The 144179-nt window shown below is 33.3% G+C and overlaps 6 protein-coding genes and 1 non-coding gene across 7 annotated transcripts; 4 read left to right on the top strand and 3 right to left on the bottom strand.

Annotated features, from left to right (window-relative positions):
* Positions 1-26094: 26094 nt before the first annotated feature.
* On the bottom strand, positions 26095-31653 carry LOC146531648 (uncharacterized). The gene has a single exon (XM_085198579.1). It carries the CDS (start codon positions 31651-31653, stop codon positions 26095-26097), a length of 5559 nt encoding a protein of 1852 aa, XP_085054705.1.
* Positions 31654-106581: 74928 nt separating this feature from the next.
* LOC146531647 (deoxynucleoside kinase-like) lies at positions 106582-110845 on the top strand. The gene is made up of 5 exons (XM_085198420.1): positions 106582-106857; positions 107025-107194; positions 107716-107852; positions 108354-108448; positions 109025-110845. The coding sequence occupies exons 1-5, from the start codon at positions 106714-106716 to the stop codon at positions 109169-109171; spliced, it is 693 nt and encodes a 230-aa protein (XP_085054546.1). The 5' UTR covers positions 106582-106713; the 3' UTR covers positions 109172-110845.
* Positions 110846-111304: 459 nt separating this feature from the next.
* On the bottom strand, positions 111305-113904 carry LOC146531646 (NADH-ubiquinone oxidoreductase subunit 8-like). The gene is made up of 5 exons (XM_085198421.1): positions 113747-113904; positions 113260-113480; positions 112753-112893; positions 112173-112271; positions 111305-111852 (listed from the first exon to the last, which is right to left on the bottom strand). Exons 1-5 carry the CDS (start codon positions 113781-113783, stop codon positions 111691-111693), a joined length of 660 nt encoding a protein of 219 aa, XP_085054547.1. The 5' UTR covers positions 113784-113904; the 3' UTR covers positions 111305-111690.
* Positions 113905-114112: 208 nt separating this feature from the next.
* On the top strand, positions 114113-125594 carry LOC146531644 (pyridoxal-dependent decarboxylase domain-containing protein 1). Its single transcript, XM_085198419.1, has 15 exons — positions 114113-114272; positions 114347-114720; positions 118102-118208; positions 118724-118855; positions 119245-119459; positions 120026-120097; positions 121287-121346; positions 121829-122020; positions 122417-122461; positions 122569-122697; positions 122919-123138; positions 123215-123365; positions 123734-123855; positions 124518-124689; positions 124854-125594. Exons 1-15 carry the CDS (start codon positions 114201-114203, stop codon positions 124936-124938), a joined length of 2148 nt encoding a protein of 715 aa, XP_085054545.1. The 5' UTR covers positions 114113-114200; the 3' UTR covers positions 124939-125594.
* On the top strand, positions 117508-117581 carry TRNAI-AAU (transfer RNA isoleucine (anticodon AAU)). The gene has a single exon. It is a non-coding gene; the product is annotated as a tRNA-Ile (tRNA).
* Positions 125595-133326: 7732 nt separating the features above from the next.
* Positions 133327-133987, bottom strand: RpS24 (ribosomal protein S24). Its single transcript, XM_085198423.1, has 2 exons — positions 133829-133987; positions 133327-133722 (listed from the first exon to the last, which is right to left on the bottom strand). Exons 1-2 carry the CDS (start codon positions 133876-133878, stop codon positions 133374-133376), a joined length of 399 nt encoding a protein of 132 aa, XP_085054549.1. The 5' UTR covers positions 133879-133987; the 3' UTR covers positions 133327-133373.
* A 2207-nt stretch (positions 133988-136194) lies between these two features.
* LOC146531642 (monocarboxylate transporter 14-like) lies at positions 136195-142455 on the top strand. The gene is made up of 6 exons (XM_085198418.1): positions 136195-136283; positions 137356-138834; positions 139150-139632; positions 139921-140142; positions 140595-140877; positions 141063-142455. The coding sequence occupies exons 2-6, from the start codon at positions 137617-137619 to the stop codon at positions 141218-141220; spliced, it is 2364 nt and encodes a 787-aa protein (XP_085054544.1). The 5' UTR covers positions 136195-136283; positions 137356-137616; the 3' UTR covers positions 141221-142455.
* The last annotated feature ends 1724 nt before the right edge of the window (positions 142456-144179 follow it).

The following is a 144179-nucleotide window of genomic DNA, read 5'->3' as shown; positions in this document are numbered from 1 at the left end:
TATTTTTACTTAATTTTGTGGCATTTACATATATTTAGGTATTAAAAAGAATAAGTTAATTTTAATATTTCACTGTAACATTATATAAAGACAAGTTCCGCGACGTATGTAACGACGAAGTTCGAACGACGAACGAACTCTCAAGCTTATTATACTCGAAAGATAAAAAGTATCTTTTGTAATAACTGTTATTATAAATATAGATTATGTAAGAACGTATGTAAAATATATACTGTTTACTTTCAATGATTAATAATTTTGTTTCGCAAAAATGAAATATGGAAGAAATTATTTATTTCATAATTTTTGATACGATTGTTACTTATTTCATGCGCACTTAATTTTCATTTAATGGAAAATACTAGAATTTTTTATTCAATAGTCAACTTTGGTGCTTTAAATAGAGAACCTACATATTTTCTAATCCAAATGTTAATATACGAAAGTATTATAGTGTTATAACCTTTTTTTCACTGTCCTGTTTTTTTTCACATATTTAGGGCCAGTTTCTTACTAGCTACACTTAAAAAAAATGAAAGAAAGAGAGATATATGAAAGAAAAAAATATTATCACCGTAAATAGTCAAATACACACGCCTAAGAATAAAATCATCCTAATAACAAAAGAAATCGCGTGAACATAATGGCTCGTGTCAGTGTTCCAATTAAAGCATGCTTTGTTTATTTCGTACTTATATAAGGCTATGTAATTCCTTCCTTTGACAGAGAACATGAGAGGCCATTATACGAGTAAAACGGCAAAGATTATGATAAGAATTGATTAGTATGAATCGTTTTTTTTTTATTTTTACATAACTGTAATTACTTGGAAACTAATTGGGAACCTTCTTTAGAGCTTTTAACGTTAAATTACTGCTCAATTGTAAAAAATCTTTCATCCGTAAACATTTTTATCTTTGTTGTTTTTCTGATTTTACTACCCTATTTTTTTTAAATAATTAAAAAATGACCAGAAAAGTTCTTGTACGCTGCAAGTCCTAAATCATATTTTAAAATATGCATCATGGCTCTAGATGCTATCTTCATCTCCCGAGATAAAATCTTTTGTTTCCCTATACTGCATTGATTGCCTATTTCATACGAACTCTACGTGGACGGCCAGATCCTTTTCTGTCACAAACAGATTTCATTGTGCCTATCAATAGCCCGGTACACAAATATTTGACTAATACCAAGCGTAAGGTGGATTTTAAAATACTTAGTATTTGGCTCCATACTTACTTTATGTAATTCAAATCAGCAATTCGATGATCTCATTATCACTAAAATGGAGTGTATTTTAATATCATGAAATATTTTATAATAAATTAGAAAATACAATAAACACTCGTATGACAAATAATAAGTTCTTTGTTTTTCACAATTATTACACATTTTAAATGAAAATATTTAACCGGATTTATCGCGTATATTTAAGATTATACATTTTTGGAAACCCGACGTTTCGAACACTTTACAATAGTCCGTGGTCACGGGTGCACTGATGTGACATTTCTCTGTCAATTGACATAATTATTATATCAAACTACCGCCAACGATTTCTTAATTGCTTCGCGTACTGCCCTGGATTCCTGCAGAATGAGTCGACTGTCTCTTGCCCTCTGATATGGTGGGTTTGAGAATTCAGAGATTTTTGAGTGGATCCCACGTGGTGGGACACAATGCCTCCAGAATTCGACGGAAAGTGAAGAGTATCTTAACACTAGGTTGTCTGTCTCAACTGATTTGCAGCGTGAAACAGTTTTTTTTATAATTCGTAAAATTAATGAATCCATTGAATAATGATTACAATATGTTTCTATATAACAATAAAAAATGACATTTTGTATATAAATAGCAAATTATATAAAAAAATGTGTGTACAACTAGAATTTAATAATCTTTGACAGTCACAGACAGTGGGAAACGAATAAATAATTCTAGTAATGGGATGCCAAATCGGGTGAATGACGGCGGGATCACGTCAAACTCAACTTGACCCCCATCTATGACCGAATAATATAGATTGAGAGACGTATAAGACTGGCCAACGCAATTTATATCCCATTGAAGACTGATAAGCTTATTCCATACAAATATGGTTAGTTTGTTAACTTTATTTATTGAGTAATCGAATTGTTTTTGTTGAGTTGTGTTGAAATAAAAACATAGCAACTTAAATGTAATGGAGGTCGTGTTGGCAGGCAATACGCGGCGTTAAGTACCGCCAATCAATTCGCAATGCTTCAAGAATTGGGGGGAAAGTGGGGAGCGGAGTATTTTTACATTAGACTCCCAGGTTTCCTTTGCCTGTCCTACTATGTACAGGATATAGCCTAATAACGAAGATCATAGTGAGGAAATTAATAATTTATTATATTATGATGTTGAAATAAAATAAAGTTACATTTTAAACAAAAGTTAATTAAAGGTAGAATTAATATGTAACTTCAGAACGAAACAGGTAGTGTAACGTATTGTAGTTTGTAAGTGAGTGTATGCGGGACTGCATGCGGGCTATCCGTTAACAGATAGAATCCTACAATGCCAACTCTGAATTACATTTATACTGGACGACCATTATTGAAATTTATAAAAATATATATTTTTTAATAATGTAAGTTGTTTTTTAGTATCGTGCACGTAGCAGGGAACCCTTGTGTGCAATTCTGCGCCCCATTTTCCGTCGCAGTCGTAAAGCATTGCTTGCTGAGAGGCGGAACCTAACGCAGCGCTTTGCCTCGTTACGGGACTAATAAAAAGAAAATATTAAATATTTCAATTTTTCGAGTGGGAATCGACTTTACAGTTCGTGTCCCTGCGCCGCGACTGCCTCTGCAGATATTCATTTCTACATAATCTATATTAATCATAATTAGATTGATAGGTATCTAAATATGACAATGTTGCCGATATATTTAAAACATTTAAATTACAGACAGATAAACCATCTGAAGTGGCTTAAAATTTAACCTTCCTTTGAGATATATTGAAAAACATCAGCTTCACGCTATATCCCGCATACAGCAGAGGAAACGTGGAGGATAGTATTAAAGCACTCCGTTAGCTAAATTTTCGCGAAACTGTACCGTTGCCCCAGGACGGCTTATGCCACTTTTATCTTTTCAATAAATATATTTCCTTTCAACGACGACATATCGTATGGTATTATAGGATTGCGGCTTTAGATTTCAAAATTGGTATGGCACATACAGGGCTCGTTGAAACGTCTATGTTAGCTATTATGAAAATAATGAGAAACTTAATCGTTTTACAATGAAATTTTGTACAATATCAAAATTGCAGTGAAATTTCAACGAACGTATTTGAATTTGCTTGTATATATTTAGAATAATTATACTATTTTATTAAATTAACTATTTTAACTATTTTATTTTATTTAATTACGATTTGGAGAAAAACAATAGTGACCGAATATCTGTAGTGTTTATATAAATAAAATTAAATGAGCTTCTCGCTGTATCCCGCACATAGCAGGGTAGGCAGAAGGAACCTAGTGTTAAGACACTCCGTTCCCCATTTTCTGCCGAATTCTGGAGCCATTGCGTGTTGAGTGGCAGAACTCAACGCCGCGCTTAAGAATTTGATGGAAAGTGGAGAACGGAATGTGTTAATTGGCAACAAATTATCTTAATATTAGGTTCCCAGGTTCCCTCTGCCTATCTTTCTATATGAGGGGTAGGTACACAAAAAAAAATACTAAACGCTATATAATATTAATAACTAAGAAAGTTTCAGCATAATAAATAACAAGCATTAGTTCCGAACTGTAGTTCAGTTTACGGTGAATCATAAATAGCATATAAAGATCGACCCGACGGATTTCGTTTATGACAGCCAATCGTCCTGATTGATTTAGACCAGTCAACTAAATATGTAGATGATATTGGAGTTTTATCTACATGACGATGTTTAGGGGTTCAATTGAGAATTGAACTGATTGATGTTCGTATACTAAAAATCAGTTTTATTCTTTTTGTCGTATAACAGCGGTAGGTGCATGGAATTTGCAACAAGAAGCAAACTCTATAGTTCATTAGTATTAACAATCTGGATCCATTTAACTTTGGGTTCGAATAATTTTAGCCTCTACTTTGCATCACACAGTTAGGTAAAAATTAAGAATTACAAAATAACTAACATTTTTTTCCAAACATCAGCACAAGCGAAGTCAATTATAAAAACATGTTATAAGAAATGTACTGAAATTCTATTTTCCTAGCGAATATTGAATTTAAATTGAAATCTATTAAATACAAATATTATATATTATAGTTATACAATAAATTATTTACATATATAAACGATTTGTATGTATAATTTCCACTTAAATTATTATCTGAGTAACATTTCAAACGTTGATTAAAAGGTTGCCCGCTAGAGGTACAATTTCAAAGAGCAGAACTCGATAGAAAGGAAATGCAATACTAAATTATAGTTGAAGCGAACAGTTTCTCAATTACTATAGAACAACTTCACGCTTTTGCCTGCTTAGCAGTATAGGCAGAGAGTACCTAGTGTTGATACACTACGTTCCACACTTTTCACATAGTTTTTAAGACATTGCATGTTGAGTAGAGAAACTCAGATCGAAAATTTCACGGTGAGTGAGGAATGGAGTGTCTTAACACTTTTAAATAACACTAGTAAGCACTTACACTATCTGCCTATCAAGGGCGAGATACAAAACTGTTTTTAGTTCAATGCCGTATGGAGATATTAAGTTATTTAAGGAAATTGCTTTCACCAATAATGTTACCTACATTATGGTTATGTAGGTATTTGTAATAATATTTTTTGACATTTTTAAGGTTGTGGAGGTGTTGCATATTTTTATACTTTAGAATATAATATTTGTCAATAGTAATGTGTCTGAAAGGATCTAAAGTGTTAAAGTTTATAAAATGTTTTTTTTAAAGATAAAATAAAACGTAGTAGTATCAATAATTAAATGATTTCAAAATATAAATATACATAAATAAAGTAAAATAATGTATTAAGAAAAAAATTATAATTAAGAAAATAATATTAAAATAATATAATTATATATTATCTAGTATCAATAATTTCGCTTATTATTTTTACGTTTCTGCACTCGAGGCAATAATAATTACTATTTTCTACAATTTAATTTATGCGTTTAAGCACAGTTTTAAAACTGGAAATGAAAATAATTAATTCCCCCAATGAAAACCGACCCCACAACCGTCGCGTTCAATATTAGACGCTGATCCGCTGTGCCATGACGACGAAAGATATAATTTAAATACTTATACAAGCTGAAGTATTGACAGCTAAAAAAATATATATATATATAACAAAGCTAAATCTAAAATCTATGATGGACGACCGCATAAATCCTGTCGACAAACAGGCATACATACACAACGCAGTGCAATACGTACGTAGATAAATTTCGTTCGCGTTAGATTTTAAAATTTATCACCGGAGACAGGAATTACTGATGCTAAATTTTACAGCTTGCTATAAAATTCGATATAAAATTTTCAAATAAAATTGATGGCAATTAAGAATTTGTGCTGATTAAACCATATTTTCTAGAAGCTTCCCTTTCTTACACTCTGTCTGGATTGAATCCACAACCTTCGAGCATATAGTTAGAAGTCTTACTGCGTTATATCATCATTTTCTAATATTTTAAAAAATATGACCTAGAATTTTATACAAGCTGAAGTATTGGCATCTATGATGAACGACGCCATAAATTTTCACAAGTAAGCATACATATTCGAGTTTAAAAAAATAGTACTTTTTAATCGAGAAGATCTGGTCAAGTACGAGTCGGATTTGTCGGACTTGCTTGCGAGTCGGACTAAACCAGGAGAAATATATAAAGTGGTATTTGAAGTTAAACTTATCAAGAAATTGGGATAATATTGGCTGCCATGCACACCTTGATCAAAGTTCTCAACTTAATATTAGCACAAAGTCAATTTCGATTTAAATCCAATATAAATCTATCTATCAAGCAAATTTCTTTCAATCGCTAACGGATACACTTTGCTGGATATTCCTCGGATCTTAGTCAAATAACTAAAGACTCCAATATCCTAAAGGTTCCGCATAAATCATTTGAGTACCCTCGAATTCCTGATGCTCGAAACGAAGGCATCTTCAGTTAATGCATTTCGATGGCATTTGGAAATTCATGAGATCCTATAGAAGAGCGTCTTAATATTACTATAACGGCCCTTTTGACCGAGATTCTTAGCTTTCCCAATTGAGGAGTTGACAAATTTTCTGAAGCCTCTCATGTTATATATACTCATATATTTCTAAATTAAATAACAAAAAAATGTTGTTATTAAATTATACAACACTATATCGAAGGGTATTTCGTACTGAGTTTTACCAGCGGCTTCGCCCGCGTGGTTAAATGGATTTAACTACGAGTACTTATGTAACATACCACGGAAGATTTCTATCTCTATTGCGTGAGTGATGCAATATAGCCTATGGCTACAGCCATCCTCAATAAACTGACTGTCTAACGCAAAAAAAAAAAGTGCAAACCAGTAGTTCGTGCGATAATAGCGCTCGACCAAACAAACTTGTATTAATTAATATAGAGAATAAGAGGGAGTGAACTTAGAGCAAGGAAAACTAGAATAATATTTCAACTAATTATTTTTATTTGTTCCATGAATATTTTAAAATAGGCTGAGATAACTTTGGGTATCGATATTTTAGTTATAATTATAACGTCGGCCTACCAAAACCGTATGTATGTAGGTACCATAATATATTCTTAGTTACTTAATTTTGTAGATTTCCTCTATGACAAACAAACATACATACAAAACCACAATCAATTACTTAACACGACATTACCAAAACAATAAACGACTTAGAAGCTGAACTTAGAACTCAAGTAATTACCTTTAAAAAATTCCTCGCGCGTGCTATTTTACTAAAAGGCTTTCCAAATCCACTCTGAATCTATATTGTATTCGCGTGCCAGGAAAATAAAGGAATTCTTCCTTACCTGTCTGGCTGATGGTTTGCTTCATCAACAAGATTAATCGTATATCGAGTTAAAAGCTTAAAGCTCGGTGAAAGCTGCCCTCGTATCTAATTTCGTTTTAAAATGCACTGCATATACTCGTAACAAGTGGCTTATTAAAAATGTATTTATTGTATATATTGTAAAACTTCGATTTTGTATTAAAGGATTTTTTTTTATTATAGGGCATTATGTTTTATTTATTAATTTGTTTTTATATACGTATTGTACATATATATAGTCTAACAATTTTCATCTAATTAGTTCACTCTAAACTTTCTTCTCTTTTCTCAAAAATAATTTATAAAGATAACTTCTGTAGTAACCGGCGTTGGCCTGAGTGACATTTATATAATTATTTTGTTGGGTGTTCTCTATTTATGCATACATACGTGCACTATTCGTTTACTCTAATAATTTTTTTAAAAAAATGATGATGATGCTTCTGTTCCGCACTTCACCTCTGTAAAATTTTGGAGGTATTGCGTGATGAGTGACGGTATTCAACACCTTGCTTTATCTTATTACGAGAACGAGGAAATTGGCAACAGCACCAATAGTAACTTATTCATCTAAGTGGGAGTCGAACCTAGAACCATAACGATTACTGCGATACAATTACTATAAATATTCAAATATGTACTTACAATATGTTCAAAAACCAACTTAGATATTATAATAATTTTAATACCGATAGTAACCTTAAAACAAACAGACTCTAGTATAGTTGAAAACAAAGTACAACTTAACTAAGAGAAGGAAGGATGTTCTTCATATAACAATATTCAACATTCTCTTGACGTTTATCTACTCGCAACTTATATGGAATAACTCAAAATTAACATTAAAATTTACCATTCAAAAGGCGATTATATTTCCAAACCGCTAACTTAATTGTGATAAAATACTCATATAGAGATACTTGAGGGTCTCGGGATGAACATAGGATACTTTTTTTTCTCATATTTGTAATATTTTCGATATATACCAATATATTAAAATATTTATTAATTTGACATACAATTTATTCCGCCATGTTAATAACAACCGCCGTTGCTAAGCAACGATTTGCAAAGTTTGTTGTTAGAAAACGTCACCCAAAATAAGCTTGCTTAACGCATCTCTCTATTGAAAACTGTAAATAATTTCATAAATATATTTAATAAATATATAGTTCAAGCGGGCGTAGCCGCGTTCGAGTCACTAGTCTATATATATAGGCTTATATGGAATAGAGTGTGAAACAAAAAAAATGTAAAAAAATTGTAAAAACTAAACACAACACTTTAAACAATCGCACAGACTTAGAACCCATCAGTCAAGCAACAAACGGAAGACATTTAGCAAACAAAGAAATAGCTTTATTATGTTTAGACGAGTGCTTTTTACCGGGAATGGGCGGAAGTGACGTCAGAGCGGTTGCGGGTGCGCTTTTAATGAAAACCGAGAAGCACTCTCCTAGGGCCAGGAGTCAGGCATTATTGTATTTGGCTTAGTAATATTGTATGTGTGTGTATATATATATGTTCATATATATAAACATGTGTTATTATATGTTTGTGAAATTTATTTCAATATTTGCTTATATTAAATCAGCTTCATGCTGTATCCAGCATACAGCAGAGTAGGCAGGGCAACCTAGTGTTATGACACTCCGTTCTCCACTTTTCGCCGAATTTTTAAGGCATTGAGTAGCGAAATTCAAACATGAATTATGATTGTGTTTTGGTATCATATAACTAACTAAATCCACGTGAAAAAGCACGGTTATTTTGAAACTTCACTTCTCATCAATTTATACGAATAAAAACTTTTAAAATATATATTTAATATGTTTAAATTATCGATTTATGAAACGAAAATGTTGATTATTTAGAACAGTTTAGGTACTGGACTATTTCTTTGAAGTAGACGCTGACTTGAAGGCCCAGCGAGTTGCTTAGCGGAAAATGGAATGTAAAGTGCAGAGGCTTCCTCTACAAAACACGTGGTTCGTGTTACAAAATCTTAACAATTCTTACCCATAATGTACTTGTAACTTTTTTTGTATTTTCACGCCGTTTCCCGCATTTTCCAGATTAATTCCCTTTAGGGAATTTACACTAAGTTCCCTTCGAGGACACTTCTTTCTTTACGCACTGCCCAATTTCTCAAAAATTGTGTGGTAAGATTGAATGTGGACTGGCGGAACTTAACTCTTCTCTCTCTTGTTCTTTGTCTTCTTGTGATAGAAAGAAAATGAAATTAATTTATTTTTCCGAGTGTAACTCGAATCCACAACCGTCATGTTGCCAGATGCTATAGTATACTTAATATCTTTGATATCATAAATCTTTTATGCTGATAAAATCATCGCAGTATTGAAAATTACCTGCTTGCTATTTAATATAATAGGATATGTAAATTTCATAATGAAAAATGATAAGTAAATTTTAAAATATATATATAGATTTTTTTAGCATCACATTGTATCCCGCATAAAGGGAAACTGGAATCCTAATATTAAGACACTCTGTTCCCATTAAGACACTTTGCCTCGTTACCAGAGCGAGGAAATGAAAATATTAAACAGTTCACCTCCCAATAATGGGCAAAGCCGCAAGTAGACGCTGGTATAATATAAAAATCTATGTATGTTTTTTTCCAACACCAACCTATAGTAAGAGTTCACTTTTTATTTTATTTCCTCCTCAATAAACCAGGAAATCGCTTTGATAAGTCTCAACAGGAACGGAAGTCCTTTCATTTTTTAACTTCTTTCGTGCATTCACGTTTTAATTGGAGTATCGCGGTAACGAAATTATTTTTGAGCATTTATTAATAACTGAGTGCCTTTAACTCGCGGTTAGGCTGACGAATGTATGTATAATTGTGTATATATTTATTTTTTTATTATATTTTTGTACTTTGTGAAAATGACCCTCTCAAGAAATAGGTAATTTATTATTCCGAATAATTTTAGTTCATTTAAAATAAGACAGCAAATAAAAAAAAAAACATATCTGACTGTAAATTCGATTGTGGTTTCCCAACCATCTTGACAATCGAACCAAAAGCGGAGAATGGAGTGTCCGATGTACCCGTGTACTTTAGAAAAACTATTTTTTAGTATAGAATTCCTCACAGGCAGCATCAGGGACAGAGTACCCTCTTCCCTACAACCGGTGTCGCTGTTAAAGCCAATAAGGCTAACAGCGTTAACCACAAGCTCGAAAAAAAAAAGTATAGAATTACAAGCAAACTCAAATAAATACAACACAAAGCACAAATCTCAATATCCTGTAGATTTAATAACTTCTGAAGAGACGAGATGAAAAGGACACGCGAGGAATTTTCATTGCAATATCTTTTGGGAATCCGAGTCAACCGCTCAACGGCATGCCTATGGCCGTAAAACTAGTTGAAATATATGAGATGAAGAAAAAATAATAATATAAAATGTCTGTCTGTTTGGACTTATCTCCAGAAATATAAGTATTTCCAGAAAGATAGGTTCTTCTGTTTTAAGTTACAACTTGGCAACTTAAAGTATAATAATTAAAGAAATAATAAGGAAAATAAAATGGAAACTGAAACGACCTTGCTAATAAGGAACTGGCGCCCTTAGCATTTGTTCTGCATGTCAGTTTTAGTACGTAATTACAAAAAATTATTGAGGCCATCACACATTATCATATATTTCTCGCTCTGATAACAAGACAAAGCTCTGCGTTAGGTTCCGCCACTGAAAACCTTGCTATATGCGGGATACAGCGTGCAACTTAGAAAATACAAAAGGGAAAAGTCGAAAATATTTAAAACCTATACCCGCAAAATAGTTAAACGATTGCAAGTGTTCTTTTTTCCATACCAAAATATTTTTATTCAATTTGAAAGTATGAAAATATTTTATTTTACGAGCGCGTTAAGCGATCTATGTTTTGATACTGCACAGTATGTTTTTTTTTCATTTGTCAAATGAATATAAAATTTAAAAATAAAATAATATGAATTTTAGTTGGTCCTATAGCAAGCTAGATATTATGAGGGGTAGACAGAGGGAACCTATTGCTAAAACCCTCGTCTGCTCACTTTCTGCCGGATTTGATTTGAGGCATTGCGTGTTAACTGGCGCTCTCGACCTGACACCAGAGGGAAGAAGTGATAATATTAAATATTTAATTTCCTCGAGTGGGAATCGAACCCACAATCTGTCACGTGTACAGTTACTCGCTTGTACTTTAATTTTTTCTTTAATTCTCCATTCCATCCCAATTTGTTTAATTTTGATCATTAATACGTATACTAGCCAATTGCTCATGTTAATCGCATTGGTAGGTTTTCAATATTGTCTAGCAAAAACGCCACACAGGACCAAACATACATACATAAAAAGACTGACAAACACATTACCCTCCCATGTTTGCAAAGTTGGATAAAAAAAAACATATTTCGAGATAAATGATAATAATATAGAGCAATTTGGGTATTTCCATCACATTTCTGGTATGAAAATAAATAGCTTCTTAGTATGAAGTAAATATGAGTCGACAGTGCATCATGAGATGTAGACACATGAATATTTGATGTGTAAAAGATTTATGAGGTATGATTTAAGAAGACACGGGAGGCGTTTTCGCTTTGTCTGTTCATATGAAATGTATATACAAACTTTTTTTTAGTGTAAATAAGATGGTAGGCAGAGGGAACCTGGGAACCTTCACATTTTTTGGTAGGGCTAAGTTATTAGTCATAGTACGTAATATGGCTTGTTTAGGTATTGTGCTGATGAGGTCGATCGAATTAATTATTTCCCTTTTTGGCAGGCTGATACTTATTTAAAGTGCAATGTTAAAAATAAAAAGTAAACCGCAACTTTGGATTTCGCCATTTTACAGTGCAATGCCAGGATTCGACGAACTTAACACTAGGTTCCCAGATTTCCTTCGCCTACGATGCAACGTGCGGAATACATTCTGAAGCTAAGAAAATATCTTTAAAAAAATGAGCGAAGCGAGCAAGTACTAGCGAAGCGAACAAGCCCGAAGCGAATCGAACTGACTACATAAAGTACGACCGTCGCTCAACGCCTTATTCTCACAAAAATCAGTTACAGTCTAAACTAAAAAAAACAAAACAAAACGAGTTCCTTACAAATAGCAGTACTTAGGAAAGGAAAGTACATACATACAAGTTGTAATGTATAACAGTATTAATCAAAGTGTCGGTCTGGAGTGAACGCACTTACCAACTAATGCACCTGCTGAGACTCTTTGTACAGTTACGTTTTAGTGTTTCGTATATAAAGGAGAATAGCGAAATTGTTACTTATTATTGAGGCCGTCACGGCACAATGGTCCCAACGTGTGACTGTAGCGTGACGGTTGTGGGTTCGACCCCAAGAAAGAAAATGTAGTTATTTACGTGTATATTTTCATTTCTTCGCTCTGGTATCGAGGTAAAGCGTTGATTATAATCATATATATAATAATCGTAAATATAGAACGTGCTCAGCTGGTTTGGGCACGTCGAACGAAGAAAGAATGGCAAAAAAGATCTATGATGGAAAAGTGAGCGGTAAGAGAGGTAGGGGGAGACCTTGGTTGACCTTCGAAAACACCGTATCAAAGATACTGGAGGAAGGCTACGTAAAAAACATGAGGATCGCCCGTAGGGCAAGTATGAAGAGGTTGATGACAGTGGACGAGGCGAAAGAGGTATGTAGAGTCCGCTCCGTTCTCTCTGATTACCTCGCTAGGGATAAAGCGTGAAGCTATGTATGTTTGTACGTATATATTTTCACTTTCCTAAAAATCGGACAAGTACGAGTCTGATTAACACAAGAAGGGTTTTGTACCAGCGTATATGAACACGGCAAAAAAAAATACATTTCTTTTATGTGAGCGCCTAATGTTAGTATTTGTTGTTATAGCGGCAGCACAAATAATTACGTCATTTGTAACAAAAAATCAATTCTCTAACTATTATGGTTCATGAGATACAGCCTGGAGATAGACAGACAGATTAATAGACGCCAAAATCGAGAACGGAAGCATCTTATTTCACTTTCTTTCTTGCCACTGAAATCTGGAGATACTGCGTGTTAAAGGGCGGATTTCAACCCCGCCGTTTAAATAAAATAATAAATATTTAATTTCCTTGAGTACGAATCAAACCCATAACCTGTCGCGTGTACAATTGCACGCTTGTGCCCCTGGGCCATGACGGCCTATAAAAAATTAGCACACGTTAAACAAAAGCCAATTAAAATTCTCCACTACGAGCTAAAACTAAAACGTCCCCACATTTGTATTAACTACTAATGAACTGTAGCTGTGTTTTGTTACTTTTAGTATTTCCCCTTTTCTTGGTCACTTTTTGCGATGGGGCAAAAAGAGTAACAACGTATTGTACGGCAATTACAAGAATTGCAGCCAGTTTAGTTAATTTTGTTCGTATATTAAGGAAAATTGTTAAAATTGTATTTATTTCTTGTTATAGCAACATTTTATATTAAATCAGCTTTACGCTGTATCGGCTTTGTGCCGCAAAAACCAGGACAGGCAGAGGGAACTCAGTGTTAGAACACTCCGTTGTCCATTTTCCTCCAAATTCCGGTGTAATTGTGTGTTGAGTGGTGGGACTTGACGCCACGATTTACCTGGAAACCAGAGCGAAGAAATAAAAATATATAAATTTAAATCCATATTTCATTTCCCCGAGTTGAGATCGAACCCTTAACAGTCGCGTTTACAGGAGCACGCCTGTGTCCCTACACCACGAAGGCCTTAAGAGTAATAAAAATAATTTATATATACTCTTTCAATCTATAAAAGTCAACTTCGGCGGCTTAGATAATAAAAAGTTTGAAAACACATATTTTAGATGAAACTCATAAACTAAAAACACAATAAAAATGCTAACTTTCATTCGATTTATAGATTAAATGTTCCTTTTGGTCCACTTTTAATACTATTCTATTCTATGACAAACAATACGGTCTTGTTTATAGCGAATGGTTCGTTGAAACTTGTTTTATATTGGATTTTATGTAAAATTCTAAATTATTACTTTATTTTGGCTCTGTGTAATGATTGTCAGTTCAAATTTGGTTTGAGGGAATGTCGACATGTAAATTATAGACATATTCTTTGCTATCTTAGATTTATAAATCAACGTTACAATATTTCCCTCTATATGGGAAGTAGAAATAGGGAACCTAGCGATAAGTCCGTCTATTACTCCGTTTCCCACACTTTGACTCTGACACATGGTCACTTTTCGAGACATTGTGTATTCAGTGACGTAACTCAACGACGTCTTTTGTCTTTTGACCAGAGCGAGAAAACGAAAATGGAGAATGAATAAATTTCTCTCCAGCGAGAATCGAACGCACAACCCTCACGTTTCTACAGACGCTGTGCCACTACACAACGACGGCATCAATTAAATGATATATATTAATCACTCGATTTCTATTATATTGACCACCATATAAATATATTTCAGAAACTTTCCCAGAGCTCATCAAGAGTAGGCGGTAAGCCGATAAAAATGGCCAAGCGACGTGAAAACGTCTAAGGCAAGTTAGCCGTACCTACTCACCAAACGGAGTTTGAAGTAATGACATTACTAACTTCTGCCTACCACCATACTTAAGTTATAAACCTTTTGTTAAATAGCTGAAATATTTTCTTTGATTTTTATATTTTTATGTTAAACTTCTATAGGAGCAGGTGTAAACCAGATCGTTGACGTGGTGGTGGTTGTCGTGGTAACGGGTCGCCATGCTTTACTGCTTATATACCATACAGTCTAAGTGGTTGTGTTAATTAATATTCATTGTTTATATTAAATGTAAATAAATGTTTATTAAAGAAAGTCATCATTTTTTGTAAGAATATCGTAATACTAATACTCGTGTTCACGCATTTTATGTGCTTTGCCTTATATTAATTTCATCCAACCACAATAATGAAAAAAAAGGACAAAAAACAATAAATGATGCCAGGTTCAAGGTTCGATTCCCATTCAAGGAAAAAAATATTGATATATCCATTTCCTTGCTCTGATCGCCTCAAATAAGTATACTAAGATTTAATATAACTAGTTTAATATAATATTTAAAAAAACGCTTTAAGCTAATACCATGAACCACGAGCTCTAACGCCCAACGCCGCCACCTACAAAACTTAACAGAAAACTATTTAACTAAAAGGTACATCGTTTGAAAACATTTCCTTAGAGGAATTATTAACTACTTAACTGGCTATGAGACGCTCTTTGACATTACTCCACTAACAGGCTATTTTACAAACTTTAGAGTAATGGTGATTAAAATTTAAATAATGGATAGATTAACTTACTTTATACTAGTTTTTATATTAATCTAAGTAAATATACTTTTTATATAAGATAAACTCTTAATTTAGACTACGCAGTTTTTTTTTTGTTTTTACCTCAATGCAACTCTGCTATTGGTAGTCGATTCATATCCCAATTATCGACACTGTAATGGAAGTCAATATGTGTAAGGTAAGATGAACATTGTAGAAATTCAAAAGTGGAAAATGCTTAGGCTAACACATTGAAACGAAAACTATATACCTACCTACTCGTATATAAAAAACTCTTCCGTTACTCCGTGAAAGACGGACAAAGCACCGAAAAATTAGGTATGTTGAAATTTGGCATGTAGGTAGCCTAGGGCGTTTAGGGGAGCAGTAAGAGAGAATCTCTTGAAATTCCTACAAGAAAGGGTAAAAAAGGAATTGTCCATTTTATCTTTTAATCCACGAAAGAAAAATCGAATTCTGCAGGCATTGCTTTTTGACTCGCCGCGCCGCCGCGCTTTGCGTCATTACCAGAATGAGGAAATTAATATATTAATTTCTTCAAATGGGAATCGAATCCTTAACCTGTGATATTTAAAGTCGTACTATTGTGCCTCTGTACCACGACTGACTTCTTTATATTTAAGTGCTTTATTGTACTGTACATTACAATTCCGCTCTGAGGTCCGGCACTAAGCTGTCATTCTTACTTTAAATTGTTAGATTATTGCAACTAGTGCACTTACTTTTAGATTTGTTATTTTTATTTTGTTTAGATATCTCCGTTAGTAAGCATTGAGTAGCGGAGTTCAACACCGCGCGTTCTAAAAATATATATTTTGTATCTAATTTACGCATGTATTGTTTTTAAGGCTTTATGCTCTTTATACCAAATAGCAGCATAGACAAAATGAACCTAATGTTGACACTGAGAATGTTGATTCTATTGCTACGCGCAACCAAATATTGAGACATTACTTGCTGAATGGCAGAACTGAACGCCGCATTCTGTCTTAATGATATAACTCATTATATAAATAAAAATATTTTTTAATTCCTAACAGTATATATAAAGGAATACGTACATATTCATAAAATCTTTATTTACACTATATATTACTTAGAAAGTCTATATTTATTTAATAAATCCTTTAATTTCCGTCTTTAAGAAGTAATTAAGATGATATAAGATATAAAGCATTATCCACCATTTGTCGAGACGCCACTAGCAGTCGCGCTGAACGCGTCATCTTTGCCTTAAGCTGTTGTTTCTCTAACAGACGGTTCATTATTGTCATACAAAAATGGCGGAAAATAGGAACCTAACGCTAGGTTCCCATTGAGATGTGCGGGGTACATTGTAAAGCTAAAAGCTATTTTAACAATTAACTTCTTAACTTCAAACATTCCCTCGACGGAAACGAACCTATGTAAACGTAATCATCACGTATTACAACACACCGACACCAATTACGCAATAAAGGTGCTTATCCATACCTATATTATAAATTCGAAAGTAACTCTGTCCGTCTGTCTGTCTGTCTTTTACGCAATCAGGTCTCAGGATGAAAATAGAATACTTTTTTTCTTATATTTATAATATTTTCGATATATACCAATATATTAAAATACTTATTAATTTAACATGCAATTTATTCCGCCATGTTAATAACAACTGTCGTTGCTAAGCAACGATTTGCAAAGTTTGTTGTTAGAAAACGTCACCCAAAGTGAGTTTGCTTAACGCATCTCTCTATTGAAAATTTAAAATAATTTCATAAATATATTTAATAAATATTCATATAGTTCAAGCGGGCGTAGCCGCGTTCGGGTCCACTAGTATATTTTATATATATAAAAAAACTTTACAATATTTTCCATACAACAAAAACCTACCTTAACTAACGTAGCGTATAAATCATAACTCTTTTGTGGGTACCGACGCCGACGGTGACGTCGCACGTTGTTTTATAAAGTCAGCAACCGCATACATACAATTTATATTAGGGACTAATGTGTTTTGCCTTACTGTTAAATAATTTACTTTAATATTTAATAGAATTTTTTGGTTTTTTGGTGAAGAAAAAGCAGTGGTTGCGAGTTCTTTTCTGAGAACAGGGAAAGATTTCTACTCAACTATCTGTCCCCCCTATAATATTTTGATGATCAAGGATGATTTTTTACTTAACCCAGTATTCCGCATATAGCAGGGTAAACAAAGGGAACCTAGTGGTAAGACATTCCGTTCTTCAGTCTTCGCCGAATTCTAAAGATATTGCGTGTTAAGTAGCGAAACTGAACGCCTCATTTTGCCTTGAACCAGAGCGAATTGATGAAAATATTAAATAATTCATTTCGTCCAGTGGAAATCGAACTCACAACTTGTTACGTTTACAGTCGCACACTCGTGTAATTGCGCCAAGACTGGCCTCAATTTATTAAATGTTAATAAATTTCATGTTAAATATTATTTAAAATATGCTAAACAAACAAAAAGCCTAGTTAGTTTATAATACATTTTTATCAAAACGAAAATCTAAAAAAATATTTCATTTTACTTTAAGCAAAGCATATAAATTAGCGGCGGCCATTAGCGCGATTATAAGAGCACCATAACTTTTAAAGGCCGTCATAAATGTAATATTTACAAAAGAAAACACTTTCCGCCGTCACGCCCGTTGGAAGGACGGCATAGAGAGCATTGTTATACTAATAATAATTGTATAGGATTCGAGGATAGTGGGTTCAAATTATATTACAGAAATATTTACATTTAAAATATATGCTTATTAAAATAAAAAAAAAAACAATTCACCTTCACACCGTATCCCGCACACAGCAGTTTAGGCAGAGGGAACCTAGTGTTAAGACACTCCGTTCCCCACTTTCTGCCGAATCCCGAAGGCATTGTATGTTGAATGGCAGAACTCAACGCCGCGCTTTGCCTCGACACCAGAGCGAAGAAATGGAAATATAAACGTAAATAAATATTTCATTTTCCTCGGGTTGGGATCGAATCCACAACCGTCGCGTTACAGTTACACCCCTGTGCCGCTGCCTCAGAACGGCCTCTTAGAATCCATTGTGACGAAGTAGGAAGGTATCTAAAATGCGAAGATTGTGGTTTCGATTCCCTCTCGGTGGAATAAATTATTTTCGATTTCATATTCTGGTAACAAGACAAAGCGTAGCGTTGAGTTCTCACTTTAACCACTTAATGTCTCTAAAAATGGCAATAATTGTGGAACAGAATATTTTAACACTAGGGTACATAGGGTAAAATAAACTGGTCGGCATGGCAAATTTACTTCCAAAGGTATCCCAAAAGACGGAATCTTTAGAGATCCCCTGAGTTGTATTGAAGCAATTAATCGCATCGTCCCCGGGCGGTTACAGGTGGTTGTTAATTACTATGTAATTAACTTTCAGTTTCTCTAATTAGAAGGGAGGGAAGTTACGGAATTTTCAAACGGTTTTTAACTTTAACTACTTTCACTTGGTTTTCGATGTTCTCATGTTTTTGTTGGTTAGCGTTGTTTTGTTTACATTTTGCTTGGAATAGATTTGTTTGTACAATATGTGTATTTTATTGGTCTAAAATGACGTTATGGGACAGGGTCTGATTGTACATGCGGTGGTTCTGAGTTCGATTTCCGTTCGGAGGAATGATTTATTTTTATTTCCTCCCTTCTGTTACCAATAAACGCGACGGTAAGTATGTCTTGAATATTAATTAGTGTAAAAAACCATACATAATGTATGTTTGTACCTACGTATTTATTTGAAACGGTTATAAATTCAATTTTCAGAAAATAAACAGCACGCTCTACCAGACTCATAGAGACAGAGGCATAAGGAACATAGTGTCAATACTCTCTGTTCTCCATTTTTCCCTTCGATTTACGAGATATTGCATGTTAAATGAAGAGACTCGACGTCGTTCTTCGTCTACTAGAGGAGAGAACTTCACTCAAAGGAATTGTAATCCAAAACTAAATTGAGCTTAAAAATATGTAGAAAATGAAGAAAACTTGACTTTTTACTAAATTTCGAGGGGAAAATGCGTAATTTTATACTTTAACAATTTTTGATGTAAAAAAGAAAATCCCCATTTCCGTAATAATTTCAAAAGAATCTTATTAGCCCCTACTACCTATATTCCCTAATTTATTTTATATATTCCCAAATTTCCACGTTAAGTCCAGTAATTTAGACAGTGCGTTGTCAGTCAGTCATAAGCAACGGAAGAGTATTATAAATACATACATAAAAGTTATTTACAAATATTACTACCTAAATCGACCACCCTTTGTATAACTACGAGAAGTACCAAATACTACAATTACACAACAAAATTCGCTTAATAGAGAGAATTGCCCTTATCATGGGAAAGTTAAAATCACATTACCGTCGCTAACGAGCCGGACGCGATGCTATCATACTATAAATGTACGACAAGTTATAAGCGACTAGCGTTTAAGCTAACTATGATTGTACGCGCCCTTGGTTCTTTTTTACGTTTTTATTATTTTTGTAATGTAATAATATTATAATCTTAAAGATATAGTCATACATTAATAACTAACAAAATTCAACTGTAAATCTTAACCTAATGTAAATCTTAACCTTTTCCTTCGTAAAAATCTTATTTTTTTATTTCTTTTTGAACCGTAAATTTAATTTTTAATTGTTAATTAGCAACATATTCACTCCATGTTTCATGTATAAGTGGAAACTTTATTTGCAGGTGGAATATGGATATGTATTACACTAAAAAGTATTGTAAACGCTGTTTGTTTCCCAATTTAAAATAAATAAAATAAAATAAAATAAAATAAAATAAAATAAAATAAAATAAAATAAAATAAAATAAAATAAAAATAAACTAAAGCTTCAGCGAATTTTACAAAATACCTTTTTTTAGCAATGTTGTCACATACAATTTTTAACCAATCGATATGAAACAAAAACTAAATATTAAAGGAATTTCAAAATATAATAGTGAAAACTGCATTTAAATCTGTTAAGCTGATTCTAAGATTCGCTTGGAAAAACGCACCGACAAACAGACAATTTCTCATATATCTTCTACTTACAGACAGCGATGAGATACATTTTTTTAACCGACTTCTGTAAGAAAAGGAGGTGATTGTTACAACCTTACTACAATATCAAATTCCTAAGCCTGCTTGTTTTACTTGGCACCGACTTGAAAATTATAAAATCTTTGTAAAATTATTTTTCACTTTTAGTTCGTTGTTAGAAGCCGGTTTTTCTTTTTGTCAAAATTTAATTAATTTCTTACTTTGTAGTACGTTATTGAAGTCGGTTTTTCTTTTTGTTAAAAATTAATTTATATTGTATTTATAATAGATCTATACTATACATTTCCTATAACTTAAACCAGAACTAGAACTAAAATTGTGCGGTAGAAGCGCAGAATTGTTATTGGGTGGTAATTCGAGGGAATAGGCGCAAGTGGCAACAGTTAGACGTGTACGTTTTTATAGCTCACGTGCTTGAGTGAAACTGACTGGCTCGCTTTTTGTGTACTGAGGGTAGGGGTGGTTTATTTTTGTAACCTTTCTGGAGTAGTTTTTTATTGTTCCCATTTTGATTGGGTTTTCGTATGGATAATGTTTTTTTTTCAGGTTTTAAATCTTTTTCAAAAGCTTTTGTTTAACTTAAATTAAATTACTCAACTTCAGATCTGATGACAATTACATAAATTATAATCAATATTGTGACAAAATGGCAAATTAAAAATGTTTTCACAGCCCACCCCATATGGATATCAAATGAAAAGGCTGGATTTGTTAAATAAAATACACCATGAAACAAAACATCATGAACCTGAAATTGGAGCTGGAAGGTCTGTAAAGGGACTTCTTAAGAAAGGTACAAGACAGAAAGATCTAAAAACTATTTAATAAATTTGTTCTTGTGATTTTTTTCAGTGGACATCGAACCGACAACCACCACTACAGAGCGGCAATAGGGCCGCTACTGTATTACGAACCATATAACACGTTCGTAATTTTCACGTTAGTAGAATGTCAATATGTCAAAGCTATGTATGTACTCGTATGTTTGACACGAGTCGCATGACACCCCCAATTCCAATGCGCGAGTCAAAGCAAATAATTTAATCGACACCGGCGTTGCGGTCGCACTACAATACTAGATGTTTGTGACAAACTATACCCTTTTGGATGTAGGGATTGCTTTTTTAATTGTACTTCTCCTTTTTTTGCTGTTTCACGCTTTTTCACGCATGTCAGAATAGGCAGAGGGAATCTAAAGTTGAGTTGAGATAATTGTTTCTGCAATTTCCATTCAATTTTATTTCTTAAAATTCGCAATTCTTCTAAAGTAGTTTGGAAAAAAAATTATAGATATGAGAAAGATATTGAATTTTTAACAATTTTCTCTACACGTATCAATTTCAGCTCCACAACAAAATCGTGCTTTTGCATATTAAGAGGCGTAACTTAACACCGTTCATGTTATGAAGAGCAAAGAAAATTATTAAAATATACTAATCTATCCCCGAAATGGGAGTCAAACCCATGTCCGTCTCTTAATCAGACGTTATTGATATCGTTGTCGGTACATATTAATTAAATTTTTTAAAAAATATTTACTCAAAATAAACCAGTCGCTATAAAAAGTCGAGTATATACGGTAAATAAACTGTTTGATGTTGGAAATTGGTTTTTATTTAAAAGGAGTAATATAGTATTTCGCAAATTACTTTGAAGTCCGTTAAATAAACTGAAATATATATATCTACCTATACGAAAAATCCCTATTCATTTTTAAATTATTTTAGGCTGACTACATTTTATAAAGGCAGAATAAAATACAAGCGATTCACACGCGGCTTTGCCCGCTTAAACTTATAGTTGTAATAGATTAAAATTATACAAAATCTTCACATAAAGTGAGTTCATTATTATAAAGTTTCATCTAAATCCGTTTAGTAGTTTTAGCGTAAAGTTAGAACAAACATCACAAACTTTCACATTCATAATATTGGTAGAATAGGATATTTATACCTCTACCCATAAATATAGGGCCGTCGTGACGCAGCAGCACGCAACGCGACGGTTGTAGGTTGAATTCCTACTTGGGGAATGACCTATTTTCACTTCCTCATTCTGATAATAAAAAAAAACAAAATTGGTTGAAAAAATTCAAAATTGGGCAAAGAGTGGAGAACGGAATATCTTAGCAATTATCTTAGGTTCCCACTCCATACCCTGCTAAATGCTCAATTCGTGAAGCTATAAAAAAACAATTATTGAATATTATTTGTATATAACTATTATATTAATGAAATACCTATATTTATACATTTAACTAGTATATTAATTATTAATTAGTATAGCTAACATATGTAACCATCAGTATCTCATTACGGAACAATCGTTGTTAATACAATTATTATTGTAGGTACTATCGGACTTCACTCGGCTTCACTCGCTTGTATAATACGAATATTCATTTAATTTTTTTTTTAAGAATTTAGGAAAAATTTATAAATGTAAATTTCAGTTAATTTCTTCTTGATAAAAACTTAATTAAATTTAAATAATATGTAATCGTCCCTAAAATGACTTTAAAGAAAACAATTCTTACTATTTTATTATAGTATCTGCCAAATATTACCATAATTAATAAATAATCATATGAAACATAGTTTTTAAGCAGTATTTTTATTATTTTTTAACCGACTTCTGTAAGAAAAGGAGGTTATCAATTCGACTGTATTTTTTTTTTGTATTCAAATATCCATGAATTTTTCTCTAAGGGTAGAACATAACTTACTCGCAAACCAGAGTAACCAAACTAAAATCCTTTTTTTGTAAATCTAAATACTTAAAATCAAAACAGATTTTTACCCTAAAAAGGATTTAAACCTGCACTATATCCCACAGAACACTATTTTAATCAACATTTTCTTCAGTTGCTACGAATATTCCTATCAGTAGTAGTTTGGTTTATGAACATTGAACATCTATTGTTTAGTGAAGTTATTATAACGCACTATTGTGTACGTGATAACTGATAACTCGATATTGTTTGTTCCAAATTGTATTATGTATTTCCGTGTTTATTTTCGTAGATTTAGAGCAATTTTCTTTATTAAAATTAAGCTTAGATTGCATTTTAATTACTAAAATATACAAAATATATAATTTTATTTTATTCTTATAGCAATTTAAGCAAAGAAAAGCTGGTGTTGAGACACTCCATTCTTGATTTTTCGCTCAAATTTCAAAATATTACGTATTTATTGACGTAATTCAAGGCCGTTCTAAGTCTTGTTCTGAGGATAAAAATAATTATTTCTTCGAGTGGAAATAGAACCCACGACCGATAGTATGCCAATGTACCATTACGCCGCTGACTTGATGTTATCTTAGTACTTTCTTAACTTTTAGTTTCAATTCTTAAAATATCGTTATTATAAAAATTATAATACTCATAAAATACATTCAAAATATAATTTTAGGTTGTTATTAACTTAAATGATCCTTAAACGATTCAATTGCCTCTTAAAGGAATTATTCGAATTGTATTATTTTCACTTCACTGTGCACTTATTACACTACTTGTCTTAAATTCGCACGGAGAGTGGAGAACGGAGTATCTTGAACCTTGCGTGAAGCTGAACGTAACACCAATATTGATCGTTAAGTTATAACATTTTCATCTGCAATCTCCTCTGAGGTTGCCATGACGACCAAAACCGCAAGGTGGTTAGGGAAGGTTCAGATTCGATTGGATATTTTAATTCAATTTAACTATGAATATTGAGGCTATCGTGGAGAGGGGCACAAGTATATGACTGTAAATGCGACAGGTTGTGGATTCGATTCCCACCCATGAAAATATAATTTTCAACATTTTTATTTTCTCGCTCTGGTAACGAAGCAAACCGCGGTGTTGAGTTTATTGCAGTTTCTGGATGAAAGTGGGAAATCGAAGTGTCTTTATGGGAACGAAGTGTCTTAACACTAGATTCAAAAATATTTTTATTTAATAGTAATTTTTTCATGTCATTTCTTTCATGTTGTTCAGTGGCGAAACATAACACCACGCTTCTCCTTGTTACTAGACTCGCTCTTAATGAAAAAAATATAAAACACTTCATACTTCTGAATGGGCACCGAACCCACAACCGTCGCGTTTACCCCACGTTCGTATCCCTGCACCACGTCGGCCTTTTTTATTCCTTTTAAACGATATATCCTTACGATACGCAGTTACCTTAAGAAATGACTGTACCGTACAATTTTGCGGCAATAAAAACATACTCGTATGCTCACATTTAATTTATTATTTTAGTACTATATTAAAAATAATATGGCGATGTTCAATATGAAATATCTTTTTAACGTATATTTGTAATAAAACATTTATACTTTCACATGAAAAAGATATTCAAAAAATATATTTTCAGAATGTTTCGAGACTATATTATGTGAAGCTATAAAAGATGTACCGGACGGGCGGAACTCAAGTGAATGAGCCGCTGACGCCCTGCACACTATAGGTTCCAGATCATGGGAACACGGAGTATGCTGAGACCCCAAGACGTTCTTGTGAGTCGTTCTTGTGAGACGTTCTTGTGAGTCGTTCTTGTGAGACGTTCTTGTGAGACGTTCTTGTGAGACGTTCTTGTGAGACGTTCTTGGGAGTCCTTCTTGTGAGACGTTCTTGTGAGTCGTTCTTGTGAGACGTTCTTGTGAGTCCTTCTTGTGAGACGTTCTTGTGAGTCCTTCTTGTGAGACGTTCTTGCGAGACGTTCTTGCTATACATTGAAACAAGATACTGAAACAGGATGTTGAAACAGGATATTGAAACAAGATGTTGATCACTGTATAACGGTCGGTGACTGTCGGCTCTATTCGTGTCTTGTTCCGATTCTATCTTCTTCCTGTTGTGCTCACCGTTGATTGCCGACTGTCTCTGTCTCGCCCGACGCGCACCTCCGTTGCGCGGAGCTAAACGGTAACGAGAGCCGCGAGCCACCGAGCCGTTTTATCTTTATTTACAACAATATTTTTACTATGATTATCACACATTTACATTTATATTTTAATAACTAAAAATCGGATGTTTTTACAATTTATACATATTAAAAGAACATAAAAATATCTATCTATCTATGTATAAAACATTATACTATTTAAGTATTATCTATTATTAAATTACGAAAAATGCTGTTACGATGACGAATTTTACATGAGTTTTTACAATGAAAATTCTCTCTAAAATTAATTACACACATTAGGAATATACAAATCTGTTATTTTGTTACAGAAAACTATGACAAACAATAATTAATAATAAAATTTACTATACGGAAGTTACTATTATATAAAAAGCGATTAATGCGGCAAATCATAGTACAACTATACAAATAAGATATAAAGTCGAAAATTATTATCTAAAACGGAACCCAAATCTATTTATATTTATTATTTAATGTAATTACTTATTTACAAAGGAAAAAACACTATTAATTTAGAAAAGACACTAATAATAACATTCAAAATTACGAGAGTGGTATGACGTCACTTTTTGCCAAACTAAACAGTCTCTAACATGTTGTGACGAGTTCACAGCCGATGATGCGCGTCGGTTGTCGCGAACATTTCTCCCGCCGTGCAGAATCAGGTCTCGATGTGATGCTGCATCTTTCCCGCGGTGAGCGACGACGTCTTCTTACTTTGGAAGCGGAACGAGTTTTTTGGTTGGCCTTTTCAGAAGACCACCCTTAGTGCGTACTTCAACTATTCGCACTTGTCCATCTGCACCTGGATATACTTTTTCTATGCGTCCTCTTGGCCACGTATTTCTTGGAAGTTGTGAGTCGGCTATAAGTACCGGGTCACCTATTTCATAAGTAGGGCCTCGACCATGAGGCTCCCGCCGGTGTTGAAGTTCAGGGAGATATTCGCGAACCCAGCGTCTCCAAAACATGTCCGCTAATATCTGTGAGCGTCTCCACTGCTTTTTGCTATCGATGTCGTCCTCACTAAATGTGCCAGGTACAGGTAGACGAGCTGAACCCCCAAGTAAAAAGTGATTGGGTGTTATAGATTCTTCGTCGTCATTGTTTACAGAAACATGTGTGAGGGGACGACTATTCACAGTATATTCTACTTCGCAGAGTAATGTAGCCAAAATTTCTTCTCGGGGGTATCTCTCACGAAGAATAGTGTATAGAGCTGTTTTCACGCAGCGAACAAGACGTTCCCATGCGCCTCCCATGAATGGTGCAGATGGTGTTATGAAACGCCATGCGATGCCTCGACGACTGGCTTCTTCTTTGAATGCTTCTCGAAGTTCTTTGTCTGCTCCATGCATGTTTGTACCATTATCTGAGTAAATTTCGGAAGGACATCCTCGACGTGCAGCGAATCTTCGCAATGCAAGTATGGCAGAGTCTGCGCTTAGGCTGGCGGCGATTTCCAGGTGAACTGCTCTAGTGGTAAGACACGTGAAGAGTGCGACGTAACGTTTCACGTGTTGTCTGCCGACGACTACTGTGAGAGGGCCAAAATAATCTAAGCCGGTGTATGTAAATGGTCTTCGATGATGAGCGAGACGGGATTTAGGATGATCACCCGTAGAAGGCTGTGGGGGTTGTGCCTTGCGAATACGACACTTGAGGCACTGATGAACTATCCTTTTCACGGTGGGACGAAGACGAATTACCCAAAAATGTTGACGTACTTCATTTACTATTATTTCGGTGCTGCTGTGGTGAAGACAACGGTGGGTCCAATCAATATATAACTGTGTGATGTAGTTATCTCCATCTAAGACTTGTGGTTTCTTTGTTTCGTCTTTTATTCCCTCGGCGGCGGCTATACGGCTGCGAAGAACGACAATGTCATCTCGGAGTTCTACGGGTAATGAATGAAGGCGACTTTGTTTGGCAATAGTCCTGTTGTATCTTAAGTCTGTGATATCTTCATTGAAAGATTCTTCTTGAGATGTTCGGATGAGAAGATTTTCTGCTTTTGTAATGTACTTCGAATCCAATATCAGAAAATTGTTGGAATCCATAGATTTCTTGCTATGTAGAGTAGTAGATTTCTTTTGCAATGTTTCTCTTCGTTTGTTCCACGTAGGATCTGATTCCATATTTCTACGTGTTCGCTTATAAAAGATCTTCTCTTTTTTATTTCTGCAAATATCTAAAAATTGCAAGACTCTAGCTGTGGCACGAAGTAGTCGCTCCCATTTTGAGAAGCGTTGTGGATCAGGAATTGCTTCACGTAATTTTGTCTTCAGCTGGAGTTCTTTAACGGTAAAAGTATGTTCTTCACCAGTATTATTTGACACGACCGGTTTTTCGATAGGCCAGGTACTCGGATTTTCTTTCAAGAAGGCAGGCCCGTGATACCATTCATGATCAGCTCCAAAATCAGATGGTACTTCTCTGGTGGCTATATCGGCGACATTGAGCTTAGAAGGTACCCAACGCCATTCTTCAACTTTGGTATATTCTTCAATGGCTGCTAGTCTATGTGCGACAAATGGCTTATAAGACCTGGCTCCATTTCTTATCCACGTCAGAACTGTCTTACTGTCTGTCCAAAAGATTTTGCATTCCGGCGCAATACGATGTTCTTTTATGACAGCTTCTGCTATGCGAACTCCCATGACGGCTGCTTGTAGTTCTAAACGAGGAATTGACATAACCTTGAGCGGGGCTACTTTCGCTTTAGCCATGATCATGTTGACTTGGACTTTTCCATCCGGAGCAACCACCCTCCAGTAGGCAGCTGCTGCGTAGGCTGTTTCACTGGCGTCGCTGAATATATGTAGTTGTACAGATGTGGCATCACTATAACCAGAGTAGCATCGAGGTAAGCTCACATTTTTCAATTTCTGAAGGTGTAGCATCCATTCTGCCCACTGCTTGGAAAGATCTTCATCCAGATGTTGATCCCAATCTATAATTCTTCGCCAAGATTCTTGAAGAATTTGTTTAGCACGAATAGTAACGGGTGAAGCGAAACCAAGTGGGTCATAGAGTGACATAACTATCTTCAGAGCTTCTCTCTTCGTAGGAGCTGTTTTCTTTAATAAACTGGGCGGTAATCTTGCTAGTTTTAAATTGAATCGTAATTCATCGGTTGACGGTCTCCACATTAAACCCAAAATCTTTTCTTCTTTGGTACCCAGGTTAATAGTTTCTGTCATATTTGATTGTTTTTCAAGTTCATTTATTATTTTCGGGATATTTGAAACCCACTTGCAGAGTTTGAAACAAGCTTCTCCGTGGATATGTTGGACCTTTTTGGAAGTTTCTATAGCTTCTTCTATACTTCGGAAACTGTCTAGGTAGTCATCCATATAGTGGTTGTGGATGATAGCTTCCACTGCTTCTGGATGCGTGTCGATGTACCTTTTTGCGTTCCAATCTTTAGCGAATATCGCGGTGCATGGTGAACTCGCAGCTCCAAATATAAGCGACGTCATGCGATATTCTTCAGGAGTTCCCTCCCGCCGGTGTCCTCTCCACAGGTAGCGAAGGGCATCCCTATCTTGAGGTCTTACTTTGACTTGCATAAACATTTCGGCTATGTCGGCTGATACAGCGAAAGCATGACGGCGAAATCTCATCATGACTCCAGGAAGCGATTGAAGAAGGTCTGGTCCAGTCAAGAGGAAATCGTTTAGTGACATACCTTTGGTTTTAGCAGCGGCGTCGTGAACAATGCGAAGCTTCTCTGGTTTAGCCGGGTTTTGCACGTCGAAGTGTGGCAGGTACCATGTTCTGCCTGGAGAGATACTTTTAGGTGCCACCTCAGCGTAGCCCTTCTGGACGAGTGATTCCATTTGTTCGGTGTATCTCCTTTTCAGTTCAGGATCACGATCAATTTTTCTCTCTATTGATATGAGCCTCTTCAGCGCCGACTCATAATTATTAACCATGATGCTGTTCTCTGATTTCCATAAAAGTGTGGTTTCAACATGCCCATCTTGTAAACGGTGTGTGTGTTTCTTCAAAATGTTTTCAGCCTTTATTTCTGGATTAGAGTCTGGCCGACGCGGATTAATGATAAGAGATTCCAAGGCAAAGTAATCTCTCAGTTGTTCATCCATTCTATCTTCAATAGCAGTAACTTGATTGACGAAATGGATTTTCTGACCCAATGTCCTATTGTGCGCACCATGTAGCACCCACCCGAGCGACGTGAGTGAAGCGATTGGTTGGTTCTTCGGTCCTATACGGACATCTTCGGCGAGTAGTAAATTCCAATTGTCTTGACCAATTAGAATTTTAGGCGTGGCTGAGTCGTAGGTGAGCTGGTTCTTCAAATCTATTAGATGATCGCAGGCAGCTAAGTCTTCTTCACGAATTGTTTGCGGGGAAAGATTAAGATGCGGAACGGTACGAGCTGTAAAGCTAATCTTCTTTTTCTGTGAATTAGCAAGTGTCACGGTAACACGCCTTGATCCCGGCGTTTCAATAACTATATCCCCGATTGCTTCCATCTTTAAAGGATCCAGCCGTCCCTCAGCACCGACTTCCTTTGCCAAAGCTTCATCTATGAGAGATACAGTTGATCCGTCGTCTAATAGAGCGTATGCGGAGGTTTCTCCCGCCGGTCCATGAACTCTGACTGGTATGATTTTAAGATAAGCATGCGCCTTTGACGGTACCCATGCGTTGGCCACGGTTTCCTTTTCTTCTTGTTGATTTCGAATTTCTGATTTCTCCTTTTTATCATAGTGTAGTAATCGATGATGAGTACCGATGCATCCCTTAATATTGCACTTCTGTGGTTTACAGGAATGTCCTGATTGTCGGAACCGCAGGCATCTGAAGCACAGTCGGTGTTCTTTGGCGAGTTCCCATCTTTTATCTGAGTTGGCATCTTGAAATTTCTTGCAGCTAATACTGTGATGACCTTCTTTGTTACAAATTTTGCACGTACTTTTCACCATTCCATGAAATCTATTAGTTTTCCTTTCTTCGGTAGTATTGTGCGTTCTATGTATCACACGACGAGTAGGCTCTGAGTGCGGGATCTCTGTTGAATAAGGTGTGCGACATGCTGCTTGTTTGGTGAGAAACTCGCTGAAGTGCGTCAGGTCTGGTTTGAATATAGATGCTTGTTCCTCGTACCACCTGGTACATAACGACGATGGTAGCTTTTCACGAAGGGCCCTCGTTATATCTGGCGCAGTGATAAAGTTGTGTAAATCGAGGGCGCGAAACAGATTGACACTGCTTCTTACCTTACTGGCGAATGCATGTATCTCCTTTGGATTGTCAGCACAACGAGGTAGAGATCGAAGCTTGTCATATTCACTATATGCGATTGCATCTGGACGACCGAAATTCATTTCAAGCTCTTCTATGATGGCATCCGGTTTTGAATGAGCTATGAGTTGTGTGTCGACGACTTCCAATGCTTTTCCAGTTAGGCTTCTTCGAATTCTGGCTGTATTTTCAACTTCATTGAAGTATCCCTTAGTGTTTTCATATATGGCCCTGTATGATAGCCATTCATTTAACACTCCACTATATGTAGGAAGATCCATGATGACTTTGGACGCGACGGGAAAATTGTATGACGATGATGGAGGTAACATTGTAGGTTTAGGTACCTCTGTTTTCATACACAACGATGTAGGAGCGGTTTCGGCTTTTTCGCATCTTTTCTTCAAATTTTCTATTTCCTTTTTTAGCTCCTCTATTTCCTTTGTTGAATCTCTCTGTATTGCTTGTTGATTTTCGGAATTGTTGCCGATATTCGGATGTTGAGGCATTCTATAGCATGACGGCACTGGATGTGGTTGCCTCGGAACATCTGCACATGGTGTAAGTGATTTTTGTACGATTTGTGCATTATCTTCAATCCAGGAGCTAACGTAGTCGGTTTTCGATATATTATCTTCCTGGGATTCTGAACTATCTGATTCAGCATCTTCCAGAGCTATTTGCGCGAGTTCAAGCTTGATGCGAAGTATTTCTTCACGAGCATTTCTTGCTCTACGTCTGGATTTCGTAGACTTCTTCGAGTTTGCACGTTTCGAAGTTGTCGACTTTATTTGTGTGCCTTCAAATTGTTCCTCCTTGTTAATTGAAATAATTCTTGAGTCTTCCTTTTCGTCACTTGGTACTATTAAGTTCTTTTCTATTTCGGAATCCTCTTGTGTATTCGTAGGCGGGTGTGTCACCTCTGTGTGACTAGATGAAGGGTCGGCTTCATATCTCAATCCCTCGGATCGACCTCTTGATCTTGTGATAGGCATCTTAGTAAAAACCTACGATAATTGGTAAAACTCACCAAGACGAAACGATAATACTCGAAGGCGGATGCACGAAGATTCTCGGAGACGAACGACGACACTCGAAGGCGGAAGCACGAAGATTCTCGGAGACGAACGACGACACACGAAGGCGGATGTCGGAGGATGATGCACGAACACTCACGAAGACTTACGATAATACTCGAAGGCGGATGCACGAACACTCACGACGTGACTTACGGCGCGATAGATGTCAGCGCAGTAGCGAGCACGACAGTCAATGCGGACGCCAACGGAGGCGGCGGAGAGCGCAGCGGAGAGCGCTATGTGACGGAGAACACTGCGCGACGGAGAGCACTGCGCGATGTAGTACGATAATACTCGAAGGCGGATGCACGAAGGTTCTCGAACACTCACGATAACACTCGAAGGCGGATGTCAGAGGCTGATGCACGAACACTCACGAAGACTCACGATAACACTCGAAAGGCGGATGTCAGAGGCTGATGCACGAACACTCACGAAGACTACAGGCGAGTAAGGCGACTTCAGCACAGTTGCGAGCGCGACAGTCAATACGGAATATACTGCGCGATGGAGCACGGCGCGACGGAGAGCACTACGCGATGGAGCACTTACGAAGACTCACGAAGGCGGATGCACAAAACACTCACGACGTGACGGGATATGTGACGTCAGCGCAGTTGCGAGCGCGACAGTCGATACGGATGCGAAACGCGACGGCGAATGCGTTTGCGAGCGCGACGGAAAACACTGCGCGATAGAGTACTGCGCGACGGAGCACTTGCGCGACGGAGCACTGCGATAACTTGCACGATGACGGATGATGCTTCAGCTTCGGTGAGGAGTCCCCAGATCCAGCTCGAAGGACCAGCACGATGTACCGGACGGGCGGAACTCAAGTGAATGAGCCGCTGACGCCCTGCACACTATAGGTTCCAGATCATGGGAACACGGAGTATGCTGAGACCCCAAGACGTTCTTGTGAGTCGTTCTTGTGAGACGTTCTTGTGAGTCGTTCTTGTGAGACGTTCTTGTGAGACGTTCTTGTGAGACGTTCTTGTGAGACGTTCTTGGGAGTCCTTCTTGTGAGACGTTCTTGTGAGTCGTTCTTGTGAGACGTTCTTGTGAGACGTTCTTGTGAGTCCTTCTTGTGAGACGTTCTTGTGAGTCCTTCTTGTGAGACGTTCTTGCGAGACGTTCTTGCTATACATTGAAACAAGATACTGAAACAGGATGTTGAAACAGGATATTGAAACAAGATGTTGATCACTGTATAACGGTCGGTGACTGTCGGCTCTATTCGTGTCTTGTTCCGATTCTATCTTCTTCCTGTTGTGCTCACCGTTGATTGCCGACTGTCTCTGTCTCGCCCGACGCGCACCTCCGTTGCGCGGAGCTAAACGGTAACGAGAGCCGCGAGCCACCGAGCCGTTTTATCTTTATTTACAACAATATTTTTACTATGATTATCACACATTTACATTTATATTTTAATAACTAAAAATCGGATGTTTTTACAATTTATACATATTAAAGAACATAAAAATATCTATCTATCTATGTATAAAACATTATACTATTTAAGTATTATCTATTATTAAATTACGAAAAATGCTGTTACGATGACGAATTTTACATGAGTTTTTACAATGAAAATTCTCTCTAAAATTAATTACACACATTAGGAATATACAAATCTGTTATTTTGTTACAGAAAACTATGACAAACAATAATTAATAATAAAATTTACTATACGGAAGTTACTATTATATAAAAAGCGATTAATGCGGCAAATCATAGTACAACTATACAAATAAGATATAAAGTCGAAAATTATTATCTAAAACGGAACCCAAATCTATTTATATTTATTATTTAATGTAATTACTTATTTACAAAGGAAAAAACACTATTAATTTAGAAAAGACACTAATAATAACATTCAAAATTACGAGAGTGGTATGACGTCACTTTTTGCCAAACTAAACAGTCTCTAACATGTTGTGACGAGTTCACAGCCGATGATGCGCGTCGGTTGTCGCGAACAAAAGATAAATACCAATTATCATTATAATTGAAAGACATCCATAAAACTAAAGAAAGATTAAATTTCAGAATTAAAATTATTTTCTATATTTCTTAATATTAAGTAAGGTTGTGAGGCCAGTCGTAGCCTAGGAGCACAAGATTATGGGTTCGATTTTTACTCGAAGAAATGTAAAATTTTATATATTTATTTCCTCGTTCTTCTAACAAGACAAAGAGTTCCACCACTTAACATGCAATGCCTCCAGATTTTTGTGGAAAATTGGGAATGGATACGGAGTGTCTTAACACTAGGTTCCCTCTGCTTACTCTGCTATGTGTAGAATGCAACATGAAGCTGAAAAGAAATAATATCGTGGCGTAGTAGGTTCGATTCCCACTCAGAGATATACAATCACATATTACCAACTATTATATATAGAAAGCTATACACAGAAAGCAGGAACTTTTGTTCCAGACAGGCATACCGCAATTTATTATAGCGATTAATTCGATCTTCACCAACTCCAATATGAATTGATGTTCACTTCACAGCGACAAATGTCCCGTCAACAGAACCTGAGGTGGATGTATGGAGGATGCATATTGCATTGTGTTTTCTAGGTATTTTGATCATATTATTAACCAACTTCTATAAAAAGAGGACGTTATAAATTCGTCTGTTTTTTATGGTTATGAGCTCAGAAATTTGACTGGGTGAACCGATTTCTATGATTCATTATATACGCGGTAAAAAACAATGTTATACGAATAATAATAAATTGTTATTCATTATACATACGCCTAAACAATTAATTTTATTAAGCCTACGCCTGAGAATACGAGGGTATACTCGTATATGGGTATAGTAAGGTTTGACTCAATCTCGCTTACTGTAACAATGGGAGATATCGGGAACCATTGTTCCCACTATAATGCATGACTCAAAAGTGAATTTCCTACTGAAATCTATCATGAAAGCTGAAACTGCAGGTTTTCCTATTATTAGGGTTTAGTACCCAAAAGGTAAAACGGAATCCCATTACTAATACTCCGGTGTTCGTCCGTCTGTCACCAGACTGTATCTCATGAACCGTAAGGGTTAGATAATTAAAATTTTCAAATTATTATTATATAATTTACTTAATAATAATCATAATTTTATATTTCAGCTACCACTCACGTCTATGTCTAAATTTCTTAACTTACATTTTTTTAAAATAAAATCCATCTTGTTTTCTGTTTATAGCAGTTAGATCCTCATTCTACGTCAAAGCTTTTAAAAGTTAAGTCACTGATAAAATATTTTAGCTTTGAGTCGAATTTATTACTCATATATTGATAAGGAAGTATCTTTCCGTGTTAGGGATTCCTCTTGGGTGTAAAAGTTTGCAAATTCTGTTCTAAAGTGCGAGAATATGGATATGGATATGATACTTTTGTTATAGTTATAAGGCTTATTTCCCCTATTTTGTATATGACATGTAACTTATCCCTTATATGCACGAGTCTGGAGGCATCGATCACGATGTCCATGGCCGGATAAGCGCTGCCTGGGCCAAATGGCGGGAGGTCACTGGTGTGGTCTGCGACCGCAGAATACCGCCCAAGCTCAAGGGGCTGATATACAAGAGCATCGTCCGACCGGTTCTTTTATACGGCAGCGAATGTTGGCCAGCACTATCTCGGCACACTCAGGAGCTTCACGTCACGGAAATGAAGATGCTGAGGTGGATGTGCGGCGTAACGCGGTCTGACCGCATACGCAACACATTCATTCGAGGTAGTCTTGGGGTCCGTGACGTAGCGGATAAGCTCCAAGAGAGTCGCTTGAGATGGTTTGGCCACGTTACGCGCCGGCCTAAGAACTATGTCGGACGCAAGTGCCTTGCTATACCAGTCTCTGGGGTGCGACCTCCCGGACGCCCAAGGAAGCGCTGGTTGGATGTCGTGATGCAGGACATGAGAGCCAATGGTCTAACCACCGAGGATGCAAAAGATCGTGCAAAGTGGAGTAGGTTGTGTAGGAAGGCAGACCCTGGCAATAGCCGGGATTAATGCCAGGATGAAGAAGATGTAACTTATCCCGGATTTGCCTGGGTTACAGTTCTTATTATATTTTTTTATTTGAAAATATAAATGTTTCTTAAATGACTATGCTGTCTTTCCATACCCAACTAAATACGAGATTACAGCGACTTAGTGAGACATAGGCAAAACGGGCTTACAAGCAACTGTAAATTCACACTATAAACACATTTTTATAGAAATAATGCCACAAATAAAAAACATAATATATACTAATTAAGACCACAAGAGGCAAATCAACTTATTCACCAACCAAATAGTGCCTTACAAAAATGTCCTCTCAACCACTCCATCATAACATTCCCTTTGTTTAAACTTTCATTTGCTAGAGCCAAGTAATAAGTACGTTGACATTGCGGCTTGATCAAAATGTCAAGAGGCCAAGATTAAATTATTCCTTATTTCGCCCTCTTTTTACTGAAGCACTTCTTTCGTAATTGAATGTGATACGGCTTCGGTGCTGTTTGAAAAGTTAAAATAAGTATTAATAAAGGCAAGAGATAATAGTCTCTTTTTAATGGATGGTATTATTATTAGGAGATATTGCAGAAATATATTTTTTGTTGAGTTTTCGTTTAATATTTTGATGGTTTAAACCCATGCCTCTTGGAGTTCAAAAGCTCTAGATGCTTAAACTAACTAGATTCAATATTAATTGAAATGTCCAACTTCTTTATTTCATGGTTTATCCCGCATAAAGCTAGATAGCCAGCTTCCTGAGCCATCCTAGCCACCTTCCTGAGTTGCTCGTACCCAAAGCAAGAAAAAGTATTTATTTATATTTAATTCAATTCAATTATATTTAATTCTTCTAAGTGGGACACGAATTCTACCAAATTGACAACTATCGCGCTTATAGTCCGACACTATACCGTTACACCACAATGGATTTTTCCAAAAAATATTGCTTGGGAGGAAATATTGCTCAAAGAAATATACCTTGTTTGTTTCTATATTGTTTTCTATCTTTTATATTTTGGTATATCTATCACATTTGCTTAGAAAAGACTTTTCATAATTTAATTAATTATAACTTTAATTAATTTCATAATTTAATTAATTTAAATTCATTTTACAAGGTTGTATCAATGAGACTATTCCCATTCTCAATAAAGAAATAATATTGTTAGTGGGTTTTTCTAATGAATTATTTTTATTTTTTCCATTTGGTAAAAAACAAAGCGGAGCCTTAGATTTTCACTCGACAAGCAACGTTTTGAAAAACTGGTGTTCGTGGGGACCTAATTGTCTTTACATTAGATTTTCCCTGTCTACCCTACTATACCGGGATACAGCGTAAAGCTGAAAAAATAAATAAACAAATAATCATAATTACCCAATAAAAGGATTAAATCCTAACAAGCCGATAATAACATTGAAATAATAAAGAGAAAAGGCAGCCATTAGACACAGTTACAATTTCTTAAGTAAACGTAATTTTCGATAATACTCAATTCGGATTAATCATCTCCGCGTTAAATGTAAAAGGCCTGGAATTATATAATTTCTTGGAGGATTTCTGATTTGAAAGGAAAGATTTTGTTCCACTAAATTTAAACCTTTGGCGGATTTTTTTTTTTTGATAAATCTTATATTGTAAGTGAAGCCGACGAGAGACTCGTGAATTCCGCAGAAAGTGGAGAACGTTGGTGCCTTACTGGGGAACAGAGTATCTTAGCACTAGGTTCCTAAGTTCCTTCTGCCTACCCTGCTATGTGTTGGACTTTAAGTGGAATTCAGTAAATGAGTGACATTATGTGGTAGATGGTGAAAGTTAACGCCACGCTTTCCTGAAAAACCCACATAAACAAAAAAAAAGCAAGCAAAGATTTAACATTACACATTCAGCTACTATTAATATTAATAAATAGGCAAATATTTAAAAAAACTACAAATATATCTATAACATAGCAATATATATTAAGTATTATAGATATCTATATTAAGTAAATCTCTTATATATATTATGTAAATATCTATACAGGCAAAGTAACCCCTTCAAATGGAAAGCCACCCCTACACCCTTTAACTGTAACGTCAGAATTCTTGGTAAGGGTGCGGTATTTTGTTATTTATTACATCAGTGATACGTTCACGTATACAGCACGTCTTAATAAATCACAAGAAGTTCTGAAGTCAGAAGAAATGTGTTTCTAGTTATTTTCACGCATTATTTAAGTGAAGCCGTCGTAGACCCCTCGACGGTGTGCAACTATAAACATGAAAGCAGTGAGTTCGATTCCCACGTGGTGGGATATTATATATATTCATTTCCTCGTCCTGGTAACCAGGCGAAGATCGGCTTCGAGTTCTCCCACTCAATACACAATATCTCAAAAATTTATCAGAAAGTGGGGAACGGAAGTATCTTTTTTTCGACAGCGATTTTACCCGTTATTTGAAAATATGAAATATTTCATTCTTCTGAGTGGAAATCAAACCCATAACCGGCGCTTTTACGATACGACTACTCTCTAATTATATCTTGAAAAATATAATATTTTTTTTGTAGTAAGATAATTTATGTAAGTTAATGATTTTCTTATAAAAGTATTTTTTTTTTTTTACTTTAATTTAATTGAAAAGTAAAAGTTATAAATATATTATTTAAGTGAACATATTTTTTTACTAAAAATCATTATTATAATGGTAATATGTGAAATTCTACAGTCGGTATTTACTAAGGCAAACTATAAAAATATTATTACGATAATGTTATCTATAATTTCATTAATTTTAATTTAATGATATTGAGCACACAACTATGTAAGCGTTATCATTGACTCACAAAAAGGCTACATACAGTAACAAGTAAAAAGGATATTTATAATTGAATATGCAAAAAAAATATTAATTCTGTTTGTAATTAATTTTCCTTGTACTGTTTTTTAATATATTTTTTTTCAATTTGCCCGAGCTTAATGCCACAACTTGAAAAAGATAAAAAAGTAGCATCACGCTTTTTTCGACGACCGTGCTATGGCCACGATGGCCACAAAAATAAACAATATTAATTACAATAAGAATATCTTAATTTATATTTGCAAAAATTACCCACTCAACCCGTAATGTCTCGAAAATTCGGTGGAAATTGGGGAACTGAGTGTCTTAACACTACGTTCCCACTGTCTCTCTTATGCAGAATGAAGCTAAAAAAATACTTTATGTACTATTTTATAACATTTGAACTTGAAATACAAATAGTAAAATGTTTTTAATGTAAATTTATAATATTCCAAACTCACCGGACTGTGACGACCCGAGCGTTGTTCGTGAGGAAGTTGGGAACTTTCAGTTTTAGTATTAGTTTCTTAAATAAATTCAAACACCTAAATCAATTCAAGTAAAAGTGTAGGATTGTTTGCATATTAAACAAATTATTGGTTTTCAATTTAATATTAGATTTGAGAATTGAATATTAGTCTCATTGAATTATTTATAAATGAAATATTTGAGGCCAATCGAGGTACAAGGGAACAACAAGTGTGACAGTTGACGCGACTGGTTGTGGATTCGAACCCCACTCGAGGAAATGTTTTTTTTATTTAAATTTACATTTTTATTTCTTCACTCTAGTGTCGTAGTGTCGTAACACTAGGTTCCCTCTGCCTACCCTCCTGTGTGCGGGATACAGCGTGAAGCTGATTTAAACGTTTTTATTTTTTTATAATGGTTTTACAGGAGTAGACACCACAAATTCATTTCTTAAAATTGCCTTTTGTCCGTTTCCTGTCATTTCGTTGAGCTCTATATTTAAAAAAAGGAAAAATAAACAAAACAATTCTATTGAATATTTTAACAAAAGAGAAAAAGGATTACAATTCAACGTATATTTTTGTATACAAAAACGTTTCTGAGATGAAAATAGTATATTTTATTGTTTAAAATGATATTTTAGTTATTGCGTGGCTGCCATTTTTTTGGTTATTCAATATTCAATTGTGGTGTGTTTTTATAGAATACTAGTGGACCGTCATGGCTTCGCCCGCTTAAACTATAACTAATTAATATTTAATAATTTATTAAATATGTTTATGAAGTTATTTTCAGTTTAGAGGGTGAATTCTAAAAAACCGTGAAACACGTGTCCAATGAAATACATTCGAATTGATAACCTCCTCCTTTTACAGAAGTCGGTTAAAAATATAAATAATATTTCAAGCATTTTGTTAAATTTTATAAACATAAAACGCATCCAAATATACAAAAAAACAACATCAATTATTTAAATATGGTATAAAGGCATCGGAATAACCGTCTATTTATATACAAAATATATAAATTATGAGCACAGAGAATTAATTTTAACACGAGGATTCATCACCATATATTGTTTTAGCAAACCTAGGCGATATTACCTACTGTATTTCTTGCTAACTCACAGCTAGAGTAAAACATATTATACTCAATGTTCAGGAATTCTGTTAAAATATTTTAGATCCACATTAGTTATACACAGTAATTTAAATTGTATGATAATGTGCAGCGTTGAGTTTCGCCATTCAAAACGCAATGTCTGACATTCGGATGGGAAGTCGGGAACAGTGTCTAGATATTACATTCTATAAGCTTACTACCTTGCTGTAGAGCAGCTTTTTTGATAAAGCGAGGTGTTGTCTTTAAATCTATAAAATTAAAGACAACTTAGTATTAAAACACCCTTTTTTCTACTTTCCGCCCAATTTGCGGCACCAGAGCGATGAAATAGAAATATAAAGTTAAATAAATATCTCATTTCTCGCTAGGGTAACAAGAAAACAAAAACTGGACGGAGAGAAAAGTGTTTCAAGTCGTAATGCTAGATTCCTACAATAATTAATACCTACTATCACCATATTACCTTACATCATTTAACATCCTCTATCACAGAGGTCTTATTGTGGCTATACGATTCAATTCATTTATTCATCAACCCCCGAGGCCTCTTTTACGGCTCAATACATTTCTCACTAATAGACATCAGTATATCTAGTAATTTGCTTTCGAGATTAATTATATATTAATACGTGCACGTGTGTTCGTACATAATTAAGTTTGTTATACTATTGTATAAATGATATTGAAAAACAGACATACAGACCGACAAGAAAGTCTCTGCATGTAGCAGGATAGACAGAGGGAGCCTAGTGTTAAAACACTCCATTTCCCTCTTTTCGCCGTGTTCTGGAGGCTTTGGGTGTTAATTGGTGGAATTCATTGCCACGCTTTGCCTCGACACCAGAGCGAAGTAATGAAAATATTAAATATTTTATTTCCTCGAGTGGGAATCGAACCCGCAATCTATCGCATTTTCATATACACGCTGTTTATATCTTCGGTTACTATACGAGTATGGGGGTAGAACGCAAAAAATAATTATCAAAAAAAAATGCTTATACCAATTAATATGTAAATTTTATGCCAATGGCGTCCTAAATGTGATGTATGGACGTTTTAATGCATATAATGGCATTTAAAGAACAATATACAGAAATTTACGTCGTACGCTGGCAATACTCGCGGACCGCGGCGGATTGGATGGGGGCCAGTTTTTAAACTAACTACGTATAGAGTGCAATACTAACTTGACATGTCCAAGATATATTGTTAGTGAGTGTCTCGTTTGTTTTGGGTTGTTTGTTTTGAGAGAGGTTGTGGATTCGATTCTGGGTGTGAATCATAGATGTTAAATCGTTTCTTTTGAATAGAAGTATCAAAAAAATAAAAAAAATAAAGCAGCGTCACGCTGTATCCCGAACACAGCAGGGTAGGCAGAGGTAGCCTAGTGTTAAGACACTCCGTTCCCCACTTCCTGTCGAATTCTGGAGGTATTGTGTGTTGAGTGGCAGTTCTGAACGCCGCGCTTTGCCTCAACACCAGAGCGAAGAAATGGAAATATAAACGTAAATAAATATTTCACTTCCTCGAATGGGGATCGAATCCACAACCGTCGCGTTATAGTCACACCCTTGTGCCACTACGCCACGATGATTAGTTTAAACTAAAAAGTAAAAAATAAAATTAATTTCATAAACTAAATAAGCTTAGACGTTTTGCAATTTATTCATAGATTTGGCTGTTATTACAAAACTGTACCTACCACGATTTTTTTATTATGTACTACCATCAGAGATTACCTACTGCGTTCAAATAAACTCTTCAGTTTTCAGTTTTACAATATTTTTAAAAATTTTATGACAAAATATAAAAAATATAGAGTGAAAATATATAACACGTGAACATTTTAATAAGCAAATTGAATGAATACAATAAAGTGATTTTTCATTTTAATCAGACTACTTTGTCAATTACTTCAGAATACACGCTTTTCACAGATCACAGAATATTTGCTCGTAAAATTCGTTTAATAAAAGCAAATAACAATATGACGACAATGCAAATCAAAATTTAAATTAATCTTAATATATTATTTTTAAACATGTGGCATACATTCGTGGCGTAATCCGCGTGACAGCTTATTGGTTCGATTCCCACTCGAGGCAAAGCGCGGTGTTTAGTTCCGCCACTCAACACGCAATACCTAAACGCTAGGTTACCTGCCTATCATTCTGTATGCGTTTTTTCACTATGAATTAAATTAAAAAAGGAATTTTCTTTTTTTATATTTCTTTTTTATAATATAGGCTTAACGTAAGATGAATACTAAACTTAGAGTACCAACGCCACTTTAAGATTCGTAGACAGGTGTGGATCGAGCAAACAATTTAAAGTTTAAGTTCGGCACTTATCCCCTTTGAGAGCTCTAAATACTTGACGTAAGTTTTGCTGTTGGCTTCTTGGTCTATAATATTATGAGATTGGGGTCAAATCTTCGCGTTATTAATTTTGCCGTCATGACGGAGGGGCATAAGGATGTGAATGTAACGCGACGGTTCTGGGTTCGATCTGTACTTGAGAAAATTGATAACAAAGTAATTATTTTATTAAATTGGAAAATTTTAACTTACAGTGTATGCTTTAAAATCAAGCAAGCTAAAGTTGAGCTTATAAATGAATAATCATGTAGTTCAAGCGGGCGAAGCCCCGGGACCGCTAGTTATATAATAACAATATTAAAATATAACTTAACCTTATCGTTCACTATATTACTTGGAGTAGATTAAAGTTCCATCTCCACTCCAATAGAGCAAGGAAGCCGCGTCAGCGTCAAAGGGAGGCGTAATGGCGTTATTGGTGCGGCTTGAGATAAAGGAACTCAATCACGGACGCGACTTAGCCTGATAGAAACTATTTTAGCCAATGTCACATAAAAATGGAAGGTGGATTAGAATTTAAAATTATATCAACATTTTTCTTTTTCATATTTGTATTTTATAGTGTTATAAATGAAAAATCTTTGGGATTCCTAAAGCTTTTCATTTATAGCAAGGAGAAAATTCTCTCAAATAAATTTTTTTTAACATTTAATTTGTATTATGGAAAGATATGCATAGATCTTTATTGCTAACCTAAAAATTATAAAAGAAATAATATTATTTTCACGATGTACTCCATAAATAACAAGATAAGCAGAAGAATCTATAGTTAAACACTTCGTTCCCCATTTTTCACAATGTAAAATTTTGCCACCACAGAAATCACCCCAAACTTATTTATGATCATTGGGAATCGAACAGGCAACTGGCACGTCTACAGTCAACCGCTGTGTCACTGCCCCGCAACGGTCTATATAAATTATGTTTCACTAATTACTATAATCCATTTTCCGGATCTCACATAGATAGATATCTTAGTAGATTAAAAAATTGAAAACGGAGAACTAAATTTCTTAACACTATGTTCCCTCTGCTTACATTGCTACATGAGAAATAAAGCGTGAAGTTAAAGGAATAAAATAGATTTTTTTTTATCATAACTTCATCATATTTAAATAAAAATAACAGTATAAAAACTAAAATGTTATTAAAAGTGTTCACAGATAACGAATGTAGGTAGATGGTAACTTAGAAATATACTGGTAGCTGATCTTAAAAGTTCGGATATTAAACTTCGCAACTTTGATTAAGAATCACAGTTATTCCTTATATTATGCATTGGTCTGAGAACTTTTGCACTATATTTGTTTAAATTTTATTTTAGTATTCATATTTTATATATAAATTTTAATGTCAATTTAAAAAATGTATAAATTTCCTTTGGTATAACATCGGAGCGTCATTGGTGATAGTCTATTGAAGTAGGCAAATAAAAGAAATACGATTTAATAATATTTCTAAGAGTCGGTTCTTATAAATATGACTAAATTGTATTTTACACTCTTCACGTTATTCACGCTTCATCCCGCACAGCAGGTTAGGCAGAGGGAATTCAACACTTTCGACGAACTTCGCGTTTCATAGTCAGATAACCACTGCACTATGACGACTTAAACATCGAATAACGCACTACAAAAGCATCAATATCAAATAAGTAGGTTCTATATTGATAGAAATAGCAATTAAAAAGTTCTTACTGTATAAAAGTTCTATACAGAAAGAGTTTCGAACTGGCTTATAAGTTGAAAATTGGATCTTCATTAACTATCTGTAGAAGCCTGGGATCATACAGGATAGAAGTCCACCCTTTAATTGATTTCAAAGAAATAGTTTATTATTGCTATATATTATTGTAGTGTATCAAAACATTGTCGCGCAGCGTTGTCTCGACGGTTTTGGGTTCATTTCACATTGAGGGAATATGGGACGGAGAGTTGGAAACGGAATGTTTTAACACTAGGTTCTCTCTGCCTTTTCTGCTTTAAAAGAATATTTAAATTTAATTGTTTTGAATTTAATATCGTTTAGACACTGTATTACAAAATTTTAATTCTTTTATTGTAATCAATATTATCTATATATATAAAAGGACTTGTCCTCACTGACTGAGGTAAGACGCGCGCACAGCCGTAACCGCTGAGGGTAGAAACGTAAAATTTGGACAGACGTTTACTTTCGTAATCTGGACATCCACTAAGAAGGGATTTTGAAAAATTTTAACCCTAAAGGGGTTAAATAGGGGTTGAAAGTTTGTATGGAAAAATTCTTAAATCGCCACCGATTTTTATAAAATTAGAAATTTAGACTCTTAAAAATATTTCATTGAACACATGTTTCATGGGCTATTATAATTCACCCTTGAATACGCAAGCGAAGCTGCGCGCGTCCGCTAGTATTATATATTTTTTTTTGTTGCAATTAAGTATAAGTCCAAATCTGAAGCCAAAAGAAAATAGAAAAAGTCCAAATAGAAAAAACATATAGGTAAAATAAATCGATAAACCAAAAAATAATTAACAACTGTTATATGTGTAAGTAATAGAATATAACTATAATTACTCCGATTTTGTTTCTACTCTAAGGAAAAAGCTAGAGTAAATCTAATTCGAGAGAAAAATTAAAATACTGGTTATAATTCAAACTTAGCTGTTTTCATTGGATCTAACAAGTGTATATGTTTTAAGTCGACTCTTAAAACTGTCAAGAAAGGAGAATATGGATGAAATTAAACAAATTAAATGAAATTTGTTGATCCTTTGATGTCGCTTTCGAGTAAATTTGACAAGTTCCTTTAATTAAAATTACATTCCTTCAGACTTCTATATTATTGATTTGACTTAATTTATGTTCCGGTTACGTAATAAATTAATTTTTAACAGAAACAAAAACCGACTTCTAACAACGAACTAAAAAGTGAAAAATAATTATATAAAGATTTTATAATTTTGAAGTCGGTGTCAAACTAATGCTACAACACCCTTACTACAATATCTAATTACTAAGCCTGTTTGTTCTACTTGGCACCGACTTCAAAATTATAAAATCTTTTTAAAATTATTTTTCACTTTTTAGTTCGTTGTTAGAAGTCGGTTTTTGTTTTTGTTAAAAATTAATTTATTTTACGATTTTAAGTGATGGGTAGCTCTTAAAATGATGCTTCTAAAACGAGTGGTGATGGTGGTGGTAGTGGTTGTCAACGAGTGGTTGTGGTTGTCCCATGTAAAACTTCATTTAATTAGGTATTATTTTTGTGCAAAAAAACATTTTGGTATATTGACAAGAACATACATAAAAAGTATTCGGGCGAATTGGGAATCTCCCATTTTTGAAGTTGGTTGAAAATGCGAACATCCTAATTTTTGAGGTTGATTGAAAAGAAATGTAACGATCAGGAATCTCACATCTGACATCGAGTTAAAAAGTTTTTGCTTGTAACTATTACAGTATAATAAATTTTTTACCAAAAAAAAACACATTTTCTCAATTTTCACCGGATTCCATAATCGGAACCTAACCAAACTTTCACCAAATTATCCTTGAAGTATATCCTTTTAAACAAAAAAAGAATCATCAAAATCGGTTGGCGCGACATTGAGTTATTCCTCTATTTGTCGCGCACATACCTAATGCAAATTTAAGACTTATGTGATTTTCTCATGGATATCATTGTCAGACATGGACCAAAAAAAAATGGGACCATTCGGGAAGCTTTACGTTCGTTTCGTAACAAACATAAAAAAAAATACAGTCGAATTGATAACCTCCTTTTCTTACAAAAGTCGGTTAAAAATGATGAAAATGATAAGGAATTACGTAATTTTGATTTATGGTAAAAGATTGCACAGATATTTTTGAAATGTACTAAAATTGCTTATCATCTTTCATTTTCTAATTTTTAGGACGTATATCTGGTACTGACTCTCCACCCAAAAAGACTAAAAATAAAAAAAAATAATAATTTAAAGTAAAAACTACATAATTTTAACAAACTTAGTCATATCAGTTTGCAGGGGACTAAAAATAGATAACGAAATTACTTCAACAGATCCACGTAGCAGGGTAGGCAGAAGGAACCTAGGATTAAAACAAGCTATTTCCCACTTTACTCTGAATTAGGCATTGCGTGTTGACTGGTGGAACTCAACGCCGCGCTTTGCCTCGACACCAGAGCGAAGAAATGAAAATATTAATAAATAAAAAAAAAATCATTCCCCAGAGTGAGAATCGAACCTTAGCGTTACAGTAACACGCTTGTACCACTGTACCATAACGGCCTCAGAAGAAATATAGACAGAAAAAAATCATAATCATAACTAAGTAATTGTTTCCGTCATTCCCCATTTTGTATTTATAAAGCGGTATATCGGTGTGGTAGCGATAGTCCAATTATAGCTTTAATTGGATCGCCCACTAGACCCCGTTGCCGCTGATTTTATGTCACTTACACAGGCGTTTTACCATTTTTAAGTATCGATTTTGTTATTATATAGTGCATAATAATATTTCATTTATATAACTGATATATTGTCTATATTCTATATTTCTCTAGTACAGCCCAGTCGTGTTGTACCAGTCAGTCGTGGATTCGATTTTCATTCAAGGAAACGTAGTATTTAATATTTTTGTCGCTAACCATAAACCCATGTTCAGACGTTGATTTTTGATAGAATAATCCATCAAAAAAGTAAATAAACAAAAAAAAATCTTGAAATAAGTAAAAAGTAGTTAAATATTTTTTTAAAACCAAATGGTTTGGTCACTCCAATCTTTATTTCGGGCCTCCACAAGATTCCTCTATATCAGAGTAGATAAGTAATTCCCCCAAGTATTTACTAAGAGCTTCTAACGCCATAATTAAGTTTACAACTCGACGAATTTGCGTTTTAACTCGGTGAACAAATTCTGACGAAACTCCATTGTTTGCAGTTTCGGTTATCATTTTAAATTAAGTTATTTATGTGCCACGGAATTTGTTCGCGGTCCCGCTCTGGTCTCTAACTATGACCAGTTTTCTAACTAGTTATTATAATTTAATATTGTCATTCCCTCGCTCTGATAATAACAACAGAGTATATTAAATGAAATAAGATAAGATTTTGAAAGAAATATTCACTTAACAAGTTCCACAACACAGTCGATACAGAACTAATTTTAAAAACATCGTCAGAAAGGATAAATTGTGAATATAATTTTCGTATACAAACCTCATAACTTAGAACTACTATATATGTTATTTTTGTAAAGCTTCACACAGTATCGCGCATATCACAAGCTAGGTAGAAGGAATCTATTGCTAAGACACTCCGTTTCATCATTGTCGAATGAATTAAAATATTAAATATTTCATTTTCTCGAATGGGAATCGAACGTACAACCTGTCGCATTTACAGTCTCACGCTTACTGCGCCACAACTACCTTCAACCAATAAATTTGATTCATTTTTAAATTATTTTAAATTAACTCTCAAAAATAAGGCGATGTGTAATGGAGAGTTTTTTCACTTAGGCTCCCTACGAGATACAGAATGAAACTAAAAAAAATGGACCAAAAATATAATATAATACTAAGAAATAATCTATAACTAAGTCCTTTCGAACTGAGTTAATAACACCAAATAACCTTTCGCCCTCACGTTACATATCAAATTAGTGTCGACGTAATCCACAGACAGAGGTACCCACAACTTCCACACCCTTTTCAGTGAAGAGATTTAAAGTTTCTATGTTTGTTATCCCGTTCCGAAGTTTATTGATACCATTATTCAAATTCAGCCTTTGGAGGATTTTGTATGGAATGCACGATTTTAACTAATAGATGATTTTTTTTATATAGTTTTTTATGTTGAAATTTATAGTAATTTTATGAAACTTGAAGAGTTTGTTTGGTTAAATGCGTTAATCTCAGGAACTTCTGATACAAATTGAATTCTACACTGTCAGTGAAAAGTTTTGATATAACTTACTGTATAGATGAAGTCGTTGATAAGGACTAGTTTTACAGAGATTTTCAATACAGAAAATTTAAAAAGTCTTTCTACATTTCCCACCCAAATTGTCAAAACAGTTTCAAAATAAAAAAATTTTTTTTTTTTTTTACATTAGTAAAAGTTCATTAATATAATATCTTAGTTGAATAAAATTAATAAACTAATTTTCAAATTTACTTATAAATTAATTCTAGGGACAATAATCCACAAGGTAAGGTAAAGGTCCTGCCTTTTCACAGAACAGCCTTTACCAACTTCAGCCTGTTTGTTATACAGACACCAACTTTACAGATAGGTAACCTTATTTAAATTCATTCGATTGTATTGAAACAGAGATAAATCAGATTTATTGATGTTGAATCAATTGTGAAACGTGGTGTTTGTGCTGTATAATAAAATAATTTGATTTAAATCAATCAATTGTTGATTCTAAAATTTCCAATTGCTAGGCATTTTCTCTATTTAGCGAGTTTTGAGTTGTGACTTGCGACACTTAAGGCAGAATGTCTCGAGAATTGAGTGAATTACTTCTCCGCTTAATTACACGTTCACTGTAATTTTAAATTCACAATAAAATAGATAATAAAACGTCCTAACTACGAGTAGGGACATTCCAAAGGGAAAGTACATAAATTCAATATTTACTCATTTTTTTATCTTGATAGCTATATGATGTACATAGCAAAATAGGCAGAGGGAACCTAGGAACCTAGTGTTAAGAACTAAGGACTCAAACCCACAACCGTCGCACTTAAGATGCACTCACTTTTGCCACTGCGCCACGAAGACCTTTACTAAAATATTTTCGTATATATTGTAAGTAATGTGTGCATAACAGGTAAAAGATATCAGAACAAATCTATTTTGGTAAAAGCTAAGAAATCAATCCGAGGGATGTACGCGATCAACCATTTTGAATGGAATGGACATGAAACAAAAGAAACGGTGTTTTAGTATAGTTTAGGGAAAGCAGGCGTAGGTAGCCCTGTTGCCTTGTTTGAATGATTATCTAAATAAAATATATTTTTTCCTTTTTTTATTTTTTTTATCTTCACATAATATTCCGCATAACAGTGTAGGCAGAGGGGATGTGGAAACCTAGTGTAAAGACACTCCGTTCCCTTTAAGACACTTTCGTTCCCCATTTTCCGTATTATATATCTCGTTTACTCGAGTTGGAATTCAACTCACTACCTGTCGCTTTTACCTTCGCTTGCGTGATTGCTTTACCCTTGCTACTACTAGGCTCAAAGCTAAAATATTTGCCTAGAAGCTGAAATGTAGGCAAAATTTTGAAATATATCAGTTATTCCTAGGATCAAGTAAATGTATGGCTTAGCATTAGTTTGGCATAGTGCCTATGCTCTTTACTCTTGAAAAATTACTTTTATTTAGATCATCAATTTATAGAGGCCATAAGATAATGGGTTAGAGTGTGACTGTAATAGCAATAGTTGTGGAATGAATTTTTTTATTTCTCCGCTCTTAATCTTAGACAATATGGCATTAAGATCCACCACTGAGCACATATTATCCTAAATCCTGGCGGAGACAGAGAGCAGAGTGCCTTCATTCTATTTCAATTCTAATGCGGGATATGGCGTGAGGCTAAAAGAAATCAATTGATTGGTTATTACGATTTTCTGAAAATAATGATAAAAAAAATATGTCAGTACAAGGAACTACTGAACCAATTAACCTTTAATTTCTCATCACGTTGTGAATTAGATGTTTGTGCAGCAAACATAAAACGGTGTCTATGGGACGTAAATTCGAATCTACACCTTCCTTCAAATTTTATACAAAATTTCACACTATAATAAAGTATTAAACTAATAAATCATTTAAATCTCAAGACATTTCCCATAGACTTTAATTAACCTATTGACGAAACTGTGTAGGTATACTCAAACATGGTCTTGCTTCTCAATCAAGGTATCACCAAACACACGCATACCTCTAGGTATATGCAAATCAGGCTTAATTGCCATCTTATTCTGGAAATCTGTTCAATTGTTTTCCTGGCATGTCTCAATTGTCAATACAGCCTCGTCCTTACCAATGTCGCATGAGAAAACAAAAAGGCCTGGAGTTAAATTACTCAGGCGAGAAAAAGGCTTTTTAAAAATTATTTATTTAATTTTATAAATAACCTTTCTGTTTTAAAGCAAGTTGAAGACAGAGAATCTTTATTAAAATTTTATATAATTCAAAACAGTTAAATCTATTGTTCGATTCCGCGAGGTGCAAGTGCGGCGTCATGGGAATGTATCCTTATGCTTATGTAACTCTGGTTGAAATTAATTTTTTTTTTGGATTATTTAGCCTTGTATTAGCTTAATTGAATATAAGTTTGAATCTAGGAAATATGTTTACTTTTTTATATGTAGATAATTTTTTCTTTAAGAGATTGTTCTCTTAGCCACTATCAGATAATATGACAGCTTCATGCTATTTCCCACACAGTAGGGCACGCTTTTTCGTCACCAAAACGAATAAACGAAAATAATTAATTCCCCTAAGTAGAAATCGAACTCACCACCTTCACATTTACAGTGACAAACCCAATTCCAATACTAATACTACTTATACTAATTTAATTACAAATCTTTCATTTTTAACTCCAGCCACTCGCCCAACTACTTCCCCAATTCCAAACACAGCATATGTCAGTGTTCAGAGAAAGTAAATACCGCGTGAAATTGGAGAAGAATCGATCGTAAGTAAACATCGGATGCTCAGATGGTACGTATTGCTTACAATGTACGCACTCAATCTGGATTGGAGATAAATCTTTGTATAGTATTTCTCGTATAGTGGTGTGTGAAAAATTATATCTAAAGTGGACAGTGTGGGTAGGATATCTTTATATTTTATTATTAGTATTTATAAACTCTCTGTTTACCTCTTCTTTATTTATTTTTAGGGTTCCGTACGGAACATTTTTAGGATTCTTATGAGACGATCCTTATAATGTATTTCTACATTTACTTAAAAAAACTATGGCCGTCTACACCATAAAAGAATCCAAAATAATAAGGCACTTCTGGTTAAACTAGAATTATGAAATTTAGCAGCTTACTAGCTACTCTCTATGTTCTCTATGCTTCTCTAGTTCATGAAAAAATATGAAAACTATTATTATTATATTTATTACTATAAGTTAATCTTAAAAAATAATAGTCTTAAAAGAGGGGCAAAAATTTATGTTAAAGCCGCTAGTTCAAGTGAGATATAAGATGAAAGGACTCTGGCTAAATACAGAACTAAGGCTACCTCCAATTTTTGTACGGGACCCTCAGTGGGCGAGTTTGACTGTCCGTTCCCCATTTTTAATTTTGGTTGTGTATTTACCAGAGCGGTGAGAACAAAATATTAAATATTTCATCGAGTAAAAATCGAATCCACAACCTTCGCTTAAAGTCACTAACATGTACCTCTGCATCTTTTATGCAAAAAAAAAACGCCTGATACTAAAAAAGTATAACTAACATACTTTTATTCAGAGAATAAAGTGAAATATTAACTAAATTTAATAATTTCACATATTATAACTGTGACGAATAATTTTAAATAATATTTTACCAATTAAATAATAATATATACAAAATAACCAGACAAAAACCCACCTACAAAACAAACAAGTTCTATAACAACTATATAATTTTCATAGAGTAAATATAATAATATATTATTATTCTAATCTAAAGTCCACCCAGTTAGTTAGTGTTAGTTATCAAACTCACCGACCGTAACTGGACGTGGTGGGTTTGGACACATTGTTGCGTGAAATCTTTGTCTCGAACGTGTGCATTAATTAAGGCCAGCTTACTCTTGTTGCTACAATGTTGACTTAATAATTGGCTTTGCATGGGATTATTAGTAATTATTTGTTTAATAAATCATTTTAGAAGAAGAATAAGAGAAAGAAGAATAATTCGTATTCTACTCAGAGCATGATGCGAAATCAGTTTAGCTGACCGAGAGTACTAGCGAGGATGTTATGGTGAGAATCATGAAGAACATGCTCAGGTGATTTTGGCACGAAAGAAAAAAAATTTAGTTCTGAATTGGAGAACGATTTTAAAGAAAAAAAATGAATTCTTGTTCAGAGTATCGATGATAGTGGAGAAAGGGAAATGCGTGTATGAAGAGGTTGATGACAGAGGATGAAGTGAAAGAGGTATAAAGGAGAAATCAGGAAGCCTAGTGTTAAGACACTCCGTTCCCCATTTTCCGCCAAATTTAGAAGGCACTCCGTGTTGAGTGTAAACTTTCAACAGAAAAAACAATCGCCAAACATTTTCATACATTTAACTTAAAATTTTCTATAGAATAATTCTAACACAATCACTGTTAGAACTAGACTTAAGCTTTCACTACTCAAGTGCTAATACGCCATTTGGTTTTCTAGAGCCCTTACGTGGAGAGTTCTCGTACGCTGAGCATATGTATCATAAAGGCACTTATGCATATTAAGTTTAAGGGAAGGGTTCTTAATAATATACGGCTATTTTACCATTAAGATCGATTTCTTATAAGATTTAGTTAAGAATAGAATAAAAGAAGAGAATTCGATTCCAATTTGGGCAAATGATTATATTTATTTAAGTTTCTTGCTCTGGTGGAAAAAGGGCGGCGTTGAGTACTGCTACTCAACACTCAATGTTATGTATGTAATAATTGGCATACGCGTGGGGAACGGAGTATCTCAACACTGTGTCTATCTCACCTACTTTGCTAGGCCACTAAAAATGTCAACATAACATAAAAATCATTCAATATTTCCCAAATTTTCCCTAGAAAATATCCATAAAGTAAATTGTATTGTAAAACCTTCATTCTATACGTATTCTCTACATATTCGTCGAATACCTATTTTATATATAAAATTGAGAGCAGAAATAAAAAGGATTTCTTTAACAATACTGTCAGTGTATTTTGTTAAGGATATTTGTTTTTTCATCGACAAAAATAAATAAAGGAAAAAAATGGTGAAAAATAAGGAAACATTTGACGTTGTTGCGGGATTGGGAAGCGTCAGACTTGTGCGTACATCCGATGGTAAAAAAATTCATTCCTATTAGAATAAAACTTATTTTTTAAAATATTTCAGAGACTATATATATTCGGTCAATTCAATAGAATTTTTATTTGTAGTAATTTTGTCAAACAAAACAGTTTATATTGATATATTTTTTTATTTATGAACCGATTGAAATAAAACAAACACTAACATGTTAATAGAGGTTTGTGAAAATACAATAGTGAAAACAGCATTTAAATCAGTTGAGCTATTTCTGAGATAAGCGTGCACAAACGCACAGACAAACAGACAAATCGACGAACAGACACAATTTTATAAATAATTTAAATTTTGGACTCTTTTACATTGATAAATACCCCCAATAGATTTTCTTTTTACTTTCCATGTACAGAGAGCAATCTGTTACAATTTTATTATATGTAGATATATGTAAATTATCCTGACAAACGTTGGGTTACGTTGGTTCCATTTAGGTATTTCATATTAAGCAAGAAATATATGAAAACAAGAAATAAATGTAAGTATTATATATTATATATTTATTTTACTCAGCTCTGATATCAATATAAATTGAACTGAAAAAAATATTAAAAAATGTCAATTTATGTTTCTCATATTGCCTTAGGCAAGGTTTGTAATTTGTTATCCATATCACTAATATAAAGTTATTTTGGCAAAGGTTGAAATATGGTTTAAAGTTCATCTTATAAGTTTCGATTCTTTTCGTTGATAGTTATTATACTCATATAGGAAAAATACTATGACGACATTACTTATAACTTTTTGTAGACCGTTGTGGAGCAGCGGTAGCAAACACGTAGCAATATTCGAACCCTCTCCTCTTGGAAACTGTAGACGAACGTATAGCTTAGAGATCAAAGCGTACGGTTTGGACGGTTTCCAACAGGTGTGGGTTCAAGTTCAGCAACTTTGAATTTTTTATAAGTTCTCTAAAAATACTTTTATATAGATTGTACATATTTTTAAAGATAAATCTCCCTATTTTGTAAGATAAAATTTCCCTAAGTAATAATTAGTAAATGCTACTATAAATAAAAACAATTAAATAATAATATTAGCTAAAAATCGACAGATCATATGTGTCCGTAGAAAACGAAATAAAAAAACCTAAAAAATGGTTCCTTCTACTTACTCCTCCTCCTCCTCTTCTCTCCTTAATTTTCTTAATTATAATATTATGTAAATTTAAATCTAATAGCCTATAAAACATAAGCCTAAATTTAATTCACAAGCTTTCATACACAAAGCGACCTTTTACGCTACACTAACCCTCATATGAACCGATATAATAGTTGAAATGTGGTTACATGACAGGTCATGCGAGATATCTCGAAATAGTGTTAATATGGAAGCTTGCCTGAATAATTATTATACATTTAGTAACATCACAATCTTCTTCTTCATCTGGATGAGGCCAGGGGCGCAGGGTCACAAGTGCGTGACTGTAAACGCGACTGGTTGTAGGTTTGATATCTCTTCGGGGAAATTAAATATTTTTAAATATATTTAATATTTAAATTTATGTTATTTTATCTTCGCTCTGGTGTCGAGGCAAAACGCGCTGTTATGTTATGTCATTCAACACGCAATATCATCAATAATCCTGTCTCAATACTAAATTCCCTCTACCTAAAAAAAACAATACCAGTGTACCAATTACTAATACATATAAAATTTTGTAGCTTTCTAATAATATAAAAAAAATCTTATAACAAAATTAATATAAATATATATATTTTTTTTTCTTAAGTAAGACAATTTAAAATATTTATTATTGACTTATTGGAACGTTTTATATGGTACAACACAAAAGTATCTATTTTAAACAGAAATGTCGTGAGCTACCTGTCTTGAATTCCTGTAGTGACCTCGTTTCCTAGTTGAACACTGGCCTCTCTAAAACTGCACGTGTTTCATTTTTGCCGATACAAAGGAACTTTGTCTGATAAATTCTTTACGGCGAATTGAAAATAGCGTGTATTTATGTCTTATAATAGTGGGTATTTAGATTCAATTAAATTGAATTCAAAATTTAGTAAAATAAGATAACATTAACTTGTATTCATAAGAGATATGTACTGGGTAAGGGTTCAATATTCCATTAAATCTTAGCCGTATACGGCTAGATTTTTTAATCTGGTAACCCTGGGTCAGCATAAGAGCAAACTTATCAAATTCCGGTGAAAAGTGGAAAATGTAGAATCTTGATTACCCTACTACTTGTAGAATACACGAGAACCTGAAAAATGCTAAAAAAATATTAAGATACATGTTACAGCGGAAGTCACTTAAATATTTTATAGATCGAAGAAAATATTATTTTCCAAATACTCCAAAACTCCAATTTGAAAAATTTACATCTTTCATACTTACTAATATAAAAAACGAATTGATAAATCTCGAAGGCAACCTATACGCAAGCGGAAAAGGTTCATCCATAATCGTTATCGACCGTCCAAACAGCATCCCAATTGTGACAATCCCTAAAACAATAAGGTCTCAAGGTAACGCAGCGGTAAGGCCCATCACGATCCGTTACCAACCGCTAAGCTTCGAATTTTGACGTTTAAGCCTCGATCGTAACGAGGTAATGATATGATGGGACCCAAACGTTACCAAAAGCCCGGATTGCCGACAAATCGATACGTGCCGTAAACTCTCGAGTAATGTGTGTGAAATAAGTTTTAAATTTGCGATTTTAATCCCAGATATTTATGAGCTGCGGCATTTTATTACGCGGATACGTGGGATAGTTTATTGATATCGTGGTGTGCTCGATGATATATAATCTTGATGCTGGTTATCGGAGTGGAATGGGGAAATTTTTATTTTTATATTGGATATTGAAATTTGTATGTAATTTGTATTTAATATTCGCGGATCGACAAGCGTAGCATAGGGCGCCTGAAGAAGGTTGCTGGCTTCGACTGGATGTGGAAGGCGGAGGATCGGGAGCTTTAGCGCACCCTGGAAGAGGCTTATGTCCAACAGTGGACCCGAATAAGGTAATATGATCGATTGATTGAACTGAATCTAGGTACTATAGACACTTAAAAGAGGATGCATCGTGAGTAAACAGGGCGAAAAGAAAATGCTAATTGCTGGTGATAGAAACAAGTAAAAGAAGAAAAAATAAATAATGTAAAGGATATTATTAGTATTAAGTAATACACTTTCAAGATGACCGAACCTTGCTATTTAAATCTGCATTAATATTTAATAGGCAATATTATCACTATAATCATTAACTAATTTGTTTACAAGTTTACAAGAGTTTGGTCCAAACACTCGCTTTTGGGGTGGCGGTGGTGGCTTTTTTATAACGATTTATTATAGTCCAAGATAAAACAAATATCCATACAAAATAATAAAATAACAAAATACAAACTTTAGCATTAATAATACAAAACGAGTTGAATTAGATGGATATAATATTTCACTACTGGAGCTTAAGTAAAAAGTTTCCACCGTATCATAATGTAGATATTTCACAAATTCATAACAACTGTTGATAGATAGAAGACTTGAATATTTCATATTCTTCTCCAGAAAATTGCAATTTATTATCACTCTTAATTCTTACAACATAAGGTTCATAATAAATTGTCGTTAATAAACACCTGAGGTTAATTGAACAAAGCTGTTACGCATAATAGAGTGGCTGACAGGTGTCGAACATTTTCTTAGGGTTGTCTTTGATAGGTGTTCCATAATGTAATATGTAGATTAAAATATAATACAGTATGCTTATAGTATAATATTTCATACCATAAATAAGGAATATAGCGAGTTTTCAAATATTTTTTATGTTGTATAATATTATGTATTATAAAAGTTTCGTCTTAACAGCAGGTTCTCTTTGCATATCTTCAGTCATCAACAGGAGACTTCAACACCTATCCGTGTACGTTCAGCGATATTCATTGGTTCAGCAGATATTTGGGAACTTATGATTTAGGAAAAAAAATAAAGAGATTATTGAAGAAAATTGTGAAATATGCCGCTTATGTTTAAATTACTAGCTTAAGGTGAAGATAGATGCGCTTTTTAGGATAGATCACAACTACCTCTCAATAACCTCGCGTAAGCATCGTTTAATATAATAATATTATTATAATAAATCAAACCATAACAATATTTTTACGAATCTCCTAAGAAATTTCCAGTTCAGTTCAGATAATGCATGTGGCCCTAGAGAGACATAACAGACGCCGCAGGCTGGAACTAGTCTTAAATATTTATTATGCCTTCACAGCTCAGAATGACATCATAAATACTAACTATCCATTTGCTCTGAGATGCTGTAAGCACTATGGGCTGGATTAAGTAGAAAATGTTGTTTGTATTATTAAATACCATATACTACTGTTGCCTTAGGCATATATTTATATTCAAATGATTTAGCTTAATTGCAGGATAAGCGGGGATAACGTAGTGATCAGTCACTATGCTTCCCGTTTATTGTATGTTCATAGATATTGTATGGTGAAAATAAATTTATTTATTAAACATCGGTATACAAGATTATGTTTACTATATATTATTGTAAGAATGGCTTTTTATTTTATATTTTTCTTTTATTTAGTTATAGTTTAGCAGATAGTTATAGTTATAGTTTATCTTAAGGAATTCACTAATTGTAAATACAGTATACACAATATACATACTTATTTAGAGAGACGTAAAAGCCTGTATCCTAAAACGATCAAAGCCTACATACAGCCATGATGTTCTGTCAGATTTTCTTTAACCTCACGCTATACCCCGCACACAGTAAAGCAAATAAAAACTGGGAACCTAGTGTTAAGACACTCTGTTCCCATTAAGACACTTTCGTTGCCCACTATCAGCTTTATTCTTGCTACAAACAATAAACTCAACCCACGCTTTATCTTGTTACCAAAGCATGAAAATGAAAATAATTACTTCCTCCGAGTGATAATCGAACCCAAAACGATCGCCTGAGATGGCGTGCAGCTACTCAACGACGGTCTATAATACAGGAACTGTCGTCTATACCGTCACTTTTAATTCAGTCACGTAAGCCAGTAAGACGGCGCTCTCAATTTGTCATTCAAATATTTTACGATCTCTCTAGCGTGTGTAGGGCAATATATCTAAAATTCTACTTCGGAATTACAACATGTTTTTTTTGGTCTCACGTACATTGCATTATATATGCGAAACACATCATTATTGGTAGGGAAGTTAGTGTTAGGACACTCCGTTCCCCACGCACCATAACACACATACATAGTTAATACGTAGGGTAAAACCCGGATAGTTGCCCCACTTTTTGAAAAAGCTCTTTTGTTAGAAATGTATACCACTACATTACCTATTCAATGTGTGTTCTTAAACATAGTATATTAATCTTCTAACTTAGCCAATTTTTTCAAATATAAATATTATTAATTTTGAGTACAGCCTGTTTTACGTGGCCTCTATAAAAGGGGATAGTTGCCTACTATGGCGGATACTAGCCTAACGTTAAAAATGGTTCGGGGGATACTTGCCTGTCTATTTTTTTTTCAAATAAAAACGAACTTATATTAATTTAAGTAATAATTTTTTGTTATTGAACACAATCTTTCATTAAGTATTAATCAAAGTCAATATAATTATAAAATTACGACAAAATAGACTCCAAAATGGTAATTAAGTATCCAAAATAATAATTAAATATTACTATTTATTTTAAAGGTAGAACAACAATAAAAATAAGAATTAACTTTGGCATAGCATCTATTAAATAAGTATTCAGTTCTAATTACTTACTGAGATCCTTTATAATGATTACCTAAACAACACTTAAAAGTACTAATGTTTTAAAATTTTAAATTTGAACATGTAATTTTTTAATTTAAAAAAATAATGAAATATTAGTATTTATCTTAAATATTAAAAATAATTATGGGAATAACTTTGGCATTAGTATTGATTATTACCAGAAGCCAAGGTTTTCAATTTGCCACATCTCATGCAATGGTTTTTGAATGTTGTACAAGTTTCATGCAACCACATTCGACACATCTCACATTATATCCAATCTGATTTTGATTTAGTTAAATTATAATTTTCAAAACATTCTACACAATAATTATCAACTTTAACTTCTTTGTTGGAATTTCATTTTTTTGAATTTGCTAATTGATATTGCTATTTTGAATTTCTTAAGGTTCGAGAGGATATGCCATAAATCCGGGATATTTCGTTGATACTTTTTTGTTTTTTATTTAGATCTTCGAACGCAAGTGCTAAGCTATCTTCTGTCCAGCTGATGTGGCGCGGCACCACGCCTGGCTTTCGTTTATACTTGCGAGGCATTTTGCTGTTGGAATTTATTTTATTTAAGATAAACTATAGTAAAGCCCAATAAAAATATCACCAAGAAAAAAAGGTAAAACCAAATGAAAAAAATAACTAAGAAAAAAATCTGTTTGCTCGTTAAAATGTGTAGTTACGGATAGTTGCCCCAGGGCAACAATCTGCAAAAGACAGTAAGGCAACTATCCTTTCTGATACGGATACTTGCCCTTATTATTTACAAAATAAATAAAACATATTTAACAAGAAAACGTTTATTACAGTGCAATTTAAAGTCTAATGCAATCAAAGAAATAATTATTTTACTGAAACCGCAATTAGTTATAATTATATTTAACGGAGATTACTTGCCAATATAATTCTGACGCTCGTCAAAGTATCATCGCGGAAGATTTTTACTCACACGGACAAAACTCGTGCACCTACTTCGACAGCTGATGCGGCACCGAGGCCTACGCGGGGGACGCTTCTTATTATGATCAAAAAGAAACACTGTAAACACGTCTAACATAGAGCATTTGAAACTGAGGCAAGTATCCGTCCGAGGCAACTATCCGGGTTTTACCCTATACTCGTATGTGCCTACCGACACGAGACCTAAGTCCATTTACTCTATGCCATACAAAGCGAATTTCTACAGAAGCAAGCAAATGCCACATAATTCCTAGAAGCTGAATATCTGTAAAGCTTAGTTTGTTGTAATTCAGCTTCACGCTCTATCCCGCACATAGCAGGGTAGGCAGAGAGGACCTAGTATTAATACATTCCGTTCCTTGAAGAAATGGAAATAAAAACTTTAAATAAATATTTTACTCCCTCGGCTGGGCATTGAACCCATAACCGGTTCGGTTCATTTCGGTGACAAATTATTAAATTCTTTCACTAGTGAGAAATAACACTTTAAAATTTGTTACTATTAACAATTGTATTGAACAAACACAAATTTTAACCGCGACTTTTGTAGGTCGTCGAAGCTTTCCAAAAAAACATTATTTTCTTTGGTTTTTATAAATTAAAAGAATAAATAATTATATCTTCTTGCAATTATTGGAAAAAGTAAACATTTTAATTCTATAAATTCATATTATACTACTTAAAATATCAAAAAGACAGAAAACGAAAGGACTCGAATAACTGATAGTAAGGCTATTACCGAAATTCGCCCTTGGGGAGTTTGGACGCATTTCACGACCATGTAACTGAGTGAGCTGGGCTATCTAGATGGACATATATATATGTATATTTGTTTCTACTGTGGTTTGTTTAATAGTTCATTGAACTAGATTTATGATTTACTATTTACGTTATGGCATGTAATTAAAAAAATCTGTCAAGTACTCTTTCACTAAATTTTCCGTTTTACTTTTTCGATACCGAACCCTAAAAATAGAACCTTTGTGTTCGATCCGCTCTGGAGAATGAGTTATTTATTTATTATTATTTCTTATATTCCTCACTCTAATAAGACAGTGCGGCGTAGAGCTCCGCCACTCAACAAGCAATGTCTCTGAGAACGGAGTGTCTTAACACTAGATTTTGTCTGCCCCACCCAACTTTTGTATGATACAGGGTAAAATTAAAAAAAAATCTTTCATAAATCATCAAACAAAAGTAGTATGTATTACATTGTAGAATATAAAATTCAAATTGAAAATTTGACTCTATATCCTCATGTAACCCTAACCAGGCTATTACTTTAAATTTAAAACATTATCCCTTTGAAAATCAAGGATCTCCCAACTAAGGGCCCTTTAGTATAAATCATTCAAACGAGCTAATTTACATTTTATCAATTACTTATAAATGTTCCAAACTTCGTTCGAGCAATCGACCCTGGCGTTTAGTTAAATACTTGTTATGACCGCTTTTGCTGGATATTTAGTGAAAACTTATTATTTTAATATTTTTAAATTAATAATTGTATAAGTAGATACTTAAAACCAGCTGTGGTGCAGGAGTACACCTGTGTAAACATCACTGGTTGTGGGTTCGATCCCCATTCGAGTACAAAAAAATATTCATTCATTATTCAAATTTATATTTTCACTAGTGGACCCGAACGCGGCTACGCCCGTTTGAACTATACGAATATTTATTAAATATATTTATGAAATTATTTTCAGTTTTCAATAGAGAGATGCGTTAAGCAAGCTCATTTTGGGCGACGTTTTCTAACAACAAACTTTGCAAATCGTTGCTTAGCAACGGCGGTTGTTATAAACATGGCGGAATAAATTGCATGTCAAATTATTAAGTATATTAATATATTGATATATATCCAAAATATTACAAATATGAGAAAAAAAGTATCCTATGTCCATCCCGAGACCTTCAAGTATCTCTATATGAGTATTTTATCATGATTAAATTAGCGGTTTGGCCCTGATTACGTAAAAGACAGACAGACAGACAGACAGAGTTACTTTCGAATTTATAATATAGGTATGGATTTCTTCGCTCTGGTATAGGGGCAAAGCGCGGCGTTGAGTTTCGCCATTCAAGACGCAATGCCTCCAAATTTCAGCAGAAAATGGGAAACGGAGTGTCTTAACATTAAGGTGCCTCTATCTACCCTACTGGGTGTCAGATACAGCATGAAGCTGATTTCTTAATTTCATATACAAGTGACCATTTTTTTACCAGTAAACATCTTGCAATAATTATAAACTAAAAGAAATGAGAAAATTAAGAAAAATTCTTAAAAGTGAACAATAACATATTAATTAAAAAATTATTTACAATGAAAAATGTTTTCATTGAAATTCTTTATTGTGCTAAAATGAAAATAATAATTGCAAAAGCTTGTAGCGCATATAAAAAACAGTGACTTACAACTAAACAAAATTTCTTGCGCGATACAAGCCTTTGTAATAATTATTTTCATTTTAGTATAACTAACTAACTTTTTGAATAAAAGCGTGTTTTAATTAATATTTTATTTTTTATAATCTAATTCATCTATACCTAAGGAATCCATCTCGACAACTATATCGTATTTAAGAGGACATCTAAGGAATTATGTAAATATGTAATTTTTTTACAGAATTTTACTTTTCAATTTAATAGATAAATAAAACCTGGTCAAGTACGAATCGTACACTCTCAGGGCTTCCGTACCACATAAAATACGCATACATTTTAAGTTTTTGGTTTTCATTTTTTATTTATATTGTAAGTTCTAACTTCTTGCCATATTTTATAAATATCGGTCGACGTGAAATACCCTGAAGGTTTTTGATTACACGGCAAAATTACTTGCAAAATGCATTAAAAAGGCATAAATCTTAGCCTTTTAAGCGTTTATTTAAAAGCTGATTTTTTTATTTGCTGCAAGACATCGGAAATTCGAATATTTAATATTAATTTAATGTTGATACTTCTATATGAACTCGAGATAAATGGTCTTGATAGACCGATAGGCGTACAAAGACAATAATGATGAGCTAATCATATAAGAGTTCCGTTTTTACCTTTTGAGATACGGAACCCTAAAAAAATAATAAACAACAAAAATCAAATCCTAAATATAATAAAAAATCCTATAGCCATTTACAAATATTTGTTAAAATAGCTGCCGAGGTGAAATTAATAAAATTCCATACAAAATACAATAAGTATTTTCGCTTAGAGACGACGACTGCCTACAATTCCTTTAAAAGTTGCCTTTGTCATCGCGATTAAAGGAGAATACATTTTTCATAACAACATTAGAGGCAAGTGTAATGACAAAAATTTTATTAAGAAGCCAAGGACTGTCTTTTGTTGGGGGGAGTGTTTTGTGGACTGTTTATTTAGATATTTTTATAACTTTTTTTTACTTTTTACACCTAAAGCAGGGTAGGCAGAGGAAACCTAATGTTCTCAAGGCACTTCGTTACGTTTCGAAAAATTATTCTCGTATATTGATTGACGGTACTTAACGCTGCTTTTCGTGTACCAGAGCGGTGAAATGAAAACAATTCAATCATTAATTCCCTTCCCTGAATGCACATCGAACCTGGAACAAAATGGTTTCAATTCCGTTATTGTTATCACTCATATACAACGGGAGAATAGTTCTCCAAAAGTTCTCCACTTCACATTACGTACATTCTATTTATTTTTAAGTCACGCACCAGTTCCCTGAGCACCAAAACACAACTTGCTGCGTTTTGTCTTGTTACCACAGCGAAGAAAGAAAATAATTCATTGCCACGAGTGGAAATCGAACCCACAACCTTGTTTATATCAGACGCTATGTTAATGCACCACAGCAGGTTATAAACGTATATGAAAATAACATTTTTATTTTCTTTTTCAGTTCCGCCACTCAACACGGAATGCCTTCAGAAAATGGGGAACGGAGAATCACTAGGTTCTCTCCCTACCCTGCTGTGTGCGGGATAGAGCGTGAAGCTAAAAAAAATATATCTCACGTTTATAAAAAAATATATGTAAATAAACATCCCCATATAGAATTATGAGTCATGTAATTCCTTACATTTATAGGTAATGGGGGTAATAAAGTGGAAATTTGATGAGGAGGGTAATAGTAGCGCGGGGGTAACGAAGCGAAACGGAAGACGTTTTGACTTCAAACCGTTGTAGGAAAATTGGATACGATTTTAATTCATTTTGGGGTTGAATATTTTTTGATTATAATTGTAGTTAGGTAATTTTTTTTTTTTTCATAAAATATAAAAAAAGTTTGTATATTTTTTAAACATTTAATATATATAAGATATTTTAATTATTATTTTCAACTTTACATAGGTGTTATATAATATCAATAGGAAAATATTTTTATTAGGCCTTCGTGACAGAGCTTTTGACGGCAAGCTAACCAAGCTAAGCTAAAAAAATATATGAAAATATACCCAATTGCCAACTCTTCCGACCAATTTTCTCTTTCCAATGGGTCCTGATAATATTTTAATTGAAATAACATTACTACACAAACACTTTCGAATTGTAATATATATATTTTTAGTTATAATTATAATATACTACAAAATTGTTGACCTACTTTCTATATCGATTTACAAGGTAATTATGAATATAAAAATTAACTGTTAATTAGTCTCTCATGAAAGTTTGTAGTTAGGTTTTGTTCTTAATATGTTAAAATACAATTACATATTTTTTTATTATAAGCTATATATTGTTTTTTTTTTTCAGCTTAGGTAGAGGGAGCCTAATGATAAGACATTCCGCTCCGTACTTTCCGTCGAATTCTGAGTCATTGCGTGTTGAGCAGCGGAGCTCAACGCCGCGCTTTCTCTCGACACTCGAATCGAACCCGCAACCTGTCGCGACTAAAGTCACACGCTTGTACCTTTGAGCCACAACTGGTATCAAGCAATAAAAAAATATTGGATCATCTTGAACACATCTGAACCAAATCTATACACGCAATATCTTCAAAATTCGGCGAAAAGAGGGTAACAGAGTGCCGTATGTCTAGGTTCCCTCTGCCTACCCTGCTATATACGTGATATAGCGTGAAATTGAAATATAAAATAAAATACCATATCCAGATATTACCATTCCTTAACCCCAAGATGACTTTTTCTTAAAAAAATACACAGCCTCCCAAACCTAAGCACCCGTGTAATGTAAGCGTTTATTCACTCTTTGTTGTTAAATTTCATTAGCCAAATGACCTTTATTAACATTCGAATCGACTTCCTTTTAACGATATTCAATTAATTAAGTTGTTATAATATTCGATAAATTTCATTTTTTTCGTAGTCATTTGAGTATTTTTTTATAAGTGTCACTGAGACCGAGAGAGATTTAATTTTAATTTTATGATCGAAAAATTTCGTCTTGGAATTTATTAAATATATATTTTATTATTTTTAAAAACAGATCTATTTACCTTATTGGCCATCATTTAAATTGCAATGATTTACAATACTAGTAATCTAAGACATTAGGTCTTAAGGCTACGAACTTCTAATAATATAGACATTTACTTATAATTAGAGGATACTATATATTGCAGAGAGTTAACCTAGTGCCAAAACACTCAGTTCCCCACTTTCCGTCAATTTTCGACACATTGCTTGTTGAGCAGCGGAACTGAACGCCACGGTTCGTCTAGTTACGAGAGAGAGGAAATGAAAATAATCAATTCCTCTGGATGGGAATCGAACCCATAACCGTCTTTAATTAGATGGTGTACCCCTTTGTAGACCACGCATTCCCCAAAAGACAGGATAAAAAGTCACTAGGTTCGTAACTTTGCTAATATAGCTAACTCTAGTTTTTCTTTTTCCTCAGTCTATTCCTAAAACTTATATCCTATTCTTATTCCTAAAACTAAATCTACATAAGCGAAATCTTCAACAAAAATATATAAATAAAATGTCATGACAAGTAAATCACATGGCAAACGGACGTCTGTGAAACCATTACGACGCAAATTTGGAACAACGGGCTGAGATATTTTCAACGATAATCCTCATCTTTTTATATAACTTGCGAACAAATACAAATATATGTATAAATGGAACTAATAATAGTACACACCATATGTGGAGTGAGTGAAATATATTAACCTTGAGGCCAGTCTTCAGATTTATAAGGTTGTAGACATATTACATAAAACGATAGAAATTATTTATAACTTAATTAAAAAAAATTTTTTTCTTCATATTAGAGAGAGAAAATAAGCATAATAATATGTTCCCCCGAGTGGGAATCGAACCTACAACCGGGGCGTTTACAGTAAAATTCTGTGCCGCTGCTTTAATTGCCTTTGGCGATAGATTCATATTGCTACACAAAAACGTAATTTGTTAATAAATAAATAAATAAACGTTATTTTTTATTTTGAAGAATCGACCCCACAACCCTGAACCTAACAACAACTGAACACCAAACCACTTGTCCAAAAATCACAATCCATTTGTGGAATTCATTATAAAACGTAAAACGAATCGACATAAATTCGAGGACCACTCGTGACTGCCATTGCATTGTAAAACGTCGCCCGGGGAAATCTGTAATCGAGTTTGTCTATTCGCCATCCGGGGGATCCCGGCCGATCCCGCGGGCTGAGCACTGTTCAGGGTTTTTATCTCTTACCCCGGGATCCGATGGTGTAATTCCAGCCTGAATTTTCCCCGATTATGTTTTACTTCGGAAACGGAATTTTGGGGATTTTATTGTTATCTCTTGAGCGTGGATCTTTGAAATTCGTGAGTATATTTTTTTTCTTATTTATTCTTAAGCGCTATTGATGTAATTTGTATTTTTTCAATATGTTGGACAAGATCTTCAATTATGTTTAATATATAAATATAAGTAAATTTGACTTACAAGTAAAAAAAATAGAAAAAATGTTTCACATCACGTACAAAATAAATTCTGCTGAAATAAACTATGAACAATAATATTAGGCCTACTATTGTACATTCCTCCTTATGTTGTTGTATAAAGGATACTTAGTATTATATCACAGCCTTTCCCTTAAAGCACTTTTATCAATTCTTCTACATATACTAATATCATGAAGCTATAGTTTGTATGGTAGAACACGCTAATCTCAAAAACTACTGATTCGAATTTTTATAACACAATACTTTATTCATTTCGATGTAAACTATTCTGCCAGACAGACTTACCTAGGCACTTTGACGAAGTGTATTAGAAACTAGTATTCTCACCATCGTCTTCGGTGAAACCGCAGGTAGAGCCTAGTTTTTTTATAAAACTGAATATTAGATACCACAGTCCTACGCAACGATCATCGATTCTATTCAAATAGAAGACATATTAATTATTTCTTCAAATGAAATCGATAGTTTATTAAGACAGTACCAACTAAACCCCAATCTTTAAAACTACACATACATACAAACCCTCAAAATTATATTACATTTATTTACTCTACCCAAATATTCCACAGAATACTACGAAAAAGACAAATAACTTACACAAATCAAAGAGACCATTCCCACATATTTTACTAGCAGCACCAGTAAATAACATAAAAGGTCTTATAGCGGAGTCCTCTTTGTAGGTGACAAGGTCCATAAAGGAGACATGACTAACTTGCTTTGCTCATTAGGTAAAAGCTCTTGTTTATAGCGGACGATGCGATGTCGGTTGGAATATTTACTACCTATATGTTTAATGTCCATACACATAGATGGCGTGATCGTGAGTTCGAATCTTAGTCACGAATTATTATTTTATTTAAATAGTCGTGACACAGTTTTGTGGGCACAAGTGTACGACTGTAAATGCGACTAGCTCTTTCACTAGTCGAGGAAATGAATTATTTAATATTCTCATTTCCTCTGAAAATCAGACAAGGCGCGTCGTTGAATTCCGCTACTCAACATGCAATGCTCAATAATCCGTCAGAATGTGGGAAAAAAAAATTGAAGTCGTCGTTCAATAGCTCAAAACTGGGAAGTGCGTGAAATTGACCTTACAAGACTGTAAAAAAATATCCATAATTTTAATAGTATAAGAGAATAATATTATTTGATCTACCCATCTCCATTCTTCTCGGACAGATATCGCAGTTGAATCCACTTTTGTTTTGTATAATGAAATGTTTTTCATAAAGGATATTAAGGTAAATTACGTTTATATGATATAGCCTACAGGTCTCTTTTAAAAATGTATTATAACAGTGAAACCAGTCGTAGCCCAGGGTCAGAAGCGCGTGACTGTTTGACAGGTTATGGATTCGATTACAACTTGAGGAACTGAAATATTAAATATTTTCATTTCCTCGTTCTAGTAAAGTGGCAAAGAACGGCGTTGAATTCCGCAACTCACACGCAATGCCTCTAGAATTTGGCATCGTTATACACATTGTTACATCATTACTTAGTGAGAAGTACAGATAATAATAAATATCTCTAACGAGAGGTTGTTGAGGCCGTCGCGTCGTAGTGTAGCGGCACAGTCTGGGATTATAAGTACAGCGAGATAAACGCGACGGTCGTGGGTTAGATTCCCATTCAAGGCAAATAGCGCAATATCTCGAAAATTCGGCGGAAAACGGAGAATGAAGTGTCTTAACACTATACCCTCCTCCTCTATAACATTCTCTTCCTATATGCGGAATTATATCAGCGTAAAGCTAAAAAAAGCTCTAACAATCATCGAACCTACAATCACCACTAAACTAAATAACCGTTCTACCCACTAGCTAAATAGAAAAAGATTTTTCCTATTACTCGTACAAGATATTTCAATTTCACGAAACAAGATAGCCATACGGTGACCATCTCTCGCCGTGGGCATCAAATCTTCAAAGTTCCTTTTCAGGTCAAGAGGGCGGAGACGTAAGGCGAGTGAAAGTAAGGTATTGTTTGTTAACCAAATATTATGAGGGGCTTCTTACGATTGCCTCCCTGCGTAGCGGTCGTTTTCGTTTTGCATATGATAATACCATATTTTTTGTAGAAACTAGGAAAAATTTAGCCTCGTAAAATAGTTTTTTATATCTTCTATATATATAAAATCGAAAGGTCACTCACTCATCACGAAATCTCAGAAACTACAAGTTATAGGAATCTAAAATTTTGCATAAGAATTACTTATAGGACGTAGGTGCTCGCTAAGACGGGAATTTGCAATATTCGATTTCTAAGGGGTTGTTTTTGGGGTCGAAAGTTTGTATGAAACTTCGTTACTACAAATGCTAGGAGTCTCAAATTTTGCATAACGTCACTAGGACGTAGTCATGGAGACAGAAATTAATAATAACATAGTTCACGCGGGTGAAACCGCGAGCGGGCCGCTATTAATTTATAAATACTTATATAAAATATAATATTTCAATTTCCTCGCTCTGGTAACGAGGAAAAAAACACACAATGCCCCCAGAATTCGGTAGAAAGTGGAGAACGGAGTGTCTTAAAATTAGTTTTTTTTTAAAGATTTGAATCGACAATAAAAAATGTTTACTACACCTACCACATTTCTTAAATAGCGCCACAAGCAATATTACTTTAAACGTAACTTTGGTCGAGCAAGTGCTAAAATTTTACTATACATTAACTAAATAAAATGGGACACATATTCTACTAAATGTTCCAGAATTCGTACATTCTATAGAACAGGAAATTAGATACAAATACAATTTAAGTAGACTTCTGTTTATTTAGCTTCTCGCTTTGGCTCTTGTAGTTGGATAGCCAGAGAACATTTAGTGTCAAGACACTTTGTTTTCCACTTTCGAACCGAAATTGTGACAATATGTGTTGAATAGAGGAACTCACTCACTCACACTGGGTCTCGCGTGTGGCAGGATAGGCAGAGGACGTTAGTGTTAAGACAATCCGCTTCCCACTTTCCACCGAATTTTGGAGGCATTACGTGTTGAATGGTGGAACTCAACAGCGTGCTTTGCCTCGACCTTGAGACCAGAGTGAAGAACTGCGACAGGTGGTGGATTCGATTCCCACTTGAGAAAATGAAATATTTAATATTTTCATTTCTTCGCTCTAGTGCGAGGCAAAAAGTGGGGCGGCGGTGGAGGCGGAAAGTGGGAAGTGGAGTGTCTTAACCTTATGCTCCCTAGACCACTCCGCTACGCTGTAAAGATAAAAAAAATTCAATTGAAAATCAAATTGGTAGAAAAAATGTGAACGTAGTACAATTTGTCCTCGCGGCTCTTGGATTCCACGTCGCTCTAACCAATTAAACTAGATACGTTTCGTCATGATGAAATTTTTATACGATAGTTTTTGTGGTTTCAGTAAAATATACAAACATTCATATATGTACATCCTTTTTTAGGGTTCCGTACCACAAAACGTCTGTCAAGACCATTTATCTCGACTTTGCGTGGAGATATCAAATTAAAGAAAATAAATGTCACATTCACAAGGTACCCATATAAGTCCCTTTGTTGTACGTCCGTCTGTCTGTCTGTCTGTCAAGAGCCTTTATCTCAGGAACGCTTATCAAAATCAGTACATCCCTAGAAAATCAGTACATCCCTATTGAGTTTACCTCTGATTATAAAACTAAAGCTAGCGTTATTTACTTTCCACACAGTATATATATCCTGGGACATTTTCTATCAGGCTAAGTCTCGTCCGTGATTGAGTTCCTTTATCTCAAGCCGCACCAATAACGCCATTACGCCTCCCTTTGACGCTGACGCGGCTTCCTTGCTCTATTGAAGTGGAGATGGAACTTTAATCAACTTTCACAGCGAAATGGCTGGCGAATCACGGATGCTGCTTTTTTCAAGTTTTACTTTCAATAAATCTTAAGAAATTAGAGAAAATTGCATAATATTTTATGATTTTATGTGTCTTTAGTTTTGTTTACTAAATATAGAATTTTATTGTACGTGTAGTGAAATGCTAAGCTTATAGTTTTTATATTAGGATATTAAGATATATTACAAAGATTACCTCCAGCTTCACACTGAATCCAGCACACGGTAGGGTAGGCAGAGAAAACCTAGTGTTAAAACACTAAATTCCCCAATTCCCGCCTAATTCTGGAGGCATTATTTTTAGTCAATTATAATATGCACATAAATGCATGTATCCAGTAAAAAGAATATAACAGCCATCCTTTTGTTTTACCAGAGTCCATTTTAAAAAGAAAATACAAAACTTCATATAAACTCTTCAATAACTGATATCTATCGGACTGTACAAACAATTGAAGGTGCCCGGTCTCTTTGAAATTCAAGTACAGGTGTAGAGCAAACCATTTAAAGTTTTAGCTCAACAGTCCTGAAATTTAAGTTTAAATAGACGTGAGACGAGGTTGTGGTATTTCTGGTGAGGATAAGGATAGTTTGTCAATTTAGTGTGGTCTGATTCGTGGTAGTCGATCATGGATTATATATAAAAAAATATGTATAAGTGAGTTAGCGTCACAAGCTGATTGTGTCTCTCTCGCTTTCTCGCTTGCACACTCGCCTCAGGCAGAACGTGACAGTAAGGCATCCATTTTCACCAATTTAAAAGTTTTTTGTAATTTTTCAATAGGAAGCAATTTAAACAAGATGTACAAGAGGAAAGCAGTTAGGCCCTACCCAAAGTTAATATGCATTAACGAATATAAATAAACTTAAAATTCTTGCCGTTTAATCATAAACAGGTAAAGAATTTTCGAAGTAAACTCTCACAAAGGATTGTTCTCTTTGATCGAAGTTAGCGTAGTTACGGAGAACTGATTAATTTTTCAACCCCCGCCCCGGCGAGTGTTTACTCCGCGTAGTCGTTAATTATTGAGAGAGTTGCTGTTGTGTATTGGTTTTAAAGTTACGGATCGATAATTGTTAGGTCGCTTTTTTTTGTAGCGGCGGCACAAGAGTGTGACTGTAATTCGACGTTTGTGGGTTCGATCCCTTCTTAATCTTAATGAGGAACGAAGTATCTTAACACTAGAATCACTCTGCCTATCCTGTTAGGTGCGGGATACAGCGTGAACCTTAAAAGAAATAAACTACTCAGGGAAAAGTTATGCGTATCCTATCTATATATATAAAATCGAAAGGTCACTCACTCATCACGAAATCTCAGAAACTACATGTGCTAGGAATCTCAAATTTTGCATAGGAGTTACTTATAGGACGTAGGTGCTCGCTAAGACGGGAATTTGCAATATTCGACTTCTAAGGGGTTGTTTTTGAGGTTGAAAGTTTGTATGAAACTTCGTTACTACAAATGCTAGGAGTCTCAAATTTTGCATAGACGTCATTAGGACGTAGTCATGGAGACAGAAATTAATAATAACATACTTCACGCGGGTGAAACCGCAAGCGGGCCGCTAGTATATCTTATAAAACAAAGTCGCTTTTCGTGTCTGTCTGAACTTTCTAACTCTTCTTCTTCTAAACCACCCAACGGATTTTTATGCGGTTTTCACTATTAGGTCGAGTATTTCTCAGGGAAGGTTTATATATAGTTTATTTTTTGTACATTCTTATGTAAATTAACATAAATACGATAAATGTGTCTAAAGTCCTACCCATTGAGACACTTTCACGCATGCGCTGCTTTAATGGTAAGTACTACATGAAAATAATGTACTGGAGTATTGTTCCTCTTAATAAGATCTACAAAAAAGTCCGCGAGAGCATATTTTTATCTTTTAAGGATAACGTGTAGTGATCATATTTCTGTCTAAAAATAGTAATTTCAATATATTTTTTATTTTGAGGGATATTTTTCCATAATGGTATTAATCCTTATCCTTTAAAATACTTTATTAGTTTTCTACGTTAAACGAAGATAAAATTTGCTATTTACACTATTTCGAAATTGCGAATAGTTTTAGAGAAAAATGCATTTAATTGTTGACACATCACGCCGTTGACTCATTAGCTGTGCCGGCTTAAGTTTTACTTATCCCTTACTCTCAGCATATAAATAAGTATATTAGTTACGTTGGCCATTTAATGTGGATCAAAACTGTCTTTTACTGTTTTTTCATTTTAATAAGCACTTTAGAAGTTGTTACAATATCAAAACATCCTTGCTGCGAAACGCGCCCCGCGACGTTTAGCTTATACAAGCGCGTTATGAGCAGTCATCGGTGGTTCCGTGGCAGAATGCTCGCCTGCCACGCGGGCGGCCCGGGTTCAATTCCCGGCCAATGCATTCTATTTAATTTTCCTCACAGGCAGCCACGTCGTGCTTGCTTTTCATCAGGGACAGAATACCCTCTTCAGCATTAACCACAAGCTCGAAAAAAAAAAACCCGCCCGCTATAGAGGCATAGCAACGAAGATTTAGATGCGTTTGCACGTATTGGATAATTATAGTTGAATGTATTATTTCAGCGCGATATATTTGGTTTCATATTTTTTGTAGTAGTTATTAGTAGGAAGGCTTTTGTTTATAATTTCTTCCGTTTAAAAATAGTCATTTAACTATCTAAAAATAGTCATTTAAATATATTTTAATAAGTACTTGAAAAGATTAGTAGCACAGATTTAAAATTACGATACCTACTAAAAAATCCTTGCTGTGTAAAACAATTGGAAAATCCTTATTGGAACTACGAAAATGCGGGTTGCATTAGAGTTTAATCAATTTTCACATTATCCTAAGTGCTTTGCAAACATACATTATATGAATCCAGTAGTAAAAGCGGGCGAAGCTGCAAGGGGGTCGCTAGTTTGAATATAAAAAAATGTATACGCTTTTAATCAATAACCTGCAGCTTTTTCGTTAGTTGAAAACGAAATATTACATTACCGCAACGTCATACGATACGAAAATTGAGAAAGATAAAAAATAATAAAAGTACTTTCAAAAGCAAAGAACAATAGGTACGCGATGTCTGCCCGGGTGTTTTGAAATTCCTGTAACAGACAGTGAGATTGCTCCGACAGAGTGATTTTTGATTTCCAACACGACAGACGGTTGAGTACTCAATCATAGACCGAGCCCAACTGAATTAAACGAACGGACACAGATTGACGGACGTCCTCCCTTTTTTTTACGTTACTGATAGAACGTTTTATTTGAGAACATTTTCTAGTAGAATTGTGGTAGGTATTATTTTTTAACTTCACGCTATATTTGCTATATAGCAGGGTAGACAGACGGAGCCTAGTGTTAACATATACTTAACACTAGGTTCCCTCTAGTATATTGCGTTCGTCACTTTCCGTCCAACTTTCACAATGAAATCATTCCTCTGAGATGGAATCAAGCCTTTAATCACACGCTGTACCATCGCAGCACGAAAGCTTCAATTCAACAATATATTTAAGAATATTTATAAGCTAATTAAAATTATAAAAAATATTTTAGAGCAGTGTAAATGTATTTGTGATTTTCGTTTTCTCCGTCTATTGAGACAAAAGCAAAAACTTTTTTAATTCAAATACAAACATTTTAAGACAAAATTAACTTCTTAAATAATAATTATCTGTGCACATTAGGTGCATCCAAGTAAAATTTGATTAAAGATGAAATTATTCCTAAAAATTATTTAAACAACTAAAGAAAAATTAAAGTAATATTATAATATTAAACAAACAAGTAATATTATAGTTTTAACTTGCTGCATTAGGAGCATGTTGACAATTGCGTCGGCAATTGCCCGCCATCTTGATTTCCCGCCGAAACCGCACGCCTGCTGTTGACTGCAAACGTACCCATTATATTACATTGCATGATCATCAAAATGAATGGCTCATTCTAATTAATTTGTATTTTGGTAAAGGAATTATTAAAATTTATTTCAGAAAGAGATATTCTTTTATTTACCGACTTGACTGTACAAGGAGGTTCTCAATTCGACGGTATTTTTTTATGTTTGTTTGCTTAGAAGTTTTGCCTGGGTGGACTGGTTTTGACGATTGTTTTTATATTTGAAAGCTGGTGCTTCCTGTGTGGTTCGATTTTAATTTGGCCTAATTCTAACAATGCCAATTCATAAGAAATTTATACAAGTAGAGATGACATGAGAAAAAGTTCTGAAGATAATGAAATAAGAGTGTACACACATATAGATTATACATAATGCTCTATTGATATTGAGATTGATTAAGTAGTTCAAGAATACATTCATTTCCGAAGCCATATTTCTACCTAAAGAAATTTTATAGAACCACATTGCATAATGTATATCGTAATATGTAATAGAATTCATCTTTATTTCCGCAGAAACAGAGTTTGCAAAACGTTTATCTTAACTGGGATATAGCTAAACACGATAGTGTTGATTTTTATATTTTTTTAGAAAACAAAGATCGCTTTACGATATTTTGTTGTACAGTATAGTAACATAATACTCCTTTCTGAGATTTTGAGAATATCCAGAACTTTGTAATGTCTGTGAACTTAGCAGAGCATTGTCCAGCAGATCAAAAAAAAAATGGAGTTCTCTTCGCATGCACCTGAGTTCTATAGTTCCTGATAGGTTTTATAAATAGTTCTGTCGTTTTTACCCCTGAAAAAGTTATGTAAAAAAATGATCTGCTAACTTCCCTTGGCAGATCATTTTTTTGCAAATAAAAATCGGGGCGAGATCTGCACTCATAGGGATGAATAAAATAGTTCCTGATAATTTTTAACAATAGTTCTGTTAATTTCACGAAGAAAAAAATTTTTAAACAGAAAAAAAGAACGTTCGTTTCGAAAATAGTTCGAAAGGTAAAGTAATTTTTAAAATTAATAAAATGATACTCAGACGCGAGAACTCTTTATTTTACAATAGAATATAAGTAGTTCTACGATATTAAGCCTGAAAGAAAACCAGAACTCTGAAAAAACTGCCAGCAGAGCATAGTTGATTGTATGAAATATTGAAAAATGTCCATTTCAACTCTTCATATGATACAGTACTAAATAATTTTCTATTTTAATGTGCTCAGACACGGGAACTCTTTGATTTCTACTAGAATATGAGCAGTTCTATTATACAAAGCGAACTACAAAACCAGAACTCCTGTAAAAATGCCAGCAGAGCATAGTAGAAAATTCGATTTGTTGAAAAATATCAAATTAACTTGTTGCGACGAAAAATATTTCTTAAAAATATTAATATCATTCTCAGAAGCGAGAACTCTTTATTTTACAATAGAATATAGGTAGTTCTACGATACCTAGCCTGAAAGAAAACTAGAACTCTGAAAAAACTGCCAGCAGAGCATAGTTGAACATACGAAGTATAGAAAAATGACATTTTTAACTCTACATATGTAAAAGTACTAAATTATTTTTTTGAAAGTGTTCAGATACGGGAACTCTTAAGTTTCTATTAGAATATGAGTTGTTCTATTATAAAATGCCAATTATAAAACTAGAACTCCTGTAAAAATGCCAGCAGAGCATACCTGAATATTTAATTTGCCGAAAAATATCAAATTAATTTGTAGCGAAGAAAAATATTTTTTAAAAATATTAATATTTTGCTCAGAAACGAGAAATCTTCATTTTTCAATAGAATATAAGAAGTTCTATGATATTTAGTCTGAAAGAAAACCAAAACTCTAAAAAAACAGCCAGCAGAGCATAGTTGATTGTGTGAAATATTGAAAAATGTCAATTTCAACTCTTCATATGTAAAAGTACTAAATAATTTTCTATTTTAATGTGCTCAGACTCGGGAACTCTTTGATTTCTAACAGAATATGAGTAGTTTTATTATAAAAAGCCAATTATAAAACTAGAACTCCTGCAAAAATGCCAGCAGAGCATACCTGATTATTCAATTTGTCGAAAAATATCACATTAACTTGTTGCGAAGAAAAATATTTTTTAAAAATATTAATATCTTGCTCAGAACCAAGAACTCTTCATTTTTCAATAGAATATAAGTAGTTGTATGATATTTAGCCTGAAAGAAAACCAGAACTCTGAAAAAACTGCCAGCAGAGCATAGTTGATTGTATGAAATATTGAAAAATGTCCATTTCAACTCTTCATATGATACAGTACTAAATAATTTTCTATTTTAATGTGCTCAGACTCGGGAACTCTTTGATTTCTAACAGAATATGAGTAGTTTTATTATAAAAAGCCAATTATAAAACTAGAACTCCTGTAAAAATGCCAGCAGAGCATACTTGATTATTCAATTTGTCGAAAAATATCACATTAACTTGTTGCGAAGAAAAATAATTTTTAAAAATATTAATATCTTGCTCAGAACCAAGAACTCTTCATTTTTCAATAAAATATAAGTAGTTGTATGATATTTAGCCTGAAAGAAAACCAGAACTCTGAAAAAACTGCCAGCAGAGCATAGTTGAACATATGAAGTATAGAAAAATGATATTTTTAACTCTACATATGTACAAGTACTAAATTATTTTTTTTGAAAGTGTTCAGATACGGGAACTCTTAAGTTTCTATTAGAATATGAGTTGTTCTATTATAAAATGTCAATTATAAAACCGGAACTCCTGTAAAAATGCCAGCAGAGCATAGTCGAAAATTCGATATGTTGAAAAATATCAAATTAAATTGTTGCGACGAAAATTATTTTTTAAAAATATTAATATCTTGCTCAGAACCGAGAACTCTTCATTTTTCAATAGAATATAAGTAGTTCTACGACATTTAGCCTGAAAAAAAACCAGAACTCTGAAAAAACTGCCAGCAGAGCATAGTTGTTTGTATGAAATATTGAAAAATGTCCATTTCAACTCTTCATATGATACAGTACTAAATAATTTTCTATTTTAATGTGCTCAGACTCGGCAACTCTTTGATTTCTAACAGAATATAAGTAGTTTTATTATAAAATGTCAATTATAAAACCAGAACTCTTGTGAAAATGCCAGCAGAGCGTAGTTGAAAATTCGATTTGTTGAAAAATATTAAATTAATTTGTTGCGACGAAAAATATTTTTTAAAAATATTAATATCTTGCTCAGAACCAAGAACTCTTCATTTTTCAATAGAATATAAGTAGTTGTATGATTTTTAGCCTGAAAGAAAACCGGAACTCTGAAAAAACTGCCAGCAGAGCATAGTTGAACATATGAAGTGTAGAAAAATGACATTTTTAACTCTACATATGTAAAAGTACTAATGTTTTTTTTTTAAAAGTGTTCAGATACGGGAACTTTTAAGTTTCTATTAGAATATGAGTTGTTCTATTCTAAAAAGCCAATAATAAAACTAGAACTCCTGTAAAAATGCCAGCAGAGCATAGTCGAAAATTCGATTTGTTGAAAAATATCAAATTAATTTGTTGCGACGAAAAATATTTTTTAAAAATATTAATATCTTGCTCAGAACCGAGAACTCTTCATTTTTCAATAGAATATAAGTAGTTGTATGATTTTTAGCCTGAAAGAAAACCAGAACTCTGAAAAAACTGCCAGCAGAGCATAGTTGTTTGTATGAAATATTGAAAAATGTCCATTTCAACTCTTCATATGTAAAAGTACTAAATAATTTTCTATTTTAATGTGCTCAGACTCGGGAACTCTTTGATTTCTAACAGAATATAAGTTGTTCTATTATACAATGCCAATTACAAAACCGGAACTCCTGTAAAAATGCCAGCAGAGCATAGTTGAAAATTCGATTTGTTGAAAAATATCAAATTAACTTGTTGCGACGAAAAATATTTCTTAAAAATATTAATATCATTCTCAGAAGCAAGAACTCTTTATTTTACAATAGAATACAGGTAGTTCTACGATATTTAGCCTGAAAAAAAACTAGAACTCTGAAATAACTGCCAGCAGAGCATAGTTGAACATATGAAATGTAGAAAAATGACAAATTTAACTCTTCATATGTAAAAGTACTAAATATTTTTTTCAGAGTTCTGGTTTTCTTTCAGGCTAAATATTAAAGAACTACTTATATTCTGTTGAAAAATGAAGAGTTCTCGCTTCTGAGCACTATATTTAAATTTTTCGTCGCAACAAGTTAATTTGATATTTTTCGACAAATTGAATAATCAGGTATGCTCTGCTGGCATTTTTACAGGAGTTCTAGTTTTATAATTGGCTTTTTATAAAAGAACTACTCATATTCTGTTAGAAATCAAAGAGTTCCCGAGTCTGAGCACATTAAAATAAAAAATTATTTAGTACTTTTACATAGGAAGAATTGAAATGGACATTTTTCAATATTTCATACAAACAACTATGCTCTGCTGGCAGTTTTTTCAGAGTTCTGGTTATCTTTCAGACTAAATATTATAGAACTTCTTATATTCTATTGAAAAATGAAGAGTTCTCGTTTCTGAGCAAGATATTAATATTTTTAAAAAATATTTTTCTTCGCTACAAATTAATTTGATATTTTTCGGCAAATTAAATATTCAGGTATGCTCTGCTGGCAGTTTTTTCAGAGTTCTAGTTTTCTTTCAGGCTAGGTATCGTAGAACTACTTATATTCTATTGAAAAATGACGAGTTCTTGGTTCTGAGCAAGATATTAATATTTTTAAAAAATATTTTTCGTCGCAACAAGTTAATTTCATATTTTTCAACAAATCGAATTTTCGACTATGCTCTGCTGGCATTTTTACAGGAGTTCCGGTTTTATAATTGGCATTTTATAATAGAACAACTTATATTCTGTTAGAAATCCAAGAGTTCCCGTATCTGAACACTTTTAAAAAAAATGTATTAATACTTTTACATATGTAGAGTTAAAAATGTCATTTTTCTACACTTCATATGTTCAACTATGCTCTGCTGGCAGTTTTTTCAGAGTTCTGGTTTTCTTTCAGGCTAAATATCATACAACTACTTATATTTTATTGAAAAATGAAGAGTTCTTGGTTCTGAGCAAGATATTAATATTTTTAAAAAATATTTTTCTTCGCAACAAGTTAATGTGATATTTTTCGACAAATTGAATAATCAGGTATGCTCTGCGGGCATTTTTACAGGAGTTCTGGTTTTATAATTGACATTTTATAATAAAACTACTCATATTCTGTTAGAAATCAAAGAGTTCCTGAGTCTGAGCACATTAAAATAGAAAATTATTTAGTACTGTATTATATGAAGAGTTGAAATGGACATTTTTCAATATTTCATACAATCAACTATGCTCTGCTGGCAGTTTTTTCAGAGTTCTAGTTTTCTTTCAGGCTAGGTATCGTAGAACTACTTATATTCTATTGAAAAATGACGAGTTCTTGGTTCTGAGCAAGATATTAATATTTTTAAAAAATATTTTTCGTCGCAACAAGTTAATTTCATATTTTTCAACAAATCGAATTTTCAACTATGCTCTGCTGGCATTTTTACAGGAGTTCCGGTTTTATAATTGGCATTTTATAATAGAACAACTTATATTCTGTTAGAAATCCAAGAGTTCCCGTATCTGAACACTTTTAAAAAAAATATATTAGTACTTTTACATATGTAGAGTTAAAAATGTCATTTTTCTACACTTCATATGTTCAACTATGCTCTGCTGGCAGTTTTTTCAGAGTTCTGGTTTTCTTTCAGGCTAAAAATCATACAACTACTTATATTCTATTGAAAAATGAAGAGTTCTCGCTTCTGAGCACGATATTAATATTTTTAAAAAATATTTTTCGTCGCAACAAGTTAATTTGATATTTTTCAACAAATCGAATTTTCGACTATGCTCTGCTGGCATTTTTACAGGAGTTCTAGTTTTATAATTGGCATTTTATAATAGCACAACTCATATTCTAATAGAAACTTAAGAGTTCCCGTATCTGAACACTTTCAAAAAAAATAATTTAGTACTTTTACATATGTAGAGTTAAAAATATAATTTTTCTATACTTCATATGTTCAACTATGCTCTGCTGGCATTTTTTTCAGAGTTCTAGTTTTCTTTCAGGCTAGGTATCGTAGAACTACTTATATTCTATTGTGAAATAAAGAGTTCCCGCTTCTGAGCAAGATATTAATATTTTTAAAAAATATTTTTCTTCGCCACAATTTAATTTGATATTTTTCGGCAAATTAAATATTCAGGTATGCTCTGCTGGCATTTTTACAGGAGTTCTAGTTTTATAATTGGCTTTTTATAATAGAACAACTCATATTCTAATAGAAACTTAAGAGTTCCCGTATCTGAACACTTTCAAAAAAAATAATTTAGTACTTTTACATATGTAGAGTTAAAAATATAATTTTTCTATACTTCATATGTTCAACTATGCTCTGCTGGCAGTTTTTTCAGAGTTCTAGTTTTTTTTCAGGCTAATTATCGTAGAACTACTTATATTCTATTGTAAAATAAAGAGTTCCCGCTTCTGAGAATGATATTAATATTTTTAAGAAATATTTTTCGTCGCAACAAGTTAGTTTGATATTTTTCAACAAATTGAATTTTCTACTATGCTCTGCTGGCATTTCTACAGGAGTTCTGGTTTTGTAGTTAGCTTTGTATAATAGAACTACTCATATTCTAGTAGAAATCAAAGAGTTCCCGTGTCTGAGCACATTAAAATAGAAAATTATTTAGTACTGTATCATATGAAGAGTTGAAATGGACATTTTTCAATATTTCATACAATCAACTATGCTCTGCTGGCAGTTTTTTCAGAGTTCTGGTTTTCTTTCAGGCTAAAAATCATACAACTACTTATATTCTATTGAAAAATGAAGAGTTCTCGTTTCTGAGCAAAATATTAATATTTTTAAAAAATATTTTTCTTCGCTACAATTTAATTTGATATTTTTCGGCAAATTAAATATTCAGGTATGCTCTGCTGGCATTTTTACAGGAGTTCTAGTTTTATAATTGGCATTTTATAATAGAACAACTCATATTCTAATAGAAACTTAAGAGTTCCCGTATCTGAACACTTTCAAAAAAATAATTTAGTACTTTTACATATGTAGAGTTAAAAATGTCATTTTTCTATACTTCGTATGTTCAACTATGCTCTGCTGGCAGTTTTTTCAGAGTTCTAGTTTTCTTTCAGGCTAGGTATCGTAGAACTGCCTATATTCTATTGTAAAATAAAGAGTTCTCGCTTCTGAGAATGATATTAATATTTTTAAGAAATATTTTTCGTCGCAACAAGTTAATTTGATATTTTTCAACAAATCGAATTTTCTACTATGCTCTGCTGGCATTTTTACAGGAGTTCTGGTTTTGTAGTTCGCTTTGTATAATAGAACTGCTCATATTCTAGTAGAAATCAAAGAGTTCCCGTGTCTGAGCACATTAAAATAGAAAATTATTTAGTACTGTATCATATGAAGAGTTGAAATGGACATTTTTCAATATTTCATACAATCAACTATGCTCTGCTGGCAGTTTTTTCAGAGTTCTGGTTTTCTTTCAGGCTTAATATCGTAGAACTACTTATATTCTATTGTAAAATAAAGAGTTCTCGCGTCTGAGTATCATTTTATTAATTTTAAAAATTACTTTACCTTTCGAACTATTTTCGAAACGAACGTTCTTTTTTTCTGTTTAAAAATTTTTTTCTTCGTGAAATTAACAGAACTATTGTTAAAAATTATTAGGAACTATTTTATTCATCCCTATGAGTGCAGATCTCGCCCCGATTTTTATTTGCAAAAAAATGATCTGCCAAGGGAAGTTAGCAGATCATTTTTTTACATAACTTTTTCAGGGGTAAAAACGACAGAACTATTTATAAAACCTATCAGGAACTATAGAACTCAGGTGCATGCGAAGAGAACTCCATTTTTTTTTTGATCTGCTGGACAATGCTCTGCTAAGTTCACAGACATAACTTTGTAACTAATTTACTATTCTTTGATGAGCTTAAAATATATCAATAAACCCCTACAATTTCAATGAACTTGACATGTTGTAATATTTACCTACGAACTGACAATTGTCAAGGCAAGGGCGGCTTAACAAACAGACTAAACTTACCGCTTATAAATGTCAATCCGATAATGCTTGCAAGTTAGATCCATTGGCACACTCGAAACGTCATAATTAAAGAACACCACAGAACAGAAGTTAAATCCATAATATATAAAGAAATGTTTATATAATAAGTTCTTTGATTTCACGATTATTACACATTTTAAATAAAACTATTTTAATCGGATTAATCGCGTATATTTATATATATTTTATATTTATATTCGTGGTCACGGGTAGACTGAGGTGACACTTCTCTGTCAATTGACATAATTATTATATCAAACTACCGCCAACGATTTTTTACTTGCCTCGCGTACTGCCCTGGATTCCTGCAGAATGAGCTGATAGTATCTTGCCATCTGGTATGGTGGGTATGAGACTTTCATGATTTTATGAGTGGGTTCCACGCAGATGGTAGAAAGTTGGTGTTGTCATATAAATTAATATACTTAATAGACTAAATTAATATTTTTAAAAAACAAATTTATTTATAGATATTGATATTTATTTAAGATGAAAATTTTATATTCTTTTACATTTTACACGAGATTAAAATATAGGTAAAACTGTCAGTCATAATTAATAAAAAATATATGTAATATTTTTTATTCATAATTAAATTAAATTCAATAAAGAATATATGTAGTTTCATTTTTACTCATAATTAAATTTAATAAAAAATATATGTAATATTTTTTTTTAATTTTAAACTTTTCCTGTTGGAAAGGCTTTTGTTATTTTAAAAAAACACGCACTAGAAAAGGCGTAAAAACATTGAACTAACGTTTTTAATCTGTCGAGTCGGGCCATTCATTATCTGTCAGCTGGCGGGCATCGGGGAACGAAAGATTAATCAATATTGTTTTATACTGAACCATCGATCGATCGTTATTTATTAACTGGGCGCTTCGTCTTGCTCATGTGGACCCCGTTGGAAATATTTTGAAAAAGTTACTAGTTCCTACTTACGTGTAAATGAGATTGAGTAATATTTAAAAATATCTGTTTTTTTTTATAATTTCAAGCAATTCAAATACTTTTTTTAAAATATCTAAAAATAAAATGTTGTTAGATTTTTCATATTTTTTTAATGTTGCCACATTTAATGTGAAGAAAGCTATTCTAACTTTTTAGTGATCTACAGAAATAAAATAACAATCACTAAAATAACTATCATAACAACTTGAATATAGCCTGTTAAAAAATAATGAAAGCACCCAAAATGTATTTTTTAGTGGTACGTTATTTATCCGGCATTTAAAAGGGTAAGCAGTTGTAGTGGGAACCTAGTCCGCCCTACATTGCGACATTATGTGTTGAGCGGCGGTCTTAAACGCCGCATTTTGTCTTGTAGCCATCTTGCTAGCCTCTTCAATTTTTTCTTGAAATTGTTATATTTAAGATTTTATTTAATAGTTTCAAACAATTAGCAAATGGATTTGTATTATAGTTTTTTATACAACACTAGTTAGTAAATACTTTGTGGTTCGATTCAGGCCATTTAGAATTTTCAATTTATAAATAAAATCTGTCATGTGGCTGACACCGCGGTCAGGTTTGGCGGGCGTGATTAATTATATTTGTTTTATTATCTATTCTAGAGTATCCTCATATAGAATTGGAACAATTTAAATTATAATTTGACTGTAAAACAAGAATAACATTTAAAATATTGAAGCTAAAATATTATTTTCTGTTAACAAAAAACTCAACTGAATTGGAGAGGCCTATGTCCAGCAGTGGACGAGGACAGACTGATGATGGTGATGATGATGATGAACAAAAAACACAAATGATGCGTTAGTGTTTAAATATGAAAAGTCTGATTGACGATTTGTCATTTGATTTGTCGGTGGTGGGTTTGAGTTTTATTTGAATATTTTTTATTCTTATTCATATTTTTGGACGTATTATTTTTTTATCATCACGCTGTAACCCGCGTATAGCAGAGTAGGCAGAGGCACCCTTGAGTTCACTTCTTACCCATTAAGACATTTCCATTCCCACTTTCCCCCGAATTCTGGAGGCAGTGCGTGTTGGTGGGCCTAAATCCTGCGCTTTGTTTTCAGATCAAGGAAATAATAATGCTAGTTATTTTATTCTCCAAAATGGGCGGGTGTTAAGTATTTATTAATAACTAACTGGTCCGACGGGCGCGTCACGTTATATGGAAAACACACAAAGGATTGTTAGAAGGAAATTAACCGGTAAAAAAGAAATAAATGAGCACAATTATATAATGCAAGTAAAAATCGAGTAGACCAGCACTTCGGATCATTCTAAGTAAAGTTTTGACAATTCTCTTCGTAAGTAACGTGCTAAGATTAAAAACAAACATACGTTTCCATGGCAACGAAATGCTACAATTTTCTAAACACAAGAAGAAAAATATATGGCCAAAGGGAATCGGATTCATAGAATGGCTGTCATTAATAATTTACAACTACTGCACAGAGCGTTGTACTCGATGTAGGGCGACCACGGCTCACGAACAAATGGAGATTTAAATAACTTTACGATGCACCTAAATGGTAAGCCGGTTATAATTCACTACTTGCTCTATTGTTCATGGTTTTTAGACTAATTGATGGTTATTATCCGCATATACAAAGATGTCGTTTAGCCTTTAACTAGCCCATTTTGATTGAGTTTAATACAGTTAATAGAGACCGGGCGTGGCGCAAGGGTACAAGAGTGTGACTGTAAACGCGACATGTTGATTCCCACTTGAAGAAATAAAATATTTTTTTCCCTGCTGTGGTGTCGAGGCAAAGAGCGGTGTTGAGTTTCGCCATTCAACACTCAATGCATCTAGATGTCAGCGGAAAATTAAGAACGATGTATCTTAACACTAGGTTGCCTGCATGAAGTTCATACAGCTAATTCATAAAAGTATATTTTAAATGGATAGAAAGTGCAGAACGGAGTGTTTTAACACTATCATCATCATCAGCATTGCTATATACAGCGTAAAGCTACCGGTTAAATGACTACTCACCCACCGAAGCTACCATACTAATTGTAAAATATAATACTTTATTTTTTCTGTACTTAAAGGGACCGTAAATCTAATTATTTAAGATCTATTTCAGCTTCATACCAATAAATAATAACAGACGGATAACAAAGTGATCCTATAAGGATACTATTTATATCTTTTGACGTACGGAACCCTAAAAAGAACAAAAAATAATCATTCAAAATGTCCTCAATATATTGATATCATGGAATTACCCACCTGAACAGTGAGGTAAGCGCTCCCGATACATGTTTTCATATTCATAGCCTTCTTGTTCTAACCAAAACATGTTCAATAATTCGCTACGGAAAATACTCGTAGCGGTACTAAGAGTAGATGCTTGTACAAGGAGAATGAAGTTATATAATTTTACACTCTATTATTTCGTGGTTCCGTGCCTCAAAGGGTAAAAACGGAACCCTCGAAGGATCACTTTGTTGCCCATCTGTCAAGATTTTAAGATTTAGTGGACTCATCTCGCTGAAATTAATATCAAAGAGACGACCTTATTTATGCATCAATTTTGCTGTATTTCAGCGTAGGCAGAGTCTCCGATCCCCACTTTTCGTTAAATTTTTCGAGGCATTGCGTGTTGAGTGACTGAACTCAACGCCAGGCTTTTTGCCTTGGTGCCACAGAAATAATAAGTCATTCTCTCGAGTGGGGATCAAATCTGCCTCTATGCCACGATGGCCTAAAAATAAAATAAATTATATTGCAAGCTAAATTAAATGAAATATTTTATTAACATTTCTTATAATAAGATTTAAACAAAACAATCGTATATGAAAATAAATTACTATAATAAAAAAAAACACTTGGAAAACAATAACAATAACGATTACAGTTCATTTGTGGAACTGAAAATATTTACTTGACCGAAAATATCCCAACAAAGGGTTAAGCTTAATAATTTCTCCTTTTATACTTTGCTACTCTTTTATTAGTAACTTCAAAAGTAAATTAAAAACAATTTCGTCTAAAGAAGTTTTAATCGAGAAGTTAGAACAATGATGAATAAAATTGATTGTATAAATAATAATTAATTCTTCGTACCTTTATTTAGTATTGTTAGTATTGTGGAGGCCGTCATGAAGAAAGGGCACTAGCGTGTAACTAAACAATTGCGGGTTCGAATCCCGCTCGGGTAATGAAATATTTAATATTTACATAGAGAGTGGTCGTGGTGTTTATTCGTTGAGTTCCGCCTCTCAACAATGCCTGCCACTCAGCAATACCTCCAGGATTCGGCGGAAAGTGGCTAAAGTTCGAGGAGAAAATATATGATTATTATAAAAAAATTATAAAACAGTACGTGTGTATAAAATTCATAGGTTTCCCTCCACTTCCACGGAATCCTATTATCAGATCCTGACTTGATGGCAATGAGAATCAGCAAACAAATCATCATCATCACCAGAGAATAAGTATAGAACCTCCTTTCCAAAAAAAGAAGCCAGTTAAAAATTAGCATCTAAAAGTGCTTAATAATGGTTGTCGGCCCAACTGTTGTAACACCCCCCCACATTCGACACAAAGCGTCTATAACTCGCCGCGGGCGTTGTATCGAACAGTACGAGTACGTGTTTGTTAACTGATGATGTTAAATGGTTCACACAGTTTGCTGGCGGCGGGCACGTTTATACGGGTAGCGTAGCCTGTTTGGTTAATAAAGAGTTTTGGTAATTGAGACATTACAGCCTCAATACGGCGTTTGGCTGTAAGGGAGGTTTTGGAGTCGATTCCCAATTGGGGGAATCAATTATTATCATTTCCTCGCTCTGTTCTGCTTAACGAAACAATGCGTAGAGTTAACTTCTGGAATTCAAAATGTAATATTTCGAAAAATTTAACGGTATGTGGGAACGGAGAGTTTTAATACTAGATTCCTTCCGCTTACTCTGCCACATGAAGAATGAGTTTAAGATTTTCATTGTGTTCAAAACTGTCAGGCCTAAATTTCAATTTCACTTCCTATATCATATAAAACTAATAATTAACGTAATTTCAATATATTTTTTATTGTGAGGGATATTTTTCCATAATGGTATTAATGCTTATCCTTTAAAATACTTTATTAATTTTCTACGTTAAACGAAGATAAAATTTGCTGTTTACACTATTTCGAAATTGCGAATAGTTTTAGAGAAAAACGCATTTAATTATTGACACATCACGCCGTTGACTCATCAGCTGTGCCGACTCAAGTTTTACTTATCCCTTACTCTCAGCATATAAATAAGTATATTAGTTACGTTGGCCATTTAATGTAGATCAAAACTGTCTTTTACTGTTTTTTCATTTTAATAAGTACTTTAGAAGTTGTTACAATATCAAAAAATCCTTGCTGCGAAACGGCTCACCTCGACGTTCTGCTTATACAAGCGAGTCCGCCGCGCCCGCCTGCCTTACACGCATCGGTGGTTCAGTGGTAGAATGTTCGCCTGCCACGCGGGCGGCCCGGGTTCGCTTCCTGGCCAATGTATTCTATTTAATTTTCCTCACAGGCAGCCACGTAGTGCTTGCTTTTCATCAGGGACAGAATACCCTCTTCAGCATTAACCACAAGCTCGAAAAAAAAACCCGCCCGCTATAGAGGCATAGCAACGAAGATTTAGATGCGTTTGCACGTATTGGATAATTGGAGTTGAATATATTATTTCAGCGCGATATATTTAGTTTCATATTTTTTGTAGTAGTTATTAGTAGGTAGGTTTTTGTTTATAATTTCTGCCGTTTAAAATAGTCATTTAACTATCTAAAAATAGTCATTTAAATATATTTTAATAAGTACTTGAAAAGATTAGTAGCACAGATTTAAAATTACGGTACCTACTAAAAAATCTTTGCTCTGTAAAACAATTGGAAAATCCTTATTGAAACTACGAAAATGCGGGTTGCATTAGGGTTTAATTAATTTTCACATTATCTTAAGTGCTTTGCAAACATACATTATATGAATAATCCAGTAGTAAAAGCGGGCGAAGCCGCAAGAGGGTCGCTAGTTATATAATAAAATAATAATTGATTTTTTTAATTGGTAAGGGATTAAATTGCACTTAAGATATAAATGTTTTTTATAAAGACGTAGGAGATGCGCAAATATTATATTATTATTATTATTATGTTGTGAGTTCGAATCTCATTTAGGGAACTATTTATATTGAAAATAGCGAATTTTTCATATCTCTATTTTAAGTTTGTATTTCTCTTTTTTGTCGCTGTGTAATGTTATCATGGAGCGAGAAGCCCAAGACCGGGTTGGTTGGCGCTTGATGAGGGAGGCCTACGTTCAGTAGTGGACGGCGATAGGCTGATGAAAGAAAATGTTATCATCACTTGTCGCTCTATTAAAATAAATGGGAAATCGAACCCACAGCCATCTTGTATACAGTCAACACATCTGCACTGCGTCATAAAAGCAACGCATGGCGGTATTGTTTTCGTTTCGTTATAACATTTCATTTTTGTACATGTTTTTATAGGTCCATATTTTTCGCCAAAAAAATACATATATATTTTTAAACGGTTTTATTTAAATTAATATATATACGTTTCTTACTTACATATTAATTATTATGTATAGAAACCGAGTGTTAGAGTGACAAGTTTTCTCCTTCTGTTTATGTAGAAACAATCAATGCTTCCAATGAATAACGCTATCAAATGTAAAATATTAAAATTTTAAAAATTAATTATTATCATTTTTATTTTTTTTAACTTTTTGTTATTAAACAATGCCACAAATACAAGTTCGAATATATCGGAAATTACAAATTTGTATTGTTGAAAAATGTAAAAATTTTGTTGAAATATTCTCGAGAATATATATTTTAAAAATTGAAACTTATTTTCTAAGACGCTACATTGAGAATAACAGCGATCTAGTGAAGTGTATACAAATTGCCTGAAAGTTGCGGTCCGATAAGAATTTTTAAATTCCGTGGCAATTTAAATAAACGTTTTATATTTATGCACTAAATGTAGCTTTTACTTTCTACAATTTTTTTTCAGCTTCACTATTTTTCCCGCATATAACAAGGTACGTTTATTTTTTTTTTTACCCACTTTCAATACAACTCTCGCGACATTAGGTATTGAATCGCGTAACTTAACGCCGTAGTTTGTTTTACCGGATTGGGATAATGAAAATATTTTAAAAATCATTATCATCCGTGTGGGGATCGAACCCACAATCATCACTATTATATAATTCGGAAAATCATAATATTCGTTATATGTATAAGTTTAATATAATTGTAAGCTTAGTTAGCTTTTAATTTCGCGAATATATATGTATATATTTTACAAGAAGGGCGCAGGACGAACAGATCGGGCGGAGTGGTGAGAATTAGGGGAGGCCTATGTCCAGCAGTGGGCTTGGAAAGGCTGATGGATGGATGGATGGATGGATATTTTACAATAATTTTCAATACATTGCGTCTTGAAAGGCGGAACTAAGCACCACGCTTTTACAGTCAACGTTGTCTTCATGTCTGTTATGTATTTACAAAACATAAATCACAAAAATATAGAACAGTATGAATTCACAAAAAGATTATACCTAGATACATTGCTTCCCTAGAATCTTTAGAGAGGCAAAATAAACCAGTCAATTTGATAGGTTTCCCGCAGCGCTTACGGTCCCAAGTGCTTACGGGTCATTCAAAATAATCGCATTATTCCGAACAGTTGTTAGAGCTTTGACTAGTGAATGAACAAAGCTGGTACAAATGACCGTAAGTTTCTTAATGCTGGTATTTCCAGTATATATCGACATTATGTATCTTAAATAAGTCCTTTTATAGGCGGTATATGTGAATACAGACAGACAGACAGTCAACCGCGTAGAATGGCGTCGGACGGTGTAGCGCACCACCAACCTTTAAATAGGACGACCATGACCGCTCTGTCAAGAGTGAAATGACAAAGAAGAAGAAGAAGAATATGTAAACGGGAAAGGTATGACTTCAATTTTCACACAGGGGAATGAATTATTTTCATTTCGCTACTCTGACATGGCAAATCGCGGGGTTGTGTTACGAAAAGTGGAGATCAGAGTGTCTTGAAACTAGGTTCCCATTTGCCCCGGTTTACTCCTGCATGCGGGTTACGACGAGGATATTGTTTGTATATCTACGAAGTACGAAATATCTTGCGTACTTTGTGAGACAAACTTTCATAAGACTACACTACGTTCTACAGTTTCTAACCAAATATTGTCATTGCATATTGTTTGGGTAGCTCAGCACTGTATTTTGACACGTTATATTCAAAATTTCCAATAATCTATTAAGGAGTATAAGTGTGTGACTATAAACGCGTTGGTTGTCGGTGTGATTTCCACGTTAGGTATAATATTTTTGTAGTACTTAGTAGATGTTTACGTTATTAGTACATTTTATCATGTAAGTAAAATGAAAATATTCATCCTACGTCTAAACCTGTTGACGAATCTTGACTATTTTTTTTTTGGGTATGGGCTTGAAATATTTTACCCTATTTGCTGCTCTCAAATGCAATGCAAAAAGAGCTTCCATCCTTCCATGATTAAATAGACTTGAAAAACCTCCCCCAGCTTTCAAAATAAAAGGAAAACCATAAAGAGTATTTTAAAAGTAACACATCTATTTTCATTAAATTTTCAAATCGACTAGTATCAGTAAAGGTTTCTCTATTTAATGTTCCGTAATCGTTCCGAACAAATTAACGAGCAACGACGATGACATAAATCGGCTGTAAGAGGAAAAATATGGGGAATAGCCCGTGTGGGTAGTGGGGAAAGGTGGACATAGTAAATTAAAAGGACAGCTATTAGAAAATTTTCTAACAGACTGCTTTATATTGAATTTTGAACTGAATATAATATATTTTCTAGGCTGATGAAGGTAAAACTTTAAAAAAGTACTAAATTAAAAAACTGTGTCACGCCATACAATAGAGTAGGCAGAGGGAACCTAGTGTTAAGACATTCCGTTGCCGAATTTTTCCAGGTATTGCGTGTTGAGTGGGGTAACTTAACGTATTGGTGCCTGAGCGAAGAAATGAAAATATTAATTAATAATAATTCATTGTCTCGAATAGGGATCGAACCCACAACCATCGCGGTACAGTCGTACCCTAGTGCCATTGGCTGCGCCACGACGGGCTCGATTAAAAAAGTACGAATCAGAAATAATAAAATACCAAATAAAACCAAAGGAATCAATTTGAAAAATCAAAGGCTTACAAATCAATCCCGCCCATATAGTTTCCATTAGTGTAAACCGTATATAAAACGAAATAGGAAAAAAAAACTAAATTGCTTAATATTTCGTCTAAAAAAAATTGTTTTAAATAGAAATCCATGAATATTTCCATTGAACTACGCTAATATTTATCTTTTTTCGTATGAAAAATACTGCATTCATCCTGGTAATAGCCAGCCTTTGTGTCACTCCGGCAGAGGTAGTGTATATAACGAGTGCTCGAAATAAAGCGATCATCGCCAATTGGCTGTGAGCACTCGGCTGATTGACCGCGTGGTTATTGAAGCTTATGCCGTGGAGCTTATGTTTGTTCGTATATAAACAAGCTTTCGTGTCATGTGTCATGTCACAACTCTTAGTTTTGGAAATAATTAAGACTTTAATGGCACATGACACATTCTAAGTGTCACAGGTTGCTCAGACAGTACGCTGGTATGGTGGGTTTCGTCGAAACAATTAAATGAATATTGAATAGTCCAGTCGTGACGCAAAGGCAGAAGCGTGCGTGTAAGCGCGACATGTTGCATAGTATATCCCGCTATTCGCAAGATAGACAGAGGGAACCTGGGAACCTGGGAAGCTCTTTGCTTTCTTACTGGAGCAAAAAAATGAAACATCCCTCGAGCAGATATTGAACCCACAACCATCACACTTAAAATCAAACACTGCTGCGCTACGACGACCTCATTCACTGATGATGATATTCAGAAATTAAAATAAAATGCAATTCTTAAAACAGAGCGTACGAGGCCCCCTCGCTGTTACAGTAAGTGCGTAAACGATCTCATGTGTTAACAGAATAGCAAATTTGATTATCCCAGTTTTAACGTTTCATTTTTAATCCTATGGCGGCGTGCGTGCGTTAATATAGCTATTTTCCATATAAAATTTTCCATTTTGTAGATGAATATGGAAGTGGTCTTTGATAAATGTAAATTTTATACTTCCCTTTTCACTGTGCTCCATACAGATTAATTTTCAAACAAATTTCCATAAGTAAGCAGACTATTTTGTATACTAATATCGTAATTTAGAGTGATTATAAAATGTTTTTAGAGAATGTTTTTAATTTTGAACTGTGTTTTTATAATTTGTTTTTTAGCTTCACGCCGTATCCCGCACGTTTCTAGGTAGGCAGAGGGAACATATTCCCTAGGTTCCCATAGGAACCTACTATTAAGACGCTTCCGTTCACCACTTTCCCCCTAATTCTGAGTGCTGAGTGCCCAATGCTGTGCTTAAAATCTTTACCAGAGCAAACAAATGAAAATATTAAATACTTCCTTCACCCGAGTAGGAATTGAATTCACAACCATTGCGTTTACAATTAAGTCCTTGTACTACCGAGCTACGATGGCCTCAAAGATCATTATTACAACATATTTTCTAAGGCAAAGCACGGCGTTGGGTTCCGCAAGTTAGCGTGTCTTAACATCAAGTTGAAAGTGAGAGATAGAAAGAGACTTAACTCTAAGTTTCGTCCACCTACCCTGCTATTTGTGGAATTTAGCGTGAAACAAAAAATAATAATAATATGAAAATAGTAATAATACCTGCAATTAAAATAAAAACGTTTAAATAACTAAATATCGATATCATTCAATATTAAACATAATATAATTGAATTAATAAAAATTGGAAAATAAATTGATACTTTTACCAATTATGCGTGTCGCCTCGTATCGGTGTCACTTCATTATTTGCATGGGAATAAAAAAAAATATTTTTACCAGGTAAAAATATCTTTTACCTGGTAAAAATATTTTTTGCCGTTATTACATTATTATTATTACTATTCTAAGGTGTTGAGTTCAACCTCTCAACACGTAGTGTCTTGAAATACAACGAAAAACGAAGAACAGAGAATTTTTACACTGGGTTGTTTCTGCCTATCCTTTTGTATGTGAGAGACAGCGTGAAGCTAGATAAATGTTTTTTATGTCAATATTCTAAGCTTTGAAATAAACCAGAATAATTCTGTTCAAATTTCTTGCATAATAAATAAAAGAAAATAGAATTGCAAACCATATTTTTTTCTTATTTTTTAATTGACATATTTTTATGTATGAACGCAACGAAAGCAAATTTTTTACATTATTTTAATAAAAATAATAGACGAATTTATTAAAATAATATTCCAGTTTTAACGTAAAGAAATTGTGGAATTCATTAACCACATATTCATATTTGTATAAAACCATCGCGTTGTATCGCAGTTAGCGAGATTCTGTCTGTAAACCAAATACTTGTGGGTTCGATTCTCATTTTAGGGATTGAATTATTTTATTTCCTCTCTGAGGTAAAAGAGACAAAGAAAGAGGAAAATAAGATTATGTCTATAGTGGCGACCAGAGTGTTTAATAAAAGAGCCTAAGAACAGCGCCTAAAAACAATTTACATTTTAATTTTATTTATTAAAAGAAATAGATGGTGTATTTAAATAGAGCAAGAAATAAAGAAGAATTGTTAAAAGGAAGGAAGAAAATCGAACCTACACTAGAACAACTTTCTTGGTATTCTTTGAACATGTACCTACCATCGATTCCGGTCGGCCATTATAAATTATACTCATCTGTATGATGATATTGCAGTGAAATGACTGGCAGTGTCAATTTCACGGGCGAGCGCCGTCAGCATATGGCACATCCGCACGATATGCTAGATACTCGTATAACGTGTTATAGGAATATGCTATATTTTATTTATATTTTATTTTATCTTTCGTAGAGGCTTTCGTAGCACAGGGTCACGAACAAGCTTGAAAGGCAACGGCTGTGGATTTGATTTCAACTCGGGGAAATTAAATATTTAATATTTTCATTTCTTCCCTCTGGGCATTTGTTCGACCACGCAATGCCTTTAGAACTCTGCGGAAAGTGGGGATCGGAAGTATTTCTCTGCCTATTCTGATATATGAGGGAAAAAAGCGTAAAGCTAATAAAATATATCTTTCGTACTTGTCATGCTATGAAGCAAAGTTATATAACCTAATCCTAGCCATAGGTTCTATAGTTATCCAAAAAAAAATTTAAACTTAAAAATATTTTCAGTCCAGAGAAAACGACGATATGTTAATTAAATTCCTTTTCTTACTGCCTTAATATATAAAAAGAATAAATATGAAAATTAATTTTCATAAACCAGCTGCATAAATTGAAAAAAAATAGCCTCCCCGAACACACACAACGCCAAAGGCACAAAATTTATAGGAGACTAAAGATATAATATGTACGTTCACATAAATTTTTGTATCGAAATGGTCCGGAATACGAAAATTTAAGCATCGCCGAGCCCAAAGATCAGTATCTGTCGGTTTTTTACAACTTAATCACTCGCAACGTTTTCCAAACAAATAAACGGCTGGAACGACGACATAAATTGGTTCGAACGAAAAATATGGCTTCGGCGGCGCGAGGTGGAGGCTAGTGGACAAATGGAATTAAAAAGCATGAAAAAAATGGCCTTTTTGATATCTGTTATTGGAATAGGAGGTCTAAAATAATATGGTTATACGGGTAGAGTTTGTTTAATATTTAGAGTGTGTGGAAGCGTATGGAGAGTTGCAATCGTTGAATTAAAATTGTCAATATTGGATATTAGTTTTGGTTTAGCTTTTTTTTGTCTTTGCTTTCAGCTTCACGCTGTATCCCGCATGTAGCAGGGTAGGCAAAGTAAGGCTCCCTTTAAGCGTTAAGACTTCGCTCTCCACTCTCTTCCGAATTCTGGAGGCATTGCATGTAGAGAGGCGTGTCAATCAATGCCGTCCTGCCGCTCGACACCAGAGCGATATTAAATATGTATTTTCATTTCTGTACTGAAATATTTGGTAGATTTTTTTTGTTTTAAAATGTTTATACCTCACAGAATTTCAAGCTCAATCCAAAGCTGGCAAAAAGCTAGTAATAAAACTCTCCGTTTTCCATTTAACACCGAACAAAAGATGTGTACTTTTGACACTATTAAATGTTAACACTACTAAAATAATACAAAGATATTTAAAAAAACTTTTGAAAAAAATATGGTAAAGGGGCTCAAACCCACGCCTCTTGGGAACTGTCCAAACTCTCAACAGTAAGCCAAATACTTATCAAACTATATGGATATTGTTATAAACTTCTAGGGCTACGTGAAAAAAAAAAGCAAAAGGTGAATGTTTATGGATATTTCATAGAAAAATATCATAACTTATATTTGTAGGTCATTTTAGTGGGTATATTAAAAAGCAATTTATTAAAGCAATTTATTAAAGTAAATTATATTTCGGCATTATACGTTCAGGCGAAAGATTCATGAGTTAACTCTCTATAGTTTACAAAATTAATACTGGGTAATAGCGGAACTAATAATGTATAAGTAGAATTAGTAATTAGTGAAAATCAACATTTTAAATTACTAACAAATTGGCTATAAATAGAAATTATTCATATTATTATTACTAAACACGTAGGCTATCATGGCGCAACAGAAATAGGTCGTGGATTCAATTCTTGCTCCTGAAAATTAATTATTTTGTTTACGGTATGGTAGATAAACTACGGCGTTAAGTTCCGCTACTTAATAGGCAATAGAATCAAGCATTTAAACATTTTTTAGTTTCTGAATGTTAATCTGAAAACAATGGTCCCTAAGTGCGACGATAAGATTTTTTTACTAACATTAATACGTGAAGAATTTTTTTAACTAACTTTAATAGTGTTATGCCTCTTTATACAAATTTGGCACAGGTGTGGTTTATATAAAGGAGTACAGAATGCTAATATTTTTTTAACATAATAAATGAAAAATACATAAAATGAATAAAACAAATGTACTACTTTTATATAAAAATATAAACGTTGCTATGACAACGCCTATGATTCCCTAGTTTCAAAACTCACGTTTTAATTGCGTTAATCTTTATTGATTAAAAACTTTGATTATACCATAATAATAACCTAAATATCCTGCTGGACCGCACTTTATTAGGCCAACGTTTTTATATATATCAGAAACATACTTTTAAGTATTTCCCAGACATGGAATCCGCAATCATCAAGGATAAAGACATATTTTAACCTCTAAACAATATTATCATCAAACTATTACCCTCACAAAGGCATACATATCCCACCATTTGCTATCTCTACAAATTTACTACCCACGTGGTATCCATAATACGCGCTTCCTCTTTTTGCCCATACAATAAACCCCATGCTGTGAAACCTCTAAGCCATCTGTTTAATAATAGAGATACGGAACCAGACGTTCTGTATTGCCAGTAGTAAAAACTAGCTTTTGACTATCGGGGTAGAGTTCAAATTTAAGCAAATTCAAGTAAAATATCAGCAAAACCTTATGTTTTTAGTGGTAGAGACTAAAATGTTCTAGCAATTTCAGCTATTCATAGGCTAAAAGGACGTAAGGTATATGTATAATATAACCTTGTGTGTTAACGTGCTCTCAAATTTGATTATCCTGGCTTTAACATTTCATTTTTAATCCTATGTTGGCAGCCACCTGGCAAATACGGGGATGTCCCTTTAATACAGTTATTCATCGGTTCACAGTTAATTTGTGGTATACAGGTGGTTCTGTAATCGTAATATATGTTGTCTATAGTAATATTATAAATTGGTATGGTTTTTCGCTCTTATCTCATAAACTACTGGTTCGAATTGAAAAAATCTTTTTGTATTGGATAGTCCATTTATCAGAGAAGGCCTATGGCCTATGGCTTTCCCTGAATAAATGGACTATATATATAATCTATCTTCTACATAAATAGCCTTATGTTATTTTACACTAATTGTTTTAAACTATAGCTACAGTCACAGTTACATCGGGGACTAATAATGTTTCTTGTATCGTACACAGGTATTAGTTATTTCCATTTTACATATAATAATAATATTTACAAGCTAATTTTAGAAAAAATCTTAAGGATCTACAACCTTATTTATTTTTATTTTTAGAAGCCAGGTCTTATGCGATATAATCTCGTGTACTTAGGGCCAATTAATTAATTTTCTTAAATCCATATTAAATAATTCTAACAGTACCTAAATTACTGTCGATAATTTTCAGTTTTTCGTACTCATAGGTATAAAGAAAAAGAAGACAGAAGACTTGTTGTCTGTCCATCCACCTGTCTGTATAACTGCCACCAGGCTGTATCTCATGAAGCGTTCTATTTCGTCTTTCAGTAGTTTTAGTTCTAGTAATTTCTATTTAGTAAGAAAATTAAAACAATCACGAATAATTAATTCTGTTGCCGCCTTAACAACGAATACTAGAAACAGAAAAAAATAAATATTTAAAGGGACTCTCCTACAGAAATTATTGTTTAATGATAATGGTACGGAACCCCCCGTACACGAGGCCGACTCGCACTTGGCCGATTAGCTAAAAACGGAAGAAATTATCACTAAATGTTCCATCAATTTCACAAAAAAATACAGACATTAAATTACCTCACATGTCAAATACTAGAACAACTTCATATATCGCTTGGCAAATGTAACCTTTTATAAATGAAAACGGTAGAAGCAATATCCGGTTCCGAGTGTAGCTCGTATTGTCTGGCGAATAAAAAATTATAACACGAATGTTTTTCTTTAAATAAATGAAAAATTATTTTTAAATGCTTTCTAATATTGTACAATGCTCCTGGACTCAATACAAATTAAAATAAAAAAAATCTGGGGTAACAGAAAAGAAGTATTAATATTATAAAAATATTATATAAGGCAACACTATGCTTAATTAAAATATAAACACTTAGCCATAAATTACGAAAGAACTTCCCTAACAAACAAATGCATTAAAAAATAAAAGTGTTAGGAAAACCCGTTGAAAGTTCTCAAAGTACAGTGCATCTTCACTATCTTTATGATTATTGTGCTTCGTATTTTCCTCTTTTTACCTGCCTGCAGGTCTTTGAAATATTTTTCCAGCACAGCGACCGGCAATCCCCCGCGTACATTGTTGTGAACTTTAGAACTATTAAACTTATTTTTGTAAATAATGGAAGTTAAATTAAATATAATTATTATGTATTATGAGCATTTTCACCATGTTTCTTGTTCTATAATAAAGGACTCTTTAATATACTTTTGTTTAAGTAAGTTTGTGGCTTTGTAAATTGTATGGTCGTTATAAGTTCCTGTCCTGGCAGAATTTAATAATTTATATAACTTTTTTTACTGTCCACTAAGATATGACTGAAATTAAATTTTAAAATTTAACTAAGAAAAGCTTACCTAGTGCGATTTGGACTTGTGCACAAAAAACAAAAAATATATATTCTAAGAGGCCGTGAAGGTGCAATGTCTAAATGTAAACGTTCCACCACTTAACACGCAATGCATGGAAAATTGGACGGACGGTGGGAAAAGGGTACCAATAGGTTCCCACTGTGAAAACCCACCACCCATTGTGAAAAATATACTTTGGTAATACTTATCCAGACTACCTTCAAACGCCGTAACACTATGAAAACGTAACATTAGCTATTTCCAGCAAACTAACCCTTACATTGTCAACATGGTGACGACACACCCCATTAGACACTGAATGGTCTGCATCTGCCTCGTAAGTATTACGTTCGAATTGAGGCTTAAATGCTAGAACTTTAAACTAAAAGTTCTTACTCGGGTTGGAAAAGATCGGAAAATAAATGGTAAAATTTTTTTAAAAACATCTGGGTCAATGTATAATCGGTTGCGGGCTTGATTCGTTAGAAGGTTTATATATATAGGATTAAAATTAAAAAAAAATGTAAAAACTTCAGAGTATCTTCCGCATATAGCAGGAAAGACCAGAGGAACCTAGAGTAAAGACACTCCGTTTGCCATCTTCCGCCCCAATTTTAACAGAGTGACGGAATTTAATGCCGCCCTTTGTCTAGAAACCAGAGCGAGGAAATTGAAATAATTCATCCCCTAAAAAAGCAGACAACCTGTCTTATATATTTATCCTGCATATGAGTATTGCCATCTACAAAAAAAAACCACATGGCTATTATCATCAAATTATACCAAAAAAAAAAACAGTTCTCAATCAATAATTGTCAACTCATTATAATACAGGGGAAACAAACAGCAAACGTCTTGTAACCGCGGGAGGCGATATGTAAATCGCGACATGATTGCAAAATCCCTTCAATCCTATTAATTTGGCGAATCAAGGAAAATCCGAAGAGTACAGATACAGTATAGATGTTTAATTTATTCGCCTTTTGGGCTTCGTTTGATGAGAGCAAATTTAATTGTGGTGTGTTCTTGACATGGTAATTTTAATTTTGCAAGCTCCTTCTAAGATGGCGTTTGATTCAATCTGAGAGTGTCCTACAAATTTCTTTGTTATATTATGTATGCTTACATTTTATAAAATACTTTGATCTTTGTGAATAGTACTACAAGTTTTTAATGTTTAGATTATACTTTATTGCACACAAATAAGAAAAAATACAAGTACGGAAAACAGATAAATAATAACAGTTTCAAGCAATCTTTGATAAAAATAAAGGAATAAAAAAGAGAAGAAGAAAACTTTTATTTCGTTTTTATTTAAATACACTTATTTAAGTGTCTCAATAAATGATTTTTGATAAAAAAAAGTAATTTAGAATTGGATTAATAGTAATTCTGGGGTAAAAATTATTTTGAGCACAAATTGAAATATTTCAGAATGGATATCCTATGTATGTTGTAATTATCAGAATTATTGATCTCTTTAAGGCTTTCAAACTAGATCCGATGAAGAGGTCGTCAACTCTGTCAAGCAGCTATGTAATTATTACGATTTCTTAGGGAAAAGGGAAGAACTATCCTCTTCCCTTCCCACCCGGAGTAGGGCTAATAATATTAACTTCACGTTCGGAAAAAAAGAAATGGTTGTAGAATTTCTAATAACATCTGACAGCTTTTCACGAAACTGCTGCGCACCTTTTCAACGTATACATTTTAAATATACAATCTATATTCGAACATGGAATTCAAACCCGTCTCAGACAAATATCACAGTTGCTTCAAGGAAATTCCACCACGGTAATCAAAACATGTAAACAATTGTTAGAACAGCGTGAAAATCCTTGAATGCTTAGAGACCCTCGAGCCAGTGTGTCAACACACCAGCATATACAATTATGTGTCAGCAAAAAAGCCGTTTAAAAACAAAAATAACTATGAAAGGGACTACAGTGACTACTAACGATGAAATGAAACAAAACAGAATCATCCGCATTGTCTTCGCAACAATGAATGTCAACAGCCATTCTGTGAAACTGTAGGTCTCTGTAGGCATTGTACGAATACTATTTCCGGGCTAAGACAACTGCACTGGCCGAGATGAAAAGTTTGGCCAGGTTCGGTATAAAATAAATTTTTGGTTGAAAAAATTTAGGTTACTCTGTTCTTTTCTTGCTCGTTATATAATCACCTGAATGTTTCTTTAAAATATGTCTAAAATTTTTAAATCTACCTATTATCTAGTATGTTACTCTTTTAGTTCTAACTACTTTTATATAGTACTACTTTTTTACTACTACTTTTTCTTCGTTTTAGGTTAAAAAAGATCACTTTTTCTTCTTATTGTAAGATAATATGGGGTATGAGCGTATATTTTCAGTCATCAGAATACATTTTATAAATACTTAGTTGTTTCTCGGTCGACGAACTTAAAAAAAAGTTGATTTTGATTAGATACGGAACGCAGAAGATCACGATCTTTCACACCCTGGGGGAGCCTACCTGCGAATACCAACATGCTGAGATGATATAATAGATGTTTTTCTAGTCTATTTAGTTCCAATACACAAAGCCGTCAAATTAATGGTAAAGATTTATCACTGGCTTCTCCATATCTACTCAATTACCATTAAACAAATTATTACCATCTAATTCAGAAATTTTCACGAGTCAAAAATTTCTAAGAATAAAGATAAAGATTAAAGTTTTTACCATTCGATTGCAGAAAGATATAAAGCCAGACAGCGGGGACAGAATATAAAATATTTTAATAGAACATTAAAATTTTATTGTCTAGACTTAATAATATCGTTCGCTTTTTCACCAAGAACTTTGCTGTTTGAAACTCAAATACCGCTTAATATAGAAAATGGAAAAATTGATATTACAATGGGACAACGATATTGGTTTTCAGTGCTTTTTAATAAATAGAAGTAGATTTTTATACAATATTCTTATTTTAGTATTCGATTCGTGCCTATTGCCAATTTTTGGCGAAATTTAAATTCAGCTTCAGCTTCACGCAGTATCCCGCTTACAACAGGGTAGGCAGAGGGAACCTAGTATTAGGCACGCCGTTCCCCACTTTCCACTGATTTCTGGAGGCATTGGTGTTGAGTGACGGAACTCATCGCCGCGCTTTGTTTAAATAAATAAATATAATATATAAAATAAATTTAAATTTATTTATCACATTAATCTCTTCACCAATCATCCTGTATATTAATTAGAAGTTTTATTGATTAATATTTATTGATAAGCATTTTTCATTTTACACATTTTAATTGAACTCAATAGAGTGACGTTTCTTTATGGAACAGTGACTTTTTAATTAATAGATATTTTTGTTTTCCATTCTCCACCTTCCGCCGAATTCTGAATGCGTGTGTTTTTGGTTATTTAATTTATTTTAACAACTAAATCACGTAATGATTAATAATGAAAAGAATAAAAATAGAATTAAATACAACTCGTCAACAAAGAAAAATATATTAAATTCCTATTAATATTCCTACTATTTCTAATCCTATTAATATTATAAATGTGTAAAATAATGTGTGTAAAGATTGTGAGGATGGATGTTTGTTCTCTGTTACGCTTAAACTACTGAACGAAGTTAGATGAAACTTTACAATAATATTGCTTGTATAGGGTACAGTTTTGCAAAGATAACATAAAAGATAAAATAAGCTTAAGCGGGCGAAGCCACGTTTGGATCGCTAGTAAAATATAACGTAACAGGTGTTTCACTCATTAGCCCGCAGATCCCCAGGTGCAGCGGCTCAGCAAACACTTGCCTGGCCCTGACCTCTTTACATGTACATACGAGTAACACGCTTAACAACTTGAAAATAACGCCTTCAGACATTTTTATTGTATTGTCAAAGTATGCGCTTATTATAGAACTTGCCAAACTAACTCTAGAGGCCATCGTGGCAGAGGTGTACAGGCGTGTGACTTTATTACGATAGGTTGTGGGTTCGATTCCCAGACTTTAAATATTTAAGATTTATTTTTTTTAGCTCTGGTAATGAGGCAATGCGCAGGGTTGAGTTCCGCCACTCCAGACGCAATATCTCAAGAATTCAGCGGTAAGTGAGGAACGGAAGTGTGATTGGAATATAGAATGTCTTAACACTAGGTTCTCTGCCTATCCTGCTATGCTAAAAAGTATGTAAAAGCTAAAAAAATGTAATCCTATATAAAGAAACGCGGTAGTTGTGGTTCAATCCTCACTCAGAAAAATGTTTATATTATGTACTCTAATTATTTTACAAAAAATGCGTCGTTAAGTTCCACGACTTACATCGTTGTCTTAATTTTTTCTATTAATTAACCTACCTATTTTACATACATATGTAAAAATAATTAATTCCCGAAACCGCCAAAATAAAAACAAAAACGAATCAAAGTGTGAAAATTGTCGAGACAATAGAAATCCCGCCGCGGAAGTTTTGTTGGCTGGGAAGTCAAACAATGCATTCATTATTCCATTTACTTAATGAACCTACGAAACGGGATTTTATAACGTGAGAATTATTTAATATTTAATTAACTACATTCATTTAATTAGCGATTCGTTTATGTTTTATCTATTTACATTTAAATATGATATTTTTGTATATAGTTACACATTTTTCAATTACGCCAAGATCTCTAGAAATATCATTTTAAATTATATTATTGATAGTAAGGAAACTATTGACTTAATTTAATAACCTCGCAGTTGTCTTTTGTTCTGTTTTAATACCTTTACAGTCCTGTCACACCCTATACTAAACTAAAAGTAAAAAATAGCTAGGTCAGCCTTAGCTATGATTTTTCTCTTTTAGTTAACTGAAATTTCAAACAAAGAAAAGAAAAGAAAACAGAACTTACGCCAAGGTAAGTTCTGTTTTCTCATTACTCTGCGTAGACAGAGTCTAAAGCGGACATTGTATTATTTGTATTAATATATTATATTAAATAATTTGTAGTAACGTGGCGAAAGTAAAACAACGCATTGATTATTCCATTACATAATGAACCGACGGACGTCCCGCTGCGAAATTTTAATAAAGTGGGAATTACTACTTAATGAATTGGCGTGACGGCTTTGGACTCATAAAGCTATATTATAAGCTGAAACCTGAAAATTGAAATTTTGCGTTTACATCACAAAGCTCATCTCGTTTTTTGTTATATTTTTTTCTATTTTGGGATATCAGGCGGGAAAATCTTGTTTTTTTGTAAATTCTTATTTCTTTTCTTTCCTGTACGCATTTAGCCAGAAAGAACTCGAAATCAAGGCATGCTTATTTATTTTTTTGCCTGATTAAACTAATTCGTATCGTATTTGGTTCAATAATGTGAGTGAATTAAATTATATTAATAATATTATATAGGTAATGAATTACAAGTATTATGTTGGATTTGTAAATATTTAATTCACAAAACCCTTCTGTAAAATATCTCTAAATACGACCATGGCAGGCATATAATATATTTATTAATTGCGTCGACTTAGAAGCTCGTTTTTTACGTGCTTGAAAGGAACCATAGATCTCAATATTTTATATTAATTTTAGAGTGATCCAGATTTGATGTGATCTTGAGATAAATAGTCTTTAAAGACGGACAGACTGGCAACAGAGTAATCCTATAAAAGGTTACTTTTTGAGGTACGAAACCCTAAAAATACGCAAAAAAAAGTTTCTGTTACATTAATGAGGTCCTTCATCCTCATAGAAAAAATATATCGGCCAATATCTTGAAAAAGGTAAAATTTCACCTCGTCCAACATGATAGTTTGGAAATACTTTTTCTATAACTTGCATCAGTATGTTTATCGAATACGACTAACTACGAATTAACCTGTACAATAATTTAATTAATTAACTCACGAAATCATTACTCCTTGACCTGTTTCAGAGATGAATTTCCGAAAATCATTAATTTTATATGCTTATAAAAAATTTTCACGTGAAATTTACTATACGAGTGTTAATCACCCAATACGCGCGTCCTCTTACTGTTTACTTTATAAATGAAGGAAAATATTGTCCTTCCGCTATTAATCAATAACACGAGAGATTTTATGAAGTTGGTATTTAATTACTCGATTTCTCTTGTACTGGCATTTAAAAAATCGCTTTTTATCTAGTTTAACGTAAAAAACATGCGTATGTTTGGATGGACGGGCTCAGTAGAAAGGATCGACAGACATTGAAGGACATTTTTTCAAAATTTCAACGATAACAGCTTTGAGAGGCGGTGGCAAATGAGTGATTGATTTATTTTATAACATATTTTAAAAATAACTTACTGGTATTTGACAAACAAAATATACTTAAATCAAAAATATCAAGACTTTGCAGTTAAAACGACAATAGAAAACTGGGAAGGTTTTTTATATTATAATATCACACGATTCTCGTTACTAAATCTAATATTTTATTCTTTTTATTAAATGGAAAAAAAAATATTTAGCTACATCTATTCTGGAGTTTAACCCAGGTAAAGAGAAAACCAGAGAACCAAAAATTATAAAATTGTTTGTCTGTATTTTAATATCGTGTCCGTATCGTTTTACACAAACACTTCAATTTTATTTATAAAAAACCGTCAAATATTACCTGCAATTTTCTATTGTTTTTTTTCTCACAAAATACCTTATTGTGGCTTATTTATAAAATTGAACGCGGTATCACGGACTATTTTATAGAACTTTACTATGTTTGCAGCGCTCGCGATTAAATCAATTATGACGTTAAATTGAATTATGACGTACGATGACGTTAATTATTATTATTTCGTTAAAAAAATATTGCAAAAACAATTATTATTATACCCCCATCTACCCTATTATTAGTAATATATTTTTTTGCTATTTTTGTACATTAGTAACACTGGATAATTACGCGTATGTCATTTTAAAAAAATTTGAATGACAATTGACATTTTTAGTTTACGCGCCAATTTGTGTTTCTTATTATTGCTAAAAATAAAATAAAACCGCGACAAATTATAATATTTAGCGTTCGATTACTAATAAAAGCACCTAGTGACATGTCAAAGATGAAAAATTTAAGAAATGCTACACGCGCGTTCAAAAACAGACCTTTCAGAGTGTCCATTGAGGGAAATATTGGATCAGGCAAATCGACGTGTATTAAATTCTTCGAAAAATATGATAATGTCGAAACCCATGCGGTAAGCGAGATGTAAACAAATGTTTTTTTGTTATTTACGAAGTTCTTACTTTGCAAGTATTAGAAAAGATGATGCTTTTCTGTTAGCCGGGCAAACCCTAAATTGATGAGGAAGAAGAGGTTTCTGTGAAAATAAACTAACTGAAAATTCTTTCGGCTGTTTTCCAGGAGCCTATATCAGAATGGCGCAACGTCAGTGGTCATAACCTTCTCGGGCTCTTATACAGTGATATGAATGAATGGAGTTTTGCCTTCCAACACTATGTGCACCTCAGTCGCCTCAAAATACAGACAAGTCCACCATCTAACTCATCCATTACAGTGAAAATGTTTGAAAGGTGAATTATTAAAAAATTACCTAATTAATAAAATAATAAAAGAATTTGCTTGATCCATGACCATTAGAACAAAACAATGTATGCAAGATATATTTGTAACTATTTAAGCCTGTGACTCTATTAAAAAGTAAATTGATATATTGAACATATACTGAACTGATTGGAAAAATACTAAATATTTAGCTTAGCAGAGTTTAAATGCAGTTTTCACTGTTGTATTTAAAAAATCTTTCCTTAACATTTAGTGATTGATTTGATTTTATTTATAAACTGGAACTTAGTAACACATTTCATCTCCTATTATCCGTTGAATACTGGAGGCATTGTGTGTTGAGTGGCAGAACTATGCAGTGCTTTGCATTGACACCAGATCATATTTTATCTAACAAAATTGCTACAAAATAATTGCTTTATTGCAACTGGCATTCAGTGTATACATATTGTCATATTAATGATAATGCTACTTTTCCACATTAAATTATAATTACTCTTAATAATATTTATATTAATATTTTTTCCAGATCTGTACAAAATAGCAGGCACTGTTTCGTAGAGAATGCTAAAAAACAAAATTTCCTTAAAGATCCAGAATACCAAGTTTTATTAGAATGGTATGACTACACAGAGAAGAACTTGGACACTAGTTTAGATTTAATAGGTGAGCTTGAATATATGTAATGTATTAAGAAAATGTAAAAGTAAACTATTTTTACTTTTTTGTGGTGGAATGTGGAATAACACTTAAAAATGTTAAAAAATAATATTCTTGGAAAATGATAATTCAAAGTAATTATCTTTGGATAGTGGAAATTTAACAACATAAATAAGTTGTAACAAGCATATAAGAATGTTGATGTAGCTCTATGAGACGATATGGCTGGTGACAGAGCGCATGGACAGTTTCCAAAGAGGTGCAGGTTCAATTCCTGCTACATTCAAATTTTTATACTTTTTCTTACAATAGGTGCCCGAGTTTCCTCTGCCTACGTTGTGCAGATATGTGGGATACAATATGAAGCTAAAAAACACATTTTGGAAAACAGTGGAATTAATTATTATCATTTCCTCTATCTAATAAGAAAACAAAGTGAAACATTCTGCCACAATATGGAATGTGCTTACCCTGCTGTAAAAAAAAGATAACAATAATATTTTCCAGTATATTTGAGGACAACACCAAAAACAGTTTGGGAGAGGATGATGCAGCGGGGCAGAGCTGAGGAGTCGGAGGTGCCATTGGAATATTTAGAGCAAGTTAGTTTTTTTATGTTACTTTTATTTTAAGTTTTAATGCCAGGTCAGATGCACAGGGCTACAAAATGTGCTGCAAAATCAACTGGTTGTGAGTTCAGTCATCACTCTAGCAAATAAAATATTTATTTATATTTTAATTTCTTCGCTCTGGTGTCGAGGCAAAGTGCAGCGTTGAACTCCAAGCCGCGCTTATTCGCAATGCCTCTAAAATTCGGGATTCGATACTGTTTTCGAAGGTCAACCAAGGTCTCCCTCTACCTCTCTTACCTTATTTAAGGAAACTACTATCCAAAAAATAAAATTATGGTATTTTCAAAATAGTATGAAATATCTGGTAATAAAATTAAATAAAAACGAAACACAGTATATTATACACTAGAGAAAAAGGTTAAAATCTTTATTGAAGAAACTATTTAATTAATTACATATTATTTTTAAATACATCCAAATAACTGTCATCTCCAAAAGTGTATGAGTAACAGAGTATCTTAACACTAGGTTCCCAGGTTCCCTGGGCCTACCTATATTTGGTGAAGTGAAACTGAAAATAAATCTAATGCATTAAATATTAAACAGGTACACAAATCATATGAAAACTGGCTAAGCTCCCCTGACATTGGTTGTGAAGTACTGACGATTGACGCTGACCGCTCTTTAAACAACGTGAAGGAAGATCTAGACAGATATAGCTATAAGATATTGGGTGGTAATCATACTAATTAAGTTTTTGGAGATGTAAAAAAAAAAATTTTTAGTAAGTTATTTTAGGTAAATAAGTTTTTTTCTGTGAAGTACTGTTGACTGACATTGACTGCACTTTGAGCAACTTAAAGGAAAATCTCGACAAATATAGCTACAAGATATTAGGTTTAATCATACTAATTAAAGTTATTTAAATTTTCAATATTTTGTGTTATTTAAATTTGTTTTTATAAAACTGTAACTCATTCAATCATGAAAGTTATATGAGAAAAAATATTCTTGTGGGCATTCTACATACATAAAGAACCCAAAACAAACAATTTTTTAAATTCTATCTGTTTATATGTGCATTTGTTCATGCTAATATCAGAATCGAAAACAATTTAAACACAGTTTTCATTGTATTTTGAGAAACTTTCCGTAACTTATAAAAAAATGAATGTAATAATATTGCTACAAAATAAGAGTTTTATTAAACTAGCTGAAGCTTTTGCTATCAATGTAATGGATATTGTCTTTAAAATTATTATGTTATTAGATCATGATATTAATATAGATAAAAAAATAAATAATTGTATAGTACATGCGGGCGAAGCCACGTGAGGGTCGCTAGTTTAAAATATAAGTAAATTTGTATTAGTGATGACTAATTAACACAGATTGAGTAAAATTTTAAAAAAAAAATTAAAATATTGTTGAACGTCAAATTATGTTGATTTAAAAATTTTACTTTGTTGTTAGTTTATGTTTCTTTATAATTAAGACTTTTTATTTTTTAATATGATATTTAAAAAGTATTTTTAATATTACAAGGAATTATTTTCAGGCCATGGACAACTACATTTTTTTGTGTTTATTTTGACGTTTGTGAGAACTATGTTTATGAATATAGGAAAGAAATATGTGTAATATTTTTTATATATTTGGCGAAGTGAATAGTGCTCAACTGGCACGCTCGAAGCGCCATAAATAAAGAACCGAACCGAATATTTTTTATACGATCTGATATGTTATATTAAAAGTAGAAAGATTTTGACTGAGTTATAATTTTTATAATTTATTAATGCACAAACTACAAAATATATGAAATCAATTTCTGCAATATATTTATAAAGCCACTAACAACTTTAAATTGATTTCAATAATATTTTCTTCTTCATTATATTCTTCATTATACTAGACTTCAAAATTTGTAAACAGTTTTTCATATAATTTATATTGTTTATGCTAAGCAATAATAATAATAATCTTTCTTTTATTATATGAGTAACAAAGTAGGCTTATTTTTTATAAACTATAAGTAAATTAACTTTTTTCATCGGAGGCAGGGCAGCATGAATGCAAAGGTTTCGATTCTCACACAACATGCAATCCCTCAAGACTTTGTCGGAAATTGGGGAACGAAAATGTTTTAATATGGAATGAAGCGCCCTGTATCCTAATGTTAACTAAGTTCCCAGGTTCCTTGAAGTGAAGCTAAAAAATAAACATGTAGTATTAAATAAAACGGGTATAAAATATATAGGTACAGAAATTATATAATAATTGCTATTCAAAAATAATTATTTATATTAGATTTAGAAAATATTTGTTATTATTATAAAAAAAATACTGTCAATGTGCAACTATCACATATTGATAAGTTTTCTTGTATTTTTTGTGGCTTTGATAATGATAATAAAATTATTAAAAGTTTTGGTGATTTTTGTTTTTAAGTTTATCAGTTTACTAGAATGCCCATAATTTTTATATCCTATAGATAGGGTATCCTAGGTCTTAACTTAAGTACTCATTAGTAAGAGAATTATTTTAAAAATTTACAACTTAAACAATTTAAAATTTATTATTTTTACATAATTCTACAGCGCAGTAAAACATTGTAATGGTTAATATATATTTTCTTCCTCCTTTTAATAATTTCAATAATATTCACAAATATATTGCCACAACCATATTTAGGCTTGGTACATTACTGTTTTTTCGATTGCCATTAACTGTCAAAATATACGCGTAACCTTTCAAGATTTTGATGTGGTTTCCACTAATAGTAAAAAATGATTCAAGAGGAATTTTTTTTAGCTCATTACAATAGTCTAAGAGGGTGAAGCCGCGTGCAGAGCATTAACTACAAATCTATAAAATAAAAGACCAATATTTTTTTCATATATTTATCACATAATTTAATATACCTAATGAATCAGATATTCCTTAATTGATTCTAATCTATTTACATCAACACTGAATCTACACATTATGTATTAAAAAATGCTTCTTATTTTTGATAATATTGATTTTAAATAAAACTACTTTAATGCCTTTTTCATATTTCGTATAATGAGATTAATAAAATCTATTTTATTATTTATACGTTAATATTTAACAGTAGAGTTCATCAATTAAAATTGTAAATGTTATGACATTGATATATAAAACTTTAATAGCAAAAAAACAGGCAAAGATAACAACACATTATGCCTAATAACCGAAATAAAAATAACAACTAACGTGTAGAGCCAGCATAACATAATTTTATTAATATTTCAACGGTACAGATGATCTGCTCTAATATTTGATGCTATCTCACTCTCCCATTTATCACCGTTTGATAGTAACTTCTCCTTATTATAGAGTAGTTCCTCGTGTGTTTCAGTCGAAAATTCGAAGTTGGGACCTTCGACTATCGCGTCTACTGGGCATGCCTCCTGTAATAAGAAATGAAAGAAGTATGACATACACTTTCCATTTATTTTCCAATGGATAAAAAAATATATTGTTACAAGAACAACATAGGAACACTCTTAAATTTTTTATTGCTAATTATGTTAAGAACTTCTGAAGGAAAGCAGTTCTATTTAATCTTTTCAATAGAACTAACAACCTGAGCCTATGGTAGTCAACAAGAAATAACCAAAAAATGTCTTGATTTTTTAATTGTTCTTTCAATTGCAATTAATATAATAATTTGAAGTCTTGCTTCATAAACTCATATATTGAAAAAAAAATAATAGAATAAAAAATGTACCTGGCAAAAACCACAGTAAATACATTTGGTCATGTCAATATCATATCTAGTGGTTCTGCGAGAGCCATCCTTGCGTTCCTCAGCTTCAATTGTGATAGCCTGTAAATTAGAAAATAGAAACATGAAGTAACGCCATTGTATATAGATATACACACACACATGGTATACAGATGTAACATTATACAAAGTGCCATGTGAAATCCTGCTATTTAATATGCTATGCCACAAATAATTCAGTAGAAAGTAACTACATTCCCTCTGCCTCCCTGCTATATGCAAGAAGCAAGAAAAAAACAAAACATGATATTGTTCTGCAGTGAGACAGCTTTTACTGTAAATGAGATGAGACTAGGTCCCTTCCCCTCAATTTAATGTAATACACTTGCCTTTGAACACAATAATCTTAGAAACTACTAGTTCAAAGAAAAAAATGTAATACACATTTGATTATTTTTGTGACTGGTAGCAGGTTTAACTGGGGATAAACAATAATCCAGAAAGCATTACATTCCATCCCATTAATGAGGGATTGCCTACCCTGCTATGTGCGGGATACAGAGTGAAGCTAAAAAAATATTACCTGAGCTGGACATATAGCTTCGCACAACTTGCATGCAATGCATCTCTCCTCACCCGATGGATATCTACGTAATGCATGTTCCCCTCTGAACCTAGGGGAAAGAGGTCCCTTTTCAAATGGGTAGTTGATTGTTGCTGGCTCCTGTACAACAAAATATCAAGTAATTAGAATTATACTTATTTAAAAAACAAAAAAAATATATATATTTTTTATTTTTTCTCTTTAATGCTGCTGCCACACAGAGTAGTTAGTGGGAATTTATGTTGTGGGTGTGTTATGACTGTTGTGCATTCATTTCCCTAATGGGAATTGAACCCACGAGTCATGTTTACAGTCACACACTTTTGCCTTTTGAATAAATGGTAATTACTTTAGGAGCCAGCCACATAATATTAAGGGACTGCTTGTTTAATTTAAAAATAGTTGTAAGAACTATTTGATCCATTAATTACGGAGTGTTATAGGCTATATTAATTTCTTATAAACATAATTTTTTTTTTTTTTTACCTTAAAAATATGAGCTAATGTAACAGCAAAACCTCTGGCTAATTCAGTCCAGAACAAGGTCTGAGCAGCCCTGTTGGTCATTTCCTTTAAGCTCATATCTGGGTCCTCTGCATTTACATACATGAAGCCAGGTTCTTTTGGAGGATAAACCTTTTCAGCCTTGCCTTCTTGACTAGAACTGGCATGCCTTACTAGGACGCTACTAGCTCCTGATGCGCGAACTAAAATGTTTAAAATATATATATGCTTTTGATATAAAATATGTAGACGTCAAGTAAAAAATATATGTTAAGCTTTTAAAAATATTGTGCCTATTTAAGAAAAAATTATTAAGATATAGAAGATTTGTTGCGTGTTTTCTTAATTGTTGTTTCTATTTATATAGAAAAATAGGTTATAAACAGAATTGCGTAACTGTATTTTATTCAAATTTTAGGGGACAATTGTAAGAAATTAAAGTAATGATATTTATCATGAAAAGTTTTACCTCGCGTGGACAGCGAAAATAATTTTACCAACGACATATTTATTATTTATTCTGCTAAATTGCGATTTATAAATTCAATCGTTTGAAAGTCAAAATTACTGTCAAAATGACAAATTTACAACTATTGATGAAATGTCACCTTCCAACAACTGATAGTCGCACTAAAAATGTCTCACTTATAATACGTTAATTACTTATAGTTTTTTTGCAATAAACAATATATTATTTTTCGCTTTTGCATTTGTTTGTATGTAGTAAGTACCGTACTTTTATTTAAATACATATATGTTTTAGGTAAAATCCTAAAATGTAAGTCCACGTATCGGTACGAAACCACGAATACATATTTACGAATCTGTAAAAACTAAATAGTTGATAAACGTCAAAACATTGGAGTGACGTTTACAAATTCTTGTCGGTGTGTCGTAAATTTGCAAAAAAACAGTCACGCAGAATGGGAGATGAGCCGGCATCAGAGATGGACTCCAACAAACCTAGCCCAGGGAGCCAAGTTCCATCCGAAGTGGTAAATTTATCTTCCCAAAGTAAATTTCCCTAGTAACTCTAACGATGTTGATGCTAGTTTTTGGCTTTTGTTAGGACCGGCAGCCCTTCGGTGGTCTGGAGTTCCAAGTTTCGGAGGTAGTAGGCAGATTAGAAGCCGGCGTTAATTCCCAGGAGACTGATGACGAGGAAAGGAAAGTAGAAAGTCGCAAAATAAGCTCTAGTTTTTTTGAACCCGAAGAACTAGCTATGGATGAAATTTTAAAAGTTTTAGAAGATCTTGTCATCAAAACTGATCCTAGTTGTGACAATTTAGAACCGCCGCTACTACCTACAGATGCAGTGACACGGGCAGCTATATTATCTCATAGTATGACTGCATTATTTGCAAGACTAGAAAGAAGTCATGCAGCTAGACTCGGCGCTCATATAGCAAGCGAAACAACACGTTGGATGTCTCACATGTTCAGGTATTTAATCATCATTAAAATAAAACTATTTGTTTAACTATCTATCTCATTTTTAAAAATCTAATTTCCAGTTTGGCAAATAATTTAAATAATTTGTACTTGAGGAAAATGTGATTCTTTTACTATGATTTTTTAAAATGCCAACCAAAGTGGCTATAGTGCAAAGTGTACTGTTAACAGTTTTTGTCACTGATAAGAAATTTTAGTGTAAGTTGTATACATATATTAACACTATGCTTATGTGATTAGAACATAAACATTTTACAACCAATAATCTTATCCAGTTAATGGAAACTCAAGGTGATTGATAATTGATATAAAGTTTTTGGTTTTAGTCTCTTCCGAGAAATGGAGTAAAGATTTCTTGGAAGAGACTAGGAGATAGGACTATTATCCTTCCAGTGTCCTTCATTTTAGTCCCTACTGGAATTGAGGCTGGTCGTTATTATGATGAGATTCCCAGATTTCCTATTATATAGGATACAGATTAAAACTAAACATTTGTAATGTCCTTCAAAAATTGCATTACTTAACTTAAAATTAGTCATTAATTATAATTAGTTCATTTTGATATGCATTTAATTGGACTTAATATATTTAGACTTTAATTTAATTTCAAGGACACTTAATGTTGTAACTGTCTTGATAGCATGCAATTGTTAGTTGTTTTAATATATATAAACCATATTTTTCATTTACAGCTCTTATATTTTTTTAATTTGCAGTTTGTTGTTTTTTTCTTAGCTTTACATTTATTCTGCATATAAAAGTAGAGTGAACAGAGATAATTTAATTTAATATGTCAAGACATTCCATACATAAATTTACCATAATTTTAGTTTGTGTGAGATACATGAAGCAAAAAAAATATATATTTTTGTTTAAAGCAGAAGGAAAAGTACTTATAGGAATTTGAAGTCCTAATTATCTTAACGCTAATAGTTGTGTAAAAACTTAATAGTAAAATATTGTATATTTAAAGACCATTTTTATTTATATATAATATTTGAGACTGACAGCACTTGCAAACACAACAGTTGTGGATTTGATCCCAACTTGGGGGAATGAACAATTTTATTTTCCTACTCCAGTTACAAGTCCAATTACAGCATTGAAATTTGAAAATTTGTAGGACTAGATTACCTCTGCCCACCCCCTATATGTGGGATACAGCATGAAGCTAAAAAAAATCTGTACATATATATGTCAAGTCCATGTTATGATTATATGCAGGTTTGTTTAGCTTTTTGTATGATAAACAAGCATGATGACAATGTAATTGATGAACATAATGCTCTAATTGTTACTCTGAAATGAATCTGCATGATATAATCATATGTTTATCGCTTTGAGTGTGTAGTTCGAATATTTGCGTCATTATCCATACTAACTTTCAACCCCTTGTTTGCACCGTTAGGGGGTGAATTCTAGAAAACCATGAAACACATGTTCAATTAAATATTTTTAAGAGTCTATATTAAATATTTTATAATAATCGGTGGCGTTTTAAAGATTTTTCCATACAAACTTTCAACCCCTTATTTGCACCCTTAGGGGAAGAATTCTAGAAAACCATAAAACATGTGTTCAATTAAATACTTTTAAGAGTCTGAATTTCAAATTTTATAAAAATTGGTGCCGATTTAAAAAAAAATCTATACAAACTTTCAACCCCTTATTTGCCTTTAGGGGGAGAATTATAGAAAACGATGAAACACGTGTTCAATTAAATACTTTTAAAGATCTAAATTTCAAATTTTATAAAAATCGGTTCTTATTTAATTTTTTTTCCATACAAATTTTGAACCCCTATTTCACCCCTTTAGTCTTAAAATTTTTCAAAATCCCTTCTTAGTGGATGTCCAGATTACAAAAGTAAACATCTGTCCAAATTCCACGTTTCTACGCACAGTGGTTACGGCTGTGCGTGCGTCTTACCTCAGTCAGTGAGGACAAGTCCTTTTATATATATATAGATTAGTGATTACATATAAATAATATTATTACGTCATTTGCATATTGATAACGAAGGCATTTATTTTGTATTGCCTCCGAATATACTATTATCGTAAAGTACTTACTATAAAAGCGGTAATTATGTTAGATAGACCACATTAATTACGTTTAAACTATGCAATATTTTTTTCTATATAATTATTTCAAGTTAATCTAGATGGGCATGGGGAACAATGTAAAGATACTCATTATCGTCCTACTTTGAGTTGGTTGCCTAACATATGAGTATGAATTGGGGGCGCAGCGCGGCGTTAAATTCCGTCACTCAAAATGTAAAATTTCGAAAATTCGGCAATGAGTGGGGGACAGAGCTTATTAACATTAGGTTCCCTCTGACTGTCCTTCTGTAAGCAGGATTCAATTTAAAAAAAATCTTCGAAGCGAGAAGATAGATCAATTTAAAAAAAACATTATCTTCTATATATATAAAATCGAAAGGTTACTCACTCATCACGAAATCTCAGAAACTACAAGTGCTAGGAATCTCAAATTTTGCATAGGAGTTACTTATAGGACGTAGGTGCTCGCTAAGAGGGGAATTTGCAATATTCGACTTCTAAGGGGTTGTTTTTGGGGTCGAAAGTTTGTATGAAACTTCGTTACTACAAATGCTAGGAGTCTCAAATTTTGCATAGACATCACTAGGACGTAGTCATGGAGACAGAAATTAATAATAATATATTTCACGCGGGTGAAACCGCGAGCGGGCCGCTAGTATAACATATATCCATGTTAAAGATAGTGTACCTTACTTTCACACGATTTCTCATCGGCCCATTAGCTCAGTTGGTTAGAGCGTCGTGCTAATAACGCGAAGGTCGCGGGTTCGATCCCCTCATGGGCCAAGTAATATTTTTTATTTTTTCTTTTCTATTTATCTAATTAATTTTAACTGTATATTTTTTTATTGTTATTTACATTTTAAAAGTAACAAAGGATGCAGTAGTAACATTTTTCATTCTTGTATTGTAAATATGTACCAAGTTGTTTTTTTATAACATGTTTATAGATAGCGTCAAATATCATTCAATTGACATTTAAACAAGAATTTTATTAATTGATTTTTGTTTTGTTTAAAACAAATAGTACTTATAGTATTTTTGTAGTTATTGTATTACGAGTTAAGATATATTTTTTTGTAACTTTACTCTGTTTTCTACATATAGCACCGTGCTGTGTAAGCAGAGGGGACCTAGAAAGACATTGCATCTTTTTCTTGTTACCATAGAAAGGAAATGAAAATAATGTCACGAGGGGAAATCGAACCCACAACCGCGGCGTTCACAGTCAGATTCTGTCACCACGATGTCTTCAGTAAAAATATATTAGTAATAAAATATTTAAGTGGTATAATTTTAATTTCAGATTGGTAGATTACAATGCTTTTTACAATCAAGAACCATTGGAGGGACTTGTGAGAGTAACTAGGATGTTGCTACATCATAGATATCCACGTTACTTAGAAGATGGAGGTTAGTATTGAATATTATAAGAGTTTGTTATTTAAAAAAAAAATGTAAGCATTATCTTTATTTTGTCTTTCTGGTTGTTGTTTCGACTCGTGTCGTCTAAAAATAGTGTGAAAACTACAGTTATATCAAGAAAATTATTTAATTTAAGTAAAATAGACAGCGGGAACCCGCTGGATTCAAAGGGCGCAGGACCGGACGGAGTGGCGAGCATTGGGGGAGGCCTATGTCCAGCAGTGGACCTTAAAAGGCTTATGGATGGATGGAAAATAGATAAAAAATATTCTAGACAACGTTAAATTTTTTATAATAGCTGCACTGGAAACCGTACGTGCCTATGCTGCACTGCGCTGTCTCCGGACACAGCAGGGAACGCAGAGGGAACCTGAAAACCTAGTGTTAAGACAAGACGTTCCCATCGATTTATTTTTGTGAAATCACATAATATACCAAAAAAAAGGTCATAATATATACTATATAAAATATTTTAATAATAAAAAAATCAATTTTATTTTCAGCAATGGCGTTCGCTAACCGCCTACCCTCAATATACAGCTGCGTAGCCAGTCCCCTAGGCGTAGTACAACATATGTGCAGACATTTAGGCATTCCGTTAGCGTGTATACGACCGGTGCCTGTAGGGAATAATGGTGAGTGAAATTAAAAAGAAAACAGCTTCACGCTCTTTCCCGCATGAGCTGGTTAGGCAGAGGGAACCTAGTTTTAAGACACTCTGTTCCCTACATTCCGCCGAAATCTGGAGACATTACCGTTACCCACTTTCCCCCGAATTATTGAGGATTGCGTGTTAAGTGGTGGAACTAAACTGGAACTACTTGTAGTTCTGGCTCTTGAGCCAGAAAGCAATATTAAATATTTTATTCCCTCGAGTGCTTTTATATTGTCTTTAAAATAATAATGTTATTAGAAGACCAAAGTAATTCAGATTAGCTAATTTTGTAGTCCAAGCCAGCGAAGTCACAAGCGGGTCCCTAGTAATTATTAATAAAGTTAGGCTAGTAATTATTAATAATTTCAGGCAAAGGCATGGACTTAGAAGCGCTAGAACGTCTATGCGATGAGGATATAGCAGCAAATCGTACTCCCATATTAGTTTTGGGGGAAGTTGGTGGTCCGCCATTAGGATTTGGTTCCCCGTTGAAAACTTTAAGAGATATATGCTCAAAAAGAAACATACATTTGCATGTTAGGGGGCATTCCTTGGCGCTGCCGGCTGCTTTGGGACGTGATCAGGTTTGATATAAAGATTTTTTGATTTGATGTTGTTTGTGTAGAAGATTTTATTATATTTATCATTTTATTTGGAGAAAATTTCCTGAAAGAACTATATTTGTAAATGACCGACTTTGTCTTTTTTAAGTTAAAACAGTTTTTGCTGAATAAAGGCTTTTATTATTATTGTAATATGTTATTATAATGACTGACATAGTTATAAGAATAAGTAAAAACACCATTGTGGACTGCATTTGACTACTAACTACGATAGTTGTGGGTTCAAATCCAATCAGAGGAAGACATTTACTCGAAAGGGAGTGTCATGCATGAATTAATTTGAATTCAGACAGAATGAACAGAAATATACAGAACAAGATGTAAAACACAAACTCTGTTCTCCACTTACAGCCAAATTAAATGACATTGTGTATTGAGCCGTTACTTTTAGTTACTAAAAATAATGTTTATATAACAATTTTTCATAATATTAAACCTACAAATCGCGGTTTATTATGTTTTATTATAAGTTTAAGTTTTATTTTCATTTATTATAATAGATAAGAAAATATTTTTTTTTATTACAGACTTACAGTATAGCAGATTCACTTACATTAACGCCGGGTCCCTGGTTCGGTGTGCCCGGGCTGCCTACTGTTGTATCCTTTATGATATCATATATTATTTGAGAAAGAGACAGACACAGAGTAGACAGAGACAGAGTACATGGCCTGCGGGAGCCGGGACTCGAGCACCATCCTTATAGGTCCTGAGCCAGCCGTTAAGTCGGAGAAGTTCAGGTACCTTGGATCCGTTATGCACGAGTCTGGAGGCATCGATCACGATGTCCATGGCCGGATAAGCGCTGCCTGGGCCAAATGGCGGGAGGTCACTGGTGTGGTCTGCGACCGCAGAATACCGCCCAAGCTCAAGGGGCTGATATACAAGAGCATCGTCCGACCGGTTCTTTTATACGGCAGCGAATGTTGGCCAGCACTATCTCGGCACACTCAGGAGCTTCACGTCACGGAAATGAAGATGCTGAGGTGGATGTGCGGCGTAACGCGGTCTGACCGCATACGCAACACATTCATTCGAGGTAGTCTTGGGGTCCGTGACGTAGCGGATAAGCTCCAAGAGAGTCGCTTGAGATGGTTTGGCCACGTTACGCGCCGGCCTAAGAACTATGTCGGACGCAAGTGCCTTGCTATACCAGTCCCTGGGGTGCGACCTCCCGGACGCCCAAGGAAGCGCTGGTTGGATGTCGTGATGCAGGACATGAGAGCCAAAGGTCTAACCACCGAGGATGCAAAAGATCGTGCACAGTGGAGTAGGTTGTGTAGGAAGGCAGACCCTGGCAATAGCCGGGATTAATGCCAGGATGAAGAAGAAGATATTATTTGAGAAATTAAATATTTTATTTTTTTTTAAATATTAATAGAACTTTTTTTATTTTTAAAATTAACTGTTTGAATTTAAATGACTGTTTTTTAGGTGCAGAAAACTTATTTTATTTTTAATAAACATAACTTGCTATAACATAGTAATGTTGCTGCTAGCTGTATCCTACTTAGTATTAATTCCCCTGAGTGGGAATCGAATTTTTTTTTTTTTATTGTTGATAGGCAAGCAATTGTCCGCTATCTCACTTGGTGGTAAGTGACGATGCGGACGAAGGTGGACCATGCTTGCCTAGGTACCTATTCACTCGTTCTTTAAAGATGGCCAGGTTATACTTCGGGGAACAGTTCAGCAGGCAGGGAGTTCTACTCCAATTCACCATCAGACGCTATGCAATAAACAGATACTATACATGTAATTTATTTAATTTCCTTAATATTATGTCAGACATTCTATAAAATTCCAGAACCCATTACAGCTAACGATCACACCAAAGGAGTTAATTCAGTAAGTTTAATTATGATTAAATATGTGTTATATTCTTTTTTTGTTAATTAAATAATTTAATCAAATCTTTTGGCATTTTCTACATTTAGTATCAATTTATATCATTCTTTATTTATGTTGTAAGATTCCCTTTATAAATAAACACGCAATGATTTCGGGCGAATGGAGAGATCCAATCTTACAATAGCTTCTATCCGACTAATACTGCTGTAAACTGCTTGACTTGTTTGTTGCCGTCGTGTCGCAGTGGGAAAACGCATGGCTGTAAACGCGTCGGTTGTAGTTTCGTTCTCCACTCAAGGGAATAAATTATTTTCATTTCCACGCTCTGGTATAATGATAATTGGGCATTCGGTGGTGAATGGAGATGACTCCTGTATTTTTAAAATAATTAACATAACAAAGATTCTTTCAAATTAATACTTAATAAAAAGTAAAAACTAATATTCACTTTACCCCAACAATATTTTTACATTTTTCAGACCGGTAGCCGAGAAAGCGCGCTAGCCGCTCTCTCAGGCTTAACAGCGGGCGCGGCTAGGTTGTCGGCTCTACCACTGTGGACGTGCGCCCGAGCGGCCGGCGCTAAGCGACTTGCCAAGCGAATTGAAAGCGCTTACCGCTCAGCGCGAGCGGCGAGCGTTGTGTTCGCGAGCGCCGATCTCAGGATACTGGTGAGTAAACGAGATAGGTGGGTGTGTGTCAGCTTTACAATTGCAGACGCGCTGCCAGAGTTAAGCAGTTTGAGCTAAGCTCTTTGCTCAGGGTATTGCGAGCGCTGGTCTTAGGCTACTGGTGAGTGAGCGAGATGAGTGTATGTATGTTATACGTGTGCGAGCGAGATAACTATTGAAATTGGCAAATTGTTTAAAAGCGCGTGGGCTCTTTGCTACCGTGAAGAATTCAGAAATCCAAATATACTGCACTTTAATAATACTGCACTTTACGTCTTAAGTAATGCCGAATTAAAGAGATTAACATCTTTTTTATTTGGCATTGCTTAAGACCAGACCTATAGTAATATAAATATTAAATTTTATTGAGTATAATTTATTGTTATTTGCTTTTAGAGTGATAGACCAGGAGGGGATGAACCACCAAATATGGATATAGTTGTAAGTATTATTAAATGGGTTTATTTCAGTAATATTAAGTTAATAGGTTCCCTCTGCCTAGCCTGCTAGACAAAAAATATTAATTACATTTTTTAATTTTTTTACAGGATGCAATTAGTCAAGCATCAGCGTGTGTGGCGTTCCAATTTGCCCCGCCCGGTGAAGAGAAACCTCCGCCATATTATGATAAATTAAATTCTTGGTTAGGACAAGTGCTACAACGTGAAGCTGATATGGTGAGTTTGTTTTGAAGCATGTTTTTTTAGCTCCTCGCTAAATCACGCACAAAGCAGGATAGGCGGAAGGAACCTGAACACCTAATATGCCTCCAAAAAGTGAGGAATGGAAGTGTCTTAACACTGGGTTCCCAGGCTACCTCTGTCTACGCTGCTATTTACGGGGCTCTACGGCAAGCTATAATATTAGTATAGATATTATATTATTAACTTTCTTTCAGATAAGCATAGAAGTATGCGAGACTGACAGCCACGGCGTGATCCTCCGCTACTGTCCTCTAGAAGGTTCCATGCTGGACGACTCGCAGGCGGACGCGTGCGCGGCCACGCTCGACGCGCAGCTGCAGGTGCTGCGCGCGACTGCGTCGCTACGGGAGCCCTTCAGGCAGGGGGTGGGAATGAGGGCGTGCCTGCGATTGGTCCACGTCAATGGGTGGGCGGGTGAGTGACGCCACGGGGTAATTGAACTTATTTGTTAGTTAAAAACAAAATATTCATGTTTTTTCTTATATCCTAGGTCTTGGCGGTGTCCGTTACATACCACCAGGATGGGAGGAAGCCCCTAAAGAAGAACTGAATGCTTTAAACAGACAGCTAGTGGAAACTTTGAGAGCCACTGATGGCGCTTTCTCCTGCGGCGATGGGGAGGATGGCATGTGTTGTGTTCGGTATTAGAATTTTTTATTATATTTAATTATTAATATTTGCAGGCTTTCATTCTATAGCAAATATAATGACTATAACATATAAATATTTTAATTTATATAAAACAAACACTTAATGGTAAGGGATTTTTGCCAAATTATAATAATAATAGTATTAGTTTTAAATAGGCGAAGCCCTTTCTGTGATAAGCATGCACAAACACACATACAAACTGACAAAATTAAAATAAATTAAAAATCATGGTTCTCGGTTGTATTAATGCATGTCCGAATTAATAGATTTTCTGATATATCTTCATCAGTTACGATTTATTATATTAGATTTAGTATACATACATAGATTTTGTAATATTTAGTCTTTTCTTTTTCAGATTCGGCATGGTAACAGCGGACACGGATGTAGATGAATTATTAGATCTAGTGATAGCTGCTGGGAAGGATGTGGAGGATAATTCGAAAGCATTGACTGACATGACTGAAGTGTTGAAGAAAGGTATTTGGTTTTATATTTTTATTATAGTATGTAAAAACATGTTTATTTAAGAAATTTCCTATTTAGGTCGGTCGGTCGTTAGACAGAGTATTGTATACATTATATTTATATTGTGCGCAGTGCATATAGGCACAAAAGGGGCTATCCATGAATTATGTGACATCAATTTCGTGTTTTTTAAAACTTGAGACCTTTGCCGCAAAATGCTACACCTCATCAGCCCCCTTACCTCATTTTGGATATATCATAAAAAAATATTAGAAATTTATATTTGTAGTTTTAATTATTAAATGAGTGCATATTACTCTCAGACATAAGTTTGTCTACTTTTATTAGTTATATTTGCTGTATTTGTGATGAAACAATGGCCAAAGAGATTTACAACGCAAAAGTGAGCAGTAGAAAAGGTAGGGGGAGACCTGGGATTACCCTTGAACACACAGTATCGAAGATACTAGAGGAAGGTCATGGAAAAAACGTGAGCACTCCCCCCGAGGGCATGTATGACGAGGTTGATGACAGTGGACGAGGCGAAAGAGGTAACCAGGGACCGTAGCGTTTGACGCTCCGTTCTTTCTGATTACCCCGGAAGTAATACAGCGTGATGCTAGATTAGATTATTAAATAGAGCTAATAATCCATACATATATATTCGTCGACAGGTATCACGGCGGCGCAGGAGGAGCTGGCGCGCTCGCAGTGGCAGGACGGGCTGCTGCGGCGCGTGCCCGTCGTGGGGCGGGTCGTGTCGTGGTGGGCGCCGCCGCCGCCGCCCGCCGGCCGCCGCCTGCTGTTGGCGCACGGCACGCTGCAGCCCACCGACGACGTGTACAGGTGCGTGTCTGCGAGTGTATGTATGTAAGAATATGTACGTGTCGGGTTTACAGTTGCACGCTTCTACCCTTGCGGCTGTGGCTGCGCACGACGGCCTCAATAAAAAAAATCTATACAATTATGTTTTCACATAATTTATTGTAATTACTAATTGTTTTAAACAGATATGTCCAGAAGAAAGAGAAAGAAGAACCTGCCCGCGCTCATTCTCCCACCAGAAAAGAGAAAGAGAACCAAGATATTCAATAGCAGTTAAACAATCTCACGTGAGATATTTTATATTTATAAACGGTCATTCATAAATTACGTCACTAATTAGTTTTTTTTTAGCTTCACGATGTGAGCATCCCACATGGGCAGAAGAAACCTAGTGCTAAGGCACTCCGTAGTAAGTAGCGAAACTCAATGTCCCGCTCGAAAACAGTCCACACATATCCTGTGGGTGGTGTAGTGGTTAACGGTGTGTCTTAACTTAATATTTTGAAAAGTGATGCCACGAAATTAGGACGTGACGTAATTTATGAATGGCTCATATATACAATAACATAAAGTATATAATAACATATATTTGTGATACATAGTTACCGCATCTGTTGGGCCAATGTTGGACGTTCAAGTATACATATAAATAAAGTTATGTTTTAGAAAATATAATAGTGGCGATAAAATACACTGTTTGCACTTGTATTGAATCCAATATTGGGCCAATGTTGGAAAGTCAAATAAATATAAATCTACCTTAATAAATACCACAGCAATAAAATGTGCAGTGGAAACTCGATCATCTGGCCTACACCTAGCTTACATAGTGTGTTGAAAAATGTATCTCTTAATATATACATCTTCTGCATCAGCTAAGTACCGAGTCTTTATTAGATAATTCGGATTTTCAATTATCCGAATGCTTAACCCTTAATCAAACAAACTTTATTTTTCGAGTAATTTGAAATCTGGTCACGGCTTTTAGGTAAGTGGGTGCCGTAGATTTCGAAAAACAACTCCTTTTTTTTATAAAAAGGGGGGAAATGGGGGTTTTGCAGTGGGAAATTATTTCCCAGTATCCGGTATTTCAAAGCAAAATATAATTAAGTGGGAAATTATTTCCCATTATCCGGAATAGCTCTCAACTTTTGATATATTTTTACTACAAGTTCTATACATGTAAGTTGCTCCTACTTTACTTGTTTCTTTTTTGTCTTATATAATAAAATTGAAAAAAATACTGTAATATGAGTGAATAAAGTTATAAAATGAAACAACAACGTTAGGAATGATATATAGTTTTAATATAAACTGAAACTTAATTACTAAGAAAAATAATATTATTGAGGTGGAACAGTGTGAAAGGTTTTGAAGCAATTTTTAGCACACAAAGCTACTCCACAGGCGGAACATTGTATTTTTGTTCTCTGTTCTTTCTGTTTGGTACTGCAAAAGCGACACCTTTTGTAAGTATTAGTCTCTTCTGGCAAGTGTATGCCCACATTCAATAAACGAATTTCGTCTGGCACGCCAAACCTACCCCCTTTCTTATCTTTTTTAAAAAGTACACCTGTTTGTGCTTTACCTTTCCGTGTTGTGTGATTATCTATTAGGGCACGTGCTAAGCGTAACCTAAATTCTCGGTGTCCGTGAAGGGTCGCAACATGTGTATAGTTGTAGGTAATATATGCATTTATTATGGATGCATCGAACAAAAAAAAGAAAAGTCTCATCCAGTATTTTCGTGATTTACGGCTTATTGGATACGATGATCTAAAATGATCGAATAGATCAACTCCACCCATGCTAAGTGTATACGAAGCAATTGCTTTCGGGCAAAGAATGTCTGCTCTAGAACCATCCTTTTGGGTCCTCTTTACAAGCATTGTATCTAGTGGCTGATGGGCTGTCGTAAGTATAGCGACTTCTTTCGTATCAAGCCATTTAATGGCTGTGATTGGCTCTGCAGTAACAGCTGCAAACTGATGTTTTTCCAATCGCAATGGTTTTGGTTGCTTTTTCTTTATTATATCAGGTAGATCTTTTCTATTGCATCTGACTGTCCCTACTGCATAAATCTTTTTATCATAAAGATCTTCCATAAGATTACAACTTGTAAAAAAGTTATCAAATGCGACTAAAGTATTTTTTGGTACACTACTGCAGAGTTTCATGACAACATTGTATCCTAATCCTTCATTTTCCGTGCTGTCGCCTTTTCCAGTATAAACTTCAAATTGGTAGAAGTACCCGGTTTTTGCATCGCACCTTGCCCAGACTTTAAATCCTCTCTTGATGGGCTTTTTCGGCATATATTGCTTTAACGAACTTCGACCTTTAAACTTCACCATACATTCATCAATTGATTGTACTTCAGAATTAAATGCTTCTCTCTGATAAACCTTGTTCAGTTCTGTGAGGAGGGGTCTCAGTTTATATAATTTGTCGTATTCAGAAGAGCCTCTTGGTGGTTCCATTTCATTATCATTTAAGTGGAGATTTTCCGTAATTTTTTTAAATCTTGTGATTGGGAAAACCTGGGCAATTTCCTTGTTGTAACAAAAAGGATCTGAAGACCAGTACAGTTCCATGTCCGGCAGAGGATTTAAGCCCATGAGGATTAAAACTCCTAGATACGCCTTAATATCTTGTTGAGTTACTGGTTGCCAATTGTTGCTATTTTTCTGATATGCGTATCTATTTGTTTGTTCCACAATTATAACAATCAGTTCATCAGGAAAAAGCCGTTCAAAAATACTTAGTGGTGAAGTTTTGTGCGTGTCATTCGCCTTGGGTTTAAAACGTTTTTCAAAAACGGGAATATCATGGGTTTCGGATTTTGTCTCCCATACTCTTGGCTTAGAACGATCTCTGCGTATTTCGTTGTTAGTTTCAGTCTGTTCATCATCTGCCAAAAACTCTTCCATGGGAACGTCAATGACATTTATTAAGTCTTGCTGAACTTCAAATGCGTGAATGTCTTGAAGTTGTATATTACATTCGTCATTTTCTGTATCTAAGTAAGTTAGCAAAGGACTGTCTGTTGTTGGTGAGTTTGTGATATGAGATGTTTCTCCTAAGGCTGTCAGTAAGGCATCCGTTGAAATCTGTTGGGCTTGTATAGTAGGCGTTTCTTGTTTATCTTCATTCGATTCGAAGCCGAAGATATATTCAAGACGTTGTTCAATTAGGTTATCGTCAAGCTGATTGAGGTAAGTATCGGATGGAGAATGAATGCTATTGACATAGCATGAGTCATCTTCAGAATCTGAGGCTGATAAATCAGACAAGTTGTCTAAATTTTGCACCACCTCTTCCAATTTTTTCTTTGTTAGAACTTTTTGTAACTTTTTAGCGTCCATATTTAAATATCTAAAACAAATAAAAGGAAGTCTAAACTAACTTGGTAGTCTGAGCAGTACAAATAGTTCTAAAATATAATAGTTATAAAAATCAAGTGAGAAATCACTCAATCGCAGTCATAACTCTCGAGAAAGCTCCATATATGAGTTACTCGCTGACAATGTTGTGTAAGTTAGATAAAATTATAAGTAACTATACCTGTTTAGGTACTTATATAGTGCAACAGACAAATTATTTATTGTATATATAGAAATTGGTATTTTTCAAATGCAGGAACAAACAATGGGAAATAATTTCCCACATAATTAAACCTAAGAAAATACAACAAATATCAATGCTGCGAGCCCAAAAACCGTAAGAAACATTCAGAAAACAAATCTAGTTTACAATATTATTGTGTTTATGCACTTACCAGATTTTTTTTCTTCAAAAACTTTTAAATCTTCCGTTTGAACCGGTTTTTTCACAAAATATTTCAAACTGTGTTTTTGACATTGACATACAATGACAGTTCGCGCCTTAAGACAAAATGTTGCAAATTAATAAAATTAAAAAATTCTGTACGATTATTTTTCCCTAAGGTTGGTACTGATTAGAGTTGCCAAAAACGAAATAAAACAAAAAAATTACAGTAGTGGCATGTGGGAAATAATTTCCCAATATTTGATTAAGGGTTAACTACTACAATTAGTCAGGTTAATCGAGTTTCTACTATAGCTAATATTTGCTTGAGTATGGAAACTAAAGTAGGGCCAATATTGGACTTGCTTTTCACTAATATTGTAACCAATTTTATTTTTATTATATTAATATTGGGCCGATGATATTGAAAATTGAAATTAATGAAATTCCAGTTAATATAACTAAATTAACCTAACCATACGCGAAGCTATAAAAAAGTACATAAAATTTTCACAAATGTTGAGCCAATGTTGGATTAATGAATATATTCATTTTAAAGATATATTACTGTTATTGAGACATCGTTTTTGCACTTATGTTGAAATCAATGTTGGCCATGAAAATAATTAAAAAGTAATACACTTGTAAATAAAACAGGTAGAATTTGCACTATCACATATTAAAATTTAAAAAATAATTACTTATTGTAAAGTTGTTTGAGCAATAATTGAATATACGACCTGTTTTAAAGTGTTAGTTCCAATAATAAGAATACAACGTTAGGTTATATTTTGTTTTATATGAATAATTTGCTTTCTATTTTTATTTATATTATTAATATATTATATATAAGTTTAAGTTATTACAATTATTATAATTAATTTGATGTATTTTAAATTTCTGAAAAGTGTGTTAGAAACTTCTACACTATTAGTAAAACTAAAATAAAAATAACATTTCTTTCACAAATTCCTTAAGTATGTGTATTTATTTAATTTTAGTATAAATATAATATTTTATAGGAAGATAATTTAGTATCTTTGTAAAAGGAATTACTAATAATTTCTACAATTCTGTAGTATATTTTAATATTTTTTACTTAATTGCATATATTATTTAAGAGTGGCGCAGTGGGACAAAGTCTATGCAAACACTACTGTTGTGGGTTCGACTCCCACTTAAGGGAATGTATTCTTTTCATTTCCTTGCTCGCTTTAGTAAGTAGACGAGACGCGGCGGAAGTTCCGTCGCTCAGCACAGTTTCCTCTGCTGATCCTGCTATATGCGGGATACAGCTTCAAGCTTTTTTTTTAATTGAATTCTGAATTATAATATTATTAAAATAAGTCACGTGATTAAATATTTGAGTAGCTTTTATATAATGACATAGAATAGTATAGAATATTGAAGTAGTTATAATAAAAGTCCATTAAAACACATACACACACAAATGTAAATTGAATAGATAATAATAAATAAAATATAAGTACTGCCTTAGTAATTGTTGCTTAAGAAATTCTATAGTGTTTCAGTTTTGAATATCTGTCATATTTAATACAGATTATAAATAATCATTGTGTGAAAAAAATTCAAAGATGTTATTCGTTACATAAAATAAATAACGTAAAATTGATCATAATAAAATTCCAAAAAGAACAGTATTTCCTTTTAAAATTAATGTGTTTATTTATTTTTAGGTAAGTTTCATATAATCCAAATATAATGTAGATAAATACGATTATTTATAATTTTTTGAGGTTATAATTATATTATAAGAAGACTTTCTTTTAGCTAAGTTAGCCATATGTTATTTTATAAAAAAAGAAATAATTTGAAAATGATGAATCTTTCCAATAATATATATTATAGTTCATTAGAAACATTACATCATATACATATATTTTTTGTATATCTTATTTGTTTAAATAATAAATTTACACTAACATGGCTTTCTGTTATTTAAAATGAAATAAATATTTCTACTTTTTCTTTTTTTACTGCTCGTATTTTTCTATATAGTATAGTATAATGCCAACTTATCTTTCAGTTTTAATAATATTTAACACAAAAATAAAATATTAAAATTTAGATACTTTGCTATCAAGAAGTGTAGTCCGATTGTAACAGTATAAATATAAACTGATTTAGGCCAAGCGAGTGACATCACACCTACGCTATACAGAAGCGGCAGCGCACCTTTTAATAAAGTGTGTGCGGCGGTGTTCCTTTGATAGATTTATGTGTGCGTGCGTCATCCTTAACAAATGGCGTTTTATTTTACAACGATAATTTTATTATTTTTGTTTGAAAAAAAAAAGTTTATTTTGAGAGTTTTTTTTAATTGTATTAGGCTTTTATAGAGTAGAAAAACTATGGTTTCATTTAAAGTGATGTGTGTCAAAAACATGCTGTATATGAACACTCACACTAATGCAAAGCTTAGCTTAGAACCCGCAGACTGTACATATGTTTTTTTTTTAAATAGAGATTTTAAATCTACATCAAAAACTATATAACTGATAAGAAAATGTTGCATGAACAATTTGGATAGTATATAGAGTTGATATGAGAATTTTTATTTTAATATGTATAAAATAAATAAGTGAACTGTTTTGCACTATATTATAGTGATATGTATATACCCTTCTTTAGAGTTAGACCAAATAAAGGACTTGCTAAAAGATTAAAAATTAATTAAACAGCAAAAAGCAATAATTAAATATGTACAAATACAAAATGGTATCTTGTACATTATAATCAATTTATATAAAATTAAATTTTTCTTGAAATTATATATTATTATTTGTAGTGTTTTAATTACATATTTTTTTCTTTATATTATGCCATTAATATATTCACAAATAAATATTAAATTATGTATAAGTTACTTTAAAATTCGTGTTATAGATCTATCTAATAAGTTTTAGTTAACTGATAAACAGTAATTTGAACTAAATCGTAATAATGATAAAAAAAAGCATTATAAAATGTACCAAATATTTTTATTTTTAATAATGTGCAGAATTTACTTTGCAACATATTAGCAAACAAAGTAATAGATGCTTAATGCTCTATATGAATATAGATAAGCAAAAATATTTTAATATGTGGTTATTTTTTTTTTTACTTTTAAACAGTAGCAAACATACATGTACCTATACATTTTACTTTCTAAAGAGTTTAATTTTAATTTTCTTCTTTCTACTCCTATTAAAGACATTGTATAATATTATATTTAGGTGAAACGCAAAGTAAGTTCTGTCGGTTTTTTTTTTTTATTTCAGTAGTTTGATGAAAACAAGTTTAAAGTATATTTTATGTGATTCATAATGTAATGTAATAAATAATGATATACAATGTTGATACTTGCTGTTTTATTTCTATATTACACACAATTCTTATTTCAGCTGCTCTTCATGCAATATAATGTTATTTTATGCAATGCAACTGAGACGTTAAATGAAAGTTTTCATATTTTTATTAAAAAAATGTTTTTTAAATATCGTGAAAAGAAATTTTAATCATTCATTAATAGTCTTTTTTAAAATTTTATAGCTTGTATTAATAACTTTAAAAATGGAAAATATTTTAAAAGTACAAAATATTCAGCTTCCTCCATACACTGCTAAAAGCCTCTTTAACCCACACCTGTGTTGCAAGTCTCAACCATTTCTCTGAGCTCCTCACCTTACAAGATGTATGGACCGCCACACAGACAGTGAATCCAAATAATAAGTTTCCTTTTATATAGAATCATCAATAGCTGGTCTGATGATGGATTGTGGAAGATGGAATCATGACATGACTCTATTTGTCTGTTTATTTATTTTTTTATTCATTTCTTTGAAACTAGAAAAAGGCTAAATGGAACCGTACAAGTTTAATGTACTAATAATTTTAAATATGTATATTATGTTTACAATATCTAATAAAAGAAAATATTAAAATTATTATTTTTATACATTCTGATTTATATAATAATTATTTTAAAGTGACTAGTAACTGTCAACATGACAGATTGTTGTTTTGATTCTTACGCAAGGAAATGAAATATTTCATTTATTTGCTCGGGTGTCGAGGCAGTGTGCTGTTGAGTATTGACACTCAACACACCTCCAGAATTCGGCGGAAAGTGGGGTGCAGTGTCTTAACATTAGGCTCCCTCTACCTACAGTTCTATGTGGGATGCAGAGTGAAGCTGAAAAAAATTATAAATCAAAATTTAATATCACAAGTCCATGCATGATGCAAAAATTAAAACATTGTTTTGTGATATTTAAACATCTCATTTGTTTCATATTTATTGTAAAGTATCAAACTTTTTAAGTTCGTTGATATTCTTGGAAAATGTAAATAAGAAAGAATACCCGAAAAGTAGCAGATTTTGAATAGGGATTTTAAAGATCTTGAAGAGAATTAAAAAGAGAGGACTTAGATGTAGTGTGTAGTAATTGTCACTTGATATAACATGGTCTTATAATTTTTTTAAATAAGGAATTAAATGAATTGTAAATAGAGGCTATTCCTTAGTAAGTTTCCTCACTTTTCATTATTTACCACTTCTGGTTCCTAAAACACATATAATTAAGTCAAGTCAACTCTTTACATAAAAGATATACAAATATGATAAAACATATAATAATTAAATATAAAAGTGATTGCCAGACTCATGTAATTGCTTAAAAAAAAAATTAACTTTTATTTTTGTTAACCCTACTTAGTATCTGGCATGAAATGTTTCTAATTAAGAAGTCAATATATAATACAATTTTGAGAAATCCTCATACTAAAACTGCAACTAATATTACTATATAAATATCTATTACTAATTAGAATTGACTAAATATATTATCTACATAGTGATGTTAGGATTCAAATACAAACACAATATAATTTTTTTGGGATTTTTATTTACTTACAAATTATTAACCGTCACATCACTTCTTCGCGGCGGCTCCGACCTTGGATTTCTTGGTACCACGCACCTTCTTCATCCTGTTCTTACGTTCCTTACGCTGTTTGCGTGTGGGCCTCTTCTTCTCATACAATCCGTGGCGAGCTAATCTGTGTTTAGGTTCGAATTTCTTAGCTAAATCCAAGGTGTCGTATATTAAGGCAAAGCCGGTGGACTTGCCACCTCCGAAGTTGGTTTTGAAGCCGAACACGAAGACTACATCGGGTGTCACTTTATACATTTTTGCTAGCTTTTCGCGGATTTCCGTTTTGCTAACAGTGGGTTTGCCCGGGTGGAGGACATCGCAAACCATCTGCTTGCGCGCCAACAACCTGAAAATCACAAAACGTTGTCACACATAACCTGTCACGGATGCCATGTCTCATTTCGTCCATCACATAACATTTCTTCATATTATCTTATGTTTTACACATTTACCTGTTGGTCATGAATTTGCGAGTACGAATTGTCGCGGTTCCCTCACTCATTTTGGATAATTTTAGAGGTTTCGGCGCGATACACGCACGTGTCTCTAACAACTTCACAAGGAAAAAGAACGTGTCAGTGTTGCCGTAAACAAATTCTCTTCATTCATTACTAGCCACAGATTAAAATAATATTATAAAACATTGAAAATATAATTATTAAATGGTTTTAATTTTTGATAATACTTATTAATGAAATATATTTTTTGTTAATTATATGCAGTATGCATATAAAACAATAATATATGCGTAGCAGATGATTTTTACGCACTGGCAACTAAGAACAACAAGCTTTGCATTTCGTTTCACGATGCTAATATATCACAAAGTACATTCTAATATACTATAATGTAATATATTTCAGCAAGCTTTCAAAATATTTTTATATTAATAAAAATAATAACAAATTTTTATTTGGTAATAGTTAATATATAATTTTTGTTATTTCTCACACTAATTTATTATTAAAAAAATATGATTTCATTCTTTTCTTGAAATATTATACTTTCATAATATTTCTTAAGTATAATTATGATTGTTACTTATTACATATATAAAAAAGTTTTTATTATCACAGATGAGCTGATAAATTTAGCATTATGATTTCCCTCTACACGAAGAAATTATATTCCTTAATACCATTACGCAATATGAAAACTTTGCCATTTTAATTCATCAGGCGAAAGTCTTTAACCTTTAGTAGTAAAGAAATATGATTTATGCACCTTATTTTATCTTCCCCAGGGCATGCTTGAAAGGTTATCGTTATAATGACGATGGCTAGAACATGAACTATCGAGTACTTTGTAACTTACTTAAGTTGATTATAAGTTCATCAATTTAATTAAATATATCTATTATCTAAATATTTTTTGTAATATACACAACTCTAAAAAATCTAAAAAAATTGTAAGTATAAAAGAATCAGTATCGTAACCGACGTCGTATTACAATTATTTAGTTTTTTTTTTAATCTGGATATATCGTTAATTATATACAGTATGACTATAATATAAATGCTTTAATTTTCTTTATTTTATAGAATGTCCTATCATAACTACTAATGTCCTATTATACAATAATTTTATACGAGATCCAAAAAACTTAAAGGCTTTTACATTTTCATTATTACTGCAATACCCTCACCAGCAATTTGGCTATCAAATAATGACAGGTGTTTTTGAATTATTTTTAGTAATTGTTTGTTCGTTTTTTCAAATATTTCATTTCCTCGAATGGGAAACGAACCCACAACCTATCGCGATTAGAGTCACACTGACACGTTTGTGCGTTCTGCGCCGCGACTGGCCTTAACTCCGGGTATATAAGGAGTTGAAAGATCGATCATCGTCTGTCAATGACGTCAAAGCTAAAGAACAATACAAACAAATCGTTTTATTTTTATAGTAATACTTATATGTTTGAAGGTTTCACGCTATATCCAGCACATAGCATGGTAGGCAGAGGGGAATTGGGAACCTAGAGTTAAGATATTCCGTTGTTGAGTGGCAGAACTCAACGCCGCGCTTAGCCTCGTAACCAAAGCGAGATATTGATAATATTAAGTAATAAACTCCCCCAAATTGAGATCGGATACTGCGCCATTAGGGCTTCTTATTTTTTTTGTATACTACCATTGTTTTGGAATTTGGAATATTACATAGAATTCATAGCACATTTTTTTATTTCAATAATAAATTAAAAAGTAATCTCAAAATATAAAATTAAAGATTTTCATACCTAAACTCCAATTAGATACTCGTATTAAGGTAATGTATAACTAATCAAGAAAGAATTTTCACGGCAACGTAACAAAATTACGTTATCAGCTATCGCTTGAAGACTTACCTCCTTCTCTTATACTTTTTAAAATGAAAATAATAAATGTTCATATTACATAATGAATTATCCAATCATTTATATATAAATAATGGATATAAATAAAATATAAAATAATTAATTTGCTCGAATGGGAATCGAAACCACAACCGTCGATTTTACGGTTATATTCTTACCTTATCGTGCCACAAGGACCTCTTACTATATATAGTACTACAATATTTAATTATTAAGAAAATAAACAATTTAATAATTTCTATGCTAATCACTATTTTTAGAAGTGAGTCCTAACATTAAGTTCTACTTAGCTATCCTGCGTAACCAGTCACGCAACGCTAACAAAAATATGATTCTATTTAAACAAACTATTATTATATAATTATAATTCCCATATAAAATCCTCTAGAAAATATTAATAGCCAACCCCATAGTGGGTGGTAGACTACCCCTTACCCCTATATCGATCGTCTCTATAGCTGGCGCCGGTATATCCTAAAGCCTGTATTTCAGCTGTAGACTTCGTCGTTTTACGTCGTTTCACATCTGATTTAAGCCGGTCTTTATCTCAAGTAAGTTGTAATATAATTTTATTAAATGCTTCTTTTTCTATGTTTATTTGGATTTTTCTTTTTGTTATGTAATTCTGAAATGTATAATTGTGTTGTGAATTAGAAATAGTGTGGAATTATGACAGGTTTTCATATATTTTGTATTTTTGTTTATAGTTTATGGTAGATTTTTATTTTAATATTGTTATTAATATTTACTTATACATTCTATTCTTTATTTCATGTGTTTTACGAATGTCTCTATGTTCTTCTACTTCTTCTCATAAATATATCACGTATTTATCGTAATAAATGCACGTTTTATGTTAATGTTATATATTTATTATGGAAATTTTCTCATTAATTCGTTTAACTTATGGATTTTTTGTAAAATACGCACCTACCATATTTTAAGTAGGTACTTACATAATTTGAGTTAGTCCACATGTTTATATATAATTAATATTTTACTTATCTACTATAATCTCCATGTAAAATACCTACTACATTAGATATAGAACAGCGGCCTTGACCCCATAAGCCTCTTAGCGAGGCCTCTTAGCGAGGTTCCCTAAATGTTTGCCATAGAAATAAATCAGAGCTGTCAAGATGGACCCCACCTATAAATTCTATATGCCTTTACCGACGCACCTTCAATGTTTTTCCTGCCTATTTTGTAAAACTTAATTTTAGATTCATGTTAAAACTTAATTTTAGATTCATCTCGCATATAGCAGGATATAAAGGAGTGTGGTAATCTAAGGTTTCCCCCTTAGATTACGGTACTCTTTTCCACTCGTACAGCCTAATTTTGAAAACTATCCATATCCCAAATGGGAATCGAATCCACGACCGTTGTGTTTATAGTCATGAGCTATGCCGCTGTGCCATGACTGCCTCTGCAGAAAATAAATTAATAATTGTATTATACACATAACAGATTATACAGACTTCAAAATTATAAAATCTTTGTGATTTTTTTTTACTTTTTAATTCATTGTTAGAAGCCGGTTTTTAGTTTTTTGTTAAAAAGTTAATTTATTAATTACACTTAGGTTATTATACTAGTTAAACTACTTTCTCTAACTTTCAGATGCTGAAACATCTACGCATAGATGACCATTTAGCAAATTGATTTGTCCCACAAAACTTTGTATGGGCGGCGTTATTACAGACTCAGGTTCACTCATCAACATCTTAATGGTTCAGGATCAAAATAAACCGATTACACTAAAGCTGAACAGTGTAGCACGGCAGTCCAGTCGGTACTCCGCGAGAGATCCAAGGTTAAGACGTTAATAAACAAAATAATAGACACTGCCAGTATTATTTATTAACATACAATAGTATTAAAATGGAGTCTGACCATGAATATTCAAGTGTTATATATAGAACTAGAACACCTCGAGATAGAGAAAGGGTAGCAGAAAATGATGCTGTAAGAGAATCTCTTCTCACTGAATCTACTTCTGGTATAGTTAAGGGAGATGAAGAAGATTCCACCAGTGTTAGTACTTCAACTTTCTCAAGTCCTGAATTAGAAATTAGTAATAAAGAGCTACTGCAAGTATTTAAAACTGATAAAATGCGTAAAAATGTTCAATGTGAAGAAGATTTTGATGGGATTCAAGTTAGTAAAGTTGATACTACTGATGGGTGTGAAGACATCGAAGTTGTTAAAGTCAAAATTGAAAACCTAAATGTGAATGATAAAAAAGTGACCATACCTGATGGTGGTTGGGGATGGGTAGTCGTGGGTTCATCATTTATAATATCCATGATTGCTGATGGTATAAGCTTCTCTTTCGGCTTACTTTATATAGAATTTTTGGATGAATTCCAAGCTAGCAAATCTACAACTGCTTGGATAGGAAGTCTATTCATCGCTGTCCCATTGTTATCTGGGCCTGTAATGAGTGCTCTTGTTGATCGATACGGATGTCGCAGTATGACAATTTTGGGAGGAATTATTTCAACAATAGGCTTCGTTTTAGCATCAATTTCGACAAGCTTAGAAATGATGATGATAACTTTTGGAGTTATAGCAGGATTGGGACTTGGCCTTGTGTACGTTACAGCAGTCGTTTCAATAGCTTATTGGTTCGAAAAGAAGAGAAATTTAGCGATGGGCTTGGGGGCTTGTGGTACTGGTGTTGGCACATTCGTTTATGCTCCAATGACTCAGTATTTTATAGAAGAATACGGATGGCGGGGAACTATTCTTCTACTGTCAGGTACATTGTTGAATTTGTGTGTCTGTGGTTGTGTGATGCGGGATCCTGATTGGTGGATTTTAGAACAGAAGAAACAGAGAAGCGAAGCGAAAGAAGATGCCAAATCGAAACATTCAAGCTCAGTATCCATTGCCAACGCTTGTAACGACTTTGACATTCCAACCCACGGTAAAAATATGAAAAGATTAATAAAAAATGGAACTCCAGCCGAACAAGTTATAAAAGATGAAGCTGCTAATATACTTTATAGAGAAAATGTACTACTTTCGAGCAAACGAAATAGAAGGAAGTCGGAGTCGTTAGTGAATATTCCGTCATTTCTTACATACACAGATAAGGTGAGAATATAAGTTTATTTTTTAACTTCCCGCTGTCTCCCATACTTAGTAGAGTAGGCAGAGGAAATCTTGGAACATAATGTTAAGGCACTCCACTCCTATTGAGAGGCTTAAGTTTTTCTACTAAGATTAATTATTAAGATTTTGTTGAGTAGACGTAGTAAAAGATCACTCTGGTTTTTACGACCATGATAGATAAGATATTTGCAATTGATCAGGGGAGATTAACTGACGCCTGTGTATTAATTATATCTTACTAACTAAAAATATATTAAACAAATGTAAAATTTAAACAGAAATCAATTCTTCTTACAGGCTTCAAGGACAATATTAGATCTCCTAGTTAAAAAGGCAAGCGAAGATAATACGGACATTAAATATCCATCTTTCAAAAGCAATTCATTGAAACATGATGAAAGAAATAACGACAATAGTCCACCAATAGTAAAATTCACCAATGAACTACAGAGAACTCATTCGGAAAAGTTTGACCAAAACAAGGACAAAATGTTAGAAAATTGTCAACTGAAGAACCCTAAATTGGGTAGAATAAGAAAATCTTTTTCAGAGACAAAAGAAGATAAACCTTTAATTAAACAGGATAGTAAAGAAAGTAGACGAGAGTGGTTTAAAAAGCAACTGTCGGTGAACCATCACTACTTGAGAGACCTGAAGATGCCATTGAATTCTATAAGTCATAGAAACGCAATGTTAAATATTAAAAGATATAAACTTAAAGCGTCCTCATGTCCAGATATTTTTAAGAATTCTATGATAACGGTCAATGAGCAAGAAGAGGTAAGAATATTTTTTTATCTATATTTAGCAGGGTAGGCAGAAGAAACCTGAAAACATCGTTTTAGGACCATTTCCATTCCCCAGTTTCCGCTGAATTCTGGAGGCAACGCATGGTATTTGACAGAGCACTGTGCCTCGTTTCCAGAGCGAGGAACTGAAAATGTTGAATATTTCATTTCCTCAATTGGGAATCGAACCCAACCAATCGCGTATACAATCGCACGCTTGCCCTGCACCACGACAACCCTCAATTATTCTCAGTTAACATTTTAACTCATATTTTTCCAGAAATGGTACGACGACTGCGTCAGCTGTTTAGGCGACATGTTCAATGTGTCTCTCTTCAAGAAGATAACATTCAATCTATTATGCTTCGGTACAATTATAATATTTATATGGTTTATTGTCCCCTATTTCTATTTGGCGGAGCATATGATACAAAGGGGGTATAGTGAGGACGATGGAGCTTTTATGCTGAGCTTAATTGGAATTACCAATACTATTGGTATGGTGAGTAGTTTTGTATATTTTCCATGTAAGTCGAAGATCTAGAGAAGAAGATTTGTATGTATATTTTTTTATCCAAGTTTCAAAGATAATTTTTTGTTAGTACAATTTCCTCGGTGGGCACAAGGCTATTCTGGGGTGGACACGGACCAACCGGACCTCCCTGTGCTAACGCCCATGAGTATTACATGATGTATCAACAGCATAATGTGTATAGTCTGACTGAAACGCGTCTAACTAAACTCTATGATTGTACCTACATTCTAATCCCGATAAAGAAACACAAATGGGTTAAATATAATATATTTGTTACTTTAAGTACAATTTTGGATACAAATTAGGGAACCCTGACTTTCTTCTTGATTTTAAGTTGAACTTGTCTATTCTTAAGAATAAAATAAACAATAAATACAAACTTGAACATATATTTATTACAATTTACATCTAATTTCCAGGTGTCACTTGGCTGGATAGGCGACTTTCCGAACGTGTCAATTGGTAACTTATACGCTATATGTTTAATACTATGCGGTGCATCAGTAGCAGCGATACCTGCGGCATCAAGCTATGTGGTTTTAGCTTTGATTTCGGCAGCTTTTGGACTATTATTTGCAGCATCTTTCACTTTCACACCAAATTTATTGGTAAAATTGGTATCTTTAGATGATTTTACTTCAGCGTATGGATTAGTGTTGCTGGCTCAGGGTATTGGCCATTTAATTGGACCGCCATTGTCAGGTAATTATTGAAATGTAACATAATATAATAGCTTCACGCTGAATCCCGCATATAGCAGGGTAGGTGGGGGAACCTAGTGTTAAGACACTTTGTTCTTTGCAGCTTGCTTTCTTACTGCTCTTTAATTCCTTATTCCATATTTAAAACTACTGCTTTTACAATTCCAAAATTACTTTACTTTACAGGTCTAATCTACGATGTGACATTATCCTGGGAACTCTCCTTTTATTTAGCAGGTGGATGGATTATAGTAGCTGGTATGCTAATATCATTGATACAACCAATTAAAAATTATCAAGAAAAACATCAAAACATAGATGATTGTGATTCTAGTATAGCTTAGGTTCTTTGTAGAGGAGTGGTACAGTGTTTTACTTTATAGATATTGGTTACGGGTTCGATTTCACCCGGGGAATCACGCTTATCCCATTCATTCATCATTCATCATTTCCCGGATTCTGGAGGCATTGCGTGTTAAGTGGTGGAACCTAACGCCTGGTTTTACCTCGTTACCAGAGCGAGAAAATAAAAATATTAAATATTTAATTCAATTACTAAGAAAATGTAACATGATATAATGGATATTATTTTTCTAATTGTATACTCATATAATGTAGTATAATTAATTTTATAGTTTAAAATATAATTAGCATAATATATTCAAAGTAGCGCTGTTGGGTAGAGTTCGACATCTAATTGAGTTGATTGTGGCTGTAGCGAAATGTTTGATCTCTACTCGCGAGCATGGGCGTAGGATTAGAGGGGCCAGGGGACTGTGCCCACCCCAGAATAGTCAATTTTCACCCCATTACTGTCTGACTTTTATGTCGGAATTTTTGTCGTAGGTCCCCTCTTTCTACCTCTCTATACAATATGCTACTAAATACCTTAGTATACGGTCTGGTAAGAAAACTGAAATATAGTTTCTTTGAAATGTAAGGCACTTTTGAAATATAACGACGTTTTAAATTATTATACCTTTATAGTAAAGTAGTTTATCAAATAAAATGGCACAATGTAGACAAATTACTTGTTAAAAATATATTATATATATGTTACAATCTTTAGTTATAAAGTTAATAGAATATGTTAACTTTATTTTAAAAAAGGATTTCATTGTTTCTTTATTATTATAACTTTAAAAAAGTATATGTATACTTTTTTAAAGTTAATAATTTATATTCTTTTCATGAATGATTTAGTAGTGTCTTATATATTTTTATTTTTGTTGTTATATAAATATATTACCTAAGAATATTATGAATATTATGAAAATTATTAACTTTAGAATATATCGACGCCTATGAAATATAATCCTAAAAGTGTTCAAAGATGCCCCATTTTATTATATGGTATAATTTTTCTCTACTGGCTTTTAGAAATTTAAAAAGACATATTTATATAAAATTTATATAAAAAATTTTGACTTCTGTAAAAATTTTAAAAAAATAATTATTTTATGGTGTTTATGCTATTTTTTACAATTTCTCGCCTATAAATTGAGGCTCAGGCTATCAATATACTTTTAAGTAATAGTATAATTAAACATTCACAATAAACGTAATATATTTAATCTGTTATTGCTATCGTTATTAATAATGTACCTGTATTTTATTGTAATTAAAAGTATTATGATAAAAAATGTTTTTTCTTCTTTAGAAGGAACCTTAGTGGCAGGACTTTGTCTAGTTACTAGGGCGAGGAAATGAAAATATTAATTCCTCCGAGTGGGAATCGAACCCACAACTGTCGCGTTTACAATCAGGCACTGTGTCGCCAAAAAAATATTTTTATATGGTAATGTTACTATATATATATTAAAAAAAATCAGCTTGACGCTGTACCCCGCACACAGCATGGTAGGCAGATAGCAGGTAGCGGAACCCAGTGCTAAGAGACTCCGTTCCCCACTTTCTGCCGGGAACGTTACTTGAAGCAAGCTACAGAGATCGGCGCTCTAACTGGAGTTGCAGCACGACTAGTAGGTGGCTTTACATTAAATAGTCTTTTCAAAGTAACAGTTTGTCGAATTCAGATAAGGCATGCCCCAGCAGAGAGGAGACTCACTTTGCCTCTTCTTTCCGACAGTTAAGTACATAAGGATAATGTATCAGCAGTGGCAGAGTTCTTGTTCGGTTAAGGTTCCCTTTGGTAACCCTTTGGTGGCGTACCCATAGATGTTATGCTCTTGTGTAACCTCATGCAGCTTCCACCAGCAAGTTACTATTAGTGTTTGTTTTCATACCTAGGAAAGATAGATCTCTTAATTAGTAAAAAAAGGATTTATTTTTATTTTTATTTTTTATTCGTCACATAAAATTCAATAACAAGTAAGTTTATTATTCACTGTCTTTCAGATATACGAAATAATCGTTATATTTAGGTATAAGAAAATATCATATTTTTTTACATACATATATTTATGAAACCTAACTTATAATATATTTTAAACTTTTATTTTTATTACAAAACATTAACATTTATAGATAAAAACAAAAAAATATTTTTATGAAGGCAAACGCCATAAAGGAAAATCATAAAGAAATACACTTATACAAAAACATTACTTTAGTTTCAGTAAATAATATGTACCTATTTTTATTATGATTTTTAAATTTGACCTAGATTTATATATTGGGAGCACGCATCTTCTGATATGTTGGGTCCCTTAAAAAGACCCAAATTTGAAAAAAAACCTCGCAAATTTTACTCCTTTAAATTTGCAGGCCTTGGGCAAAGGCCCCGGGTGTGCCTTTGGTAACATTAGGTTTTGTGTGTTGTAGTCTACTCTACCTTCCTCGCATTATAAATTTAAAGGTATAATCTATCTTTATTTTTAAGGCATCATGCTACAGCATCCTAAATATAGCGGGATAGGTACCAACGCAAAAGGAAATAGAGAAATAATTGATAATTAACCCCCCTCCCCGCACATAAAAAGCTCTAAATAGTAAACAAACAACCAGAAACGAGCGGATAATCTTCAAGCGGCTGAGCATGTTTTCTCGAATTATGGATAAGTCGCCTTTCAAAACTAAGAAAACTTGATCTGAATTGGCTCATCTATTTGGTAGCTACGATGCCGAAGACACACACACATTAAAAACTCCAGTTTTCGTCGGGGGTTAATAATGCACACCTACTACTTACAAAGTTGAAAAAAAAAAATGTTTTTTAATCTTAAGATATTTCATCACATTACATCCTTATACTCGTAAGTATGTATATGGCATTAAGATTAATAATAATAAAACAGTAGATATCTAAAAAAATATACGCAGAAAGCATGGGGTCCCCCTGGA

Source organism: Heliconius melpomene, chromosome 15 (assembly GCF_056956725.1).
Source record: "Heliconius melpomene rosina isolate 202511_hmr_F chromosome 15, ASM5695672v1, whole genome shotgun sequence".
Classification (NCBI taxonomy): Eukaryota; Metazoa; Arthropoda; class Insecta; order Lepidoptera; family Nymphalidae; genus Heliconius; species Heliconius melpomene.
This window is presented reverse-complemented; position numbering and strand designations above follow the sequence as displayed.

Bases quoted from the DNA above. Each gene is read 5' to 3' on its own strand.
- LOC146531648 (XM_085198579.1), bottom strand. From the start codon at position 31,653: ATGCCTATCACAAGATCAAGAGGTCGATCCGAGGGATTGAGATATGAA.
- LOC146531647 (XM_085198420.1), top strand. From the start codon at position 106,714: ATGTCAAAGATGAAAAATTTAAGAAATGCTACACGCGCGTTCAAAAAC. The intron at 106,858-107,024 runs GTAAGCGAGATG...GCTGTTTTCCAG, and splicing joins ATAATGTCGAAACCCATGCG to GAGCCTATATCAGAATGGCG. The intron at 108,449-109,024 runs GTTAGTTTTTTT...AATATTAAACAG, and splicing joins CATTGGAATATTTAGAGCAA to GTACACAAATCATATGAAAA.
- LOC146531646 (XM_085198421.1), bottom strand. From the start codon at position 113,783: ATGTCGTTGGTAAAATTATTTTCGCTGTCCACGCGAG. The intron at 113,481-113,746 runs GTAAAACTTTTC...TAAACATTTTAG, and splicing joins ATTTTCGCTGTCCACGCGAG to TTCGCGCATCAGGAGCTAGT. The intron at 112,894-113,259 runs GTAAAAAAAAAA...TTTGTTGTACAG, and splicing joins CATTAGCTCATATTTTTAAG to GAGCCAGCAACAATCAACTA.
- LOC146531644 (XM_085198419.1), top strand. From the start codon at position 114,201: ATGGGAGATGAGCCGGCATCAGAGATGGACTCCAACAAACCTAGCCCA. The intron at 122,698-122,918 runs GTGAGTTTGTTT...ACTTTCTTTCAG, and splicing joins TACAACGTGAAGCTGATATG to ATAAGCATAGAAGTATGCGA. The intron at 124,690-124,853 runs GTGCGTGTCTGC...TGTTTTAAACAG, and splicing joins CCCACCGACGACGTGTACAG to ATATGTCCAGAAGAAAGAGA.
- RpS24 (XM_085198423.1), bottom strand. From the start codon at position 133,878: ATGAGTGAGGGAACCGCGACAATTCGTACTCGCAAATTCATGACCAAC. The intron at 133,723-133,828 runs GTAAATGTGTAA...TGTGATTTTCAG, and splicing joins CGCAAATTCATGACCAACAG to GTTGTTGGCGCGCAAGCAGA.
- LOC146531642 (XM_085198418.1), top strand. From the start codon at position 137,617: ATGGAGTCTGACCATGAATATTCAAGTGTTATATATAGAACTAGAACA. The intron at 139,633-139,920 runs GTAAGAATATTT...ATATTTTTCCAG, and splicing joins CGGTCAATGAGCAAGAAGAG to AAATGGTACGACGACTGCGT. The intron at 140,143-140,594 runs GTGAGTAGTTTT...TCTAATTTCCAG, and splicing joins TTACCAATACTATTGGTATG to GTGTCACTTGGCTGGATAGG.